This window comes from Oncorhynchus tshawytscha, linkage group LG01 (assembly GCF_018296145.1).
Source record: "Oncorhynchus tshawytscha isolate Ot180627B linkage group LG01, Otsh_v2.0, whole genome shotgun sequence".
NCBI lineage: Eukaryota > Metazoa > Chordata > Actinopteri > Salmoniformes > Salmonidae > Oncorhynchus > Oncorhynchus tshawytscha.
This window is the reverse complement of record NC_056429.1, coordinates 75,439,090-75,559,371: the sequence shown is the minus strand read 5'-3', so window position 1 is coordinate 75,559,371 and position 120,282 is coordinate 75,439,090. Positions and strand designations below refer to the sequence as shown.

General features: G+C 41.5%; 3 protein-coding genes across 5 annotated transcripts; 2 read left to right on the top strand and 1 right to left on the bottom strand.

Annotated features, from left to right (window-relative positions):
- Positions 1-3,128: 3,128 nt before the first annotated feature.
- Positions 3,129-6,888, top strand: LOC112256799 (BAG family molecular chaperone regulator 2). Its single transcript, XM_024430312.2, has 3 exons — positions 3,129-3,442; positions 3,899-4,008; positions 4,478-6,888. Exons 1-3 carry the CDS (start codon positions 3,318-3,320, stop codon positions 4,870-4,872), a joined length of 630 nt encoding a protein of 209 aa, XP_024286080.1. The 5' UTR covers positions 3,129-3,317; the 3' UTR covers positions 4,873-6,888.
- Positions 6,889-10,064: 3,176 nt separating this feature from the next.
- LOC112256778 (ras-related protein Rab-23) lies at positions 10,065-18,442 on the bottom strand. Of its 3 annotated transcripts, XM_024430300.2 has the most exons (8): positions 17,469-18,442; positions 14,838-15,078; positions 13,995-14,080; positions 12,160-12,316; positions 11,924-12,006; positions 11,718-11,810; positions 10,904-11,061; positions 10,065-10,717 (listed from the first exon to the last, which is right to left on the bottom strand). In XM_024430300.2, the coding sequence occupies exons 2-7, from the start codon at positions 14,990-14,992 to the stop codon at positions 10,928-10,930; spliced, it is 708 nt and encodes a 235-aa protein (XP_024286068.1). In that variant the 5' UTR covers positions 14,993-15,078; positions 17,469-18,442; the 3' UTR covers positions 10,065-10,717; positions 10,904-10,927. The 3 variants fall into 3 exon arrangements, with proteins under 3 accessions (XP_024286068.1, XP_024286060.1, XP_024286050.1); XM_024430292.2 differs by lacking the exon at positions 17,469-18,442 and adding an exon at positions 16,708-16,951 and having other exon boundaries at positions 10,065-11,061; XM_024430282.2 differs by lacking the exon at positions 17,469-18,442 and adding an exon at positions 15,426-15,620 and having other exon boundaries at positions 10,065-11,061.
- Positions 18,443-18,922: 480 nt separating this feature from the next.
- prim2 (DNA primase subunit 2) lies at positions 18,923-119,776 on the top strand. The gene is made up of 14 exons (XM_024430266.2): positions 18,923-19,077; positions 19,385-19,536; positions 20,223-20,335; positions 25,329-25,432; positions 25,604-25,724; positions 28,262-28,357; positions 28,528-28,665; positions 77,514-77,581; positions 80,288-80,360; positions 82,036-82,221; positions 98,877-99,003; positions 99,244-99,326; positions 114,310-114,378; positions 119,400-119,776. Exons 2-14 carry the CDS (start codon positions 19,389-19,391, stop codon positions 119,628-119,630), a joined length of 1,557 nt encoding a protein of 518 aa, XP_024286034.1. The 5' UTR covers positions 18,923-19,077; positions 19,385-19,388; the 3' UTR covers positions 119,631-119,776.
- Positions 119,777-120,282: the final 506 nt, after the last annotated feature.

Here is a 120,282-nt window from a genome sequence, read left to right as displayed (position 1 = left end):
ATATTTTCTTTGTCGAGATCATGAGATAATCAAAAATACCACAGATCATCCATACATTTGTTCAGATGCACAATAACCAGTTCATCAAGGAGCCCTGCAACTGCGTTGTTCACAATGCGGGCATTTAAGCCCTGTATGATACCTGACAGGCAGACTGTCTTTTTTAATTTAACCCTTATTTTACCAGGTAAGTTGACTGAGAACACATTCTCATTTACAACAATGACCTGGGGAATAGTTACAGGGGAGAGGAGGGGGGATGAATGAGCCAATTGGAAGCTGGGGATGATTGGGTGGCCATGATGGTATGAGGGCCAGATTGGAAATTGATACAGATAACCAGGGTTAACACCCCTACTCTTACGATTAATGCCATGGAAAATACATTTAAACTCAGTTTTTCACAATTCCTGAAATTTGAAATATAATCCTAGTAAAAATTCCCTGTCTTAGGTCAGTTAGGATCACCAATTTGTTTTAAGAATGTGAAATGTCAGAATAATAGTAGAGAGAATGATTTATTGCAGCTTTTATTTCTTTCATCACATTCCCAGTGGGTCAGAAGTTTACAGACACTCAATTAGTATTTGGTAGCATTGCCTTTTAAATTGTTTAACTTAGGTCAAACGTTTTGGGTAGCCTTGCTCAAGCTTCCCACAATATGTTGGGCGAATTTTGGCCCATTCCTCCTGACAGAGCTGGTGTAACTGAGTCAGGTTTGTCGGCCTCCTTGCTCGCACACACTTTTTCAGTTCCGCCCACAAATTTTCTATAGGATTGAGGTCAGGGCTTTGTGATGGCTTCTCCAAGACCCATTTGTGACCAAGCTTTAACTTCCTGACTGATGTTTTGAGATGTTGTTTCAATATATCCTCATAATTTTCCATCCTCATGATGTCATCTATTTTGTGAAATGCACCAGTCCCTCCTGCAACAAAGCACCCCCACAACATGATGCTGCCACCCTAGTGCTTCAAGGTTGGGATAGGCCTTGAAATACAAGGTAGGCCTTGAAATACATCCACAGGTACACCTCCAATTGACTCAAATTATGTAAATTAGCCTATCAGAAGCTTCTAAAGCCATGATATAATATTCTGAAATTTTACAAGCTGTTTAAAGGCACAGTCAACTTAGTGTATGTAAACTTCTAACCCACTGGAATTGTGATACAGTGATTTATAAGTTAAATAATTTGTTGGAAAAATTACTTGTGTCATACACAAAGTAGATGTCCTAACCGACTTGCAAAAACTATAGTTTGTTAACAAGAAGTTTGTGGAGTGGAAACAAGTTTTAATGACTCCAAAGTGTATGTAAACTTCCGACTTCAACTGTATGTATATCAGTTATGCAAGCTAACAACCACCATAGATAACGAACTAGCTAACTGGCTAACAAGACTACCTAGCTAACTAAACTCAGCAAAAAAATCATCCCTTTTTCAGGACCCTGTCTTTCAAAGATAATTCGTAAAAATCCAAATTACTTCACAGATCTTCATTGTAAAGGGTTTAAACCCTGTTTCCCATGCTTGTTCAATGAACCATAAACAATTCATGTACATGCACCTGTGGAACGGTCGTTAAGACACTAACAGCTTACAGACAGTAAGCAATTAAGGTCACAGTTATGAAAACTTATGACACTAAAGAGGCCTTTCTACTGACTCTGAAAAACAGCAAAAGAAAGATGCCCAGGGTCCCTGATCATCTGCGTGAATGTGCCTTAGGCATGATGCAAAGAGGCATGAGGACTGCTGATGTGGCCAGGGCAATACATTTCAATGTCCGTACTGTGAGACGCCTAAGACAGCGCTACAAGGAGACAGGACGGACAGCTGATCGTCCTCGCAGTGGCAGACCACGTGTAACAACACCTACACAGGATCAGTACATCCGAACAGGGTTGTACTGGGACAGGTACAGGACGGCAACAACAACTGCTCGAGTAACACCAGGAACGCACAATCCCTTGATCAGTGCTCAGACTGTCCGCAATAGGCTGAGAGAGGCTGGACTGAGGGTTTGTAGGCCTATTGTAAGGCAGGTCCTCACCAGACATCACATGCAACAACGTCGCTTATGGGCACAAACCCACCGTCGCTGGACCAGACAGGACTGGCAAAAAGCGCTCTTCACTGATGGATTGGCGTTTATCGTCGAAGGAATGAGCGTTACACCGAGATTTGTACAATGGAGTGGGATCGATTTGGAGGTGGAGGGCGGATCTCAATCCCATTGAGCATGTCTGGGACCTGTTGGATCGGAGGGTAAGGCTAGGGCCATTCCTCCCAGAAATGTCCGGGAACTTGCAGGTGCCTTGGTGGAAGAGTGGGGTAACCTCTTACAGCAAGAACTGGCAAATCTGTTGCAGTCCATGAGGAGGAGATGCACTGCAATACTTAATGCAGCTGATGGCCACACCAGATACTGACTGTTACTTTTGATTTTGACCCCCCCCCCCCACTTTGTTCCGGGACACATTATTCAATTTGTTAGCCACATGTCTGTGGAAGTTGTTCAGTTTATGTCTCAGTTGTCAAATCTTATTTACAGACAAATATTTACACATGTTAAGTTTGCTGAAAATAAACGCAGTTGACAGTGAGAGGACGTTTCTTTTTTTGCTGAGTTTAGTTAGCTAGCTCTTTCACAATACTAATAAAGTTAGCTGCGTTTTTTCTTGCATGCAACTGGCTGTGGTCTTGGGGGTGACACACAGCCTGTGAGGCATCATTCTGGGATTAAATGCCCCACAAGGGCTTTGATGCCCCATAGCTTTTTGCTCACGGTGAGGGACATTTAGCTTGCTTATAATTTATAAACAGATAATGAGCTCTAAACACAAACGAAAGCATGATGTTAGCATGAAATATACAGTACAATCCCGTAGTGTTGCAATCACTAAAAACATTTGCTCTGTTCCACCATGGGATCTGCCGCCTCAGCCATACTGTCAATCTATCATCAATATGTCCACTTTTGTTATGTCGTGATTATGAGATAAGTACGTTGTGATCGACAAAACGAGGGAATACTTTTTAAAATGCATATGTCCCCCCCAGGTCATTCTACTGGCTGCAGTGCAGAAATAATCCCATTTTCTTGAACGTTCCCGAAGTGTACTCCTCAATCCTGTCCGAGGGGTTGGTTAGAACAGAAAGGGACGTTCCAGCCCATGTTTGGAAATGTTTACTCTGGGGCGCTATCTGTCAGACAGAAGCCTCTAGATTGCACTCCAGAGACCATCTAGTAGTGTACCGTAAAGTGTCCATTGGAATTGAATCTGGAGGGAGTTCATTATACTAACTAACCATGGCTCAAGCGAAAATCCACCACGCTAAAATGACTGAAGCGGCTAAAGGCAAATTCAGCAGATCAATGTCTATGGCAGATCGCTCTGGACAACTACTTGAAAGTTTGGACCAGCTGGAAATAAGGTATTTTACAGAAGGCTAGTCTAACGGCATGAATACTGTATGTAACGGTATCAGATGTTTTTTGGCTAAGAACTTTAAGGAATACACACAGTAGCCTATTAGGCTACACAATCTCTACATGTGCCATGTGACAGCTGTTTTAAACGGATTCTAAACATAGAAAAGGGTGACAGTGGAAGAAGGAAGAAAGTTCCCCGAATACATGTGTGCACACTAAAGTGCAGAATATGACCTTATCGTTTATTATCGTCTGGTTTATTTTAATATTTTACGGTATTTATCCTCTAAAATAACAAATGAATAGCCTTATTTAAACAGTAATTAAAAAAACAAAAATAAACACTGAGAAAGTTGTAGCAATGGGATGATAATATGTTCACAACAGTCTCTGAGTCACGTAGGCCTACACTCACTATACTCTATCGAAATATCTCATGACAATGACATCTGTTTTAGGGTGGAGGCTTTACGTGAAGTCGCAACTTCAATGGAACAGGAGAGAGAGTGCTTACTGGATTTGATACAATCCATAAAGAACAGTGAAGAAATGCGCAGCATTTGTGACGGTAGGCTTTGTGTTGTTTGACAGTCATCAGATTACTTCTGCCTGATGACTACTTCATAGGCCTACATTTGGTTGAATTAGAAGGGACACTTAACTGGTTGAAATTCTTATTTGAAGGGATAGTTCACGCCAATCAAAGTTTGTCAGATGTTTTTAGATCTAAAAATGGGTCTTGTGTTGAGTCCAAGACCTGTCATATCTTGTGCAAACCCAGCTATATAGCCTACCTCAATCCAAAATTAATGGTAAAGGTAGACACCATGCAATTCCATTCGCTGTTCATCTTTTCCATTCATTTGGGGTGTTGGGGACATAGGCCTATAGCCGATCTACATTTTTGGCATAGACAGGAATTCTTGACATTAGAACTTCTGTTAGGTTTTTGTATGTCGGACAAACCTTTACTTTAGAGTCAACTGACCTGTTAACACCCACCTCTGATAGCATGGTCCTATATCTCTCTTTTTCAGGAGAGCGAGAGGAACTATCTTTAACTGCTAATCGTCTTCTGGGTAGGACGCTAACAGTTGAAATCTCAGTAGAAACCTTAAGGAACTCCACACAGGAGGATGCGTTACACAAGGCTACCTCTTTGATTGATGAGATTGCAGCAAAGTTGCTTGACGACATGGATGGTGCCAGAAAGCTCCTGATGGCACTGCACGCTGCCTGTGTGACCGAAGCACCACCTGTTCCTATCGATACAAAATTCCAGACGATCGTCATCACCTGCGCCTTGGAAGATCAGAAGAAAATCAAGAGGCGGCTTGAAAGTCTGATAAGAAATGTGTATAATGCTGAGAAGAATATAAAGATAATGGATCATCAGAAAGTGGAAGACTTAAACAGTGCCAATGGCAAATGATGGCACTCATACTGTTTACCCCCCCCCCCTAATAAAAGTAGGTAGCAATGCTAACATTAGCTAGCTAAAATCCAGTGATCTCCCCTTAATCTTAGCTAGCTAGCTAACGTTATACTGCATCTAAAATCAATCTGGTAACATCAAAATGATGACAAAAGGTTTTACTACTAATTATTTTCCTTCTTTAGAAATGTAATTGTATTTCCAAGCCACAGTAATGCACTTTAGACTAAATCTTAATCGACACCCAATCAGAAGACATGAGTAGAATGCTGTAGGGCACCTAAAACGAACGCTCAAAACAATATTGAGACGAAACGTGCCACCGATGATACGAACACTAATGTGACATTCAAACCGTCACTACAAATTGCATATCAAATTATTGCACAGTCACATTTTTCTTTTCTGAATGTGAAGTTACCCGCACACTGCCTTATCTAGTTGCAATAAGCACACAGGCTGTCACTCATTTAGGCATTTCAAAATGCATCTAAATTGTTTTTGTTTAATCATCTTAGTATGATCACTTACATCTTAAGTGTTAATCCTTGACATTGGTATCTTTGACACATGTTTTGCTACTCTCAGATCATTACAGTAAACCTGGATTATAGGTCACAACTTAACTCAAAACAGAAGGTTCATATCTTTATGTAGGGATGTGTTAGGTACATATATAATTGTGAACAACCACTCCAGAAATAGCCAAAGTAACGGTATCCGTGAGAGCTCTTTGCTGTGGTCACAGACATCATTAGAGACAATGTACTATGTCAATACATCATAAATAGGCATTTCACATGCAGGTGCAAAGTGAGCAACATGCACAGCACATGCATATATGTAATACTAGGCAGTCATTTTAGATGTCCATTAACACACACATTTAGGTTTTTCAAAACAAGTCACTGATGTTTTGAATAAATATGATTTATGTATTCCACTTGCTGAAAGACATTGTTATTCTACAATCTTTGGGGGATGGTCTCATTGCAATGTTTCTACCTGTAATTCTAACAAACCAAACACAATTGAAAAGGTGGGTAAAATAAACATATTTTAAGTGTAGCTAATACGTTCCTATTTTTTAATGCTTCATTTAACATTTTACAATAAAACTGTGTACATTAAGATTTACTATCAGCTGTGTAAAAAGAGGAAATTACAGAAAATGTTGAAAACAAATCAAAATAGAGATTTTATTCATGCTAGATCACCAAACAGATTTTATTTATGCTAGATCACCATCAAACAGATTTTCAACAAAGCTGCAGGTGCAAGTACTGCATGTGTGGCACACCTTGAGACACTTAAATCAAAGTAATAGAAATTAACAAACTAGGTGAGATATACTCTAACTACTACTTTGTGTCACACAATTCTGACAAAATGTAACATTTAGTTATGTCTTTAGCCTGGTCCCAGGTATATTGTGCTCTTGCCTACTTTAAGCTGACAAACAATGTTTGGCATGGCAATTCCATAAGGAGTTGGAAAGAGAGCAGAAACAGTCTGGCACTCAGGCTAGGTTATCTAGAAACAAACCAAGTTCATGGAAGCAGTATGTAATAAATCAGTAAGCCATCTGCAAAATGTAATAACATCAAAATGGATTACAGTGATTCTCACAACACCTGAGTGAAAGAGCACTTGACCATATATTATAAGAATGGTAACTGATTTAATTATTAATTCATTAAAATGGTCAATATAAACATTGTGTATTTTCAGGAGACAAACATCATTAAAACATCTCATTGTTAAAGTGCCTTTAGTCCATTTGAACAAAATGGAACATTTTTACAAATAGCAACTGTTAAGGGATGGTGTGTGATTTACAATATTTACTAAGCAGGAGTCCTTAAATCAAACTAGTTAAACAAAAATATGTTTAAAGATACACAATGAATGAGAATGTAAACATACATGGACAAGGCTTTGTGGCATTAAACTGTGGTTCCATATTCATTCACTTGAAAAAGAAAAAAAAACAAGGCAAGCATGCAAATTATATATACACAGACTATATACAGTAGAATGTACTTATAACCATGGTGCCATTTTGATTTGTGAATAGTATTAATGGGCAACTAGAAGTTATAATGACGAACACAGTATAAAGAAAGACGTTCCTTTCTGTCCTACAGTGAAATTAGAGCAGGAATTACTAGTCTTGCCTCAGAAAAGCCATCATAGCGGTCAGTGGAAAGAGAACACTATCCAAGCATGATAACTAGGTGAGAAAATGAAGCCATTACAAAGCTATCCTGTAGTTCTGTTCATAATGTTAAGAACATTCTATCAAGAGACCATTAATTATGAGATCTCTTTTCAATCACACATGAAATTTGATATTTCTTTGAAACAATAATGTAGTGTTCATTTCTCCCGAAACTAACAAATATATACTGAACAAAAATATAAAATGCAACATGTCAAAACTGTTGGTCCCATGTTTCATATGCTGAAATAAAACATCCCAGAAATGGTTAATGTGCACAAAAAGCTTACTTCTTTCAAATGTGTTTACATCACTGTTAGTGAACATTTCTCCGTTGCCAAGACAATCCATCCACCTGACTGGTGTGGAACATCGAGAAGCTCATTAAAAAGCATGATCATTACACAGGTGCATCTTGCGCTGGGTACAATAAAAGGCCACTAAAATGTGCAGTTGTTAAACAACGCCACAGAGGTCTTAAGTGTTGAGGGTGCGTGCAATTGATATGCTGACTGCAGGAATGTCCACCAGAACTGTTACCAGAGAATTTAATGTTAATTTATCTACCATAAGTCACCTCCAACATCATTTTAGAGAATTTAGCAATACGTCCAACCGGCCTCACAACCGCAGACCACGTGTAACCACGCCAGCCCAGGAACTCCACATCCGGCTCTTCACCTGCGGGATCGTCTGAGACCTGCCACACGGACAGTTGATAAAACTGAGGAGTATTTCTGTCTGTAATAAATCCCTTTTGAGGGGAAAAACTCATTCGGATTGGCTGGGCCTACCCTCCCAGGCCCACGCCCCTGCCCATTCATGTGAAATCCATAGACTAGGGCCTAATGACTATTTCAAATGAATTATTTCCTTATATGAACTGTAACTCAGTAGAATAATTGAAATTATTGCATGTTGCGTTTATATGTTTGTTCAGTAAAAATGTAACAAATATACATAGACTCACAAATATGAGCACATTAAAGATGTTACAATTGTACCACAGTAAAAACAAATAAAGCACATACAGTTGAAGTAGGAAGCTTACACACACACCTTAAAAATACATTTAAACTCAGTTTTTCACAATTCCTGACATTTAATCCTAGTAAAAATGTCCTGTCTTAGGTCAGTTAGGATCACCACTTTATTTTAAGAATGTGAAATGTCTAATAATAAGAATAATACTAGATAAAATAAAAAGGCAAGTCAGTTAAGAACACATTCTTATTTTCAATGACAGCCTAGGAACAGTGGGTTAACTGCCTTGAACAGCAGATTTGTCAGCTCGGGGAGTTGAACTTGCAACCTTCTCGGTTACTAGTCCAACGCTCTAACCACTAGGCTACGCTGCCGACACTGATTTATTTCAGCTTTTATTTCTTTCATCACATTCCCAGTGGGTCAGAAGTTTACATACACTCAATTAGTATTTGGTAGCATTGCCTTTTAAATTGTTTAACTTGGGTCAAATGTTTTGAGTAGCCTTACACAAGCTTCCCACAAGAACTTGGGCGAATTCTGTCCCATTCCTCCTGACAGACCTGAGTCAGGTTTGAAGGCCTCCTTGCTTGCACATGCTTTTTCAGTTCTGCCCACAACTTTTCCATAGGATTGAGGTCAGGGCTTTGTGATGGCCACTGCAATACCTTGACTTTGTTGTCCTTAAGCCATATTGCCACAGCTTCGGAAGTATGCTTGGGGTCATTGTCCATTTGGAAGACACATATGTGACCAAACTTTAACTTTAACTGATGTCTTGAGATGTTGCTTCAATATATCCACATAATTTTCCATCCTCATGTCATTTATTTCGTGAATTGCACCAGTCCCTCCTGCAGCAAAGCACCCCCACAACATGCTGCTGCCACCCCCGTGCTTCACGGTTGTGATGGTGTTCTTCGGCTTGCAAGACTCCCCATTTTTCCTCCAAACATAACAATGGTCATTATGGCCAAACAGTTCTATTTTTGTTTCATCAGACCAGAGGACATTTCTACAAAAGTACAATATATATCCCCATGTGCAGTTGCAAACTGTAGTCTGTTTTTTTTATTTTTTATGGCGGTTTTGGAGTAGTGGCTTCTTCCTTGCTGAGCGGCCTTTCAGGTTATGCCGATATAGGACTCGTTTTACTAGGGATATTTTTGTACCCGTTTCCTCCAGCATCTTCACAAGGTCCTTTGCTGCTGTTCTGGGATTGATTTGCACCTTTCACACCAAAGTACGTTCATCTCTAGGAGACAGAACACATCTCCTTCCTGAGCGATATGACGGCTGCGTGGTCCCATGGTGTTTATACTTGAGTACCATTGTTTATACAGATGAACGTGGTACCTTCAGGCATTTGTAAATTGCCCCCAGGGATGAACCAGACTTGTGGAGGTCTACAATTTATTTTCTGAGGTCTTGGCTGATTTCTTGTGATTTTCCCATGATGTCAAGCAAAGAGGCACTGAGTTTGAAGGTAGGCCTTGAAATACATCCACAGGTACACCTCCAATTGACTCAAATTATGTTAATTAGCCCATCAGAGACTTCTAAAGCCATGACATTTTCTGGAATTTTCCAAGCTGTTTAAAGACACAACCAACACAGTGCATGTAAACTTCTGACCCACTGGAATTGTGATACAGTGAATTATAAGTGAAATAATCTGTCTGTAAACAATTGTTGGAAAATGTATGTGTGTCATGCACAAAGTAGATGTCCTAACCAACTTGCCAAAACTATAGTTTGTTAACAAGAAATTTGCAGTGGTTGAAAAATAGGTTAATGACTCCAACCTAAGTATGTAAACGTCCAACTTCAACTGTATAGAATTTAAATGCTGCAATATGTAAACAATTGTGATTTCTAGTATCCTATATATTGATTGGTATTGTCTGTGTAACAAAACACTTCACTGGCTCATCCATTCTATAAGATCAGTACATTTTATAATTTTGTGACTCAAGTAGAGAGCTTATTGTGCGAATCTCAAATTTTATTTGGTAATATAAGAGCACATTCTATTGGTCTTTGTTGTAATTCAGTATTTTCATACAACTACCAATCACTCCTACCTTTCACCTTAAAATATGTACATTTCTTTCAACAATAAAAGGAGGTTAAGAAACTATTTGGCACTATGTTACGTTTTAGGTAAGTCATTGTCTGCAAACATTTGTTAAACACTTAAAATTCATATAAAAATACCTTTCAGAAAACAAAAGTCTTTATCCACAATATACAGCATAGATTGAACCATATTCCATTAATATTTTAAACAAAATATGGTACAAAATAATCAGTATATCTCTTACAATAAACATATTGCACAGATGAACAGTCAAATGCACAAATGGTAATCTGTAAAAATCACATATGAACATACAAAGATGCCTTGTTAGTGAACTAGAATGTAACCCTTCCCTACAACATGTTGAAGGGTGTAAATGGGGAAAACCCTGCAACGCCCAACCTCAATTTCCCAAAAGATAAGCTTCAAGAATTCCATTCATGCTACAACATAGGTTTTGGTATCCATTGCAGCCATCAGGAGGACTATTGTTACTTTTGCCATACTGGTGCTTTAGATCTCCCATCTATCCATGCGAATCAAAGGCTTGACTGGATCTGTAAAGATGCTCAACGTCATGATAGGCACAATGTGCAGGTGCAGATTAGATCTAGGTTGAGCTCAAATTGATATAACATACCGTGTTCTATGCAGATTTTGGTCTGTGAAAGAATCTACCCCTATAATACACAACCATTCATCAATCAAGACTCTTTCCCTCACATATGGCAGTCAAAACTTACAGTATTGAAGGGAATGGATTGATTCTAAAGAAGGCTGCAGCTACTGAAGAGGTTTTTGCTCTTCTTGGTCCTCTGTTTGTGGGGCCGCAAGCTGATGATTTCACGGCCATTGCTGGAGTTCTGACTAGATAGGTTACTACTTGTGGTGTTGAAAACGCCTGTTAGGGTAGAAATTTGTAAATTAAGTGATACAACTTTAAAGACTATTTTCTGACACACAAAAGTTACAACAAAACACGTGCAATTTACAGTATCAAAGTTTACTTTGAGTTGTTCTGAACACTATAAGCCCATGTTCACCATATTGTGAATAAAATTTGCCACGGTAAGCTCACCTGAAAGCACTTTTTACTCCATTTGGTGCATACCAATCAAATGTATTTATAAAGCCCTTTTTTACATCATCCGATGTCGAAGTGCTATTAGGTACATTTTATTAAAATAGAGCCCGGAGACAGACATCTTACTTTTTTTGTCCTATGTTGTATGAACCCTACATTTTGCATGAAAGTTGTCGTCATGTTACTGAATGTCATGGACAAATGAGAAATGTACAGTAAATATAAAATGCAAAAGTTATACATAAATGTGTCTTCATTTTATTATTTTCTTGGTAAGAACCATTTCAATGTGGGCATGTCCATGTAGAATTTCCACGAGTGTAAGGTTTTAATGTTGTTGGTGGGGAAAAAAAGAGCCAAAACACTAACTATCATTGCAGAACTAGCAGTACGACACAAAATCCCTCTGTGGCCTGTGGTACAAATCAATCCCAGAGGTCTGGACTAACTGACATGGTTATCAGGATGCTTACCAATTTTATTGCCTGCTGTATGCACTGCCTCGGGCTCCTCTGCGGTTTGCCGCTTGAGTCGCTGCAGATACTTATCTGCTAGGTATTTGAAAACTGAAAAGAAGAAATGGTAGAAAAATAAAATGTAAAACAACTGGGTGATTCCCATTGCATCTTTCCTAACAGTTATTTTAACTGGTTAGTTGAACACAATTTCTGTATCTCACCTTCATTGACATTGAGGTCCTCCTTTACAGAAGTTCTATAAAACCTCAACTTGAGCTTCTTGGCCAGACCTTCTGCCTCTTCACTATAGTACCAGGAGAAAAAGAGCAAGGATTACTGATCAATTCTGCTATACTTGAAATATCAGAATATCTAATTAAGATTTATGTTCTACAAACCATGCATCTTATACAACAAGCCAAGTACAAGAAGGGAAATTAGTCACAGGAAGTATTACTTTTTGATCATCGTGTCATCCAGAAGGTCAATCTTGTTCTGCACCAGCACAGTGGGGATGTCTCCCACCTCTAGCTCCACCTTCTCCCACCAGCTGCCGACCGCCTCGAACGACTCCCTGTCGGTGGTGGAGAAGACCAGAACACACGCCTGGGCACCTGGAACACATACAAAGACCAGCTGTCAACACAATGCTGGATCTTCACAGCGCACACACACGCTTTCAAATCAAATAACTGATTTGTATATATAAACTCAACAACAAAAAAAGAAACGTCCTCTCACTGTCAACTGCCTTTATTTTCAGCAAACTTAAGTGTAAATATTTGTATGAACATAAGATTCACCAACTGAGACAAACTGAACAAGTTCCACAGACGTGACTAACAGAAATGTAATAATGTGTCCCTGAACAAAGAGGGGGTCAAAATCAAAAGCAACAGTCAGTATTTGGTGTGGCCACCAGCTGCATTAAGTACTGCAATGCATCTCCTCCTCATGGACTGCACCAGATTTGCCAGTTCTTGCTGTGAGATGTTACCCCACTCTTTCACCAAAGCACCTGCAAGTTCCCAGACATTTCCGAGGGAATGGCCCTAGCCCTCACCCTCCGATCCAACAGGTCCCAGACGGATTGAGATCCGGGCTCTTCACTGACCATGGCAGAACACTGACATTCCTGTCTTGCAGGAAATCACGCACAGAACGAGCAGTATGGCTGGTAGCATTGTCTTGCTGGAGGGTCACATCTGGATGAGCCTACAGGAAGGGTACCACACGAGGGAGGAGGATGTCTTCCCTGTAACGCACAGCGTTGAGATTGCCTGCAACAACAAGCTCAGACCTATGACGCTGTGACACACCGCCCCAGACCATGACGGACCCTAAACCTCCAAATCGATCCCGCGCCAGAGTACAGGCCTCGGTGTAACACTCATTTCTTTGACGATAAACGCGAATCCGACCATCACCCCTGGTGAGACAAAGGGCTTGTCGGTGAAGAGCACTTTTTGCCAGTCCTGTCTGGTCCAGCGACAGTGAGTTTGTGCCCATAGGAGACGTTGTTGCCAGTGAGGTCTGGTGAGAACCTACAAGCCCTCAGTCCAGCCTTTCTCAGCCTATTGCGGACAGTCTGAGCACCGATGGAGGGATTGTGCGTTCCTGGTGTAACTCGGCAGTTGTTGTTGCCATCTTGTACTTGTCCCACAGGTGTGATGTTCGGACGTACTGATCCTGTGCAGGTGTTGTTACACGTGGTCTGCCACTGTGAGGACAATCAGCTGTCCGTCCCGTCTCCCTGTCTTAGGCATCTCACAGTAAGGACATGGCAATTTATTGCCCTGGCCACATCTGCAGCCCTAATGCCTCCTTGCAGCATGCCTAAGGCACGTTCACGCAGATAAGGTGCTTTTCAGTGTCAGTAGAAAGGCCTCTTTAGTGTCCTAAGTTTTCTTAACTGTGACCTTAATTGCCTACCGTCGGGACAGCTGTTAGTGTCTTAACGACCGTTTCACAAGTGTATGTTCATTAATTGTTTATGGTTCATTGAACAAGCATGGGAAACAGTGTTTAAACCCTTTACAATCCAAAGTTATTTGGATTTTTACGAATTATTTTTGAAAAACAGTGCCCTGAAAAAGTGACGTTTTTTTAATGTATTATTTCTATTGTTCAATTTCCATACACTCCAGTTTGTATTTGTTGTGTTCTTTTCCCCCCAGAAATAAAATCTGGACATACTGGTGCAGTTCAATAGCTAAAACCATACTGAAAAATGACCTCTGACAGACCCAGTGAAGGAGTATCATGTCCTTCCCTGTGAGTGAGGAGCCTTACCGCGGTAGTAGGCCTTGGTGATGGCATCAAACTCTTCCTGCCCTGCTGTGTCCCACAACATCAATCTCACATCTTCATCATTCACCCTGGAAAAGGAACAGAAAAGGGATTTTAAATACTTTGTATTGTGTGCATATATTTCTAGTTGACTGTCATACCTGATACTACTCATACAACAGTTATGCGCTAGAGGAGGGATAGTGTACTGACAGTCAAATGTCCTCCACATCTTTATTGCCGTATAAACACAATTTAAGCTTTCAGTGAGCGCACCTTCATCTGGCTATTTTGCCTCTATTATTCAATGCAGTTAGAGTTCTCTGGCATTTCCTGAGAATAACTATGCCTCCTCATACATCTGGGCACTGCATGTCCATTATATGTGACCAAAGCCATTATCCTGCCTTATTCAGAAACAGCTGAATGAAATACCGCTTGACACTCTACATTTGAGTTATGGGTTTGCTTCACATCTGTTAAGCATAAAAATAAGGAAAATAGACTTACTGGAATGATAAGGATAATGAGTAGTTTTGGGAAGCACTTTTTTTGCTTTAGGCCAAAACCTTAAAAAAGTCTTTCTTGAGCCAAAACACAGTTACCTAAAACAGTTCGTTAGACATGGATGCCAGGGTTCTCCTATAAAATAAAAATCCTTATTTAACCTGTCCTCCCCTTCATCTACACTGATTGGAGTGGATTTAACATGTGACAACAATAAGGGATCATAGCTTTCACTTTGATTCACCTGTTCAATCTATGTCATGGAAAGAACAGGTGTTCTCAATGTTTTGTATACTCAGTTTATTTGTAAGACACACTGCCAATAGAAAATGTCCTTACAGTATCTGCCTCTCCAGGAAGTCCACACCGATGGTCTTCTTGTAGTCCTTGGTGAAGATGCCCTTGCAGTAGCGCTGGATCATGCTGGACTTCCCCACCGCACCATTGCCCACCACCACCACCTTGATGGCCACTTCCATGTCCTCCTCCAACATGACTATGTCTTGCTGGGTTTTCTTCACACTTCCAGTCAGTCTGGTGTTACTTCAGAGGGGCTGGCACTGGATCAGTTAGACACCTCCTGATAGAGACACAATGACACAAACATATGTTTTACATGTTGATAAACCTGACTTAAGGTCTTACCATTGTTATTTTCTCTGCACAAAACCTGCGTCGTTCTGCAGCTCCAACATCCAAGTTATAGTCTCGCTGACTGACGAGCCTAGCCCACATAAAAACATCCTTCTGTTTGTTCAGCAATATGATGTACTTTGTTTAGCTGAGGAGAACACTTTCTACCTCACTGCTCCTCAGTCTTCCCATAAAACCATCACTTGCTGGCCCTCCGGTCTGCTGTTTTACAGCGGAGTGTAAATATTAGCCATTTTAGTCTTTTAGCAAACGCTCTTATCCAGAGTTACTTACAGTAACGAGTGCATACATTTCCAGGCTGCAGCCCTCTGAGGTAACGTCAGCTGATGGATTCCTCATCCTTACATGGTACAGTCAGCTTCACTTAGCTCAGTCACTGCCTCGATCTTTCTGCTCCCACACACTTTTCCATTAGGTAGCTGGCTGGCTGCCTGGACCTGGCTGCCTGGACCTGGCTGCCTGGACCTGGCTGCCTGGACCTGGCTGCCTGGACCTGGCTGCCTGGACCTGGCTGCCTGGACCTGGCTGCCTGGACCTGGCTGCCTGGACCTGGCTGCCTGGCTGCCTGGACCTGGCTGCCTGGACCTGGCTGCCTGGACCTGGCTGCTGGGATTCAAGTGTTGGGGTCACGATGCTCCAGATGACTAGGCTATGCTGTCTTATGGGAAATGACAATTTAGCTAAATCCCATATCTCCTGGATATGAGCAGGCAAACATCCCCACCGCAGCTCAAACCCCTTGCCTGGTAATGTGATCAATAATATCACAACATGTTGGCCTAAACAAAGCATCAACTTTGTAGCAAAATAATACCAGAGGCTAGTGCTATGGGCCTATCGCTATCAGTGACCTTAAGTCCAAACAAAACATTTAGTTCACAATGTGAAAAGCTCTGGTTTGACTTAACCTCAGACTATGCAAGGAATGTGTTGCTGATCTGTCTAGGGTTCCACGACACACAAAGCCAAGGTGGGCCTTTTTCCTGAGTTTAAACACTCAGAGCTCATAGCACTATGTTTGTTATCCTCAGCTAGTCCTATTCATAAAATGGATGAGCCGAAACACAAAACCCACTAAACAGGCTGGCGTCTCAACCACAATGAAACCACTACCTTGACACCTATTAATCAAGCCATGTCCTTGTGTAACCTAAACTGAAAACAAGTACAACTTATACAAACATGGAATATTCTAGGTAGATGTGGCTACTAGGCGACTGGAATGACCACAGATTGAGTTACAAAGTAGAGCCTCTCCCACAACATCTCATCAAAGGTAACTGAATACAGTGCTGGCTGTAACTTAGCTGCATGCAAAGACACGTCAGCTTAATTTACCATTCTCTCAGATTTCACAAACTCTGTTTTAGTGACATGCACTTAAAGGAATTCTGCTCAAATTCAGCAGATGCAGCAAACCTTGGAAGAACTGGATGTTTCACTGTACAAAAACATATTCCCTTACATGGACTCTTCACATATGCTCTGATTAGATAGATTTAGCATAAAATAAAACATTGGTCTTAGAGGACCGTGTTGGTATGTCTAGGCCTACCTGTAGACTGCATAGTTAGATTATCAGGCTAGGAACTTTGAAGGAATAAACTGGTAACCAGGCATTCATCCACAGTACTTGTGTAAACACTCCATTATTAAGAAGGTTACAATGGCCCACTTTAAATTGGAAGACAGTTAATTGACAAATTGCTGAACATCAACAGCAGGTGCTGAAGAGGTTCACTTCAGAATGGCACTACTAACGCATTTACACCACTAGACAACATCTAGCTACAGTTCGTACGCCAGATATGTGATAACTATATATCCATTACTGGGCGTTACAGGTTAGATTATACCAAACGCTGCCATAGATTTGTATCTTATAAATGTCCGTGTCCAGATGCAGGTGGTTCTACAAAAAAACGGAGAAATATATTAAATACATGTTTGTACCTGTAACGCCCAGTAAAGGAAACATAGTTATCACATGTCTGGCGTACAAACTGTAGCAAGACATCACCCGGGAATTCTGCATACAGTAAGCCGAGAGGATGGGGCATATTGCAGAGGTTTAGGACTTGCTGAACAGTGTTAGAAAAAGTTGTATTTTTTAAATCCACTAAATAAATGTCAGATTCATGCAAACTCATAATTTTACATTTAACGTTAATAGCTAGCTAGTATTCGTGTTATTTGTTCGGAGGCTGTCCAAAGATTGATACACATTCTCCCTTATGAAGAACATGGAAACAAAGAATATCTGAGACAACAATTGTATCATTTCGAGTGATAAACTCATAACATTGTTTATCTTACCTGCATTACAGTTACATGACTGTGCGACTCTTGTCTTCCAGATACAAACGTCCTTATTATACCTCAGTGGCTGCAACAGGACTAAAATAGAATTGCTGCGCAATGAAAGATAATAAATAACGTTTTTTTCCTGGACCAAAATAAATATAAGTTATAATGAAAACTGTTCCATAGTATCGAGCAAATATTTGTAATAATTTGAAACGCTAATTTAGCAAGCTATCTAAACTAAAGAACGATGGATTGTCCGGCCTCCACGTTCAGCTAATATTAGCTAGCACGTCTCCCCGGTGTACTATAGCATCTAGCTGGGCTTGCTAGCACTAACGTTAGACAATGTCACAAGTCATTCAACAATACCTAGCGAAAACTATCACGATGTTGACACAACAAGAGGAGCTAAATATCAACGCGTTTGATCTATGTAACAAGTCATCTAATTCTATTTCACAAAGCGACTATTTGTAATCAAGACATTTTAGCTGCCTTGCTAGCTGTTTGCTCGGCTCTCCCACAAACGGCAAGTTACCACAGCCACAAAGTCATTATTATGGATAAACCCCGCCTATTTCTAAAATTGATATTCATAAAATCAGATGCTAACCCTAACCACACTGCTCACTTTATACACATCCCTAACCTTAAATTAAGACCAAAAGGCTAATTTGAGTTTCCATGCATTTTTACGATATAGCCATTTTTTACTTTGTGGCTGGGTTACTAGTGACAACCTACAACTGCAGTCCGGTTGCTATAAAGGCTTTTGGTTTCCGGGAGCAATAGAAGATCCACAGTTAACTCCAACTCCCTTCTGTCCCTGGGTCAGTTTCTGAAATGCAAAAGGTGTCAAATACACATCCTAGCTGATTTCGAGTCTGTTTGTGGACAGGTTGTGTCGTGATTACTCAAATTACTTCACAGTTTCCCTAGTTATATTTTTCTATCCACCTCCGAGTTTCCGGGTAGGGTGTTCTGATCCTAGATAGGTGGTTAGAGGTGGAAAAATGTAATAAGAGACTGAGTCGGCGTAAAGCTGAAGCAGAAAAAAAGTAAGATGAAGCATCGGTTAAGAAAGTTTTTTTCACCACCAAATATGGTAGTGAGAGAAAGTCCAGTCGCGGGTTGTGGGAGAGTATGAAACATATATTTCAATACATTTTTCTGTTCCCAAAACTACAATCTGTTATGAACACAGTGCACTATGTTTTATAGAGTTGAAGCTTTGCCAAAGTAAAACAAAAAATTGCGTTGTTTATAAGGTGTGCGAGGTCGAATTAAGTTTGTGCACATGCGCGCTTCACAGAGGAGGCGTTACCTAACGGATATATGGAAACGTATGCTACTACGCGCCAATAGAATCTCGCTAGCTCGTGATTGGCTTTGCCCCACGCCCTTGCTTGTTCTGCCCACTGTAATTGGGACAGATTAACTATCTTGGGTTAATTATAAATATCTTTGTCAGTGTGGCGAAAACCGGAAATGACAGACACGCATTTACGTCATTTTCCCGCGCGGAGATTAGAACGCTGTGTGGTAATTGGCGGGAATCAAGACAAATAGACAGAAGCAAAACTAGCTCGCTTGGTAAATTAAGTGAAGCGAGATACCGGTAAGTTGTTGGAATTGTAGAACGTTTTAGCTATCTATTGTACCTGGTGAAATATAAACCCCAAACTTTTCTGTAGTTACCAGTAGCACGGTAGTTAGCTAACGTTAGCTTGCCATAATAATGTTATTATGAAGGCAGTGTGTGTTAGTTAGTTCTTTTGCACAACTGTCAGAGATGTTCTCTTTGACTAACTAGATAATCCGTATAACCAAAGAGAGTACAGTACTAGCCAAGAAGATCATTTTGTTAACTCATAATATAGATGAGTTAACAGATGCCTAATTAGATGCCTTGCTTCATCTTCAAGAACCATGCAGTTCTACAGCAGAAGAAAGAAGTTGATTGGCAACTCTCAGACTGAGCAGCTGTATGGACATTGTCTTCAGTTCTATGGTCAGCCTCCCATCGAAAACATTTCTCTCTCCGAGTTCGAGACCTTCGCTGTGGACAGGCTGAAACGTAAGTTGTTTAGCTACCTTAAGTTAGTTGTGGTTTACACGTGTATTGTTATGAACTTACTGGTAACACTTTACTTGACACCCAGCGTCACAACACGGTATGACAGGACCATGAACATAATATCTCGTAACAGCTGACATAACTTATCATAACCTGCCATAATATGCTGATAACACTGTCATGACACATATTTGGACCTGTGACATTGCATTATTTTATATCTGGTTACCTACATAAGTGTCAACCCCAAAACAAGGCAAAACATTACACCATGGTCTATGTTTTATATAACTTAATATGGTCAATTTCAGAAAATGTTATCATTGTAATTGCGCACAAAATGTTAGACATGCATGCACCTACCCAAATGCTCGGTTGCTGATGAGTGGGATGAATGCAGGCGAAGATTTTAGGAGCAGGACAAGACACCCTCTTTTTGACTGACTGACATATGGGCATGTACGTGATCTTGCTTCTATGATTATCATGCTGCTTGACAGTGTCCAAGTTTTTAGAATTTTGTCGAAGGAAAGTGATACAGGATTGTCATAATGCTTCGCGAGTGTCAGTATTTTCTGCAAGTTCTGCAAGTAGTGTTACCACTAACTGGATACATTTGTCTGACTCCCCTTTTTATATACAAAACTAAAGTTGCATGGTGTTTTGATCTTGTTTTGTCATTCCAGTGTTGAAGACAGTTGAAAACCTTGGCGTGAGCTATGTGAAAACATCTGAACTATATACCAAGAAACTGGATGCAGACTTCTCAAACTTGAACTTCCCCTACAAAATAGAGGCTGTGAGTACAAAATAATGAATTCCATAGTGCGTAGCTATTTAAAAGAAGATACTAATAGTGAGCGCCCCAAAAAAAAAAATTGTGGTCGGCCAAAAGTAATCAGTTCTTATGTCCAATTGATTGGTAAACATTCTAAAGTGTTTTTCCATACAGCCAACCTGTTTTTATCAAATCAACTACTGTATATACTGTATGAATTAAGCTTGTCTGATAAAAACAATACACAAATGACTCAAGAGGGAGCCAGAGATCAAGATAACCTGTCCCAACCATCTTCCTCCCGCTCCTACGGGCTTTCGCAGATTCTGCCGTTACTCTCCTGACGTTGCCGGTAATAGGCTACATGAGGAGTCGGCAAACTTTCTCATGTGGAATGCGAATTTATCTTACTATTTCTACTGATCTGCGTTATGGTTTTCAAATGCACATTTTCATGCAACAGTTAAATCAGATTTTATAATAATGTTGTCAAATCTCAATCATTGTCATCTAAATGAAACAAAACTAAAAAAGTGACTTCTATTGCCATTGTAAAAATAGCCTATCAAGCCAACAAATAAAAATATTGCAGGTAGAAAATATCCTGATAAAAATAAATATCCTATAAATCACATTGGCTACGCTACATTGGCTACGCATGGCCTGTCTGCAACGCAATTTAAACATTGTATCAACTATTAACTTGGGTCCAGCCTGAAGCTCCTTGCAACATTGTATAAAATATTTTGGGCCCTCAGTTTCCGACACCAGTGAGCTTGGGACAGACATCTGTAGGCTATTTGGAAAGGGATAAAAAGAAATCAGGTAGGCCTATTTTATGACATTTCCACAGGATTAGAGCATGACATTTTTCCCTTTCATGCTGAGTGTGTGAAGGGGAGAGGCTGGAAAGATTTTTCAAATACATTGAGGAATTGCCATTCTTAATGGATGTAGAAACAGACTTGGTTTGCTTGCTGTTTGCGGTGAAGGAAACATTACTTTGAGAAGCTCCACAGCTCATTAGTGGTGGTGCTTCAACCCAATCAGAAATGCTATTAGATCTTCAAATGGGCACATTTATATGCCTTCATTGCACAGGCCAGGTAGCCTACAGCCCTACTTTTATGTGTAATCGGGTGCGTGTTCTTACCCAACTACTTGACTGGAGCGCTCCAAACAAAAGACTTTGACAACTCGAATGGAATGAAATAAACCAACATTTGTTTTTTCACAAGTGTAACACTGTGCTCTGCAAACAACAACTCATTCAAGGGTTATTTTTTATAAACTATTTTCTACATTGTAGAATAGTTACGACAGCAAACTGAAATAACACATGGCATCATCTACTAAACTGAAAACTTGTTAAACAAATCAAAGTATCTTACTGGATACTAAAAGATTCTAAATATGTTATTAAATAGTTTATTCTACAATGTAAAAATAAAGAAACCCTTGAATGAGGTGTCCAAACTTTTGACTGGTACTGTTTATCGAATGCATTAAGACTTTACTGTAACCAAACAAGCATGTCTGATTAGATTAGGAAATAACAGTAAATCTACTATTGATATGTAATTGGGAATTTAATACATTAACAATCAAACGCAAACCATTTCACTGAGTGTGCACATATTGGCGGGAGAGCGCACGCTATAGAAATGCACACAGTGCTTTTGAAAAGTATTCAGACCCCTCGACTTTTTCCACATTGTTACATTTGAGGCTGTAACGTATAAAATAGTTTTTTTCCCCCTCAATCTACACAGAATACCCCAAAATGACAAAGCAAAAACAGGTTTAGTAATGTTTGCTAATTTATTAAAAATAAACATGACATTTACATACAGTTGTAGTTAGAAGTTTACAAACAGGTTTTAATGACTCCAACCTGTTTTTTAAACGCTCCACAAAATTCTTGTTAACAAACTATGGTTTTGGCAAGTCGGTTAGGACATCTACTTGACAAGTCATTTTTCCAACAATTGTTTACAGAGCGACTATTTCACTTATAATTCACCATCATAATTCCAGTGTGTCAGAAGTTTACATACACTAAGATGACTGCCTTTAAACAGCTTGGAAAATTCCAGAAAAGGATGTCATGGCTTTAGAAGCTTCTGCTAGGCTAATTGACATCATTTGAGTCAATTGGAGGTGTGCCTGTGGATGTATTTCAAGGCCTACCCTAACTCAGTGCCTCTTTGCTTCACATCATGGGAAAATCAAAAGAAATCAGCCAAGACCTCAGAAAAGCTATTGTAGACCGTCACAAGTCTGATTCATCCTTGGGTGAAATGACCAAATGCCTGAAGGTACTACATGCATCTGTACAAATAATAGTAAGCAAGTATAAACACCATGGGACCATGCAGCCGTCATACTGCTTAGGAAGGAGACGCGTTCTGTCTCCTAGAGATGAACATACTTTGGTGCGAAAAGTGCAAATCAATCCCAGAACAGCAGCAAAGGACCTTGTGAAGATGCTGGAGGAAACCGGTATAAAGGTATCTATATCCACAGTAAAACAAGTCCTATATCGACAACCTGAAAAGCTGCTCAGCAAGGAAGAAGCCACTGCTCCAAAACCGCCATAAAAAAGCCAGACTACGGTTTGCAAATGCACGTGGGGACAAAGATCGTACTTTTGGGACAAATGTCCATCGTTATGTTTGGAGGAAAAGGGGGAGGCTTGCAAGCCAAAGAACACCATCCCAACTGTGACACAGGGGGGTGGCAGCATCATGCTGTGGGGGTGCTTTGCTGCAGGAGGGACTGATGCACTTCACAAAATATATGGCATCATGGGGAAGGAAAATCATGTGGATATATTGAAGCAACATCTCAAGACATCAGTCTGGAAGTTAAAGCTTGGTTGCAAATGGGTCTTCCAAATGGACAATGACCCCAAGCATACTTCCAAAGTTGTGGCAAAATGGCTTAAGGACAACAAAGTCAAGGTATTGGAGTGGCCATCACAAAGCCCAAACCTCAATCCCATAAAATGTGTGGGCAGAACTGAAAGTGTGTACGAGCAAGGAGGCCTACAAACCTGACTTAGTTACACCAGCTCTGTCAGAATGGGCCAAAATTCACCCAATTTATTGTGGGAAGCTTGATGAAAGCTAGGTTTGACCCAAGTTAAACTATTTTTAAAGGCAATGCTACCAAATACTAATTGAGTATGTGAACTTCTGACCCGCTGGGAAAGCTTAAATAAATCACTCTACTATTATTCTGGAATTTCACATTCTTAAAATAGTGGTGATCCTAACTGACCTAAGGCAGGGAATTTTTAACTAGGATTAAATGTCAGGAATTGTGAAACTGAGTTTAAATGTATTTGGCAAAGGTGTGTAAACTTCTGACTTCAACTGTAAGTATTCAGACCCTTTACTCAGTATGACGCTACAAGCGTTTTCCCATTTCTTCTCTGCAGATCCTTCCTCTCAAGCTCTGTCAGGTTGGATGGGGAGCATCGCAGCACAGCTATTTTCAGGTCTCTCCAGAGATGTTAGATCGGGTTCAAGTCTGGGCTCTGGCTGGGCCACTCAAGAATATTCAGAGACTTGTCCCGAAGCCACTCCTGCGTTTTCTTGGCTGTGTGCTTAGGGTCATTGTCCTGTTGAATGTAAAACCTTTGCCCCAGTCTGAGTTCCTGAGCGCTCTGTAGCAGGATTTCATCAAAGATCTCTGTACTTTACTCCATTCATCTTTTCCTAGATCCTGACTAGTCTCTTAGTCCCTGCCACTGAAACACATCCTCACAGCATGATGGTGCCACCACCATGCTTTACCGTAGTGATGGTGCCAGCTCTTCTCCAGATGTGATGCTTGGCATTCAGGCCAAAGAGTTCAATCTCTTTCTTCAGACCAGAGCATCTTGTTTCTCATGGTCTTTAGGTGCCTTTTAGAAAACTCCAAGAGGGCTGTCATGTGTGTTTTTGAGTTGTGGCTTCCGTCTGGCCACTCTACTATGAAGGCCTGATTGGTGGAGTACTGCATAGATGGTTGTCCTTCTGGAAGGTTCGCTCATCTCCACAGAGGAACTCTAGAGCTCTGTCAGTGACCATTGGGTTCTTGGTCACCTCCCTGACCAAGGCCCTTCTCCCCCGATCGCTCAGTTTGCCCGGGCGGCCCAGCTCTAGGAAGAGTCTTGTTGGTTCAAACTTCTTCCATTTAAGAATGATGGAGGCCACTCTGTTCTTAGGGACCATCAACGCTGCAGTATTTGCTGCAATATTTGTTTTGGTACCATTCCCAGATCTTTGCCTCAACACAATCCTGTCTCGGTCCACTACGGACAATTCCTTCAACCTCATGGCTTGGTTTTTACTCTGACATGCACCATCAACTGTGGGGCTTTATATAGACGTGTGTGCCTTTCCAAATCCTGTCCAATCAATTGAATTGACCACAGGTGGACTCCAATCAAAATGTAGAAACATCTCAAGGATGCTCAATGGAAACAGGATGCATCTGAGCTGTTCGGCAAAGGGTCTGAAAAGTTATGTAAATAAGGTATTTCTGTATTTTATTTGCAAAAATGTCTAAACCTGTTTTCGCTTTGTCATTATGGGGTTGTGTGTGTGGACTGCGGAGGATAAAAAATATATATATATTCTAGAATAAGGCTGTAACGAAATGTGGGAAAAGGTCAAGTGGTCTGACTACTTTTGGATGGCACTGTATATTTGCTACTGCTCGACTAAAAAACCATCTTGGTCGACCAACAGCCTCGTGGTTAGAGCGTTGGACTAGTAACCGAAAGGTTGCAAGATCGAATCCCCGAGCTGACAAGGTCAAATCTGTCGTGCTGCCTCTGAACAAGGCAGTTAACCCACTGTTCCTAGGCCTTCATTGAAAATAAGAATTTGTTCTTAATTGACTTGCCTTGTTAAATAAAGGTCAAATGGAAAACACTGAATTGCTGGTGGTGATCAAGACCTTGATAATGATATTGAAATAGAGAATGCTTTCTGTTGATGTTCTGGTATGCTTTCCTTTTAAGTCCACTAAGGATGACCGGAAACCTCAAACTGGGCCCAGTGAATATGAGAAGCGAAGAAAGGACCATATCTCCCACTTCATTCTCCGTCTTGCATACTGCCAAACGTAAGTGAAGTCTTCACAGCCTTTTCAATAAACCTGTAATGTCCCTTTCTCCAAATAGACTTGTACCTAGAGGAGGGTGTATTCTACCTAATTATTTGTGACGCAGCATACCAAGTGATTCTCTTACTATATAAATTGAACAAACATAAGATTACTTTTTTAATCTTGCAGAGAAGATCTCAGACGGTGGTTTATCCAGCAAGAGATTGACCTCTTCCGTTATCGCTTCAATGACCTGCCTTCTAAAAACATACAAGATTTTCTGCAATACAATAATCTTCACTATCATACGGTGAGTCTATTTATGTTGTTGTGGAGGGAAATGCACATTTTACTCTCAAATGTGAGCAAAACAGCTCTGGCATCAATATAATGATGGGAATTGGCATAACCTGTCCTCCATTGGTGTATGCACTGGTGCAACATTTTGATGTGCATGAAAAAATAAAGTATTGGGTGTAATTTATATTTAGCAAAGTTTATCAGTAAATCTGGTCTTGATACTGTTTGGACATATTTCTGGTAATATTTCAGACCTGTCAGTAGATGGTGCTGTCAACTCAAAGTAGTATACTTGTCAGAAAATGTCCACTGTTTGGAGGGTTGTTTTTGCAATCGGGCTATTTGAAGTTGAATCTGGTTTTACTTCAAGGTGTGTTCCATAAGATTTGTTGTGATAAATAAAAATTTGTGCAAGATAAATCAATTGAACTCAAGGAAGTAAATAGTACACATTTACAGTACTGTATAGAACATGCTCCTTTTCATTTAATTTGACATGACCAGCATTGTTTATACTATTGCAATATGGCAACGAGGGAGGTGAAAAAGGCAAGCAAAAGTTGTTCATCACATACATGCCCAGAAGGGGATAGGTACAACATTTTCCCAAACAGTCCCTGGATTAGAGCACGTGAGCAGTTGGAAATCCCGCTCATCACTCTTGGAGAGGTGCTCAATGTCCTGTCCTACCACTCCACTCACAGGAAAAAAACTGCTGCTCCAAATTTGCTTCATTCATTAAAATCACAATTTAGCCACTGGGCCACTCTTGCCAGGGTGGGCAGAGTTGTTTTTTAATTGTTCTATAGGTAGGCCTAAAGGTTTTTTGGTAAAATAACCCAATCAAAACGGAAAGCTCCTTGAAAGTGGGAATATGCCAGACCCATTGGGACAAAATCAACGATGGCCTATTGTATAGATAATGGAACAAAAATGAACAAAATGTTTTAAAAGATCAGGTTTTTAGCTTATAAATACTTTGCTACAATGACAATTAGTCATCTACCCACCTTGTTCCTTTTTGTTAGCATGTGCATGGAGTAAGTACACCATCACGCTTTTGGGATACGTGTCTTTTCGCTACATCACTGCACCCTCTCTTGATCTTTGTAAGTCACCTTGATTTAGCACCTGTGTGTTTTTATCAGTTTATGAAAATATTTAGAGACCTCCATGACAGTAGCTAAAGCAAGGGGCTATAGCAGCACACAAGTAGACTACAAATACATGCTGGGGGGGTTATGCCCTGAGCTTGTGACGAGCGCTATTGGAGCGGGCGAGAAGGCCACCCTCCAGCCTTTGGGAATCACGATCCAGTCAAATTAGGCACGCTCCTCGTTTCACTCACATACTCTGCCCTGGATAGAATTATTTGAGTGACAGGTGGTAAAGCGTTTGTTATGGCCGCAGGTTCTACATGGGGAAGCCTTTCTTTGATAATGTCTTGGAGATGGGCGACAAGGTTCTAACTCCGTCAGCCCTTATGGTTGGCTGTATTTATCCAAGTTTTTATTACAGTTACCAGGTTTCCAGCCAACCTTTTTATGCTAGTAAAGGACATGTCAGATGAAAAGAAATGTCACTAATGGCCGGTATATGGGAATTCAACCGCAAAAGTAATTTTTTTAATTTGACCCCTTTTTCTCCCCAATTTTGTGGTATCCAATTGTTTTTAGTAGCTACTATCTTGTCTCATCGCTATAACTCCCGTACGGGCTTGGGAGAGACTAAGGTTGAGAGTCATGCGTCCTCCGATACACAACCCAACCAAGCCGCACTGCTTCTTAACACCGCGCCATCCAACCCGGAAGCCAGCCGCACCAATGTGTCGGAGGAAACACCGTGCACCTGGCAACCTTGGTTAGCGCGCACTGCGCTCGGCCCGCCATAGGAGTCGCTGGTGCGCGATGAGACAAGGATTTCCCTACCGGCCAAGCCCTCCCTAACCCGGACGACGCTAGGCCAATTGTGCGTCGCCCCACGGACCTCCCGGTCGCGGCCGGTTATGACAGAGCCTGGGCGCGAACACAGAGTCTCTGGTGGCACAGCTGATCTTCCTCTGTGGTCGGAAAATGTGCATATTGTTATGCAGATACAATATTTGCATGTAAATCTGACACCAATTATGAAATGTAGCTATTGTTAAAGCCTGATATGTTGTGGTGATAAAACCTCTGATGCATTCTGGGTCTTCAGTGTAAGATATCCCACAATGGCATTTATGCCAGACCAAAACAGACTGAAACAGCGAGGGACTATTATGAACTAAAGAATTACAACCCAGCTCTCATTCCCTCACCTTACCACGTGTTTGCTGCTTACACTATTGATTGAAACCCATAGCAGTCAGATAGGTCATCAACAGCCCGAGGACACATTGTCTTTCGTTTGTTTAGGCCTAAGAGGACATGATTGATGGGCCAGTGTACAGCAGTCTTCATCTCACTCCGGAGAAGAGAATGCAACAACACTACACTGCTAGATAGCTATACTATCAAGTGTCAATATGCTTGTTTCTGTCACTGAAAGCCTTTTCCTAATCTCTAGATTAGTATTGATGAGAAGAAAAACCTGATGGACAAACTCATCACCTCAAGCTTTGCTGTCAGTGGATCCACGGTTGAAGGCCAAGACTTTTACAAAGTGAGTTAACAATTTTCCATTTTCTGCAAAGTGAAATCCTCACGTGGTTATATTCGAGAACATAAGTGCACCCTTGTGTTAAGATAATGAATATTCTATTGGGAGGCAAAACATCAGGATGAGCAAGTCATGTTGAATGTACATACCCCCCTTTTCTGTTTTATTTCAAGGTCCCCTTCCAAGATGCGTTGGATCTGGTGAGAACCAGGAAGGTCTACCTGAATGGGGGCTATGTCTACATCCCTCACCAGGACATTGTCACCATCGTTCTCAACGACTTCCGTACAAGACTGTCCAAAGCACTTGCGGTAAGGCCCATTATTTGGCATAAACATTTATTTTTAAATGCAACTGTGCCAGTTACTACATGGCATTTAACGTTGTAATTTGAAGACTATGACATGGGTTTAAATGTTATTTATTGTTACAGATTCACAGCCTGACAAGCTTTTCATACAGGACTTTATGGCTGTATTACTAGTAACTCCATATTATTCTTGGGATTACTCTGCCCATCATTTGAAGTCTTACATCCCTGGAGAATGGAGGGAGGGATATGTTTAAAACACTTAATCAATCATTTATTCATTTATTGCAAATTGAGCACCATTTAAATAGAATTTTCCTCCAATGGTTAATGATACATTTGGCAAGGCTTGTATTTACTGCAGGCTAATCCTTCTCAGCAGGTGGAGGAGGGCTCCACCAATGCTGCCAAAATCGATAGGAATAACGCAGTAAATTAAACGGTGCGTTTGTAGTGCTCAAAAATACCATTATCACACTAGCTCACAGGGGAAAATAGATCTGAAATGTCTAAGTGGATATCTAGCCCTGTGTTTTGAAATGTCAAGCCTTTCTCTGAATAGTAGAAGATGGCAGTCTGAATAAAAGATTTGGTACAGTAAATAAATGTAAGCAGCAGTATAGTATATCATTATGAATGAAATACAGACAGTTGAATTTACATACACTTAGGTTGGAGTCATTAAAACCCATTTTTCAAACACTCCACAAATTTCTTGTTAACAAACTATAGTTTTGGCAAGTTGGTTAGGACATCTACTTTGTGCATGACACAAGTCATTTTTCCAACAATTGTTTACAGACAGATTATTTCACATCATTCACTATCACAATTCCATTGGGTCAGAAGTTTACATACCCTTAGTTGACTGTGCCTTGAAACAGCTTAGAAAATTCTAGAAAATGTCATGGCTTTAGAAGCTTCTGATAGGCAGCTTCATTTCAGTCAATTGGAGGTGTACCTGTGGATGTATTTCAAGGCCTACCTTCAAACTCCATGCCTCTTTGCTTGATAACATGGGAAAATAAAAAATAAATCAGCCAATACCTCAGAAAAAAAAATTGTAGACCTCCACATGTCTGGTTCATCCTTGGGAGAAATTTCCAAACGCCTGAAGGTACCACGTTCATCTGTACAAACATTAATACGCAAGTATAAACACCATTGGACCATGCAGCCGTCATACCACTCAGGAAGGAGACACGTTCTGTCTCCTAGAGATGAACGTACTTTGGTGCGAAAAGTGCAAATCAATCCCAGAACAACAGCAAAGGACTGTGTGAAGATACTGGAGGAAACCGGTACAAAAGTATCTATATCCACAGTAAAACGAGTCCTATATCGACATAACCTGAAAGGCCGCTCAGCAAGGAAGAAGCCACTGCTCCAAAACCGCCATAAAAAAGCCAGACCGGTTTGCAACTGCAAATGGGGACAAAGATCATACTTTTTGGAGAAATGTCCTCTGGTCTGATAAAACAAAAATAGAACTGTTTGGCCATAATGACCATCGTTATGTTTGGAGGAAAAACTGGTATGCTTGCAAGCCGAAGAACACCATCCCAACCGTGAAGCACGGGGGTGGCAGCATCATGTTGTGGGGGTGCTTTGCTGCAGGAGGGACTGGTGTACTTCACAAAATAGATGGCATCATGAGGGAGGAAAATTATGTGGATATATAGAAGCAACATCTCAAGACATCAGTCTGGAAGTTAAAGCTTGGTAGCAAATGGGTCTTCCAAATGGACAATGACCCCAAGCATACTTCCAAAGTTGTCAAAATGACTTAAGGACAACAAAGTCAAGGTATTGGAGTGGCCATCACAAAGCCCTGACCTCAATCCCATAGAGAATGTGTGGGCAGAACTGGAAAAAGTGTGTGTGTGAGCAAGGAGGCCTACCAACCTGACTGTTACACCAGCTTTGTCAGGAGGAATGGGCCAAAATTCACCCAATTTATTGTGGGAAGCTTGTTGTAGGCTATCTGCAACGCTTGACCCAAGTTAAACAGTTTAAAGTCAATGCTACCAAATACTAATAGAGTATATGTTTACGTCTGACCGACTGGGAATGTGATGAAATAAAAGCTGAAATAAATCATAACCTCTACCAGTATTCTGACATTTCCCATTCTTAAAATAAACGTGTGATCCTAATTGACCTATGACAGTGAATTTTTACTTGGATTAAATGTCAGGAATTGTGAAACTCAGTTTTTAAATGTATTTGGCAAAGGTGCATGTAAACTTCCGATTTCAACTATCTTAGAAGACAATGGTCAGCATGCTTTGGCTAAATGACAATTACTGCATTTAGTATGAATATTATTTTAGCATTAAGTGCTATTGTGCTTGTTTGATATAGCCTGTCTTACAGCATGTCTTTGGACAAAACAGAATTCCATTAAAAAGGTCAAGGGCCTTTGGACAGACCGTCTGGTCAGTCATACATGCATATACAAAGCAATCTAGATGTCTGCAGCGTGTTGTAATTTGCCTGCAATGGAGTAATTACCTGCTTGCATGTCAGTGAGCAGTGAGTGGGATGTCTGATGAGAAGATGATTGTGGGGGTGGTTGAGGAAGTGGGACTAGATTGCTTTTTCCGGCTGACAGGAGTAGGCGGGAAAGAGTTTCTTGAACGGATGACAACGTACACTTGTGTAGGAGTTGTAGGTCATTCCTGCAAACCTCCTTCCTCACCCTCCACGGACCAGGCTGAGGTTAAAACCAAGCTGAGATCAGAGATGCTCTGAGGTTGGCCCTTTAGAAAGCAAAAGCACTGTGTTTAAGGCTAGATGGCAAGGCTTTTCTCCCAAAGATTGATAACAGAATAGAGCCTAGTCCTCTGATGGAGCCTCATTCCTCTTGAAATATGTCCTCTATATTATTGTGCTTATGTAGGCTACAGGTATAGTAGGCCCTAATTGGCCATTTGGAAGTTGCTGTTGAGGTAATATGGATATGCCCCAGGGACTTCTGTGAGAGATGGTTTATTAAAAGGAATTTTTTTTTTTTTTTTTTTTTTTTTTTTTTTGTCATATGTCCTCTCCGCCACCCCAACATAAACATATGTGAAAATGGAGCGTTTCTATGTTGTGGGAAAAAGATAGAGGAAGATGAGTGTTTCCAATGACATCAGCAACCAATTAGTTGGCAATGCCTACTCGTAATTGGTTGAAGTCACATGATGCACACTGATGTCATTGGAAACACTTATCTTTCCCTCTTCCCCCCCACAACATAGAAACGCACCTTTTTTCTTTTGTTGTTGGGTGGAGATGATGAATATGATGTAGTATGTATTTTTATTTTTTCCTTTTTAAGTGGGAAAGTGATATGATTACTTACACCAGGGGTGTCACTCATTCCATCGAGGGCTGAGTGTCTGTGGGTTTTTCCTTTAAATTAAGACCTAAACAACCAGGTGAGGGGAGCTCCTTACTAATTAGTGACCTTAATTTATCAATCAAGTGCAAGAGGGGAGTGAACCCGTAAAGGGAAATGTTTTCGTTTACATATTAAATGTTGAATTACTTTAACTTTAATATGGTCTTAATGGTCAATACTTTGTATTTATGTACCTTTTAATAAATATATAATATATTGTTGAGTTGTAGCTTACAGGTAAATACGAACTGATTATAGGAATTTGTTAATTGTACCTGTGGGTCACATAAAAATAAATGGTAGCCTAAATGTCTGACAGAGCATAGCACTTTTATCTCCACCCAACTATTCTCATTCCATTGTCAGAGATGCAACAGATTTGTATCCATTCCAACATGTTCTGCACCAAAAACATTAGCTTATCTGTGTTGCTAGGTGACCGCTCCATAGTTAAATGCCCTTTTCCCTCATGAACTTCTGAATGACTTGTAGACTCAGTGTTTCACTTTCTATCTCGGAGAACAGAAATAATGCTGTGGACCACACACACACACACACACACACTATATATATATATATATATATATATCATGATGTACCTAGACGAATAATGTAGAACTGATGGTTTGTTTGAGACCATGCTTTTATTTTGGAATCCAAAGCTGCTTAAGCTACTTTGTATGGGCATGGGACATGAAAGAACTAGTTACGTCTGTGAGATTTGATAATTCTGTTGAAAGGTTGCTTTTCTGAATATTCTCCTCAACCCCATGATAATGAACTTCAATATTGACAAAAAATAAGAGTTGAGTGGTTCTCCAATCCTTAACCCATGACCTCTGGTAATGGTGTTTAGTAAATCCGTCCCCCTCTTACTGTGTGTAGTAGTGTATGGTTGCATGGAGTGGGTGTACCAGAGTGGAGTTGTCTGTCTGATGTGTGCAGGCAGTACTATATGGCATACTGGAGGGCTGACTAGAGGCAGTTCTACTTTAGAGGAGTGGAAAAATACACTGGGGTTGCACACACTGACATTTTATTTCACTTTGTGAAACATGGTGCACATTTTTGATTATCTGGATATAGTTTTTATTTGTATCCAACATTAGCAGATTGCTATTACAGGTATTGGCCAGGCTACATGACCAATGTTCTATTCCAAGTTAGAGAGACAAATCTTGCCATGACCATTTTCCTATGCTTTGCTTTGATTCATGTTTCCCATTTATGTGATCTATAATAGTGTTGCACAGTATACCGAAACGTTTCGATACTAGAACATGAAGAACAGTTTGGTACTCAATTTTTGTTACTTTCGGGAATGTCACACGGATCAAGCCTGTCTATCAGCGCAGCCGACCCTTTTATTATAGCGCCAACCTGGACTGCTCCACTTACTCATTGCTAGCCTGCACTGGGAGTCTGGATAATGTTAGCTCCCAACTCATGCTGCACAGAAGTTAACACACTTGAATAATGTAATGCGGCATGTAGAAATGTTGAAACTGTTGATTACTGTTTGCAACTTGGCAAAACAATGTCCATACAGGCTAGAACACCTTACAATGCAAGAAGATACCGGTAGCTTCCATCTTTGCTTGCTGGCTAAAGCTAACATCAATTCAATACCCTACTACTTCGTGTAAAATATGCTGACTTCAAAGGTGATTGTCACAACTTTTCATTAAATTATTTGGTCTCGCTTATGTATCCAAAAATATGATCTATTGCCTCAACGAACTGTCTGCTCCAATGGACCGCCCCCTCGCGCCTTATGAATGACATCATTACTGTTTTAAAGAGAGCGTGCACATTTAAAAAAAATAATAATAATTGCCTCTTCTATGCAAATGTTGATCAATACACTAAAATAAATCCTAAATGGAAGGGAAGTTGATTTGTCATGTGGCCCTATCAGCCAAAACAAGCTCGAACTCGATGCATGCACACACCCTTTTTGAATATGCATTCACCTGTATTGTGGATAGGCCTTGGCCACATCCAGTTCATCAATAGATTTACCAATCAAATAAATGATGCCCAATGATTGAACAGAGAGCAGTAGTTGAGTTTCTGTCTGGATCGAGTGCTATTCTGTGAATTTGGCTAATATGCACTTTTTTAATGTGGTATTGTGATTGTATTGTGATTGTATTGTGATATTAAACCTAGTATCGAAGTCAAAATTCTGGTATTGTGACAACACTACCCTATAGATATAGTTGGAATATGCTGTTGCCACTGCAGTACCAGGCCTAAATCACAAACCAGTGCTTGCAATTGTCTTGGCAAGATTGGTGGAATCTGTATAACCCCAGTACTTGTATACCATCCGACTCGTGCATACACATTACATTTCCATGCTTCAGTCTACGCTTCACATTTCTCTTCAGATATGCAGCGCGACATGTCTTCCCCTGTGGCACACCTCAATGAGATCGCATTCCTTACAAGGAGATCGCATTCCTTACAAGGAGATCGCATTCCTTACAAGGAGATCGCATTCCTTACAAGGAGATCGCATTCCTTACAAGGAGATCGCATTCCTTACAAGGAGATCGCATTCCTTACAAGGAGATCGCATTCCTTACAAGGAGATCGCATTCCTTACAAGGAGATCGCATTCCTTACAAGGAGATCGCATTCCTTACAAGGAGATCGCATTCCTTACAAGGAGATCGCATTCCTTACAAGGAGATCGCATTCCTTACAAGGAGATCGCATTCCTTACAAGGAGATCGCATTCCTTACAAGGAGATCGCATTCCTTACAAGGAGATCGCATTCCTTACAAGGAGATCGCATTCCTTACAAGGTCTCTGGTGTTATTGGAGCCCAATGGGCTATTTCCAATGGAAGTGACCATAAAAAGCATATTGTAAGGAGTGTCCTGGTCTCATTTGATGTAGGAGATTATTCATGCAGAGACATGACACGGCCATTACTGGCTTCTTCTTTTGTGTTGTGGAGGAGAACAAAGGAGCTTAATGCTGCTGCGTATGTGTGTGTGACGCTGCCAAAGCTGAGGTTTCATCGTGGAGAGGAACCTTTCATTTCTTGTGAATTTTCCCATCTTCACATTTTGTGTCAATGCAATGCTTTTAGATTAACTTATACTCATCTACACAAAGTCCTCTATTAAACATATCAATTGATCACATCTTCTCGACGTAAAGAGTTTTGATAATAAAGTGTAGCCTACATAAATTATACATCTGTGGTGGAATACAAACAAATGCTCAATGTTTTGTTTTTTGTCATTAAAGAGTAGCCCTAAATGAGTAGTGAATGATTACCATAAATTGTATTCAGTTTGACATTTAACTGTACATTGCAGCTGCAGGAAGTGTTTATCTAGTTGGACATGTACCACCTCATTATGATAAATGTTTAGATACGAGTTATCTAAGTATATGACATGGTGGATTCGGTGGCGGTAATCTGTGGTAATTGCAGCTACAGTCTGCTTGAGTCTAATGACCTCTAAAATGCAAATGAGATACTTGGTTATAGTAAACAATGTGGAGGAGGATTTAATTGCTGCTATAACCAGGGATATTAAAATGCATGCATGATATGGGGAATAATAATACATCTGACAGCTTTGGGAACAGAATGTACTTTATATACTGAAATTGACAACCCAAAGTCTGATTTTGAGCTTTTTAATTAAAGTCTGGGAACAGTACTTAAAGTTTACATCCAAAGTCAATCATCAGACGAAGTAGTTGCTAAGGTTTTGCTCAATTAGAATTTTCTGAGGGAAGTCACTCTGTTCATAACTCAACCCTTTAGGCCCTGTTCTCCAGCTAAAATGACTCTCTTCCCCACACTGTAGTGTAAACCTCAGTAAAAAATAAAAAGCAATATTTTTGTGTGATGCAATATTTAAAGGCTCTGTTTGGCAAACCAGTTTTTGCTTTTACCCACCTCCATATTACACAAGGGTCCTTTGCATTCCTGCCAAATGCATTGTGACAGCTAGTGAATGCATTTAATTTCTGGCCAGTATTCCTGTTCTTCTGTCAATCAAATATGTTGTCTAAATGATTATTTTAGTGTGGACAGACACAGACATTGCCAGTCATACAGTGCATCAATGACCTGTGTGATGGCTGTATGACGCATCGCTCTAATCCATCTTGCCAATTGAAAACATGTGCTGTCTGCACATTTGCCCTCCGATGGCATTTGGAATATCGGCTGCTGGAAGAAAATGAAATATGTCAATCTTCATATGGCAGAGATCTGCCATAAATCAAAGCTGGAAATTAGACTTTTATGAGACTCAAAATAGTTTCCACAGAGTCAAGTTGAAATCATTTAGGCAGGTTAAAAATCGCACCAGACACTTTTTTTGTGTGTTTGGCTGTTTGTTGGATGAAAATCCTATTGGAATAAGTGTCAAAGGGTGTCACCTGTACTGTGTAGATATCTGGAACAGCCATGGCCCAAATGCTAGTGTCAAAAATGGCTCCTTGAACACCTTGAGCTTTCGGAAAAAGACGTTCCTTTTCATTTTTGTATATATATATATATATACACACACACAATGCATACGGAAAGTACTCAGACCCCTTGACTTTTTCCACATTTTGTTAAGTTACAGCCTTATTTTAAATCTGATTTAAATAAATGTTTTTCCTCATCAGTCTACACACAATACCCCGTAATGACAAAGCGAAAACAGGTTTTGAAATTTTAGCAAATGTATTAAACAAATACATTATTTACCCTTTGCTCTGAGACTCAATTGAGCTCATGTGCATCTTGTTTACATTAATCATCATTGATGTTTTTAGAAATGTAATGAGGTCCACCTGTGGTAAATTCAATTGATTGGAAATAATATGGAAAGGCGTGTGCACACACCTGTTTAGATTAGGTCCCACAGTTGACGGTGCAAAAACCAAGCCATGAGGTCGAAGGAATTGTCAGAACTCCGAGACGGAATGTGTTGTGGCACAGGTCTGGGGAAGGGTACCAAAACATTTCCGCAGCATTGAAGAGCCCCAAGAACAGTGGCCTCCATCATTCTTAAATGGAAGAAGTTTGGAACCACCAAGACTCTTCCTAGAGCTGGACGCCTGGCCAAACTGAGCAATCGGGGGAGAAGGGCCTCGGTCAGGGAGGTGACCAAGAACCCATACGGTCACTCTGAAAGAGCTCCAGAGTACCTCTGTGGAGATGGGAGAACCTTCCAGAAGGACAACCATCTCTCCAGCACTCCACCAATCAGGCCTTTATGATAGAGTGGCCAGATGGAAGCCACACTTTGGTAAAAGGCACATGACAGCCCACTTGGAGTTTGCCAAAAGGCACCTAAACTCTCAAACCATGAGAAGCAAGATTCTCTGGTCTGATGAAATGAAAATTGAACTCTGGCCTGAATGACAAGCATCACGTCTGGAGGAAACCAGGCTCTGCTCATCACCTGGCCAATACCATCCCTACGGTGAAGAATGGTGGTGGCAGCATACTTACTGTAGGGATGTTTTTCAGCGGCAGGGACTGGGAGACTAGTCAGGATAGAGGGAAAGATGAAAAGAGCAAAGGGCAGAGAGGTTCTTGATAACTGGCTCCAGGGCACTCGGGACCACCGACTGGGCTGGAGGTTCACCTTCCAACAGGACAGCGACCCTAAACACCCAGCCAAGACAACGCAGGAGTAGCTTTGGGACATGTCTCTGAATGTCCTTGAGTGACCCAGCCAGAGGCTGGACTTGAACTCAATCGAACATTTCTGGAGACACCTGAAAGAAGATGAATGGGAGAAACTCCCCAAATACAGCTGTGCCAAGCTTGTAGCGCCATACCCGAGAAGACTCAAGGCTGTAATTGCTGCCAAAGGTGCTTCAACAAAGTACTTAGTAAAGGGTCTGAATACTTATGTAAATGTGATATTTCAGTTTTTTTATATATATTTTTTTAAATTTGCAAACAATTCTTAACCTGTTTTTGTCATTTTGGGGTCTTATGTGTAAATTGATGAGGGGGGAAAATGATTTAATACATTTTAGAATAAGGCTGTAATGTTACAAAATGTGGAAAAAGTCAAGGGGACTTTCTGAATCCACTGTATGCGAAAGAAAAATGAATAAATGGTTCGGGAAACAATCATTGGGCTAAGTGGATTTCTACTCGTCGACACTGCTTACATTACATGGGACACGCAAATTGATGCATGTTCTCTCCCCCCTCTGTGTAAAGAAATTAGACTGCAACCAACCACAGCGCACACAAATTGTACCGGGAGGCGGGGCAGACTGCGTTTCCGCATCATTGCAAGCGCCTATCCTTTCAATATCACCAGAAATTTCTGAAGAAATTATAAAGCCTTGCGCTGTTGTTGGTAGGTGCAAGTTCAAAGGGGAATACTTTGCCTATATTGTTTGTCTGCCTTGTGGACAAGGAGAGCTGTGGTTAAATCAAGTGTGCTGACTGCGCTGGACAATCAGAAAGCTCAAATCACTGTGCCTACAGCTTCCATGACCACACATCAAAGGTTGATACTAGCCTATGTTAGATTTCATCATGTTTAAAACCATGACCAGAGAGAGACTGTCAAAGAATACAGCATATACAGTGGGGAGAACAAGTATTTGATACACTGCCGATTTTGCAGGTTGTCCTACTTACAAAGCATGTAGAGGTCTGTCATTTTATCATAGGTACACTTCAATTGTGAGAGACGGAATCTAAAACAAAAATCCAGAAAATCACGTATGATTTTTAAGTAATTAATTTGCATTTTATTGCATGACATAAGTATTTGATCACCTACCAACCAGTAAGAATTCTGGCTCCCACAGACCTGTTAGTTTTTCTTTAAGAAGCCCTCCTGTTCTCTACTTATTACCTGTATTTATTGTACATGTTTGAACTTTTTACCTGGAAAAAAGACACCGGCCACACACTCAAACAGACTCCAAACTCTCCACAATGGCCAAGACCAGAGAGCTGTGTAAGGACATCAGGGCTAAAATTGTAGACCTGCACAAGGCTGGGATGGGCTACAGGACAATAGGCAAGCAGCTTGGTGAGAAGGCAACAACTATTGGCGCAATTATTAGAAAATGGAAGAAGTTCAAGATGATGGTCAATCACCCTTGGTCTCTGGGCTCCATGCAAGATCTCACCTCGTGGGGCATCAATGATCATGAGGAAGGTGAGGGATCAGCCCAGAACTACACGGCAGGTCCTGGTCAATGATCTGAACAGAGCTTGGACCACAGTCTCAAAGAAAACCATTAGTAACACACTACGCTGTCATGGATTAAAATCCTGCAGCGCATGCAAGGTCCCCCTGCTCAAGCCAGCGCATGTCTAGGCCCGTCTGAAGTTTGCCAATGACCATCTGGATGATCCAGAGGAGGAATGGGAGAAGGTCATGTGGTCTGATGAGACAAAAATAGAGCTTTTTGGTCTAAACTCCACTTGTGGTGTTTGGAGGAAGATGAAGGATGAGTACAACCCCAAGAACACCATCCCAACCGTGAAGCATGGAGGTCAAAACATCATTCTTTGTGGATGCTTTTCTGCAAAGGGGACAGGATGAATGCACTGTATTGAGGGAAGGATGGATGGGGCCATGTATCGTGAGATCTTGGCCAACAACCTCCTTCCCTCAGTAAGAGCATTGAAGATGGGTCGTGGCTGGGTCTTCCAGCATGACAACGACCTGAAATACACAGCCAGGGCAACTAAGGAGTGGCTCCGTAAGAATCATCTCAAGGTCCTGGAGTCGCCTAGCCAGTCTCCAGACCTGAACCCCACAGAAAATCTTTGGAGTGAGCTGAAAGTCCGGAGAAGGTCTGTATGGAGGAGTGGGCCAAAATCCCTGCTGCAGTGTGTGCAAACCTGGTCAAGAACTACAGGAAACATATGATCTCTGTAATTGCAAACAAAGGTTTCTGTACCAAATATTAAGTTCTGCTTTTCTGATGTATCAAATACTTATGTCATGCAATAAAATGCAAATTAATTATTTAAGAATCATACAATGTGATTTTCTGGATTTTTGTTTTAGATTCTGTCTCTCACAGTTGAAGTGTACCTATGATAAAAATGAAAGACCTATACATGCTTTGTAAGTAGGAAACACTGTTGATTTTAGCAGGTTATCAAATACTTGTTCTCCCCACTGTAGCAGATGTTTTTGATTTAAGTTTGTTTTTGTTCAGCACTGTCAACAGTTTACAAAACATCAAATGTGCTTCTCCCTACTTCCACTCGCGCTGCAATGAATGAGTAGCCAAGTGTATCGATAGGTCGTTTAATAAAAATAAAAAATTAGCTTCTTGTGTCTATTTTAATGTCAAGGAATATCTCACTTCAGAGGAGGCTGCGCGAATTAGAACTTCATGGTCGAATTGCTGCAAAGAAACAACTATTAAAGGACACCAATAAGAAGAGACTTGCTGGGACCAAGAAACGCGAGCAATGGACTTTAGACCGGTGGAAATCTGTCCTTTGGTCTGATGTGCCCAAATTTGAGATATTGGGTACCAATCGCCATGTCTTTGAGACGCAGAGTAGGTGAACAGATCTCCGCATGTGTGGTTCCCACCGAGATGCATGGAGGAGGTGGTGTGGGGGTGCTTTGCTGGTGACACTGTCAGTGAATTTATTTAGAATTCATGGCACACTTAACCAGCATGCCTACCACAGCATTCTGCAGCGATATGCCATCCCATCTGGTTCGGGCTTAGTGGGACTATCATTTGTTTTTCAACAGGACAATGACCCAACACCTCCAGGCTGTGTAAGGTTTATTTGACCAAGAAGGAGAGTGATGGAGTGCTGCATCAGATGACCTCGCCTCCAACCAATTGAGATGGTTTGGGATGAGTTGGACCACAGAGTGAAGGAAAAGCAGCCAAGTGCTTCACATGTGTGGGAACTCCTTCAAGACTGTTGGAAAAGCATTCCTTATGAAGCTGGTTGAGAAAATGAAAAGAGTGTGCAAAGCTGTCAAGGCAAAGGGTAGCTACCTTGAAGTACAGTGTGGCAAAAAAGTATTTAGTCAGCCACCAATTGTGCAAGTTCTCCCACTTAAAAAGCAGAGAGAGGCCTGTAATTCATCATAGGTACACTTCAACTATGACAGACAAAATGAGAATCACATTTGTAGGATTTTTTAATGAATTTATTTGCAAATTATGGTGGGAAATAAGTATTTGGTCACCTACAAACAAGCGATTTCTGGCTCTCACAGACCTGTAACTTCTTTTAAGAGGCTCCTCTGTCCTCCAGTCGTTACCTGTTTGAACTTGTTATCAGTATAAAAGACACCTGTCCACAACCTCAAACAGTCACACTCCAAACTCCACTATGGCCAAGACCAAAGAGCTGTCAAAGGACACCCGAAACAAAATTGTAGACCTGCACCAGGCTGGGAAGACTGAATCTGCAATAGGTAAGCAGCTTGGTTGAAGAAATCAACTGTGGGAGCAATTATTAGGAAATGGAAGACATACAAGACCACTGATAACCTCCCTCGATCTGGGGCTCCACGCAAGATCTCACTCCGTGGGGTCAAAATGATCACAAGAACGGTGAGCAAAAATCCTAGAACCATACGGGGTGACCTAGTGAATGACCTGCAGAGAGCTGGGACCAAAGTAACAAAGCCTACCATCAGTAACACACTAGGCCGCCAGGGACTCAAATACTGCAGTGCCAGACGTGTCCCCCTGCTTAAGCCAGTACATGTCCAGGCCCGTCTGAAGTTTGCTAGAGAGCATTTGGATGATCCAGAAGAAGATTGGGAGAATGTCATATGGTCAGATCAAACCAAAATATAACTTTTTGGTAAAAACTCAACTCGTTGTGTTTGGAGGACAAAGAATGCTGAGTTGCATCCAAAGAACACCATACCTACTGTGAAGCATGGGCGTGGAAACATCATGCTTTGGGGCTGTTTTTCTGCAAAGGGACCAGGATGACTGATCCGTGTAAAGGAAAGAATGAATGGGGCCATGTATCGTGAGATTTTGAGTGAAAACCTCCTTCCATCAGCAAGGGCATTGAAGATGAAACGTGGCTGGGTCTTTCAGCATGACAATGATCCCAAACACATCGGCCGGGCAACGAAGGAGTGGCTTCGTAAGAAGCATTTCAAGGTCCTGGAGTGGCCTAGCCAGTCTCCAGATCTCAACCCCATAGAAAATCTTTGGAGGGAGTTGAAAGTCTGTGTTGCCCAGCAACAGCCCCAAAACATCACTGCTCTAGAAGAGATCTGCATGGAGTAATGGGCCAAAATACCAGCAACAGTGTGTGAAAACCTTGAAGACTTACAGAAAACGTTTGACCTCTGTCATTGCCAACAAAGGGTATATAACAAAGTATTGAGAAACTTTTGTTATTGACCAAATACTTATTTTCCACCATAATTTGCAAATTAAATTCATAAAAAATCCTACAATGTGATTTTTCTGGATTTTTTTTCTTTTCATTTTGTCCGTCATAGTTGAAGTGTACCTATGATGAAAATTACAGGCCTCATCTTTTTAAGTGGGAGAACTTGCACAATTGGTGCCTGACTAAATACTTTTTTGCCCCACTATATTTCAAATATATTAAAATGTTTTAAAAAATGGATACTTAATTCCATATTTGTTATTTCATTATTTTTGATGTCTTCACAATTATTCTACAATGTATAAAATATAAATGATTTTAGGTGTGTCCAAACTTGACTGATACTGTATATAGCCTTCTGTTGATGGCAAGTTGATATAGTAATTTAATTTGAAATACTGTTGAATCAAGTGGTTTTTGTATCGATTCATATACCATTTGCCATGGAATCAGTACATCGCAAATGTCTTACCATTTATTTTGCAACCTGTATGGGGCAGCTATCCAACATTTCTGTCCTCAAATTTTTGTGGTAATGCTGCAATCAAATGGTTGTAAGTTTGAATTGAGCAGACATTCCCATTTGTCTATCATTTGTCTATTTGTTGTCTATCGTCCATGTACAAAACCTGTCTGATCAGGATGAATAGCATCTAGTAACATTATTTATTTTTGCTGTGCATTTTGCCAGGATTTTTGCATTACAACATTGAAGTGTAAGAGGCCTCTAGTTATTTTAAATGGACTACAGGTTTATACTTACCACCTGGGTCCTGTTTCAGTAGTAATGAAATCAGACCTTGTTGACTACCTGAAAGTCTACCATCTTTATAGGAGTAATTAAAACATGCTAATAATAGATAATAATAATAGATTTAAGTACATCACAAAATATCTGATATTTACTCTACTGGTATACCATCAAGCCCTGGTGTTTTTCCAGACTGAAAATATTTAATTGCCTCAGTTCCTCCTCTAAGTTGGCCTTCACACAGGCCTTTCTGTACATTTAGTTAATTTTACATGATTATTTATTAGGAAAGAAATCCTTACAGCTAACATAATTCAGTGGTGATGGAGTACACTGAAAAGAAAACATGCTTCAAATATAATTTTGGTGAATCATGGATAACACTGTCATTTGTAACGAGTTTCTGTGAATAATTTCTGGCAGCATTTCTATGTTTCTATAATTGATAGTGTTAATTAACTAAGGGAAAAAATGCTAGAAAGTTGAGTGAAGTGCAATCTCATGCTTCTCTGTGTGGGCTGGTATTTCTTCTGCGAGGTAGTCCCAAGGAGCTGCACGCCTGTGAGCAGCTGAGAGGTTACATTGTACTTGATATTGTTTTTCAACAGGAAAAGTAAAAAAAATTCGCTTGAGCATGTCTTTCATCTTAGATGGAATTTAACTGCAAACACTGCAGTGTCAAGGTTTTTGTTTGTGCACATCATGGCCCTACACTGTTTACAAGGTCTTCAGCTTTACTTTGAATGTGATTTTTCTCTCTTGAGTCACTCAAGCCACAAACTATTTATATTTGGATGTCAGAAGGTTCTGCACAGCACTGATCTGGACCATTTTTTCCAAACCCATTGGCATTTATTTGTTTTGTGCAGCCGTTTGGTAAGGGCGCAAGCTTAAGTGCTTTCTTCTGACCCTGTGCTCTGTGGTGCAATGTAAGGAATTTCAATGAAGCCCTCTTGTTCTCTGCGACTGGAAACACAACAACTTTGGAACCAAAACTTTACCCAATCGAACAAGTCCTGTTTCCTTTTTCAGGGATGACTGGAGAAACCCTGTGTCTTGTTTTGCTTGTTTTTCATGCTCCCTGGCAAGTCGGACTTTGGGTTCAATTGATTCACTTACTTGCTCACTGTTGGCTGCTAATTACTGTGTCAAAGTACTGTTTCATCATTGGATTCCGGATCATTCTATTGTACACATTTTATCAGAGGGTGGAATTTTGAGGATCTTCAGATGTTCTGTTGAACTTGTGCCCTTGATGAACAAATAGCCTATGAAATGGTTGACCAAATGACTAAAGCTGAAAGTTGGTTCGTTCTCTGCTAAGAGACTGTGGTATTTCCATTTTAAGTTATGGATTTCTCTCCAGGCACTATTTTGGCACAGCTGGTATGAAGAATTTAATTGATACCTTCCACAAGGCCTGTACCAGTAGTTCCATCAGTAGGTGTGGTTGGTTGATACTGGATTGAGATCATCAATAAAAGGTGTTATTCATAGTCCCACCATTTTAGTTTAGACTAATCACAGTTGTGTGGACTCATGATTACCCAGATCAGTACCATTGCTATACCTTTTTTTCTCTGCACTATGCAAACTGCATCAAGAGACAAATGGGGATACACATAAATCACCCTGACCTCATTAGTGTCCACCATTTTGTTGTACAGTATGGAGAGGTTTTGTGTGCTACTAGGAAAGATGATTGTTTTATTCCTCAATTTGAGCCAGATGCACCTCAGACTGAAATCCTCCTCCTCCACATCAGCTAGTTGGCGAGAACATGACTAAATCATGTTGCTCTCCATTCGAGCACAGTGAAGTGTTAATGCATCAGAAATGAATCCAGGCACTGTCGCGAGAGGGCAAAATATCCCACTTCAGCCAACACCTCTCAAAAGGACTTAATGTAATGTCATCTCATCAAGCTCTTGATTTGGGCTTTATCAAGGATGTCAAGCGCCAACATGTCAAGCACCCTATTTATACAGTGCCTTCAGAAAGTATTCACACGCCTTGATTTTTTTCCCCCCCATGTTGTGTTACAGGCTGAATTTAAAACGGATTACATTTTAGATTTTTTTTACACTGGCCTACACACAGTACCTCAACAATACCCCATAATGGAATAAATAATTAAAAAGGAAAAGCTAAAATGTGTTTCAAGTATTCAACCCCTTTTTGTTATGGCAAGCCGAAATAAGTTCAGGAGTGCAAGTCTCACAAGTTGCATGGACTCTGTGTTCAATAATAGTGTTTAACCAGAATTGTTTTATTACTACCTCATCTCTGTACCCCACACATCCAATTAATAATCTGTAAGGTCTCTCAGTCAAGCAGTGAATTTCAAATACCGATGCAACCACAAAAATCAATGAGGTTGAACAATGCCTCACAAAGGGCACCAAGATGTTGTACCTACTGTGACTATTAAAACCTACCCTAACCAGAAACCGTGGCTAGATGGTGGCATTCGCGCAAAACTTAAAGCGCAAATCACCGCATTTAACAATGGAAAGATGACTGGGAATATGGCCAAAATACAAACAGTTATTTCCTCCAAGGCAAACAAGCAAAATGTCGGTATAGGGACAAAGTGGAGTCTACAGGCAATCACGGACTACAAAAAGATAAACCAGCCACGTCGCGGACATCGTCGTCTTGCTTCCAGACAAACTAAACACCACCTTTGCCGCTTTGATGATAATACAGCGGCACCGACGTGGTCCGCTGCCAAGGACTGCGGGCCCCCCTTCTCCTTCTCTGTGGCCGACATGAGTAAGACATTTAAACGTGTTAACTCTCGCAAGGCTGCCGGCCCAGACAGTATCCCTAGCCGCGTCCTCCGAGCATGCGCAGACCAGCTGGCTGGTGTGTTTACGGACATATTCAGTCTCTCCCTATCCTAGTCTGCTGTCTCCACATGCTTCAAGATGGCCACCATTGTTCCTGTACCCAAGAAGGCAAAGGTAACTGAACTAAATGACTACCGCCCCGTAGCACTCATGAAGTGCTTTGAGAGACTAGTCAAGGATCATATCACCATATCACCACCTTAACCATTTGAAACTCTGGGGGCTGTATTTCATTTTTGGATAAAAAACGTTCCCGTTTTAAACGGGATATTTTGTCACGACAAGATGCTAGACTATGCATATAATTGACAGCTTTGGATAGAAAACACTCTAACGTTTCCAAAACTGCAAAGATATTGTCTGTGAGTATAACAGAACTAATGTTACAGGTGAAACCCAGATAAAAATCCAATCAGGAAGTGCCTCATATTTTGAAAGCGCTGCATGCCAATGACTCCTTATATGGCTGTGAATGGGCTACGAATGTGCTTACGCTTTCTACGTATTCCCCAAGGTGTCTACAGCATTGTGACGTATTTTTACGCATTTATGTTGAATAGCCGTAAGGGACTACATTGAGCAAGTGATGGCTCCCGCAGAAAATCTTGCGTAAAGTACAGAGGTAGCCATTATTCCAATCGCTTCTAATGAGAAACCAATTGTCCCGGTGGATATATTATCGAATAGATATGTGAAAAACACCTTGAGGATTGATTCTAAACAATGTTTGCCATGTTTCTGTCGATATTATGGAGCTAATTTGGAAAAAGGTTTGGCGTTGTAGTGACCGCATTTTCCGGTCGATTTCTCAGCCAAACGTGAAGAACAAACGGAGCTATTTCGCCTACAAAAATAACCTTTTTGGAAAAAAGGAACATTTGCTATCTAACTGGGAGTCTCGTGAGAGAAAACATCCGAAGTTCTTCAAAGGTAAATGATTTAATTTGATTGCTTTTCTTTTTTTCGCGAAAATGTTGCCTACTGCTAGCAGGGCATAATGCTATGCTAGGCTATGATAAACTTAAACAAATGCTTGTCTAGCTTTGGCTGTAAAGCATATTTTGAAAATCTGAGATGACAGAGTGATTAACAAAAGGCTAAGCTGTGTTCCAATATTTATGTCCGTTGCGTTATGCTAATTAGTGTCAGATGATGATAACGGTCCCGTTCACGGGCTGGGAGTCACTACAGGTTAACAGCCATCCTAGACCCTCTTCAATTTGCATACCGCCCCAATAGGTCTACAGACGATGCCATCGCCTGCACACTGCCCTATCCCATCTGGACAAGAGGAATACCTATGTAAGAATGCTGTTCATTGACTACAGCTCAGCATTCAACACCATAGTACTCTCCAAGCTCATTAAGCTTGAGACCCTAGTACTCAACCCTTTCCTGGACTTGCTGACGTGCCGCCCCCCAGGTGGTGAAGATCGGAAACAACCTCTCCACTTCGCTGATCCTCAACACTGGGACCCCACAAGGGTGCGTGCTCAGCCCCCTCCTGTACTCCCTGTTCACTCATGACTGCGTGGCCATGCACGCCTCCAACTCATTCATCATCATCATCAAGCAGACTACAATACAGTAGTGGACTTGATTACCAACAATGACGAGACAGCCCACACGGAGGAGGTGAGGGCACTCGGAGTGTGGTGTAAGGGAAAAAAAACCTCTCACTCAACGTCAACAAAATAAAGTAGGTGATCGTGGACTTCAGGAAACGGCAGAGGGAGCTCTCTCTTATCCACATCGATGGGACCGTGGTGGAAAGCTTTGAGTTCCCCTGCGTACACCTCCTGGACAAACTGAAATGGTCCACCCACACAGACAGCGTGGTGAAGGCGCAATAGCCTCAGGAGGCTGAATAATTATTATTGACTTGTCACCTAAAACCCTCACAAACTTTTACAGATGCACAATTGAGAGCATCCTGTCGGGCTGCATCACGTCCTGGTACGGCAACTGCACCGCCCACAACCGCAAGGCTCTCCAGAGGGTAGTGAGGTCTGCACAATGCATCACCGGGGGCAAACCGCCTGCCCTCCAGGACACCTACAGCACCCAATGTCACAAGGCCAAAAAGATCAAGGACAACAACCACTCGAGCCACTGCCTGTTCACCCCGCTACCATTCAGAAGGCGAGGTCATTAAAGGTGCATCAAAGCTGGGACCGAGAAGCTGTTTTTCAGTCTCTATCTCAAGGCCATCATACTGTTAAACAGCCATCACTAACATAGAGGCTGCTGCCTACATACAGACTTGAAATCATTGGCCACTTTAATAAATGGATCACTAGTCACTTTAATAATGTTTACATATCTTGCATTACTCATCATGTGAATATACTGTATGTTATACCATCTATTGCATCTTACCTATTTTGCTCGGTCATCGCTCATCGCTATTCCATCCCTTTACTTAGATTTTGTGTGTTTTAGGTAGTTGTTGTGGAATTGTTAGATATTGCTGTACTGTCGGAACTAGAAGCACAAGCATTTCGCTACACTCGCAATAACATCTGCTAACCATGTGACCAATTAAAATTGGATTCGAAGTGTTATGTTTGGGGCAAATCCAATACAACCCATTACTGAGTACCGCTCTTGCTATATTTTCAAGCATAGTGGTGGCTGCATCATGCTATGGGTATGCTTGTAATCGTTAAGGACTGGTGATGTTTTTGAATAGCTGAGTTTCAGTTTTTATTTAAATCTACTTAAATCTATGACAAGACCTGAAAATGGTTGTCTAGCAATGATCAATAACCAATTTGACAGATCTTGAAGAATTTTGGGCAAATGTTGCACAATCCAGGTGTTCAAAGCTCTAGGAGACTTACCCAGAAAGACTCACAGCTGTAATTGCTGCCAAAGGTGCTCCGACAATGTATTTTCTCAGGTGTGAGTATTTAAAGTTGAAGTTGGAAGTTTACATACACTTCGGTTGGTGTCATTTAAAACTTGATTTTCACCACTCCACAAATTTCTTGTTAACAAACTAGTTTTTGCAAGTTGGTTAGGACATCTACTTTGTGCATGACACAAGTCCCTTTTCCAACAATTGTTCACAGGCAGATTATTTAACTTATATTCACTGTATCACAATTCCAGTGGGTCAGAAGTTTACATACACTAAGTTGACCTTGCCTTTAAACAGCTTGGAAAATTCCAGAAAATGTCATGGCTTTAGAAGCTTCTGACAGGCTAATTGACCACATTTGAGTCAATTGGAGGTGTACCTGTATTTCAAGGCCTACCTTCAAACTCAGTGCCTCTTTGCTTGACATCATGGGAAAAACAAAAGAAATCAGCCAAGACCTCAGAAGGTTTTTAGACCTCCACAAGTCGGGTTCATCCCTGGGAGCAATTTCCAAATGCCTTAAGGTACCACGTTCATCTGTACAAACAGACAGTACACAAGTATAAACACCATGGGACCACGCAGCTGTCATACCGCTCAGGAAAGAGTTCTGTCTCCTAGAGAAATAAGTATTTTGGTCCAAAAAGTGCAAATCAATCCCAGAACAACAGCAAAGGACCTTGTGAAGATGCTGGAGGAAACTGGTACAAAGGTATCTATATCCACAGTAAAACGAGTCCAATATCGACATAACCTGAAAGGCTGCTCAGCCAGGAAGAAGCCACTGCTCCCAAACCACTACACTTTGCAACTGCACATGGGGACAAAGCTCGTACTTTTTGGAGAAATGTCCTCTAGTCTGATGAAACAAAAATAGACTGTTTGGCCATAATGACCATTGTTATGTTTGGAGGAAAAAGGTGGAGGCTTGCAAACCGAAGAACACCATCCCAACCGTGAAGCACGGGGGTGGCAGCATCATGTTGTGGATGTGATTTGCTGCAGGAGGGACTGGTGCACTTCACAAAATAGATGGCATCATGAGAGAGGAAAATTATGTGGATATGTTGAAGCTACATCTCAAGACATCAGTCAGGAAGTTAAAGCTCGGTCGCAAATGGGTCTTCCAAATGGACAATGACCACAAGCATACTTCCAAAGTTGTGGCAAAATGGCTTAAGGACAACAAAGTCAAGGTATTGGAGGGGCCAACACAAAGCCCTGACCTCAATCTTATAGAATATTTGTGGGCTGAACTGAAAAAGCGTGTGTGACCAAGGAGGCATACAAACCTGACTCAGTTACACCAGCTCTGTCAGGAGGAATGGGCCAAAATTCACCCAACTTATTATGGGAAGCTTGTGGAAGGCTACTCAAAACATTTGATCCAAGTTAAACAATTAAGGCAATGCTACCAAATACTAATTGAGTGCATGTAAACTTCTGACCCACTGGGAATGTGATGAAAGAAATAAAAGCTGAAGTAAATTATTCTCTCTAGTATTACTCTGGCATTTCACATTCTTAAGGTAAATTGGTGATCCTATCTGACCTAAGACAGGGAATCTTTGCTAGGGTTAAATGTCAGGAATTGTGAAAAACTGAGTTTAAGTGTAATTGGCTAAGGTCTATGTAAACTTTTGATTTCAACTGTATGTAAATTACATTTATTTTATTTTGTCAATGTATTTCAAAAAATATGTTTTCACTTTTGTCAGTGTGGAGTATCGTGTTAGATGGGTAATAATGTTTTATTCAGGCTCTAACAACAATATGGAATAAGTCAAGGGGTATGAATACTTTCTGAAGGCACTAGTTCCACTGGGTTATCAAATGCAACTCATTTTGTTCTCACAGATTGTCTAGCTTTGTGCCTTTTCATACACAAGGTAGCTTATGTTGTAATGACTTGCACATTCAGTGCCTCTTTTTTTAAATTCCCTGCAGAAGACACTTATTATCATGATTTAAATGTTGGATTTTAATTAGCCATCTTTTTTCATTTTCCTTTGTTTCTTTGTTAGTCTTTTTTTTATGATGTGAAGCACTTTTACTTTTTTTTAAAAGAACTATACAAATTAAGCTATTGTATTATTTTTTACTGTACTGTTAGTTCTCCTGTTAGTTCTAGTTCTACCACTATGCTTCACCATAGGGATGGTGCCAGGTTTCCTCCAGCCCTGAAGCTTGTCATGCAGCCCAAAGAGTTCAATCTTGGTTTCATCAGACTCGAGAATCTCGGGCGGCAGGTAACCTAGTGTTTAGAGTGTTTGGTTTGTAGCCGAAAGGTTGCGAAATCGAATCCCCAAGCTGACAAGGTAAAAATCTGTCGTTCTGCCTCTGAACAAGGCAGTTAACCCACTTCCTAGGCCGTCATTGTAAATAAGAATGTGTTCTTAACTGGCTTGCCTAGTTAAATAAATAAATGGTCTGAAAGTCTTTAGGTGCCTTTTGGCAAACTCCAAGCAGGCTGTCGTATATTTTACTGAAGAGTGGCTTTTGTCTGCCACTCTACCATAAAGGCCTGATTGGTGGAGTACTGCAGAGATGGTTGTCCTTCTGGAAGGTTCTCTCATTTCCACAGAGCAATTCTAGCTCTCTGTCAGTGACCATTGGGTATTTGGTCACCTCCCTGACCAAGGCAGTTCTCCCCTGATGGCTGCTCTAGGAAAAGTCTTGGTGACTCCAAACTTCTTCCATTTAAGAATTATGGAGGCCGCTGTGTTCTTGGAGACCTTCAATGCTGCATAAATGTTTTGGTACCCTTCCCCAGATCTGTGCCTCGAAACAATCCTGTCTCGGAGTTCTACGGACAATTCCTTCTAATTGTCCTTTTGGTTTTTGCTCTCACATGCACTGTTAACTGTGGGACCTTCATATAGACAGAGGTGTGCCTTTCCAAATCATGTCCAATAAATAGAATTGACCACAGGTGGACTCCAATTAAGTTGTAGAAACATCTCAAGGATGATCAGTGGAAATGGGATGCACCTGAGCTCAATTTCGGGTCTCATAGCAAAGGCTCTGAATCGTTTTATGTAAATAAGGTATTTTTGTCTAAATCTAAACCCGTTTTCACTGTCATTATGGGGTATTGTGTGTAGATTGCTGAGGAAATTGTTTTATTTAATCCAATTTAGAATAAGGCTGTAACGGAACAAAATGTGGAAATAATCAAGGGGTCTAAATACTTTGCGATGGCACTGTATGTACCATTATCTGGAATAGTGATAGAATATCTGTTACCCTTTGTAGTTAATGGCATGATTTTGAGGACAAGTTTCCAACATGGCCCTAGTTGTTTCATGTGGAAAAGTAAAGCTTAATCAAACTGCCTGGAAAGGGGTGATGTGAAGTTGGAAAATGCGTGACATGTTCAAGGCGAAGTGATGACTCCGTTTGATGCAATTTCTTGAGTGTATTCTTTATGTAAACACCCTTCACATAAAAGCTTTCGGGTATCTTTGATGAATTTGTCTTCTGTGTTTGCGGTTTCGCCCATAGAATAAATACTTTGATACATTTGGCACAAAGGTGATTGACGCAAGTTTACTTCTGTGAAAAGTCAAAAGCTGCAACAACAAAGAATTGAAGATTCCTTTCCATTCTTTGTTGTACTGTGTGTAGCATTTGCCATGAGCACACAGAAACTGTAAAAACAGCCTACAAGCCACTATTTTCCCTAGATAAATTATTAAGATGGTAAATATATTGGTCCGTGTGATGATGGGGAGAACAGAGAAGCCAGGTCACGTGATATCTTGTATTAGACTTGATAATTGTTTAGTAACAAACCCCATAAAGATATTCTTTTTTGTCGTTCTGATGCACTCCTACACCGTACTCTAATTCACCTTTCTTACACACTTTCTTTGCACTTTCTCTATCACCCATCCACCTCGTTCAAGGATCCTCTTTGAACGGGCCTTTTTAAAATTATTAAATTTTCCGATTTATCTTGCCTAGCTTCCGGCAAAGGTGACCCTGAGCTGCACCACAGTGGGCAGAGTTGTTAACTTAACGGGCCTCCTGTGGAGACACGAGACATGGATATAAAGTATCACTGAGTCCATTATCGCTGGGCTCCATCCGGGCAGCCCTCAACGTTTATTCCAGTTGCATATTTAGCCAAGCTTTGGTTTTAGGAGCTGCTGAAAGTCAAATTCAATTTTGTGTGAAGCAGTCGGCTTCACAAGTACAATTTGGTACTGGGTTTATGGCCAGAAATATGTGATGAAGAGATTAGACCAGAGGGAGGCTTGAGTTGGCACCTCCTTTTTATATTTGAATCAGTCTCAAATCCTATATACAGCTGTGACACCTAGGCCTATTCACTGTTCTTTCATTGATCAGTGTCATACCACAATACAAGACTTAAAGGTATGTTCTCACTTATCTTCTCAGCTAATCAAATTCCTCATTTTATAAACCATATAAAAACAGGCTTGTTTTGAAATGTCAGGCCTGTATTTAGATTTTGTTTTGTTATTTCATTATAGCACACCAACGCCTACATTGAAGACTCAACAATGTCATTGAATGTCACCTTTGGGAGGGGGTAAATGTTCCAGCTTTTTTATTTTCTTTGACCTGTCAGTCCAGAGAATATTTAAGGTGCACTGACTCCTGTGTTACATCCTATAGCACCAAGTAGAGACGTTATGTTCCATCACTGAGGCCCCTCTGAGAGAGTGAGTGAGAATTATTATAATTCCTGTGTGACTTAATGGTTGGCATCTGTGACGTGGCTATTGTGTGTCTAGAGGTCAAGAGGGTACCCGTTGGTGACAGGCCAGTGAGTTGGCAAATGTCATTTCAGCCAATGATAACTCACGCATTGTGACAAGCTTACAAGTCAACGGTGTCCTGTTTGCAAACTGAACTGACAGGTTAACATGACAGTCATTATTAGGGAGCAGTCAATATTAGCGCTGGGAAATTGAAGGTCCCCAAGAACACAGTGGCCTCCATTCTTAAATGGAAGAAGTTTAGAACCACCAAGACTCTTCGTAGAGCTGGCCGCCCGGCCAAACAATCAATCGGGAGAGAAGGGCCTTGTTCGGGGAGGTGACCAAGCACCCGATGGTCACTCTGACAAAGCTCTAGAGTTCCTCTATGGACATGGAAGAACCTTCCAGAAGGACCACCATCTCTGCAGCACTCCACCAATCAGGCCTTTATGGTGGAGTGGACAGACGGAAGCTGCTCCTCAGTAAAAGGCACATGACAGCCCTCTTGGAGTTTGCCAAAAGGCACCTAAAGACAGAAAACAAAATTCTCTGGTCTGATTAAACCAAGACTGAAGTCTTCGATCCTGAATGCCAAGCGTCATGTCTGGACAATGAACCTAAGCACATAGCCAAGACAATGCAGGAGTATCTTCAGGACAAGTCTCTGAATATCCTTGTGGCGCCCAGCCAGAACCCGGACTTGAACCCGATTTGAACATATCTGGAGAGAGCTGAAAATAGTTGTGCAGCAACGCTTCCCACTCACACTGACAGAGCTTGAGAGGATCTGCAGAGAGGAATGGGAGAAACTCCCCAAATACAGCTGTGCAAAGGTTGTAGCATCATACCCAAGAAGACTCAAGGCTGTAATCGCTGCTAAAGGTGCTTCAACAAAGTACTGAGTAAAGGGTCTGAATACTTACGCTACCTTTCAAAAGTTTGGGGTCACTTAAATGCCATTGTTTTTGAAAGAAAAGCACTTTTTTGTCCATTTAATTAATCCAAATTAATCAGAAATAGTGTACACATTGTAAATGACTACTGTAGCTGGAAACTGCATTTACATTATTATTTTTTAATGGAATATCTACATAGGCGTACAGAGGCCCATTATCAGCAACCATCACTCCTGTGTTCCAATGGCACGTTGTGTTAGCATATCCAAGTTTATAATTTTAAAAGGCTAATTGATCATTAGAAAACCATTTTGCAATTATGGTAGCACAGCTGAAAACGGTTGTGCTGATTTATAGAAGCAATACAACTGCCATTCTTTAGACGAGTTGAGTATCTGGAGCATCAGCATGTGTGGGTTTGATTACAGGTTCAAAATGGCCAGAAACAAAGAACTTTCTTCTGAAACTTGTCAGCTTATTCTTGTTCTGAGAAATGAAGGCAATTCCATGCAAGAAATTTCCAAGAAACTGAAGATCTGGTACAACGCTGTGTACTACTCCCTTCACAGAACAGTGCAAACTGGTTCTAACCAGAATAGAAAGAGGAGTGGGAGGCCCGGTGTACAACTGAGCAAGAGGACAAGTACATTCATATCTAGTTTCAGAAACGGATGCCTCACAAGGCCTCAACTGGCAGCTTCATTAAATAGTAAAACACTGCTAACACCAGTCTCAACATCAACAGTGAAGAGGCGACTCCGGGATGCTGGCCTTCTAGGCAGAGTTGCAAAGAATAAGCCATATCTCAGACTGGCCAATAAAAAGAAAAGTTTAAGATGGGCAAAAGAACACAGACACTGGACAGAGGAACTATGCCTAGAAGGCCAGAGTTCTCTCATGAGGACCACCACAGGAAAGGAAGACCCAGAGTTACCTCTGCTGCAGAGGATAAGTTCATTCCCGTTAACTGCACCTCAGATTGCAGCCCAAATAAATGCTTCACAGAGTTCAAGAAACAGACCCATCTCATCATCAACTGTTCAGAGGATACTGCTTGAATCAGGCCTTCATAGTCGAATTGCTGCAAAGAAACCACTACTAAAGGATACCAATAAGAAGAGACTTGCTTGGGCCAAAAAACACGAGCAACGGACATTAGACTGGTGGAAATCTGTCCTTTGGTCTGATGAGTCCAAATTTGAGATTTTCGGTTCCAGCAGCCGTGTCTTTGTGAGATGCAGAGTAGGTGAACGGATAATCGCTGCATGTGTGGTTCCCACCGTGAACCATGCAATCTCCATAGACAAACATTGACAGTAGAATGGCCTTACGGAAGAGCTCAGTGACTTTCAACTTGGCACCGTCATAGGATGCCACCTTTCCAAGAAGTCAGTTTGGGGAAGGTCTTTTCCTGTTTCAGCATGACAATGCCCCCACGCTCGGTGTGGAAGAACTTGACTGGCCTACACAGAGAGCCCTGACCTCAACTTCATCGAACACTTTTAGTATGAGTTGGAACGCCAACTCCGAGACCAGCCTAATCGCCCAACCTCACTAATGCTGAATGGAAGCAAGACTCCACAACAATGTTCCAACATCTAGTGGAAAGCCTTTCCAGAAGAGTGGATGCTGTTATAGCAGCGAATGGGGTACCAACTCCATATTAATGCCCATGATTTTGGAATTTAGATGTTGAACAAGCAGGTGTCCACGTCATTTTGGTCATGTAGTGTATATTTGAAATTGTGGTTGTATGACGACTAACATGGCCATGACCAGAATTCTGATGCGTAACCTGGAGATGTCACACTACTAGCCACCAATTGATTTGTAGCACCGAGGCTGTCACTTTCAGCCTGCTTCTGTTTCCTGATGTATGCTGTTTGAAGTAGATGGCCTCCTTGAGGACCACTAGCAACAACCTGAGCTGACTTTTATTTGGCTCTACTCGCCAGGCATCTAACACTCTTGCACCGTCCTAACATTTATCATGCGTCAGCTGCCGTCCCTGTGTCCCCCTCCTCCTGCCTCAGTGTCTGCTCACTCATTGAAATACAGAACACTGAACATTTTGTTCAAAAATAATTTGCCCATGCTCTTGTAAGATTCATGCCTTTGGGAACATGGGGGTGAGAATGGTCTGTTCCACTGTCTAAATGAGTCGCCTGGATGGTTGCACTGGACAGGCAGTCATCAATTTGGGTAGTTTACACGTACAGAGTTTGAAATGGTGTTGATTAGGAGGACACTGATGGTTCGCATTATATTTGTTGTGCTTTAGAAAAGTTGGAGGCTATGGTTGCTGGCTCATCACAATTTACTGTTAGGTCATCAAATTTGAGCTGCCTTTTGTAATTTGATATACAGTACCAGTCAAAAGTTTGGACACCTACTCATTCAAGGGTTTTTCTTTATTTGTTTACTTTTTTCTACATTGTAGAATAATAGTGAAGACATCAACTATGAAATAACACATGGAATCATGTAGTAACCAAAAAAGTGTTAAAAAATCCAAATATATTTTATATTTGAGATTCTTCAAAGTAGCCAGCCTTTGTCTTGACTGCTTTGCACACTCTTGGCATTCTTTCAACCTGGAATGCTTTTCCAACAGTCTTGAAGGAGTTCCCACATATGTTGAGCACTTGTTGGCTGCTTTTCCTACACTCTGTGGTCCAACTCATCGCAAACCATCTCAATTGGGTTGAGGTTGGTTGATTGGAGGCCAGGTTGTCTGATGCAGTACTCCATCACTCTCCTTGGTCAAATAGCTTTTTACACAGCCTGTAGGTGTGTTGGGTCATTGTCCTGTTGAAAAACAAATGATAGTCCCACTAAGCGCAAAGTAGACAGGATGGCGTATCGCTGCAGAATGCCATGCTGGTTAAGTGTGCCTAAATCACAGAAGGTGTGGGGGTGCTTTGCTAGTGCCACTATCACACCACCTTAATACTTCACGGTGGGAACTACACATGCGGAGATCATCCGTTCACCTACTCTGCGTCTCGCAAAGACACGGCAGTTGGAACCAAAAATCTCACATTTTGAATCATTAGACCAAAGGACAGATTTCTACTGTCCATTGTGTGTGTTTCTAGGCCCAAGCAAGTCTCCTTATTGGTGCCATTTAGTAGTGGTTTATTTGCAGCAATTCGACCATGAAGGCCTGATTCACGCAGTCTCCTCTGAACAGTTGATGTTGAGATGTCTGTTACTTAAACTCTGAAGCATTTACATTTGAAGTAGGGAGTTTACATACACCTTAGACAATTACATTTAAACTCAGTTTTTCACAATTCCTGACATTTATTCCTGATAAAAATTCTAGTCTTAGGTCAGTTAGGATCATCACTTTATTTTAAGAATATGAAATGTCAGAATAATAATAGTGATTTGATTTATTCAGCTTTTATTTCTTTCATCACATTCCCAGTGGGTCAGAAGTTTACATACACTCAATTAGTATTTGGTAGCATTGCATTTAAATTGTTTAACTTTGGTTAAACAATAATAAGTTGGGTGAATTTTGGCCCATTCCTCCTGACAGAGCTGGTGTAACTGAGTCAGGTTTGTAGGCCTCCTTGCTCGCACATGCTTTTTCAGTTCTGCCCACAAATGTTCTATATGATTGAGGTCAGGGCTTTGTGATGGCCACTCCAATACCTTGACTTTGTTGTCCTTAAGTCATTTTGACACAATTTTGGAAATATACTTGGGGTCATTCTCCATTTGGAAGACCCATTTGCAACCAAGCTTTAACTTCCAGACTGATGTCTTGAGATGTTGCTTCAATATATCCACATAATTTTCCTCCCTCATGATGCCATCTATTTTGTGAAGTACACCAGTCCCTCCTGCAGCAAATCACCCCCAGAACATGATGCTGCCACCCCCCTGCTTCATGGTTGGGATGGTTATCTACGGCTTGCAAGCATACCAGTTTTTCCTCCAAACATAACGATGGTCATTATGGCCAAACAGTTCTATTTTTGTTTCATCAACCCAGAGGACATTTCTCCATTTGCAGTTGCAAACTGTAGTCTGGCTTTTCTATGAATATTTGGAGCAGTGGCTTCTTCCTTGCTGAGCGGCCTTTCAGGTTATGTCGATGTAGGACTCGTTTTTACTGTGGATATAGATACTTTTGTACCTGTTTCCTCCAGCATCTTTACAAGGTCCTTTGCTGTTTTTCTGGGATTGATATGCACTTTTCGCACCAAAGTACATTCATCTCTAGGAGACAGAACACGTCTCCTTCCTGAGCGGTATAACGGCTGCGTGGTCCCATGGTATTTATACTTGCGTACTATTGTTTGTACAGATTTACTTGCTCCCAAGGATGAACCAGACTTGTGGAGGTCTTCAATTTTTTTCCTGTCTTGGCTGATTTCTTTTGATTTTCTCATGATGTCAAGCAAAGAGGCCCTGAATTTGAAGGTAGGCCTTGAAATACATTCACATGTCACCTCCAATTAACTCAAATTATGTAAATTAGCCTATCAGAAGCTTCTAAAGCCATGACATCATTTTCTGGAATTTTCCAAGCTGTTTAAAGGCACAGTCAATTTACTGTATGTAAACTTTTGACCCACTGGAATTGTGATTAAGTGAAATAATCTCTGTAAACAATTGTTGGAAAAAATAATTGTGTCATGCACAAAGTAGATGCCGTAACCGACTTTCCAAAACTACAGTTTGTTAACAAGACATTTGTGGAGTGGTTGAAAAACCAGTTTTTATGACTCCAACCTAAGTGTATGTAAACTTCCAACTTAAACTGTATTTGGGCTGCAATTTCTGTTTCTGGTAGCTCTAATGATCTTTTCCTCTGCTGCAGAGGTAACTCTGGGTCTTCCTTTCCTGTGACGGTCCTCACGATAGCCAATTTCATCATAGCTCTTGATGGTTTTTGCAACGACACTTGAAACTTTCAAAGTTTCTTAATATTCTGGATTGACTGACCTTCATGTCTTAAAGTGATGGACTGTTGTTTCTAGGGTTGCACATTTTGAGGAATATTCAGAGGTGGAAACTTTCTGTGGGAATATATGGGAATTAACGGAAATATAGGTAAATTAATATTAATATCATTTATATGATGGTGTTTTTTGCATTGGATATATTTACCATATATGGAGACAAAAACAGACCTTTTACCTTATCATACGTAGACATTATTCCAAATGATTAAATCCTTCAAATAGAAATAAAAAACTATTTAGTTACGGCTTGAACTTTAATTATATGAGTTGACTCTTCACATGGGATGTTTTCACTGAACAAAAGAAAGGGAATATTGAATGATCCCCAATGATCCATCGCATCCCCCCCCAAAAAAAAAAAACATTTTCAACATACATCTGTAAAATGATAGTCTAGAAAATAAAGCTTTGGTTGTCTTCCTCTCAGGCTTCCGTGTCTTCTCCCTGGACCTCCTCAATGTCCACCTCTTGAACATCAGACTGAGGCCTCATCTTCACTGTCACTTTCCAACCTTGTTGAGGATGACTCGTTGTCAGGCTCAAAGCCTAAAGTTTTCCAGAATGGCCACCAATTTTTCAACCCTTGTGTGTTTGTGTTCATTCCCAAACAAGGTTGCGCTCTGAGGCGGTTTTATGTTGGTGGAATTTGGAGGATGATGGAGGCAACAAGGGAAAGCGCCTCAGATCCACAAAGTCCCTTCCACCAGGTGGCTGATGCGATATGTTGGCACCACTGCCATATTGCATCTCCATCCCAAAGCCCTTGCTTGGAAATGTACTTCGCCAGACTTCCAATAACCTTGTCCTCATCCAGGCCAAGGTGGCGAGACACTGTAGTGATGACACCATAGGCCTTGTTGATCTCTGCACCAGACAGGATGCTCTTGCCCACATACTTGGAGTTCAACATGTACGCTGCAGCGTGTTTGGGTCTTCACGCTTTTGGATCTATTTCAGAACTGCAATTTCCTCTGCTTGCAGCAATAGTGAAGTGGGCAGGGCAGTATGGATTTCTTCTCTTACATTTGCAAGCAGAGTCTGAACATCAGACAGGATGGCATTGCCTCCCTCAGTCCTTGCAATGGCTAATGCTATAGGTTTCAGGAGTTTCAGGCTGCTTACCACTCTCCCAAAATACATCATCCAGGAGGATCCTCTTGATGGGGCTGTCCGTATCGACAGACTGTGATATGGCCATTTCTTGGAGAGACTCCTTCCCTTCCAAGAGACTGTCAAACATGATGACACCACCACCCCAATGGGTGTTGCTGGGCAGCGTCAATGTGGTGCTCTTATTCTTCTCACTTTGCATGGTGAAGTAACTGCTATAACTTGATTGCCCTTCACATACCTAACCATTTCCTTGGCTCTCTTGTAGAGTGTATCCGTTGTTTTCAGTGCCATGATGTCCTTGACGAGCAGATTCAATGCATGAGCAGCACAGCCAATGGGTGTGATGTGAGGGTAGGACACTTTAGACCAAGCAGCCGTCATGTTCGCAGCATTGTCTGTCACCAGTGCAAATACCTTCTGTGGTCCAAGGTCATTGATGACTGCCTTCAGCTCATCTGCATCTGTGCTCTTGTAGAATACAGGTTGAGCGGTGGATATTATTAATTATTATTCCTTGCCCACGAACATTCAACCACCCTTCAGAGATGATTGCAATACAGTCTGCTTTCTCTAGGATTTGCTTGACCTTCACTTGAACTCTGTTGAACACTGCATCCAGCAAATGAGTAGATAAAGCATGTCTGGTTGGAGGGGTGTATGCTCAGCAAAAAACTTCCTCTCACTGTCAACTGCCTTTTATTTTCAGCAAACTTACCATGTGTAAATATTTGTATGAACATAAGATTCGACAACAGACAAACTGAACAAGTTCCACAAACTTGTGACTAACAGAAATGGAATAATGTGTCCCTGAACAAAGGGGGGATCAACATCAAAAGTAACGGTCAATGCAGCTGCTGGCCACACCAGATACTAAGTACTGCAGTGCCTCTCTCATGGACTGCACCAGATTTGCCAGTTCTTGCTGTGAGGTGTTACCCCACTCTTCTACCAAGGCACCTGCATGTTCCTGGACATTTCTGGGGGGAATGGCCCTAGCACTCACCCTCCGATCCAACAGGTCCCAGACGTGCTCAATGGAATTGAGATCCGGGCTCTTCGCTGGCCATGGCAGAACACTGGCATTCCTGCCCTGCAGGAAATCACGCACAGAACGAGCAGTATGGCTGGTGGCATTGTCATGCTGGAGGGTGATGTCAGGATGAGTTAGGAGGAAGGCTACCACATGAGGGAGGAGGGTGTCTTCCCTGTAACGCACAGTGTTGAGATTGCCTACAATGACAACAAGCTCAGTCTAATGATGCTGTGACACACTTACCCCAGACCATGACGGACCCATCACCTCAAATCGATCCAGCTCCAGAGTACAGGCCTCAGTGTAACGCTCATTCCTTCAACGATAAACGCATATCCGACCATCACCCCTGGTGAGACAAAACCGCAACTCGTCAGTGAAGAGCACTTTTTGCCAGTCCTGTCTGGTCAAGTGACGGTGGGTTTGTGCCCATAGCGGACGTTGTTGCCGGTGATGTCTGGTGAGGACCTGCCTTACAACAGGCCTACAAGCCCAGCCTCTCTCAGCCTATTGCGGACAGTCTGAGCACTGATGGAGGGATTGTGCGTACCTGGTGTAACTCGGGCAGTTGTTGTTGCCTGTACCTGTCCAGATGTACCGATCCTGTGCAGGTGTTGTTACACGTGGTCTGCCACTTTTAGTGTCTTAACGACCGTTCCACAGGTGCATGTTCATTAATTATTTATGGTTCATTGAACAAGCATGGGAAACAGTGTTTAAACCCTTTACAATGAAGATCTGTGAAGTTGTTTGGATTTTTACGAATTATCTTTGAAAGACAGGGTCCTGAAAAAGGACCTACCTTGTTTTGCTGAGTTTAGTAGAAAAAACTAACTAGCCGAAATTGTTAAGTTAGAAATGATTTAAACACTTTGCTGTAGGCTACTATTTACTAGTTAACAAAAAAATCAAGTATGTCATATAAAACATTTTCACCCCGCCCAGTATTGTAATCAAAACTTACCAGAAAGCATGTAGTCCTTGGCTCAGACAGTGTAGTAGTGTGGGCTCAATAGCATCTCATTAGTGTGCAAGATCTTGAGAATCAGCTGTACATGTGTTGGAAGAGCGTACTGCACATGTGATGGAAGAATGCACTGTGCATTTAGAGGGTTGTAATGTGTAGGTATGTCCAAACTTTTGACCGGTACTGAATAACAATGTACTTTGTAGGTGTTTTAATAATAGGACCGTTCCTAGTTGATGTAAAAGGAACACTATTTAACCCCCTATTGGGTTCTTGTTCCTGAGGTCACTAGGATGACCGCACCAGCATGTTTGTGATATTCTATTCCACCTGTAAAAACTCCACCTGGGCTGCTGCGGAGTCCTTTCCTTCCACCTTGATGAAGGCTTTCGCGTATAAAAGCCAACCGGATTAATATTTCAAAATTCAAATTATTTTTCACATTGCTTCTTGTGGTGAAGAGAGGCTGTTTAAATATTAAAGTCTTCATCTCCCAGAGCAGTGCGGGTGGAAATCTTCACAAGGAGAGCCTGTGTCACATGAACCAGCAGGTTCCGCTCTGCCTTGTAGTCACTGTTGTGGCATCTCATTACTCTTCTCTGTTTTAAGATGAATTGCTTATTGAACTTTCCCATTTTTTAAATTTTATTATTACTCTACATTAACCGCGTTGTGAAGCGCCTTGTTGCCAATGCATAGCTTGTGTACAATATCGGTGGGTAAACATTGTTTGCAATTTTCCGATGGCGTACTTCTAAATTGAGTTAATTTGCAATTGACAAACTAGAGAAGTGAGATGAATTTTTAAGATATTATTTACTGAAATGGAATTGTTGCAGTTAGTAAAGGTGTTAAATTGTAAAGGTTTATTTCGTGTATAGGCACATACACTACATGACCATAAGTATGTGGACACCCGCTCATTGAACATCTTATACCAAACTCATGAACATTTTAATATGGAGTTGGTCCCCTGTTTTGCTGCCTTAACAGCCTCTACTCTTCTGGGAAGGCTTTCCACTAGATGTTAAAACATTGCTGAGGGGACTTGCTTCCATTCAGTCACAAGCACATTACTGAGGTGGGGCACTGATGTTGGCTGATTAGGCCTGGCTCGCAGCTGGTGTTCTAATTCATCCCAAAGGTGTTTGATGGGTTTGAGGTCAGAGCTCTGTGCAGGCCAGTCAAGTTCTTCCACACACATTTTAACAAACCATTTCTGTATGGACCTTGCTTTGTGCACGGGGGCATTGTCATGCTGAAACAGGAAAGGGCCTTCCCCAAACTGTTGCCACAAAGTTCAAAGCACAGAATTGTCTAGAATTTTCCTGTCATCCGCCAAACAGATTCGTACGTCGAACTTCCAGATGGTGGAGCTTGATTCATCACTCCAGAGAATGCGTTTCTACTGCTCCGGAGTCCAATGGTGGAGAGCTTTACACCACTCCAGCCAACGCTCGGCGTTGTGCATGGTGATCTTAGGCTTGTATGCGGCTGCTTGGCCATGGAAACCCATTTAATGTAGCGTCCGATGACTTCCAGAGGCAGTTTGGAACTCTGTAGTGAGTGTTTCAACCGAAGACAGACCATTTTTACTTTAGCACTATCTTGCTTGTTTGTTATTGACCAAATACTTATTTTCCACCATCATTTGCAAATAAATTAATTAAAAATCCTACAATGTGATTTTCTGGATTTATTTTTCTCATTTTGTCTGTCATAGTTGAAGTGTACCTATGATAAAAATTACAGGCCTCTCATCTTTTTAAGTGGGAGAACTTGCACAATTGGTGGCTGACTAAATACTTTTTTTGCCCCACTGTATGCCCATATAGCAGTTTCACCTCGTTTCAATTACGCTGAAGGGGATTTTATTTGTGAGTAGCATGGACCAAATGTGTTTGAGGGTTTAATACCCAAACATAAACCATTAAATTAATTATATGTCGTTGGCGCCGTAGTTTAACCAAACATTAGGCCCAATTAATTTCTGAATAGAAAATGTAAGGTTGTAGTGACAGTCTAAACCACAAACCAGGCCATACTTTACTCATTGGCCATTACGCTGACATATGACAACAAATGATGGACATCCTTTGGAGCTTGAGGATGAGGAACTTCCAATGTATTTCAGGCACGTTCAGTGACAACATGTCTCTCTGCCCTGAACCTTTTTTTCCCCAGCCCATTTTGCCTGATGAATATCACCGACTCTGGTGTCCCTAGATCTTGCCAGCCTATTAGGTCGTTCCCAGACCCGCCAGTATGTGGGAACTGCAGGCATTTATGAAGTGTTGAGAGATCCCTCTGCCCTCAGGGACCTAGCCTTCATTTGGCGTCGAATCGCCTTTTTCTTTGGTTTTGTTGTTGTACTGCACATGTTCTTCCAGGCCACACACCTTGCAGGTGTATCTGACATGAAGTGCACGTTTTAGGCCATCTTGATGCGCAGAAAATATGGTAATGCTTGACTTTTTTTTGTCGCCATTTGTCTCTGTATATGAAAAGGTTTTCCCCCCTGTTTGTCCTCCAGCACTTTTAGTTCAGCACCTTGTAGATTGAGTACTGTGTCGCAACCTGACATGTAATGTTGCCATTGTGTTAACGCTTCTTGTTGGTCCCTAGAAGCGGGGAGTTGTGTTTGGAGGCAGACAGTCTTTCCCCTTTAAGATGGGTGACCTTTAACTCATCGCTGAGCCAGGGAAGAAATTGCTTCTGTGATCTACTGTGATATTTCACTATAGCGCACCACCATTCCCCTCAGTTGTTCAGCATGTCTTACTCTGGCTGATCAAATAAAGGACAGATGTTTTTCAACTATCCACTACTTCTTCCTTCCCAGATGAGTTTTAACAATCTGTTAAATGCACTATACATACTTTTTGTTGGGTGATTTAAATTCAATGTCATTGGAATTTATACAGACTTGAAATGGTATTGAATACATGCTAGTTTTTTTCTGATTTGTTTTTTTCCTGTGTGAAGTGAGTGAAGGTAAAATAAGAATTGAACTATTTAATTCATAATTCTTCTCAAAGGCTAAATTAATGTATATAGAAGTTGATGCCTTGGAATTAGTTCAACTGAATCCCATCTTGACCCTTTAGTACAGTTTGTGCATAATGTTGTTTGTGAACAGAATCATCATCTGCTCTTTTATATTTCCTGGAGTTAAAGCCATGCTCCTAAGATGTGCGTACATGTGCATAGGTGTTCTGATGCTATGTCCACTTTCATACCTTTTGGTTAGGTTTTTACATTAAAATATCAGTAGCTCCGTTTGTGTGAAGTGGTGATCCACAGTATTCAGACTTTTTTAAACGGTCCTGCACCTCTCATCAATTCATATGTCAGCCATCTGCATGGTCTGCCAAGCTTTAATGCCTACTCTGCACTTTCACTGCTGTCCCCGAGCTTCCCAGAATTAGCATAAAATGACATTTTGCTGTAATGCTAGCAAGACAGTTGGTGTTTTTAATCAATCAGCTCCTGAAAGCTCCTCTGTTCTAATTGGCATCATGGGGCTTCTTGGCTGAAATCAAATAAATAATGATGTTTGTGCAGCAAGTTTGTGACTGGTCACCAAGGCCACAATGTGATTCATCATGACATTTTATTTTCAATAGTCTGTGAAAGTAGGGGATGCTGAAGGCAGCTACTCCCGCTGTAGGTTAATTTAACTCCATAAAGCGGCAATCAACAGTTGAAACCATAACAAAGCCATCTCCTCGCCTCTGTTTCAGTAAAAAGCTGAGCGATGGAGCTGGAGAAATGGAACCACTCTCAAATGTATAAACAGAGCTATGGATTCAAGGATTGACCATCCACGATGTCTAAATGTAGTGTTGGTTTACATTTTACATTGTTTACGGACATTGGAGTAAAACAAGGTTATTTTGGGTTCTGATGGGGGTATGACAGTTGAATTAAGCTTATTATGTATTTAAGTTGTTTTATATTCTTCAAGAATCAATGGGTACATTTAGAAGTCCAATAATGGATGTAGCAACTGCAGCTTGACCCTTTAATGTGTCCCGCTGGCAACACATGTATAACATTTAATTTAGTTATTTACAATACAGTTTGTATTGTTGACACTCCATAAACAAATTCATTTGCATTGTGTTAGGCATAATGACTGAGTCTTTGTAGTAGAATATTCCCTCCCCTGTCTTCATTTTCCTCTAAGGTGGTAGTGTTGAGATGCTCAAGGTGTGGAGCTAGTGTTTCTTAGCAACCAGATTTCAGCGCACCTGTCTTTGCAGGCTTTAAACTAGTGCCCTCAGATACCCATGCCACCAGAACATGGTCTCAATTCTAAATTAGCAGACACATTGCCATCTGCAGTGTCATTGTCAGAGCATGTTAACAATGTAATTTATTCATACACGAACAATGCATGAGTGACCCTGCCAATATTGAGGTGTGTTTTTAAAGAGGTATGTGTAATCATGCTACCACGGGCTTGGTTGACCACCAATATACGTTGAGATAGTCCCTGTTCACTGATCATGAACACATTTCCCTATTGCATTCATTAACTTGTCAAATTATTTATTTGCTAGCTCTCCGATAACCATCAAAGCTCCTGAAATGAATGTGCACAGAAATAGCCAATATTGTGGCTCTCTTGCAGTGTCGCAATTTCAGTACACCTTTACTCAACCCCTAGTGCTGAAACATCCATATCTTTGTTGGACAGATACCCTTTGCTGGTTCCGGATAGTGCATCTTGTCAAGTCAATTTCCGTATTACTGATTGCCTATCGAGATGCTGATGTCTCTGTCAACAAGGGGAAGATTACTTTCCGTCTTATATCCAGACCATTCTAATCCAATAGCCAATAAAGAGTGACATATTGGGATTTGGAACCGCATCAGCAATCATCCTGCTTACAGCATTTCACGCCCCTAACATTTTTAGAGAATGTGTATGAGGGTTTTGTTTTCAATAAGGATATGCCAAGTCTAGATCGATGTCACAAATGATATGAAATGTAAATACCTAAGCTGATTTGATGGAGATATCAAACCGTAGGAACATCTGTGCCGCTTGAGAATTAAATGATGCATAGATATCCCCAAGGTCTAAAATTCACTCGGGAGTAAAGTGGGCACATTTTTTGTTTTTGTGGTTGCATATGTTCAATATTGGGGTTGATATTATTTCAATTTCTTCCTAATGTAATGACCTTCCAGTTATACCACACCATTGGCAAATGCTGCATGCAACATGCAAATGCTAGAACGGAGTCTCATGTTGAATGTGTTTGCGTAATAATGAACACTAATACGGTACATTTTGGGGACCAATACCCATCACTGAGTATGTTTATATGCACACTTAATTTTCACACTTAATATTAAACTGATTATGGCATCAGTCATGTAAACGTTGTATTCCGATGTTGACCATATGCCGTTTTAAGATAATCAAAGTAAGGATACACCGAATAAAACAACAGGTTTTCTGAGTAAGCTTTTAAATTATTAGGAGATGTAAACAGCTTAATTGGCGTTCCAGCGGTGTATTTGAGCTGGACATGTGCTAGCACCGGTAGCACAAGCAGCCCTCTTATGCGCGAGTGAAGTGAGTTTTGACATGCACATTAGAAATAGTTCACATACAAACATTTTATGTCCGTACTCTGAATCAAATATGCTTTGGGAAAATAACATGGTCGCTGTGGTAGAACGTTAATTTTAGTTGTAATTTTTCTGCATTTATTTAGGTTCCATCAGGTAGCCTGATTTCCATGTAAACAGGATTATTAGGGAAATCATACTTCTTCCAAAGCATTTTAACGTTTTTAAATGAACTGTTACAGTTGAATTTCGGAAGTTTACATACATTTATGTTGGAGTCATTAAAACTAGTTTTTCAACCACTCCACAAATTTCTTGTTAACAATCTATAGTTTTGGCAAGTCAATTAGGACATCTACGTTGTGCATGATACAAGTAATTTTTCCAACAATTTTTTACAAACAGATTATTCCACTTATAATTCACTGTATCACAATTCCAGTAGGTCAGAAGTTTACATGCACTAAATTGACTGTGCCTTGAAACTGCTTGGAAAATTCCAGAAAATTATGTCATGGCTTTAGAAGCTTCTGATAGGCTAATTTACATACATTGAGTCAATTGGAGGCGTACCTGGGGATGTATTTCAAGCCCTAGCTTCAAACTCAGTGCCTCTTTGCTTGACATCATGGGGAAATCAGCCAAGACCCCAGAAAGAAAAATTGTCTGGTTCGTCCTTCATACCATATCATCTGTACGAACAATAGTATGCAAGTATAAACACCATGGGACCACGCAGCCGTCATACTGCTCAGGAAGGAGACGTGTTCTGTCTCCTAGAGATCAATGTACTTTGGTGCGAAAATTGCAAATCAATCCCAGATAAACAGCAAAGGACCTTGTGAAGATGCTGGAGGAAAAGGGTACAAAGGTATCTTTATCCCTAGTAAAATGAGTCCTATATCGACATAACCTGAAAGGCCGCTCAGCAAGTAAGAAGCCACTGCTCCAAAACCGCCATAAAAAAGCCAGACTGGTTCGCAACTGCACATGGGGACAAAGGTCGTACTTTTTGGAGAAATGTCCTCTGGTGTGATGAAACAAAAATAGAACTGATGGGCCATAATGACCATCGTTATGTTTGGAGGAAAAAGGGGGAGGCTTGCAAGCAGAAGAACACCATCCCAACCGTGAAGCACGGGGGTGGCAGCATCATGTTGTGGGGGTGCTTTGCTGCAGGAGGGACTGGTGCACTTCACAAAATAGATGGCATCATGAGGGAGGAAAGGTATGTGGATATATAGAAGCAACATCTCAAGTCATCAGTCAGGAAGTTAAAGCTTGGTTGCAAATGCGTCTTCCAAATGGACAATGACCCAAAGCATACTACCGAAGTTGTGGCAAAATGGCTTAAGGACAACAAAGTCAAGGTATTGGTGTGGCCATCACAAAGCCTTGACCTCAATCCTATAGAAAATTTGTGGGCAGAACTGAAAAAGTGTGTACGAGCAAGGTGGCCTACAAACCTGACTCAGTTACGCCAGCACTATCAGGAGGAATGGGCCAAAATTCACCCAATTTATTGTGGGACGCTTGTGGGAGGTTACCCAAAACATTTTACTCAAGTTAAACAATTTAAAGGCAATGCTACCAAATACTGATTGAGTGTACATTAACTTCTGACCCGCTGGGAATGTGATGAAAGAAATAATAGCTTAAATAAATAATTCTCTCTACTATTATTCTGACATTTCACATTCTTAAAATAAAGTGATGATCCCAACTGACCTAAGACAGGGAATTTTTACTAGGATTAAATGTCAGGAATTGTGTGAAACTGAGTTTAAATGTATTTGGCTAAGGTGTATGTGAACTGTATATCCGAATATCCACAATCGTATTGCGTGCATATAACCGTACTCGATATCCCATGTTCTTTGCTTGTCGTTTTGTCGAATGAGTAAAGATGTAGAGAACATTCCTTAAGACATACATTCCTTAAGATGTATTTACTGAAAGATCCCAATACTAGAGCTTCTAAACCCAGATCTTCTCTTCTCTTGGTGTTTCTTGACACGTAACCTTTTATGCAGCGATTGTGACATTTTACCCATTTCAGAAAAGTCTTTAAAACCTGGAGAACCGCTGACTAGGGAATCATTAGATGCATGCAAATGAGCCATTTGTGAAGTCAATGTGATGTCGACCTTTGCAAACGTAGGCAGCTGGGATGTCATGACGTTCCCACAGACGCTCTTTATTGACCAACGCTCTAGAGATGAGTAACTTTGGAAACCGCCCCAACTCACTCCCCATCTCCTCCACCTCCTCCCCCTTTCGCTACGTGCTTATGCTTGGCAAGCTGTTTCCATGGAGCGCCAGTCCAAGGTACAGATGACCCACACTTCCCCCAGTGTTGCATTACACTATCGCTGTCTGTGTGTAAGCTCAGTAAGATAACTGACTTTATTTGCTTTCAGATGCATGACCCCAGTCAGTCCTAGAAGGAAAAAGTTTGATTCAAGTTCAGAGGCAGTCTGGTTCACAAGCCCCCCAAGTTTAGCTTTCAAGCCCTCTCTGTATCCAGATGGATTCTGTGTTATTTGGTCGACATCCAATGGGGAACAGTGCATTGGTCCCTCATACTAATAGTTTAGGGGCAGTGCCTAACGCAATTCTGTCAGCGGTTCTTGAAAACCCTGACGTGATATTTTTTGAGACTGTTATTTGAATAGACTACACAATTATCATTGTAAAGATGAGGAAAAACGGTATTCTTGAGAACCTGTTTTTCTACAGTTTGGCCTGTTGGTGGAGCTGTCTTGTCATTATGTATTATTGCTTTCCAGTGAACCACTGGAAAGTGTTCTCTCTCTCAAGTGCTTTTTAACTTCAGAAAGCAACCTATTTACGCCATTAAGTTGTAGATGATAGCATGGAGAAATATATATATATTTTTTTTTCAAATTGCTGAGGTTATTATGACAACCTTTCTGCTCAGAAATAGACTGAAGTGTTTTCCATTAGACGGTCAATGCAGTTACTGTCCAATAACTGACTGGAAGTACATGTGTTGTACATTGTATAGGGTCATATAGTGTCAGTCATATTAAAACTATTGTGAGCCACAGAGCAAATATTTAAACCAGCCCAGGGGTTTTGGGAAGCGCTTATGTGGGAAACATCAGTGCAACACTATAGTCCTGGAACAATTCTGTATTGTCGTTAATATAATACAGGAAGGAATTGTAATTAATGTAGCCAAATGTACTTAAATGCTTAACACATTTATTTGCACAGAATATGTAAAATTGCACCATAAAGTGCTCTTATGATGTGGAAGCCAAATGTATGTTTAGATGTTTTTTCTTGAAGGACCAGTGCAGTCAAACAAGATTCGCTGGTGTTTTTATATACAATTCCACACTGAGGTTGGAATAATACTGTGAAAATTATGATAATTCCCTTTTAGTGTAAGCACTGTTTGAAATGAATATCTGAAATTTCAGCCTGTTTTATTGGGATGGAGTTTTGGCCTGCCTGGTGACATCGCCAGTTCATAAACCAATAAGAAAAGGTTCCAAACCTCTGGCAATAACATCTTGTTTTCAGTTTTCCCCTCCCCATTCAGACTCCCAGACAGTCTTAACAAAATTCTTTCTTGAGAGAATGCTCTTTGCTAAGAAGCTATTTTTCATAATAAGGCACTTCATTCTTACCCAGAAGTTATTTTATATTGAGATTAACGGCTGCATTGGACCTTTTGATTAATGTTGTTTTCCCCCCACCCATAATTGTTCGCCAGAAGAACACTAGAACCTTTCATATTGTTATGAAACTTAAATGTTAAAGGGATACTTTGGGGTTTTGGCAATGAGGCCCTTTTTCAACTTCCCCTGAGTCAGATGAACTCGTGGATACCATTTTTATGTCTGTGTACAGTATGAAGGAAGTTTCAGGTAGTTTCAGGAGCCAATGCTAACTAGTGTTAGCATCTAATACTGGGTAAGTAGTTAAAGGACCTCATTGCCAAAATCCTGAAGTATCCCTTTAAGATCAAATAAAAATGTCTTTGTTTCATGCCTTGTAAGCAACAGTGAACTGCATCCTTATGGGCCTTTCCCAACAATGCAGAGAGAAAAATTATAACACAAGGAATAACTACACAATGAGTCACGATAACTTGGCTATATACACAGGCTACCAGTTCCGAGTCGATGTGTAGGGGTGCGAGGTACATATGTACATATAGTTAGAGGTAAAGTGACGAGGCAACAGTATAGATATGTGACGAGTCAAGAGTTGGTGCAAAGAGGGTCAATGTAGATAGTCCGGGTAGCTATTTAGTTGAGTGATTTGATTGAATTTATTATACAATTTTTACATACATACAGTGGGGCAAAAAGTATTTAGTCAGTCACCATTTGTGCAAGTTCTCCCACTTAAAAAGAAACACTGTTTCCCATGCTTGTTCAATGAACCATAAACAATTAATGAACATGCACCTGTGGAAGGTCATTAAGACACTAACAGCTTACAGACGGTAGGCAATTAGGGTCACAGTTATGAAAACTTAGGACACTAAAGAGGCTTTTCTACTGAAGAGGCTTTTCTACACGTGTAACAACACCTGCACAGGATCGGTACATCCGAACATCACACCTGCGGGACAGGTACAAGCAACAACAACTGCCCGAGTTACACCAGGAACGCACAATCCCTCCATCAGTGCACAGACTGTCCGCAATAGGCTGAGAGAGGCTGGACTGAGGGCTTATAGGCCTGTTGTAAAGGCAGGTCCTCACCAGACATCACCGGCAACAACGTCCGCTATGGGCACAAACCCACCTTCACTTGACCAGACAGGACTGGCAAAAAGTGCTCTTCACTGACGAGTCGCGGTTTTGTCTCACCAGGGGTGATGGTCGGATTTGCATTTATCGTTAAAGGAATGAGCGTTACACCGAGGCCTGTACTCTGGAGCGGGATCGATCTTGGCCACAATGGATACAGACTGTTACTTTTGACCCCCCCTTTGTTCAGGGACACATTATTTTGTGTCTGTTAATCACATGTCTGTCGAACTTGTTTAGTTTGTCTCAGTTGTTGAATCTTGTTATGTTCATACAAATATTTACACATGTTAAGTTTGCTGAAAATAAATGCAGTTGACAGTAAGAGGACACTTGTTTTTTTGCCGAGTTTACACACACATTCATTCATTCATAAAGGCACTCCAGCCGGTGACACGTCCACATACAATTTAAGAAAACCATCAAGGATAACACAAAGCTTAAAATATTATTTCCATTGTGGTCCTAACTATACTGAACAAAAATATAAATGCAACATGTAAGGTGTTGGTCCCACGTTTCATGAGCTGAAATAAAAGATCCCAGAAATGTTCCATATGCAAAAAAGTTTATTTAGATCCAATTTTGTGCACGTTTGTTTTCATACCCGTTAGAGAGCATTCCTCCTTTGCCACAATAATCAATCCTCCACCTGAATGGCATAACAAGAAGCTGATTGACCAGCATGTTTGCAGTTTTGTCACACAACACAATGCCACAGATGTCTCAAGTTTTGAGGGTGCCTGCAATTGGCATGCTGACTGCAGGGATCTCCACCAGAGCTGTTGTCAGAGAATTGAATGTTCATTTCTCTACCATAAGACGCCTCCCGTCATTTTAGAGAATTTGGCAGCACGTCCAACCGGCCTCACAACCGCAGACCACGCATAACCACGCCAGCTCAGGACCTCCACATCCAGCTTCTTAATCTGCGGTATCGTCTGAGACCAGCCACCCCGAAAGCTGATGAAACTGAGGAGTATTTCTATCTGTAATAAAGCCCTTATGTGGGGGGAAAAACTCATTCTGAGTGGGTTGGGCCTGGCTCCCAAGTGTGTGGGCCTATGCCCACCCATGGCAGCACCCCTGTCCAATCTATGGATTGAGGCCTAATTTATTTATTTAAATTGACAGAATTTCTTGTTGCATGTTTAGTTTATTTTTATTTAGTTGTCTTATGGCTTGGGGGTAGAAGCTAGTCCGGGTATTGTTTAGTTCCAAACTTGGTTCATCGCTACCACTTGCCGTGTGAGAGCAGATAGAACAGTCTGACTTTGGTGGCTGGAGTCTTTTGAAAATGTTTAGGGCTTTCCTCTGACACTGCCCGGTATAGAAGTCCTGGATGGCAATGTAGCTCCTTGTGGTCAGATGTCAAGCAGTTGCCATACCAAGCGGTGATGCAGCCAGTCAAGATGCTCTTGATGGTGCAGCTGTAGAACTTTTTGAGGATCTGCGGGCCCATGCAGAATCTTTTCAGCCTCCGCGGGGTAGAGGTTATTTTATTTATTTTTATTCCGTTCCTTCACGATTTGTGTTGGTGTATGTAGACCATGTTAATTCCTTAATGATGTGGACACAGGAACTTGAAACTCTCTACTTACTCAACTACTGTACAGCCCTGTCGATGTGAATTGTTGCTTGCTCAGACCTCCATTTCCTGTAGTCCACAATCAGCTCCTTTGTCTTTCAGGTCACTGACCTCCTCTCCATAGACGGTTTTGTCGTCTGTGATCAGGCATACCACCGTCGTGTCGTCAGATGTAATGATGGTGTTGAAGTCGTGCGTGGCCACGTACGACTGTAAATATGACAATGGCGAATGTGTTGTTGCCTACCTTCACCACCTGGGGGTGGCCTGTCAGGATGTTCAGGATCCAGTTACAGAGGGAGGTGTTCAGTACCAGGGTCCTGAGCTTAGTGTTGACCTTTGAGGGCACTATGGTGTCAATTAACAGCATTCTCACATAGGTGTTCTTCTTTTCCAGATGGGTGAGGGCAGTGTGGAGTGCAATAAGGATTGCATCATCTGTGGATCTGTTGGGGTGCTATACGAATTGGAGTGGATTTTGGGTGTTTGGGATGATGATGTTGATGTGAGCCATGACCAGCCTTACAAAACATTTCATGGCTACAGATGTGAGTGCTACGGGGAGATATTCATTTAGACAGGTTACCTTGGCATTCTTTGGCACAGGGACTATGGTGGTCTGCTTGAAACATGTAGGTATTACAGACTGGGTCAGGGAGTGTTTAAAATGTCAGTGAAGACACTCACCAGCTAGTCAGCGCATGCTCTTAATACGTGTCCTGGTAATCCCTCTGGCCCCCACGGCCTTGTGAATGTTAACCTGTTTAAAGGTCCTACTCACATCGGTTACAGAGAGCGAGATCGCACAGTCAGCCAGAACTGCTGGTGCTCTCATGCATGGTTGTCACTTGCCTCAAAGCAAGCATTGAAGGAATTTAACTTCAGGTAGGCTCGCGTCACTGTGCAGCTTGCGGCTGGGTTTCTTTTTGTAGTCCGTGATAGTTTGTAAACCCTGCCACATCCGACGAGCGTCAAAGCCCCCTTCAAGTTAAACTGGTAGAGTACTGAAATACTTTTGCAAGGTTTTGCTCTTCCCTTTTATTAAAATAGTTGACTCCACGGATAGGCATGCTTTTTTCCACGGATAGGCATGCTTCAGCAATTGTTGTTGTTACACATCCTTCTGCTTTGGCTTCATGAAGATATATATTATTTAATAAATGTGAAGTGGCAGGGAGGCTTTGCAAAAATGGGATCGGAGTCCAATCCGGTATCCAATCAGGATCAAATATCCATGTGCAGACTGTAGAGCAGGACGTGATTGTTATGGAAATGAAGCTGGGGAGGGAGGACACCGTCCTTCTCCGGTCAGTGTATGAGATTCATCTTTTGTCTGGCTCCTCTACAACGAGACAGGCTGACCCCACTCTGCTAGACTTCAGAAATTGGGAGTCACTCCCGTTCGTCGTTCGTGGCAATTATCCGGTTCACCAGCCGCTGCAATGGGGTAATGGACCCTTTCCTTCCACCCATATAAGTGTGCCATTGTGGCTGTTGTGTGTTATTAAAATGGCGATTCGCTTCCGTCAAGGACGGTGAGGGGATATCACAGAAAGCGTGTAGTTAAAAGGGCGTCAAATTCAAAGCTGGATCTCCATCTGACTAGATTTCCCCGCTCAGTCATTTTTGATTTCAAGAGACATAAATATTTTCCTGTTTTCAGTGTCTTTTTTTCAGTCTTGCATCTACAGTTGTTAGGATGCAATAACATTTGTACGGTATCAATTTATGGCTGACGTGTCAAGCAAGCCTGATTAACCTTTTGGGATTGAGAAATCTGATCAGATTAAAAACAGGCTTTTTTTTTATAGTCATTGTCGATAGCCGAAAACCCATATCATGATTGTTGAATTTGTAATATATGGTTAGATATATGTTTAGTATGCTTAAGTTGTACCTTCACAGCAAGGCCTACGTTTTTTAAATGCTTATACTTAATGCCAGCATGCAGTTGATCAATAAACATGAAAAATGAAGCAATCAATGGGGTGAGCAGCTGTTGTAGGTAAGTGTACAAAGGAAGGGGAACACTGACCCATGTGTCAGTAAATCTGTCTCCAGCTCCATGAGACAAGACATCCTTTACAGTTTGCAGCGTCAGTTTTTTATTTTTTTTATATATGTCTGGCTCTTTCTTAATCTGAAAGGTACCGCCTATGATCTGGAGGCGGTGATCAATTGACTGAAAAGGGCACATTGGACTGGCCACGGTATCCAATTTGTCACCGTTTCAATAGTTTGATCAAGCTCACAATGCCACGTCTCTTCATCATTGTCTCTGTTCTAGCTCCGCTAAACAGATATCTTCTCACGCTGGTTTCAGCATTAATTGATGACCCTTGCAGGGCGAAAGATCTGTATGTGCTTTAATTGTTTCGGTGGCCATTTTGGACCTCATTGGATCCATATCTTCTAAGTTTAGCATCTCTGCGTCTTTTCTAAAGGCCTGAGGAAGTTTAAGACTTTCTTGGGGTATTTCCTTCTTGTTCAGTTTTATAAACATGTTTTAAGACTGAATCACGTTAGAGCTTGGTGTGGAAACTTCCAAGTGGAAGCTTTCCCAAGTCGAATGCTTATGGGATATTCGTAAATAAAATTGATGGTGAGAATTGTGGAATTTGTGCAGAGAGGGATAAAAGGCTCTTCGTGGTTGAGGTTCATAAAATATCTCTTGTGTAAAACCTGAATCACCATCGCTGGGTTGGTGTCCCAATTCTTCCAACTGGCAAGGATAATAACACTTCCTCTCGCCATAAGCCATGGAGTGATATCATTTCAGTGAGGGTGTTAAACTCTGTAAGACCTTGGCTATATCCTCTGCTTTTTAGATTGAAGTATTATTACAGTAACGTAACATTCAACGTTCAGCAACGTTCACTGATGTTTTCCAAACATGTTGATGTGCTCCTGTTTCTCATGTGGTGCCCTTTTTTTTCTTTGCAGCTGACAGCCCGCTCCCTACCGGCAGTGCAGTCTGATGAACGACTCCAACCTCTGCTTAACCACCTCAGGTAATTGGCATCATTAGTAGCATTATTGCTTTCTCTGCTGCTGCTTTAGTTTATTCATTATGACAATATAGTCATTATGGTTGCATTCCCAAAAAATACAGCTTGACAAAACTAACGGGGCAGGAACCTGATTTGAAAGGGTACTGAAATAACTGTGGTGAACTCGCACCTTGAGTCCTCTGTTGAAAAGAAGCCCTCCCCCTCCAAAGAAAAACCTGTACTTATTTATTTTTAAGTTCATTTCTAGGTCGACTCAAATTCACGTCACAAATGTTCCTGAATCCGCTTTGTGTGCCACGTTTCCCAGAAAAGGTCTAATGTTCCTAACGCTAGATTCCCTCTGAGACCGTGTCCCCTCTGTCTCTGAACACTGTGATAATGGAACGCAAACAGCAAGGCTAATGTGTCAACTGGAAGCCAGGGATTTTATTTTTAGAGCCAGGCCCGACAGTATCCACCCACCCATGACCGACAGACTGCCTGAGCAAAATAAAGGCAAGGAATCCCTCTATCGCCACGACGACCTCTGCAGATTACAATTTCCCGCAATCTCTTTTTTTTTTCTCCCTCCTTGAAATCTCTTCCACACATGCTCTCTTTCAATGGCTTTCTGAAATAGCCTCAGGTGTAGTCCCCTGCTCTGTGTAGGAGTGATCCAACCTGGGCCCTGCAGGTCTAAAGCCCATCCTGGCTTTCAGAAAAGGACCCACCAGGAAGTCCTGGGCTAGGAAGTCCTGGGCTAGGTTACAGCCCTTCCACCTGCGTCTCACTGGCCATCTACCCCCCCTGCAGCTTTCAATGATAGGGAAACAAGAAGCATTCCCCAAAGGCAACTCTACCAACCAGCTGTTTCATTTGGTTTTTAAGGAAGTCCGATTGAGGCCTCTTTTAATTGGATCCGTCATTGCAGGCACTTAGGTTGTTTCGACTGCAGAACGCTTCCCACTGTGTTGCAATGCATGGCAATGCATGCTGGGGCAGCCAGATAAGGTAGTGTCATGGGGCCAGCTTGTACCCTCGAATCAAACCCGTGTCCTTAAGCAAACTAGCTGTTGAATCGAAACGGGAAAACAAGAGGATTTAGACACAGAAGCGATAGCTGGCAGGGCCCCGCTCCATCAGAATGGAGCCGGCAGCATAAGCCCAAAGCCTGTGCTTGGACCGTCGATCGCTAGGTCCCACAGATGATTCCATTTCACTTTGAGACGTTCTGTGGTAAAAGCTAGATTACCAGGGAAGGATCCGGTTTCATCCGCAGCCAAAGTTGTCTTTGTATCTCTGGGAACCACAAATGTGGCTTAACTGATTTTCAAAAGGCAGCTTCTGGAGTGCATCATTGATCCCCCTTTAAACTAATGCACACCACCTCTCCTTTAGAATTTAAGGCATACTAGGAAAACTCAATAAATTATTAGGACATACATTCTGAATGATGAATGTGTCATATTTGATTAAATACAGTTATAATTCATCATTTTCCATGAAATGACAAATTCTAGATATTGGTTTACCGTAAGTTAACATGATAAATCAATTAGATGAAATGTCCTCATCTAAGTAGCTTGCAGATATAGTAAAACTTGTGACAGTCAATGGCACTGAGCTTTACACCGTTTTAGTGATGCCGAAAAAGGACCTTGTTTAAACACATTTCTTTTAAATGATCGCCATCTGACCCTTTATATTCTGTTAATGTTGCCTCATGGGCAATACGTGGTCCAGGCCTCTAATTTAAGTCAAAGGATATGGTTTTACAAACCTGATTAGCCCGTAACCCGGCTGTTGAGCTCCATTTAATCGAGTGGCCTTTCAAATGGCATTTAGTCTCAATTTCTGTCATCTGGATTATATCAGTGCCGTAAGGCTCTGTGATCGGAGCGAGAAGACGCACCTCACATGTATTAAGCTTTCGTAGGTTAAATAGGGGTTTGACCTTTACCCATGGCATCAAATCAAGATGCCTAAATTAGGCCATTTGAGAGGACGCAATATTTAGATTTTGAAAGTGTGTAAATGAATGTATCTTCCTGCAATTTTCAGACAGTTAAGTGTTTTGTTAACTGGGTAAGATTCCAGAGGTTGTGTAATACATAGGGTCGCTGGGGATCCTCTTCATTGAACAACTGTTTTTTGGCAAGGCATACTGAAGTTGCACAAAGACAAGTCAGTTAATTTATGGAGGGCTCCTGTTCAAATGTCAGGCACTGGTAAATCAATCACACAGATATCGATCAATGGGATTGATCTTGACCAATGCAACATTTTGCTGGGAGGGACAATAGAAATGGATACAACTGCAGAACATGCAGGAAGAATATTACTTTTGACTTATTCCAGAAAAATGGTCACTGGTCCCCAAACTTTATTTGAGAAACATTGCATATTTCCATTTTGGGACTTATTTCCCAAATGTAAGGGCATTTGAAACATATTTCTCTATGGAAATTGCAAAAAATGTCTCTGCAATCCACCATTCAATGAAATACGTCAGACTTAATTTCTGTATAGTGCACAATTATAACTTTCTATGAGGACTGCGGAGAGTAAGCTTGTTATCATGGACTCTGATCCCTAACCATGTAACCATGTCCTGCTGTAGCACTTTGTAGGCTAATGACTGTGTTATTTATCTGGACCTATTGTTATAGACAGGAGTCATCTATTTCTCTTTGCCCCTCTCTTGTTGGTCCATTTCTGTCCTTGTAGCCATGCTTACGTGGGTCAGGACTACAGCATACAGAAGAGTATTGGGAAAATTTCTTTGGAGCAGATCGATCCGGTGAGTATGCATTGAAACACAAAGGGCACATTTATACTAGGGATGACAAGTCAGATGGATGTTGATTACATCAGAACAGAAATGTAAACTGTCATAGGTGGACAGAACTGCTGCTACAGGATCTCAGTATTGGTCCATACTGTATGTTTCCAACAGTGGCGTAGTGGAGGGTAAACGTCTTTTATGCACCTTTTGCGGGAACAGTACAGGGAGTGTTACTTTACTCACCGCGAACCGAGGTCAGCGTTTACTGTTTTATTACCACTTACATCGCTGCTTTCCCATAATCAGACCTCCTTAGGATCACAAACAAGTAGCTAGTTCACACACAGTCTTAGTCCTTTTTAACTTCTTGTCTATTGATTGCACAGGGTCATGTCATGCTTATAAGTGTTGGCAAATTGTCTCTTCAGTCTTCACAAGGATTACTGTTTGAAAGGCAAAAGCGGTCAGATTTCATTCCTAATGTCTTTGCGTTAGCGACACAGCCGTTCTCTACATGGACATTCAGAAGGGGTTTTTAATGAACCATTGTGGTGTCTCATAGGGGCAGTTAAACTGACCGAGGCCACAGCTCAGCTCAGCCTCACTGTGTATTCTTCACTTTCTCCATTTCAGAGACCACTGCTGTTCCAATTCTCGTCAGCAATTGCTAATTTCATCCTTCAGATTTTCCTTGCATTTAATCGCCGTCAATGGAAGTAATGTATCAAATTAGAAGCACTTTTACGATCTGGTGCATAAACAAGAACATTTCCTTTCAATCAACGGGCTCGACTCAAAATGTTTGCATTCATAATGAAACGTTCCCTGCCCCCAATACAATAGGAAATGTCACCCACACAATGCTTTGTTTTCTTTTTCTATGCAGAACATATTTAATACTACATTTTTCAATGGCAAAATCACAGCATTCTTTCTAAGTCTGCTGACGCAGGCAGGGCATGAAGGTGAGCAGGAAATGGATAATAAACCAAGGCTATCCGTCGATCAGGAAAGCAGCTTTTGTCTGGTCTACTGGCAAGACTTTCCTCTACTACTTGGTCCTGACATCTGCTACCAGAATTAAAAGGCTGTCTGTGATCTAGGTTTTTTTTTTTTCTACCTCTGATCGGCACCTGTGATGTTGGCCTTGAGCTAAGAGTGGCTAATACAGGACCTTGTGATCCCCAGACGACTGGGCTAGACGGGCACCGCAACCCCTCTCTCTCGCTGGTCTGCTAAATCAGCGTTCCTCCTTATCAGCAATTAATGTTTTATTTATAATGAACTTTTCATTACATCTCTGTTCTATGGTGAGGGCATTAAAAATAAAATGGGAACATGGAACAAGATAGGAAAGTCTAGAGGAAGGCAATTGTATAGAGGTGCATGTGCTTTATTTACATGATATTGAGCTGTATTTTTTTCACAGTACCTACCACCGCAGCTTTAAGTGATAAGGAAGCCAGGCCTCGATACATGTTTAGCTTAGTCTGGATTAGGATATCGCAGGTGACATAACAAACTGGCTGCATATCTGTGCTTTCATAGAGCAAAAATAAAATATTGAATATGGAGTCATTGGTGGATTAAATGGTTAATTCCATGCAGCTTGTTGATTGCATTACTTCCATGGTAGAGTCAGATAGTTGACTTGCCTTTTGCCTGCATATGTTAATGTATCTTCCTCTAGCTATCGGCCAAGTCCTACCCCCTGTGCATGAGGCAGCTCCACCGGGGGTTGAGGGACAGCCACCACCTCCGTCACGGCGGGCGCATGCAGTACGGACTGTTCCTCAAGGGCATCGGCCTCACTCTGGACCAGGCCCTGCAGTTCTGGAGGTCCGAGTTCGTCAAGGGCAAAGTGGACGCTGACAAGGTAACCTTCTTGGACTTGATTTGAGATTGATTTCAAATGAATTATTTTTTTATTTTTTTTGCGTGTAAAACTGCTCCAGCCAGAGACAACAGTACATGCATAAAATTGAGGCGATCCTCTCGGGTGCGTAACAATATGTTGAGCCTATTGCCAGTCCAATTTCTCAACTAGTAATATTTTGAGGTAGGAAGGAAATTAATCGTACATGGATAATAAACACAATGTATTCACAAAGAAAAGCTCAAGTTACTCAGATTGGTTGTATGGCCTAAATGTCCTCATACTTTATAGTTGTATTGATGAAAGAGTTCTGCCCTTCCTCCAGGATCTTAATTCTAGAATTGTCAGCGAATGCACCTCCTGGTATGTCTGCGGTACATTCAACAACAAAATGATTGTCCTCAGCTGAACTAGTCTCTCTTGGTTTCCACTTCTCATTCTGCATCTGAACTGTTCTTTCCAATTGATCCTCAATCACCAGAACCCTGATGAGGTTCCCATCTACCTTAGGGGAGGTGTTTTGAAAGCTGATACATTTGAATATAATCCTCTGTCAAGAGAATTGAGCGCTCACTCAAGCTGTTCCACTGTAAATTCCTTTATCGTTCAAGTGGAATTTCACCTCAGGCTCAGCTGGAGAATAACACCACCCACTTCCCAATTTTTCGCCCACTCAAGTCTTGGACACTCTATGTCTGCTGTATCTCTGGCTGTTAAAGTGAAACTCACCCCGATAGTGCATCCCTTAGTTAGGTCAAGTGTGCTGGTCTTTCTGTTTTCTAGTGGTATACATCCATGGCGGTAATGTTAGTGGCTAGTGTATTTCAGGCAGTACGGTTAGTGTGTTGTTGACTGGCTGATTGCACGTACCTGTTATGTGAGCAGTTATGGTGGGTAAACGAATGAAATGAAGCGGCAGTTTTAGAAACTTTGTAATTATAGAATGAAAAAAATGTTTTGAGGGAGTTGGCGCACTCTTTTTTTTTTTTTGACCCCCATTTTCAGCAGGACAGCGAATTCATACCAGGGGTGAAGGATAGGCTTTCTAATCTGCATTAACGATATGCGTATGAGGATTCTGCAAGTGTTATTCCCAGGCAGGATACATAGGCTAGAATGTATCAACAGCACATATGTAACAGTTATGCTGCAGGAGCAGACATATTCATTTACGGGAACCTTTTTGTACATGTATATTTGTACTTGAATTTTCAGTTGAGCTTGAATAATTTATGGATTAAGAAAACCAACATGATTTGGTGAAAGAAAACCAATAGCATACTTCTGGAAGGTTATGTTTTTTTATTTGTGAGCTGTGTTATCTTGCAAATGAGAAGAATATACCACAAGATGAATAATGCATGCTTTTAAAGTGCTTTGACTGCAGCAATCGTATTGATCAATGGAGGGCTAAAAATACAGGTGTTACATTGTGACAATACAAGGACAGGTGGGGAAGGGATAAGATGTGTGTTTATGCACTTCCAGTCATGTAAAATGAAGAAGAAACACAATGGTTCTCTTTCTGCAGATACTGCTTTTTCGTTGATTGTTTAAAATTGTGTGCAATTTTCAGTGACAACACCACAGAGAAGATGGGTGCCTTTGCCACTTTTTCTTTGTAAGAGCAAAAGTTAAGATCTAGCTGAGTAATTTTGGGACAAGATGTGTTTTGAAGCACCACATTACAAAAATGTCCTCAATAAGGAAGACAAATGTCCACAGATTACTGTAGTTTCACAATATTAACAGACATGCCCAACACAAGCAGATAGATTCAAACAGGGTCTTAGAAATTGGAATTGTCTTACAGGTTTTAATCAGAATTAAACACCATACATTTACATTGATGTACGCCTACTTGATATGAGTTAGACTAGCTAATCATGGAAATTAACATTTTAGTTTTATGTACATTCGAGTTTCACTTTGTGGTCAATGTCTACCCAGTAACACCATTTAACTGACGCTTGAATTTCTACACTCACTTTCATCCTGCAGTGTATACTTACTGAGCTGCCCTTCGATTTTCACAAGTTGGGAGGGAAAAGTCAGGTGAAATAAGTCAATACTGTATATTTTGACATATAAATGTACATTGATTTCTAGCAGCACTCTGCTCAAACACCTGAAATGAAATTATTTCTGTGAACACTTCTCCCTGCACACTTCTCAACTTTCTGACTGACTTAGGCATCCAGTAGATTAGGGTCATTATGAGACACCTTCAAGACAGGCCTTTTCCACTGAGACTTCAGCAGTACAGCGTGACGAACAAAACATTTGCCTTGCTGTACTGGTTTCTATGGAGGCACGCCACAGTTCAGAGTTGCTTTGACTTCACTACTGCGAAGCCACTTTCACACACACTCTCAAAAGCAATGAGGGTGTCCTTTTCCCATTCCTCCAGTTTCACTTCCTCCTCCTCCACATCCCCCATCCTACAGTAGCCTCGCACCATTTGTCCTGTTTAAGCGGCTCCCAGCCCAGGCGGGCGGACAGATTCTCTGCCGGTCATGGAACGCCACTCCTCAAAGTGACCTATTTTCAGGGTGGCTGGGTCCCCTCTGTCTGCCCTCTCAGGTGGAACCTGGACTGCGGCACACACAAAGCCCAGGCCTTTGTCCCGTGGTGGAGGAGGCAGCGGAGATGCAGGCTGGTGCCAGGCAGGTCGCGGCTCTCCCAGTGATGTATGTGCCGTTTGTGGCAGGCTGCATAAAGCCTCCCCATTTAGCATGTGGCTGAGAAGATTGGAGCCAGCGAGGCTGAAACGGGGCCTTGGCTGCCAGAGGTACCTAATGTTACAGAACAGGGAGGAAGAAAATTATGGAAGCGAACGTGATCGCCATTGATTTCTGGGTTTCTCCGGAAGGTATTAATTTGGATGACTACTCTCTTTGGTTCTGCTGTTTTGCAGTCATGATGACTCTGGGTACTTGACTATGATATCCCACGGTAGCCCTTTACACTCATACCTGTTTATGACTTGAACATGGCAGATTTGGACACCGATAAGCACCTAAATTGGAACGCAGTGGCTGTACACTAACATGCTATACATGACGTCAGAGCTGAGGGTCGCCGCTTCACCGCCCGTTATTTTGTTTTGACTGACAGCCGGTCTGAACTTGAGCGCCGCATGTGCAACAAGAAGTTGCCCCCACCCCTGCTCATAATTGGGCAACCTTTGCACATTTTTTTTGTTTCCTGAGTATGGGAAAAGCTGTAAATTACAAGGACTCAATGTATTTTGGAAGATGATCCAGTACATTGAGGATAATAATAAATACCGCTTTGACGTCATACAAGCCAAACACCTGTGAGTCCAAATGTGTCATTTCCATTTCCATATCATAAAACTCATGTCATATACAGTGTCAACATTTATGATCACAATGTTTGTTGTACAGTTACAAGATGACATGGCTTATACCCTGGGTTATCCTGAACACAAGGAGATAATGTTTGTTGTACAGTTACAAGATGACATGGCTTATACCCTGGGTTATCCTGAACACAAGGAGATAATGTTTGATGTACAGTTACAAGATGACATGGCTTATACCCTGGGTTATCCTGAACACAAGGAGATAATGTTTGTTGTACAGTTACAAGATGACATGGCTTATACCCTGGGTTATCCTGAACACAAGGAGCTGATGTTTGTTGTACTGTGAACACAGTTTGCAGTGAACCACGCAGCTGAATGCACTTGCCTTGTGAAAGCCTAACACTGTAAGATTGTATTTTGCTAGTCATTTTGGCAATAGAACAAGCTTTCAAATGATGCCCGCCTGACCCAGATTGCGATTTTGTAATGTACCTTTTTTGGATTGCGTAAACAACCGTGATTGTGTAAAGGCGGGGAAGCAGGGTTGTGTTCCAATCAAAACAACTACAAGTGTGCTTGCTGTAGTTCCTCAACGGCACAGCTAGCAGAGAAACAAAAAAACACCTTATAGGTGAAGACTCTTCTTTGAGTCATAAAAGTGCATTGGAATTACTTAGGTACTGTGCACACTTTGGAGAGGTGCATGTCCACTTGGAAACACCGGTTAGACCTCTCACTCAAACCCTTGTAATTGTTTTGTCTCGTGTTGCTCCTACACCATATTTTCCAAGAATGTTCTTACCATGTTACTGAATGTGTCCAGAGTATTTTCAAATTTTGTTAGCAATAAATGTGGCAAAGTACATGTAAAATGAACATGAAATCAAGTGTAATGTTCGGATTCAGTCTATTCAGGTGAACCGTTGTCCTCACCTTTAGTCTAACCTTTTAATTGCTACCATGGTTATGCATGTACTTTCCATGTTTATTTTGTAAGAAACATTTCAATTTAGCCCTATTCATATAGGCAAATTCCCACAATGTAAGAGGTTAAGTGAAGGTAAATAATTTGTCATTAGTAAAAGCCGTCCCAAGCTGATGTGCGATTAGGAGAAACAGCCGGAATCAGCTCAGACGTGGCGACTCGTGATGAACCAATGTGTGTAAGTTCCATTATTGATTAAGTTCCATATGAAGCTGATTTGGTGTAAATAAATAATGTCCAGAAGCTCCTTGGCCCTCTCCCAGCTCCTTCTCAGCCCTCTGCATGCTCCTGTAACATGACTACGTCCTCAGAAAACCCTCATCAATATTGCACTGTCTCGCGCCTCTGCACTCTGACCGCATACACTCCATATCAATAGCCTGGACCATATCAACCTTTTCTTCTCTGTGGTTGGAGGCCAGGGGGCCGGCAGGGCAGAACAGACCAGGTCTCTACTGCTGCTAAGCGGACAACATTTGTGTTGATGGAGCGTGGACAATGTGAGGTGCGTCAGGGTGAAACTCATTAGACTGGCTCACTGGCGGACCGACCTGCAGAGGAGCTAATCCTCCTGACTGGCCATGCAGGGACACGCCATATCTACATTAGTGATTCCTATTTCCTTTCCGAATCGCATTCCATCTAAAGATGAAAGCAGCAAGTCTGGACCAAGGTGCTGCCGGTCTTTATTTAAAAAATAAAAAAAAAACACAAAAAACCATTTTACAGTCTAGCAGGTGTTGGCAGCTTGTGTAGCAGCTGCGTGTCGGAGCATCTTTTATAGCGCCTGCGGGTGTAATGAGCCTATAAACACAGGCATATGGACCTGTGGAGTTGTACTGTTGACCTCGAGAAGCTGAAACCAACACCGATATTATGTTGGATGAATAAAAAAAATAAAAAACCTGCTACATATGTAGTCAGAGTAAAAATGCGTATCATAAATCTATAGGACTTATTTTCTTAGTTCCTGCTCACCTGAAGTAGACTCAAGTTACTTTGCCGACACCTCCCAAATTAAATATTCTTCAGTTATACAGTCACTAGTGAAAGTCTACACACCCCTTGCACAATTATCACATTATGCTGCCTTAAAATGAATTCTAAAAAGGGAATAAAGGTGTTTTTTCCTACAAATCTAAAAAAAAAAAAAAAAACTATTCAACATTTCACTCTGCGGTCAAATATGGTAAAATCAAAGGATTTATTTCCAATAAACTTTGATTTGCTTTTCGAAGTTAAATCATTTTTACAAATCCCCCTCCCATGCACATTTTAGATCTAGAATTCGAATTGTTTTCCTAATGATGTACACAACCTACTCCACATTTCCAAAGTGAAAGAATTAGATACCATTTTCCAAATTAATACAAAATAAAAAACAATGGTGCCTTGATTGGATATGTCTTCACACCCCAGAGTTAATAGTTGGTGGAAGCACCTTTGGCAGCCATTACAGCTGTGAATCATTTTCAATAAGATTCTACCAACTTTGCACAACTAATTCTTCTTTCACTTTGGAAGTGTGGAGTAGGTTGTGTACTACATCTGTAGGGGGAAAAATCGAATGTAATAAATGTTATGTCATTTTAAGGCAGCAAAATGTGGAGACAGTGCAAGGGGTGTGTAGCCCCACTAGGCACTGTAATTGGAATTCACAAGATGTGTTTGTTTGGTTTTCTCTGAATCATTCACAGGAAGTGTAATGAAATTGGTTTGAAAAGAGATGAGCATAGATTATCAATTGGTACACAACTCCAGGCTAGACCCTAATGACTTTTTATTACTGTAAAACTTTTATTCTACACGGTTTTTCTTTTTGAGTTTGTGTAGTGAATTTAGTATTGCGTTTGGACAGATGGCTTGATAGATGGGCAAACAACAATGGATTGTTTCATGAAATTTCAGAGCTGCTGTCATCAAAGCTTTTCAACATTGACAGTCTTTTTTTTTCTCTCTTCTACCAATGTAAACTTTAAAAACACATGCATCACTAGGCTTTGTTCTGCGGAGCTGTAAGTGCTGAGGGGTCCTTTTGAAGGATGACCACTGAGACAGAGGGCTGAGGAGGCAGAAGCAGCTCCCTGTACAGCCAGCCTAAGGAGTCCACCAGGAGAAAGGGTATAACTAGTCAGTTGCACCACTGAATGCATTCAGCCGAAATGTGTCTTTCGCATTTAACCCAACCCCTCTTCAGGATTCTTAATATTCTCCACTGGTGTGCAGCAACAGCCCAGCACAGCCAGATTCTGCCTAAGTTACTGTTGCTGCCTGCCGCAGTGTATCCTGGGAAGGTCTCCAGACTTCAGTCTAAGCCTGATGGGATGTTTGAGAGCAAGGCTACGTGTAGGAATTTCACTCCCAACAGTTTAGCCTCATTGATCAGCCCCTACTATCTTTCTCTGCTCAAGTAAATGGTCAGACCGCGTCTAATTGAGAAGCATTTCACATTTTCCGACATCGCTCTTTGTATAAGGATGATAATTCATGCCTATTGCAGTGTAAAATTGTGTAGGCCCAATACTTGGAATGCAAATCCTGATATTATGTTCACTTATGCATAGAGCCGTAAGAGTGGTTGGTTGTTCTGTGCCAATTAGTGGCAAGATATTCTACCACTACTGTGCAGAATAGCTGGGCTAAATAGTTGGGTAGTCCTCTCAATCTTACCCTCTATTTTTCTACTGTCTACCAAGGTCTACTTTACTGTGTATTTTGATCTGTTACCTTCAGGCAGTAAGCGGTGTATAATTTATGGTAAAAACGCTGTCCCCTTGCCAATGTCAAAAAAAGGCATGTGGTGTTCAACAAGCGCAGGATCGGCCCAGAGATAATAGGCTCAGACCGGTATAGTATCACCATTCATCCACACACCTGCGCGCACATACACGCGACACACACACACTTGCAAAGCAGCTGCTGGTTTAATTAGAGCACTCCCCTTCTCCTGAGACATCACAGTCCACAGCACCAACGAGGCCTCCTCCATCAAGCAGCTCTACCTGGCTGCCCTAGACGCTGTTTACTCAACAAAACCCACCTGCGCCTCCATGACTTCCCACCACTAATTGACAGCGAGAGGAGACACTCAAGGGTGGCAGGGTGTAAAGTGGGTGGGACTCACTGCTTCTAGATCCGTGAAGGTTTCAAGCAGGTTTGAACGCTGAAGAAATGTGCCCTTGACTGAAGTAGCTGCTTTACTTGGGTTGCTCCAGTGGGAAAGTCATTCTGTGTCCAATGTTAAATCTATTTATGCAGCAATATCGAAAGAGTTGGTCTTATTTGATCAGAGTCCAATTATTTTACTCGTGGCTGTCAAGGGCACATCATCTCTAAAGTAGCATCCTCTTCTCGTTGTCTCCTTTCCTTCATCGCCACTAATCTGAAAACACAATGGGTGAAAGGCTTTGACCATATCACTATCAGGCATCATGAAAACTATAGCTCTTACACTGCCTTCATTTGTCTCATAACATCTGATTTAACAATGTTTATCTGCAATGTAATGCGCTCAAAAGTTCCAAAAATGTCAGTTGGGTTTTGAAACATTTTTGCATATTTATCACCCCGATGATCTTTCAAAAGTTAAGACTTGGATTAGAAAACATTTTGTGCATTGTTTTGCAAGACTAATAACTTTGAGGACAATGGGTAACACAGACCTTGCTTGTTTTTATTAGTACTTCTTAAAGGTAGACTTAGCGAAATGAAGTTGCCACAAGCAACACCGCAGATATTGAGATGAGCGAGATGCAACACTTCGCTCTCAGTCACACACAGTATCTGGGCATGTGCACGGATTCGATTCACGCTGTTACAGCGTGGTATTCACGGAACCAAAATAGCAGAGAAGTTGAGCCTTGCGCTTCAAATCATATTTTATTTGTCACATAAACATGGTTAGCAGGTGTTTGTGAGTTTAACGAAATTCTTGTGCTTCTAGTTCCAACAATGCAGTAATAACCAACGAGTAATCTAACCTAACAATTTCACAACAACTACCTTATACACACAAGTGTAAAGGCATGAAGAATATGTACATAAAACTATATGAATGAGTGATGGTACAGAACGGCATAGGCAAGATGCAGTAGATGGTATCGGGTACAGTATATACATATGAGATGAGTAATGTAGGGTATGTAAACATATATAAAAGTAGCATTGTTTAAAATGGCTAGTGATACATGTATTACATCTGTAAATGTTTGTGAGTGCTTTTGGTGACAAGCCAAATTTCTTCAGCCTCCTGAGATTGAAGAGGTGCTGCTGCGCCTTCTTCACTACACTGTCTGTGTGGGTGGACCAATTCAGTTGGTCCGTGATATGTACGCCGAGGAACTTAAAACTTACTACCCTCTCCACTACTGTCCCGTCGATGTGGATAGGGGGGTGCTCACTCTGCTGTTTCCTGAAGTCTACGATCATCTCCTTTCTTTTGTTGACGTTGAGTGTGAGGTTATTTTCCTGACACCACACTCCGAGGGCCCTCATCTCCTCCCTGTAGGCCATCTCGTCGTTGTTGGTATTCAAGCCACTGTAGTGTCGTCTGCAAACTTGATGATTGAGTTGGAGGCGTGCATGACCACGCAGTCGTGGGTGAACAGGGAGTACAGGAGAGGGCTCAGAACGCACCCTTGTGGGGCCCCAGTGTTGAGGATCAGCAGGGTGGAGATGTTGGTACCTACCCTCTCCACCTGGGGGCGGCCCGTCGGGAAGTCCAGTACCCAGTTGCACAGGGCGGGGTCGAGACCCAGGGTCTCGAGCTTGATGACGAGTTTGGTGGGTACTATGGCGTTAAATGCTGAGCTGTAGTCGATGAACAGCATTCTCACATAGGTATTCCTCTTGTCCAGATGGGTTAGGGCAGTGTGGTTGCGATTGCATCGTCTGTGGACCTATGGGGGCGGTAAGCAAATTGGAGTGGGTCTAGGGTGTGCGTCGTTCTTTTGGTTCACCGGCTGGGATCCGATCCATTGTCCTGGGTGGTGGGCAAAACAGAGGATCCGCTTCGGGAAAGTCGTATTCCTGATTGTAATGATGGTGAGTTGACGTTGCTCTTATATCCAATAGTTCCTCCCGACTGTATGTAATAAAACCTAAGATTTACCTGGGGTACCAATGTAAGAAATGACACGCAAAAAAAATTTTTTTTTACTGCATCGTTTCCTAGGAATGCGAAGTGAGGCGGCCATCTCTGTCGGCGCCGGAAGTCAAACGCTCTTAGTTGTTGCGAAAATATACCCATTATGCTGTTTACTTTCTGCATCTACGTCATGTCACTGAGTCTACCTTTAAAGTTGTGGTTGAGAGTGAGAAATTAACACATGAAATCAATTTGAACCATCAGGAAGGGGTACTTGCTAGCAGTTAATGCTGTTGATTTTTAGGCCTGGATTAGCCAATACACTGTACTAATTGGATATGTTAACAGTTCCAGTCATTTATATTTTTTCACCTACAAAATGTGTTTATTCTGCATTTGTGTGATGAGCAGTAGAACAAACATTGTTTTGGCTTATGTCCGTGTGCTTGCTTGTCATTTTATAGGATTTTGTTTCTGCTTTGTTCCAACCTCCATGTTGAGTACCTGCCTTACAGTGTCTTGCAAAAGTATATCGACCCCTTGTATTTCTTCACATTTTGTGTTAAAGTGGGATTAAAATGGATTTAAGTGTTTTCTACACAAAATACTATCGTTGCAGAAGTATTCAGTGACTACATTGGCTCATGTTTTTAAACGGTTACAGAGTTCAATGTCTGTGATGGGAGAGAACTGAGGATTGATCAACAACATTGTAGAGCGTAAATAATACAAATATTCCAAAACATGCAACAAGGTACTAAAGTAATACTTAAGTTTGGTTAAACACAACACATCACTGAGTAACTGGCTCCTTATTTTTAAGCATGGTGGTGGCTGCATTATGGTATGGGTATACTTGTCATCAGCAAATACTGGAGTTTTCCAGGATAAAAAGAGATGAGAAGGAGCTAAGCACAGGCAAAATCCTAGAGCAGGGTTTCTTGAATGATGCTTTGGGACCCAAAGTGAGCCCTAAATATGTGAGAGGTGGGTCACGAGTTATGAGTAAACATTTAGAATCATACACTATTTCTTCTTAATTTGGGTCATTCGAGGGCAGTACATTACACATTTGGGTCTTGAGCTTAAAAGTCTTAAGAACCTCTGTCCTAGAGGAAAACCTGCTTTACACTAGACACTGGGAGAGGAATTCAACTTAAATCCTCATTTTAAAAAAAATAATTAAAAAAATAATGAATTTTCTTCCACTTTGACATTGCAGAGTATTTTGTGTAGATTGTTGACAAACAAATGACAATTAAATTCATGTTAATCTCACTAGGGACCTAGGGGTCTGAATACTTTTGCAAGGCTCTATGCAGTTGAAGTCAGAATACGTCCACTTAGGTTGGAGTCATTAAAATTCGTTTGTAAACCACTCCACAAATTTCTTGTTAACAAACTATAGTTTTGGCAAGTCTGTTAGGACATCTACTTTGTGCATGACACAAGTAATGTTTCCAGCAATTGTTTACAGACAGATTATTTCACTTATCATTCACTGCATCACAATTCCAGTGGGTCAGAAGTTTACATACACTAAATTGACTATGCCTTGAAACAGCTTGGAAAATTCCAGAAAATTATGTCATGGCTTTAGAAGCTTCTGATTGGCTAATTTACATCATTTGAGTCAATTGGAGGTGTACCTGTGGATGTATTTCAAGGCCTACCTTCAAACTCAGTGCCTCTTTGCCTGACATCATGGGACAATCAAAATAAATCAACTCAGAAAAACAATTGTAGACCTCCACAAGTTTGGTTTATCCTCGCAGCTGCCATACCGCTCAGGAAGGAGATGCGTTCTGTCTCCTAGAGATGAACGTACTTTGGTGCGAAAAGTCCAAATCAATCACAGAAAAACAGAAAAGGACTTTGTGAAGGTGCTGGAGGAAACGGGTACAAAAGTATCTATCCACAGTAAAACGAGTCCTATATCAACATAACTGGAAAGGCCGCTCAGCAAGGAAGAAGTCACTGCTCCAAAACCTCCATAAAAAAGCCAGACTATGGTTTGCAACTGCACATGTGGACATAGATCGTACTTTTTGGAGAAATGTCCTTTGGTCTGATGAAGCAAATATAGAACTGTTTGGTCATAATGACCATTGTTATGTTTGGAGGAAAAGGGGGAGGCTTGTGAGCCGAAGAACCCCATCCCAACTGTAAAGCACGGGTGTAGCAACATCATGTTGTGGGGGTGCTTTGCTGCAGGAGGGACTGGTGCACTTCACAAAATAGATGACTTCATGAGGTAGGAAAATTTTGTGGATATAATGAAGCTACTTCTCAAGACATCAGTCAGGAAGTTAAAGCTTGGTCGCAAATGGGTCTTCCAAATGGACAATGACCCCAAGCATACTTCCAAAGTTGTGGCAAAATGGCTTAAGGACAACAAAGTCAAGGTATTGGAGTGGCCATCACATCAATCCCAGAGAAAATGTTTGGGTAGACCTGAAAAGGTGTGTGTGAGCAAGGAGGCCTACAAACCTGACTCAGTTACACCAGCTCTGTCAGGAGGAATGGGCCAAAATTCACCCAACTTATTGTGGGAGCCTTGTGGAAGGTTACCCTAAATGTTTGGCCCAAGTTAAACTATTTTTAAATGCAATGCTACCAAATACTAATTTAGTGTATGTAAACTTCTGACCCACTGGGAATATGATGAAAGAAATAAAAGGTTAAATAAATTATTCTCGACTATTATTCTGGAATTTCACATTCTTAAAATAAAGTGGTGATCCTAACTGACCTAAGACAGGGAACTCTGGGTCTTCCTTACCTGTGACGGTCCTCCTGAGAGCCAGTTTCATCATAGCGCTTGATGGTTTTTGCGACTGCACTTGAAACTTTCAAAGTTCTTAATGTTCCCGGATTTACTGACCTTCATATTTTAAAGTAACGATGGAATGTTGTTTCTCTTTGCTTATTTGAGCTGTTCGTGCCATAATATGGACTTGGTCTTTTACCACAGGGCTATATGCTGTCACAACATACCCCTACCTTGTCACAACACAACTGATTGGCTCAAACACATTAAGAAATTAAGAAATTCCACAAATTAACTTTCAACAAGGCACACCTGTTAATTTAAATGCATTTGAGGTGACTACCTCATGAAGTTGGTCGAGAGAATGCCAAGAGTTTGCAAAGCTGTCATCAAGGCAAAGAATCTCACATATAACATATATTTTGATTTAACACTTTATTGGTTACTACATGATTCCATATGTGTTATTTCATAGTTTCAATGTATTCACTACTCATCTACAATGTAGAAAATAGTAAGAATAAAGAAAAACCCTTGAATTAGTTGGTGTGTCCAAACTTTTTTAACTAGTTCTGTATACCCATGCATGACAGGTAGGCGATCCCGTTCAACTGGTGGCCCATAGTAAATAAACGCTAGTGTTTGCTAAAATATAAATATGCTCGATCTTATGGTATTTAGATGTAGGTATTTGTTTATTTTCATTATCCTACACTGAGACCAGAAACTCCTATTATAGCAGTTCTATTTGTTTTTCCCTCCACTCCTCATGACTCGGTCCTCCATATAGCACTTAGTTTTTCTGTAGTTTAATAGTTTCTCATTCACTGCCCTTGATTGAAACCGGGTAATTAGGTAATTGACCCAGGAACATTGAGTGTCTGGCAAATCTGTACGTGAGTGGCTGCATGCTAAACCCTTCCAAACTATTTAAATGCTCCTTGAAGGTGCTACAGGTTTTTATTATTCAAGTCACTCCCAGGATGTAATCTCTGTTTCCATCTAGTTCTATGCTTAATGCCTCTGCCGAAGCATAAGTCTTTGGCGCGCTCTCGCTTTTGCTGTCTGCTCTTGATACATTTCACACAGCCAGACAAAGGTGGAAGAGCTGTGCTCTGTTCGCACCCTGACACTGAAAGAAAAGGCTTTCTGTATTGAAAAAAACAAAGCTTCTGAACATACATGGCGATTGCTTAGACTTCTGCCGTAAAGTCCACTTATGGGCTTGGACTCTCTGAAGAAACCTTTCTGAAGTTGGATTAAAATTGTATGGATTTTAAGGAGACTTTACATATTAATATATCCAATATCCTCTGTGCTTTCCACCTAAATCCAGAGCCAGTCTATAGCCTACAGTTCCCAAAATGTTAGACTACATGTATTTGTCATCCATATAGGCAGGCAGTGCCTAACAATTATGTAGCATGTATGTAGCTTGTATCCTCAAGCTATTTACCCAACCCACTAATATAATGGTCTCTGAAGGCTGCATGTTTCTTAACCGCAATAGCAGACAAATGTGCATTTTAGGAAGAGCCATGATGCATTGTGGAGTCCCTCATTTTCAATGTTGCCCCGAGTTTGCACCATTTATTTGACAAGGTGTTCTTAGTCATAAGGCTTGTAGAGGTGATTTGAAATGAAACATGCTTTAATGGCATTACACATCAAATGGATTAGTCCTAGTGCCACATCAGTCACAATGGACTGTCTCTGAGGAGCCACGGCAAGGCTTGTGTACACACACACACACCTCTTATCCTTTCTACTTCTGACACCATTGCCAACGTGTGTTGGACTGGAGATGTTAGCAGGCTGTACAGTAGGCCCACAGGGCAGACGCTGCATTATCCAACAGCCGTGTCAACATGCTTTACCTCCTCTCACTCTGGCTGCTTTCTGTAGTTTTCACACAGCCTCTTCCAAAACCCTCAGTAGAAATGAAGGACTGTTTGGGGTTAAATGAAGTAGTACCGGCTGCACGCTAATATGGCTTGTATGGTTTATTTCTTTCTCAAATTTTCCACATTGAAGCCAACTTCTTAGGATCTGTTACCTCTTGGGATGTGTTTGATAAAGCTTTGAAATGAGAGCTTCATCGTTTTCCTGCATGTTGCTTTTGTTGTTTTTGGTAGGTGTGCAAAACAGAATCTGAATGCTTTGAGGAATTTTTGGTATTGAAATAAATTGGGAAATGGCAAAATGTCTCCATTGTGATTCATTATTGGATTAGCTAGCTTTTCAGTTACGGGTTACAGTTTAGCGTCAGATATGCCTTGCATCAATCTCACTTCAACTAGCCTACATATTGCTGTCAAACATTGGAAAGAATAGCAGCTCTCAGGTTTTGAAATTACATTCCGTAAGGGAGCGCACACCGCACCGAATGTCGATCTGCCAGTTGTTCACCGTTCATTTGGCGCCACGTGTTTTTAAAAATATATATCATTTAGGGACCACCCGCCCGTGGGTGTCTTACTGCCGATATTTTCACGAGGTTGTACATGTAGAATCAGTTTGGACTCTGTTTGAAAATTATGTTTGGCACTCTTCATAGATGCAATTGCAAAGAAAAGAGGGTGCTGCCAATTTATTCCAGCTGGAATTTAAGATCAGTGATGGAAAAACAATGATCTTCCTCCAATGAGCATTTGCATACATTACTTTGGAAACAGTTGACATTAATACAGCAATTACTGTTAGAAAAGAAGTGGGGTGCACAGTGGCTCCGTGTGTGGCAGTCTTTCAGCGGAGCACTGAATTGCTGGCACTTCTGACACTCAATAGCTACGCCACTGTGTAATTAGACTGGCTTTATCTAACAAATGTCATTGTTGTCCTTGGAGCTCGGCTCCTTGTGAGTGGCTCTGACTGGATGGACCAGTAGGCATCCGGAAACAGTGGTCTTAAATCAAAGTTACCAACTTCACAGTTTGTGTGATTTCATATATGTACTTGTCAAAAAAAGATGAAGTCCTTCCCTTAACTATCTGTTCTCGGGGTCCTAAGTTTTTAGTGTCAAACTCTCCGTGCTCACTGTCACTTATTAATATGCATAGCAGTAACACAGGAAACTTTTACACAAATGTCAAAGCACCGACCAAAGCACTCCTAGAACAATTTTAATACAGTAGGCTGTGATCTTTAAACTGGAAATGGCTTCCTAAATCCTTAGGAGCACCATATAATTAATATATGATTGGTGAGTAGTTTTTATCGCTCCTGAGATTGCCACGATGCAGCTGCTCACCTTGTCAAGTCCAGGGGTTTTATTGCAACTGTAATGGATTATGATGAGTACCATTGTGATTAATGTTTTCTCGCTCTCCCGCAGCCCTCTGTTGATTTTACCGTCAGGGGGAGGCCGTATTTCCCTTTTGAGCAGCTACAAGAGTACATATGATTGGTAAATTGAGTTCACCTCTGAGATTGAATGCAGTGACCCCCATCGAACGCAAACACTGTAATGGTTTCTTAAGCACATGCCATATATTTTGGAGCAGGACAGGAGGCGGACCCTCTGAGGTGGCGGTATCGACAGTAGGTCTGCCTGCAGAGAGGGGGAGGCTGTGGCTATGGAATGGAAAGATTCAGATGCTTTAGAGCAGGGTTTCTCAAACTCTGTCCTCAGGACCCCAAGGGGTGCACGTTTTGGTTTTTGCCCTAACACTACACAGCTGATTCAAATCATCAACTAATCATCAAGCTTTGATTTGAATCAGCTGTGTAGTGTTAGGGCAAAAACAAAACATGCACCCCTTTGGGTCCCCAGGACTGAGTTTGTGAAACGCTGCTTCAGAGGTTCTGCTGTCACTGTTGAATGCTTCTTTTAATTTTCAGTGGATCAGCGGTTTAGTTGGGTTTTCTTGAATTATTCAACTGGGTGAGTTTTGAGCACTTTTTTTCCCCATATGTGTTTGTCTTATAGGCCTATGTATTTTTTTCACACGGATTGATGGTTTTGATTGTACCATCCACAACAATGGGTCCACAATTCAATAGGAACTTTCCAATAACGGGTTGTCTGTGTATGGGTTGTCTAGTGTATGGGCCTGTAATGTGACTGTGTGATTGGCGTTTTTACTGCTTTAAATCGGTCTCCTTATGTTAACGCCTTTCTGACAAATGATCACAGCATATATGTGAAGAGGTATGCAGCCAGTAACAGGGAAGAGAGAGACGGAGGGGGGCACTACCCATAATCCAGTAACAGGGAAGAGAGAGACGGAGAGGGGGGGGGTTGTGATCCAGTAACGGCTGTCTGGAGTTTGGAAACACCTCTGCAGCAGGTTCCCTTTAATAGCTCAATATTTCATGGCGGAAAACACCCTGCCGCCACCGACATGATGTATGACAACGTCTCTGTTTTCACCCGCACCCCCCATTCCTTCCTCCCTCCATTCCTCCCTCCATTCCCTTGCCCTCTTTCACTACAACCCCATGTCTCACCTCTCTTTTCTCTCGCTCTCTTTTTGCCTTGCAGTTTGACAAAGCATATGCCTACAGCATCCGCCACATGTTCGGGAAGGAAGGCAAGCGCACTGACTACACCCCTTACAGTTGCATGAAGGTGATTTTGTCAAACCCACCCAGCCAAGGCGACCAGCACGGTAAGTCATGGACCTGGAGAGATGCATGGTTATTGCACACATGATGAGCCCTTTTTTATCATTATTAGCATTTTAAGCCTATAGCTTGATAGCAGTGATACCCTATGAACCCAGCCATAACAAATGCAAGGCAGTGTTTTGATTACAATGTCTAATCGTTTGACCCATGCAAAACATTTTTTTATTGTGAATACCTGCCATTCTCTCATGCCTAATTTCTCTATGACCTGGTGGTTGCAGGGTGTCCATTCCGACACAGTGACCCAGAGCTGCTGAAGCAGAAGCTGCAGTCCTATAAGGTCTCCCCCAGCGGCATCAGTCAGGTGGGTAAGGCCCAGAACATGCCTGAGGCTGTTCTGTTCTCTCAGATGCTCTGTTAACCCATGGAACAATGCACCATTAACTGACTGCAGTTGTCACTAATATGTTCAGGCAGTCTCATCTACATGATTTACTTTGTATGTATGAATGTAGTTTAACCTGGTGATCTATTGTAATGATCTTTTACTGACAATAAATAGTCCTAGATGGCAAGAAACAAACGCACATTACTGACGTAAAATGAACAGTACAGTGTCACCAACATTTTTACAAAAGTCAAACTGTCTTAGTCTGCCTTAAGCTCCATAACAATACCAGAAATGGAATTTGAAAGGAAGAAAGTTTAATTCTCTAAAAGTATAGATTAGAATATGTATTCAGTACAGCGCAAAATGTAGATTGTCATCACACTTTTGACAAGGTTGACAGATTATTATAACACTAAGAAAAGTGAGGAATTAATTGCTTTTTCACAGCTCTTAGTAAAACAATGCAGTTGACATTTTTATATACCAGAAACATGGACGTGTTTAGTTCATACAGGGTTAACCAATTTTCTCAAATCAAATTTTCTTCAGTTGACTTTAGATGCAATTTTCCTCAGAGATCATTAGCCTCGTCAGTAGTATTTGGTAGGTATGTGAGTATTTTTAGCATTGATATTCTTAGTGTAGTTTAAACCTGCAGTGCTCCAGCCTAGAGCCCAGGTTTTATATATGAGCAGCTCAGCTCAGTGAGTTTACAGCTTTGACCGCCTTAGCATCTGTGTCTTTTAAAATGAATCGGGGCATATTTTCAAGTGCTCTTTTTAAGCACTTTCAATGTGTTCTCTCAACACATTAAACTGGGTTCAATGGTGCAGGTAATGAAATGAAGTTGTAAGGTCTTGCCGTAGCGTTCTCTTGGAGTTATGGACCTTCAGGACGTTAATTTAATTCATGGTCCCCTTTTTAATTGGGCCATAAAGTTCACTGTTCAAAGTCTCATATGAAGAACATATACACGCAGCCTAACAGCCCACAGTATAATCTAGAAATATAATCTTCCAATGTCATTTGGAAGTGTCCTGATAGATGTAATTGCCTAACTAAGTTTAGGGAATATAGACCCTTTTCCAGTACACGACACACTTATGTCCAATATTCCCTCAAAAAATGTTCAGCGCTGAGCAGATTTCAGGTCTGCTGAGTGCAAACTTGAACAATGTGTGTAACTTCCAGAATGCGTTTACTATGTACACTGAGGCTGTACCTGCTTTAAGTTCGTTTTAAGTGGTCAAGAAGGCCACGTTGGCTATTTTATCATAATGTAGGCCTACCAGAGTGGCCTACCTACAAAAACAATGTAGAAAATGCATCCCATAACATTTGAACATGGAAATAGTTGTTCTATCATTCAGCCTATAGTAGGAGCCAATGTGTAGTGTTCATTGTAGTCCTACATTCCATGAGACTTTTGAAAAAAAATATGCAGGGCTTGACATTAACCTGTTCATCCAGTTGTCCTTCAGACAAGGTGACTGAAAATGTTGCGTTTGACGCAAGAAACCACCTTACAAAATAAAATGCATTATTATTCCCATACCAGCTATAGGCCTAATACATTATCACCGCATATTGGCTTTGCTTGAATTGCCCTGCCAATGCATTGTTGTTCGGGCCATTTAAAAAAAAAAGATATATATATTTCAGAATTTGAGGTAGGGCTATATGATCACACCGGTAATAGATCCATTTTGTTTCACTTGTGAGCAGCGTTGGGTAGGTTACTTTCTAAATGTAATCCGTTACTAGTTACCTGTCCAAAATTGTAATCAGTAATGTAACTTTTTGGTTACCCAAACTTGGTAAGGTAATCTGATTACATTCTGTTACTTTTAGATTACTTTAGACGAAGACATAAATGTATGTTACCAATTGAACGGCATCTATTGCAGGATAAATCAATGTTGAAGTTTATATAGCTGGCCATTTATGGATGTAAACATTTTATAGGTTGGTTATTTAGGCTTCTTCTAACCCATCGCTTTCTACTACATAAGATAATATGATTAAATGATATCTTTACATTAAAACACAAAGAATTCCAATAAATGTTGTACCCCTTGATCTTCAAGAATAGGACTTGGAAATATGGAAGTATAGATTAGCAAAATTCTTTTACCTGAGCATGACCCCAAAACTAAGGACTTATTAGCCAGCCCTACTCTGTTTATGATTTTGTTGTCATGGAGGACTGATTGGGCGCAGTCAAAATAAATGCTGCGCTCATGGAATGGCATGCTTTGAGCTCTACTGAAAAGTCCTATTTACATGTGACAAATGAATGTCATATGCTGCATTTGCTATAGGCTATTGTTGTTGGTGACACTTTGATATCTTGATAATATGCAGCTGTTTAAAAGGCAGATCCACAGATGAAACAATAACAGAACGGACGCCCCGCCTCGGTTTGGTAAAAAGCTAAAGGCCTGGAGAAATGTCACCACTCTCAGATTAATAAACAGAGCTGTCGATGCAAGGACTGACCATCCATGATATCAACATTGTTTTAACAATGCTATGAGGCTGGAGTGTGACAGTTGAACTAAAGCTCATGAGGCACTTAAGTTACATTCTTTGTGTGTGTCCAAAAATAGATGTAGCAACTACAGATAGACTTAAAAGGGGCAATCAAGTGTGTGAGTTTGAGCATGTGTCCATTAGGCCTATGGATATTTATTTTTTTATCAGCATGAATTACATTGAGCAATAAAAGCCCCACTTTTATTCCATAGGCTGGGATCTGCACTGTGCAGCTGTTGTAAGAGTGCATTTTTCACTAGCTGTCCACCTGTTTCAAAAACAATTATTGATAGGCAGCTTAAACTTCTTCAATTCAACCATTATTGGGTTCAAATACACATCTAGATTTGTGAACAGCCATCCACAACAACCACAATCCGTAAGGCGCAAATAGCTCAATGAGAGCAGCAGTGTGATTCACATCAATGCGCTATATAGATATCAATAATAAGTGATATCTGTATGGGCGTGGACTACACCACTGCTGTCATCCTTAACTCTAAGTGTTTATTCAAGTTGGATCATTTTTGGGTGCCAACATTAGTCACACCATTGGAAGACATAGCTTGGACTGTATCCTACAAAAGCCTATACCTGCTCTTTTCCCACGATCCATCACACATTTGGTGTGTCATCACAGTGGTCTCTGACTTGTGGTCAGACTCGCTCAGGTGGAACAAACTTAAACTTGTGCCTCACTGAGAAAACACAAGTGTCAAAAACAGAAATCCGCAAACATCCTTTCTGAATTTAAAAGTAATCATCTAGTTTTAAAAAGTATCCGGATTACAATATTTTTTGCTGGTACTGTAACTGATTACACAGCTAAGTGAGCATACATTTAAATAATTACCATTTTTATTTTACTGGGCTGATGGTGCCTGCATCTGATAGTCAGTCTCAGCGAGGGAGAAAGCGGCAGACTGAGGGTCCGCCTCTCAACATCCCTCCGCTCTCCCTTTCCTCCACTGACACTGACCAAAAAAGGGACACCAGTCTTCCAGCTGTCCTTCATGCACAAATTCATGTTACTCCTATGAACAGAGAAATAAATATTTCTCAACATTTAAAAAAGACCCAAGCTGCTAATAACCACGCAAGCCTATAGATACACTTTCCTACTCATTCATTACTGCTGCAGTGCTTGTTGTAGTGCTGAGTGGAAATTGGGAAAAAAACACTTTATGTCTTATAAAAGTGTTGAATACAAAGTGTGGACAGTAATGAGTAAGAACTTAAACATGAACTCACTCATAAAAACAGCAGCTCTTAGGTGTATTCGTTGACAGTCTCTCTCTAGTCATGGTTTTAAACGTTTTGAAATCTCACAGTATCTACTTCACTGTAGCTTTCTTGTATGCCTGCTACCTTACTGCAGACACGTTAATCTGAGCTGTCTGATTGGCCAGCGGTAGGCCTATAGTGCACTTGATTTGCTCTTTGGGCCTGCTGGGAAGGCAGAATTTGTACCTTCAGACACATGAAATGGTTCAAAATGGCAACCGTTCGCCAGCTGCACCTACCACAAACAGCCCGAGATGAAAAAAATACCTAGTAGGAACACAGGGCTTTATCTTTGGGGTTTTTACAGAGATGTTTGGCGATCAACGAGGAACTCCTTGGAGATTGACCAGTCGATCTCGATTGACCGGTTGGTGACCACTGCAGAATAAATATCACCCGACGGAAGGGAAGCACGAGATTGAACTTCACTCAACTTTCTAGTTTTCCCCTTCAGTTAACTCTATCAACGTTTCCCTCTCTACTGTGGGAATTGCCAATATTATCCATTTTCAATGTAACATACCGAAACAAATATGCAAGAGATTTTCTTGTGGACAGAACTCTACAGACCGGTGTGGCATAAGCGATCAGAGCTGCAGTATCCCTAAATGCAATTATAAACGGGGTGGTTCGAGCCCTGAATGCTGATTGGCTGACAGCCGTGGTATATCAGAGCCTATACCACAGGTATAACCTAACATTTATTTTTACTGCTCTAATTACGTTGGTAACCAGTTTATAATAGCAATAAGGCACCTCAGGGTTTGTGATATATGGCAAATATAACATGGCTAAGGGCTGTGTCCAGGGTCTCCGTGTGTAAAAACAGCCCTTATGGCCATATACCACCCTCCCAGTGCCTCATATGGCCATTCAATTTGAACTGGATTGTGTTTACAGCATATGAATGGTCATGATTAGATGCCCTTGTTTTGAGATCAAAGTGAGAGCTGCATGTAGCCATATGTGTGCATCTGTTCATATTCTTTGCTAGTTAGGGGGCAGAACAACAGATTTTTACCTTGCCGGCTCGGGGATTCGATCTTGCAACCTTTCGGTTACTAGTCTGACGCTCTAACAATTGATAGCGTGTACAGCTTGCTCGACCAGTCGGCGAAAGCCAACATCACCCACGACAGAGAGCAGTTGATTGTTAAGGACAATGAATTCCATTATCTTGGCTTTGATGGATTTCGCCTTTGAGATGTCTCACTGAAATGTTCTTACTCTTTCAAATGACTGCTCGACTTGTTGACTGCTTGATCCACACAGCAGACATTGTGGGCTAGGTTAGGATTATGCTGTGCAGCACATGTATCGCAGAATTTTACGTGGCGTCATTACGTCATGTACCTACGTTATATAGGTATGCACAGTAGCTATGACATCGGCCAATACCGATGTTGGAATTTTTAGCTAATATCGTCCATCCCTACCTCACTACGACCAGGAATATGACTTTCCCGAAGCGGATCCTGTGTTCTGCCTTCCACCCAGGACAATGGATCAGATCCCAGCCGGTGACCCAAAACAACGATGTCGTAAAAGGGGCAAACGAAGCGGTCTTCTGGTCAGGCTCCGGAGACGGGCACATCGCACACCACTCCCTAGCATACTACTCGCCAATGTCCAGTCTCTTCACAACAAGGTTGATGAAATCCGAGCAAGGGTAGCATTCCATTGCTTCATGGAAACATGGCTCACTCGAGAGACTCTAGCGGAGTCGGTGCAGCCAGCTGGTTTCTTCACGCATCGCGCCGACAGGAACGAGCATCTTTCTGGTAAGAAGAGGGGCGGGGGGGTATGCCTTATGATTAACGAGAAGTGGTGTGATCATAACAACATACAGGAACTCAAGTCCTTCTGTTAACCTGACTTAGAATTCCTCAGAATCAAATGTCGACCCCATTATCTACCAAGGGAATTCTCTTCGATTATAATCACAGACGTATATATTCCCCCCCAAGCAGACACATCGATGGCCCTGAACGAACTTTATCTGACTCTATGTAAACTGGAAACCACATATCCTGAGGCTGCATTCATTTTAGCTGGGGATTTTAACAAGGCTAATCTGAAAACAAGACTCCATAAATTCTATCAGCACATCAATTGCGCAACCAGGCATGTTAAAACCCTGGATCATTCTTATTCTAACTTTCACAACGCATATAAGGTCCTCCCCCGCCCTCCTTTCGGAAAAGCTGACCATGACTCCATTTTGTTGCTTCCAGCCTACAGACAGAAACTAAAACAAGAAGCTCCCACGCTCAGGTCTGTTCAACACTGGTCCGACCAATCTGATTCCACGCTTCAAGACTGCTTCGATCACGTGGATTGGGATATGTTCCGCATTGCGTCCAACAACAACATTGACGAATATGCTGATTCGGTGAGTGAGTTCATTACAAAGTGCATTGACGATGTTATACCCACAACAACGATTAAAACATTCCCAAACCAGAAACCTGGATTGATGGCAGCATTCGCGTAAAACTGAAAGCGCAAACCACTGCTTTAAACCAGGGCAAGGTGACCGGAAACATGACCGAATAAAGACAGTGTAGCTATTCCCTCCGCAAGGCAATCAAACAAGCTAAGCGTCAGTATAGAGACAAAGTAGAGTCGCAATTCAACGGAACAGACACAAGGTATGTGGCAGGGTCTACAGTCAATCACAGATTACAAAAAGAAAACCACCCCGTCGCGGACCAGGATGTCTTGCTCCCAGACAGACTAAATAACTTTTTTACTCGCTATGAGGACAATACAGTGCCACTGACACGGCCCGCTACCAAAACCTGCGGTCTCTCCTTCACTGCAGCCGACGTGAGTAAAACATTTAAACGTGTTAACCCTCGCAAGGCTGCAGGCCCAGACGGCATCCCCAGCCGCGTCCTCAGAGCATGCGCAGACCAGCTGGCTGGTGTGTTTACGGACATATACAATCAATCCTTATCCCAGTCTGCTGTTCCCACATGCTTCAAGAGGGCCACCATTGATCCTGTTCCCAAGAAAGCTAAGGTAACTGAGCTAAACAACTACTGCCCCGTAGCACTCACTTCCGTCATCATGAAGTGCTTTTGAGAGACTAGTCAAGGACCATATCACCTCCACCCTACCTGACACCCTAGACCCAATCCCATTTGCTTACCGCACCAATAGGTCCACAGACGACGCAATCGCAGTCACACTGCCCTAACCCATCTGGACAAGAGGAATACCTATGTGAGAATGCTATTCATCGACTACAGCTCAGCATTTAACACCATAGTACCCTCCAAACTCGTCATCAAGCTCGAGACCCTGGGTCTCAACCCCGCCCTGTGCAACTGGGTACTGGACTTCCTGACGGGCCGCCCCCAGGTGATGAGGGTAGGTAACAAAATCTCCACCCTGCTGATCCTCAACACTGGGGCCCCACAAGGGTGCGTTCTGAGCCCTCTCCTGTTCACCCACGACTGCATGGCCATGCACGCCTCCAACTCAATCATCAAGTTTGCAGACGACACTACAGTGGTAGACTTGATTAACAACAACGACGAGACGGCCTACAGGGAGGAAGTGAGGGCCCTCGGAGTGAGGTGTCAGGAAAATAACCTCACACTCAACGTCAACAAAACCAAGAAGATGATTGTGGACTCCAGGAAACAGCAGAGGGAGCACCCCCCTATCCACATCGACGGGACAGTAGTGGAGAGGGTAGTACGTTTTAAGTTCCTCGGCGTACACATCACGGACAAACTGAATTGGTCCACCCACACAGACAGCGTTGTGAAGAAGGTGCAGCAGCGCCTCTTCAACCTCAGGAGGCTGAAGAAATTCGGCTTGTCACCAAAGCACTCACAAACGTTTACAGATGCACAATCGAGAGCATCCTGTCAGGCTGTATCACTGCCTGGTAAGGCAACTGCTCCGCCCACAACCGTAAGGCTCTTCAGAGGGTAGTAAGGTCTGCACAACGCATCACCGGGGGCAAACTACCGGCCCTCCAGGTCACCTACACCACCCAATGTCACAGGAAGGCCATTAAGATCATCAAGGACAACAACCACCCGAGCCACTGCCTGTTCACCCCGCTGTCATCCAGAAGGCGAGGTCAGTACAGGTGCATCAAAGCAGGGACCGAGAGATTGAAAAACAGATTCTATCTCAAGGCCATCAGACTGTTAAACAGCCACCACTAACATTGAGTGGCTGCTGCCAACATACTGACTCAACTCCAGCCACTTTAATAATGGAAATTGATGTAAAAAATGTATCACTCGCCACTTAAACAATGCCACTTAATATAATGTTTACATACCCTACATTACCCATCTCATATGTATATGTATATACTGTACTCTATATCATCTACTGCATCTTTACATAATACATGTATCACTAGCCACTTTAAACTATGCCACTTTGTTTACATACCCTACATTACTCATCTCATATGGATATGCTGTACTCGATACCATCTACTGCATCTTGCCTATGCCATTCTGTACCATCACTCATTCATATATCTTTATGTACATATTCTTATCCCTTTACACTTGTGTATATAAGGTAGTAGTTGTGGAATTGTTAGTTTAGATCACTCGTTGGTTATTACTGCATTGTCGGAACTAGAAGCACAAGCATTTAGCTACACTCGCATTAACATCTGCTAACCATGTGTATGTGACAAATGAAAATTGATTTGATATGTAAGCTATATTTAGAATTTGATACATTTCCACATTTATTTACTGAAAATGGGACCATGAAAACACTCAAGTCAATAAATAGAGCCGGAACCTTTAAAAATAATATGAGTGAGTCACTTGCAGTAAAGAATTGTCAGCAGATCGCTTGTCATTGCAAACATTATGCTTGTATTTCACTTAAACATTCCACACAATGTTATTTCCCACAAAAAGAACAGTCTAGACCTGAAATGGATGGTTGTATACAGCTCCTAGACATATCTCTAGTGCATATATATGAGATCAATTCAGCTTCTGTGAGTGTTTTAAGGTAGTTTATTTAAATGTTACTGTGTGCTGAAGCATTCATCACAGCCCATTCTAAGCACTGGTTAAAGTAGCCTATTCATACCCAGATATGTTTATGTATTCAAATCTATAGAATCTAGATTATATTTCAATGTACAAATCTGCAGAGTCAAGTCTAAAGTCCACACACTAGTGAGAGGCTAATCAATATTTAAAATAATCTGTGTACTAAGCTATCCATTGAGCACTAGGGAAGGACTAGATGATAGCGTGCTAATTGAAGTGGACAGCAAACCCAAAGGGAGCTTATCCCTCTTCAAATTAAATGAGTCATTTCCTCTGTGTCCCCCTCAGCAACCCCTATAGTAGTACTCAGAGTTGAGTGGAGGACACGCTGACACTGTGTGGGGTTTGGCCCAGGAGGCCAATGTAGGCTCCTGAGCAGAGAGACCGGTATGTACAGTGGTTCTTCCTTTAAAAGTTGCGCCATATTGCAGCACACCTTGCGGGCTGCCGCAGAATTCTATGGCACGTTATTTAATTGTCAGGCATTGTTACCATTAGTGCTAGTTTGACCACGAGGGCATCTTTGAGAAGCATTTGATAGCCTTCAATATTGGCTGTACTAGAGAATGTAAAACCTTTTTTTTAAGAACATAGTATATGGAATTCATTTGAACAAATTTAGCTTAATTTGATTAATATCATGGTGTTTCTATTCCAAGAAAAACTAAACCCTCAGTGACCGTTAGGATGAAATAGAAAATATGGTGCTGTACAATGTGACAGTCGGGAGTAGATAACAGTACTAAGAGCATAACATTTCCACACCCTAATTGTAGTCTAACCAATATTCAGTGAAAATACAAATCTAATTGATTTATCAAGACCAGTCCCCATGTTTGTCTCAGAGCAGTGTAAAACGGTGCTGAAATAGTTGACCACAGCGGTTAGGCTATTGCTTCAAATCGTTTTGCTTCTAACTTTTTAAGTAAATAAGACCTACATCACTTTTAACAGCACATTACTCAACACTAGTGAGACTCATGTCGCCTACGGTAGACCTACAGTATATCTAAAAATATTTTTTTCCAATGATGTGACTCTGCCAATAATTACATTTAGAGGATTGGAATATTCTAAATTAATATCAAAGGGGCATTTTTCATTAGATATTCTCACAGACCATATTTGCCCTAAGGGGCTTTTATATAATTATAAATTAATAATAATAATAATTGTGCGCCGCCCTATGGGACTCCCAATCACGGTTGGATGTGAAACAGCCTGTATTCGAACCAGCGACTGTAGTGATGCCTCTTGCACTGAGATGCAGTGCCTTAGACCACTGCGCCACTCAGGAGCAATGATCAATATGACATACTGTACACTGCTCAAAAAAAATAAAGGGAACACTAAAATAACACATCCTAGATCTGAATGAATGAAATATTCTTATTAAATACTTTTTTCTTTACATAGTTGAATGTGCTGACAACAAAATCACACAAAAATGATCAATGGAAATTAAATGTATCAACCCACGGAGGTCTGGGTTTGGAGTCACACTCAAAATTAAAGTGGAAAACCACACTACAGGCTGATCCAACTTTGATGTAATGTCCTTAAAACAAGTCAAAATGAGGCTCAGTAGTGTGTGTGGCCTCCACGTGCCTGTATGACCTCCCTACAGTGCCTGGGCATGCTCCTGATGAGGTGGCGGATGGTCTCCTGAGGGATCTCCTCCCAGACCTGGACTAAAGCATCCGCCAACTCCTGGACAGTGTGGTGCAACGTGGCGTTGGTGGATGGAGCGAGACATGATGTCCCAGATGTGCTCAATTGGATTCAGGTCTGGGGAACGGGCGGGCCAGTCCATAGCATCAATGCCTTCCTCTTGCAGGAACTGCTGACACACTCCAGCCACATGAGGTCTTGCATTAGGAGGAACCCAGGGCCAACTGAACCAGCATATGGTCTCACAAGGGGTCTGAGGATCTCACCTCGGTACCTAAAGGCAGTCAGGCTACCTCTGGCGAGCACATGGAGGGCTGTGTGGCCCCCTAAAGAAATGCCAACCCACACCATGACTGACCCACCGCCAAAGCGGTCATGCTGGAGGATGTTGCAGGCAGCAGAACGTTCTCCATGGCGTCTCCAGACTCTGTCACATGTGCTTAGTGTGAACCTGCTTTCATCTGTGAAGAGCACAGGGCGCCAGTGGCGAATTTGCCAATCTTGGTGTTCTCTGGCTAATGCCAAACGTCCTGCATGGTCTTGGGCTGTAAGCACAACCCCCACCTGTGGACGTCGGGCCCCCATTACCACCCTCATGGAGTCTGTTTCTGACCGTTTGAGCAGACACATGCACATTTGTGGCCTGCTGGAGGTCATTGTGCAGGGCTCTGGCAGTGCTCCTCCTTGCACAAAGGCGGAGGTAGCGTTCCTGCTGTTGGGTTGTTGCCCTCCTACAGCCTCCTCCACGTCTCCTGATGTACTGGCCTGTCTCCTGGTAGCGCCTCCATGCTCTGGACACTACGCTGACAGACACAGCAAACCTTCTTGCCACAGCTCGCATTGATGTGCCATTCTGGATGAGCTGCACTACCTGAGAAGTGGGATTGACTTGGAGTTACATTGTGTTGTTTAAGTCTTCCCTTTATTTTTTTGAGCAGTATATATATATATATATATATGAGTCGTGCTAATAGCCCATCCTAGAAACATTGTTTGCAGAATTCACAGCCAAAAAAACACTTGTGAAAAACAGGGTTAATATTAATATTACCATTTTCCCCTTCCACTTGTTAAAGGTTCCAATTGATAATTTTTTTAATTAATTAGTATATTAGAGTTTAACACAATATTTGTTGGATTATTTGTTCTGTCTTTTCTGGTGGAATAAATTGAAATTGCAACCAATCACGGCCGGTTGTGATACAGCCAACCTAACTAAGAAATACATTTGACGATACAATTCTCTCCCTACCTTCCTTGATAAGAGTCTATTGTCCTGCTAATAGCCCATAATGGCGCTGTACAACGTGACCGGTCGGGAGTAGGCTACAGTACTACAGTAAGAGCAAAATAATCCTAACATTTCCACACGCTAATTGTAGTCCAAGTTTCTCTTAGTGTAACAACAGTTTTAGTAAGTAATACTGACGAGTAGTAACAAAAACATAAGTGACAGAGGAATAGTAATTCTTACACTATTGTTCTAAGTTCAATCACCTTCATCCTCATCATACAATTAATTGAAATTCAATTTTGCAGTCATGCACAATTATCAGTTTCTATTTGGTTTATGTCACCTATTCATTGTCAGACACAGTAGCGCCTTGGGACCCAAAAGCATAATCAGTGCTCGAACTACCCCTTGCACTGATCTGGAGCAATGAAGTAGTGACGCAGGGTACCGTACTAAACCACAAATTACCTCAAAGTCCCGCAGCATAATCGCAACACTTTTAGTTGAGCAACCACTGTAGGGCAGCATTATTAAATGTTAGAGACTGAATCCAAAGTGAGAGAAATCAGTGGGAAGTGATTCATATGCATAACATCAGTCCTCACCCACCCAGTCTACCTGGGGTTGCCCCTCCTTAAAACTGACACTGCATGCCACAGAGGCCAGACACTGACATGTGACAATGCCCCCCTCTAAGAATGTGCGCTAACCTGTCTGTCATTCAGAAGGGCAGCCATTGGCAGTGCTTTCACCTTGGCTCTTGGAGCTGGAAAAGCTAGTCATGGGCACCAATATGGAAAGTCTGTCAATCTGTTGCATTTTTCCCCCCAATATATTGAGAAATATAGGAATAAAAAAAACGTGCATGCACTCTGTGAATGGTAGAAGAGGCACCATAAAACTTTAAAGTCCTGCCTTAACTGGTGTAAAGGAACTCGGATGACACCCTTCGTGATTTAATGTGCCAGTCAATCCCCTCTGCGACTAGGGTACTTTATTGTCTGTGTTAGGAACCCCAGAAACCCATTTGACAAGTGGGAAGTGGAACATTGGCGTTTAATCTCTCCTTAAGGTTTATAGTGAATTTGTGCACCTGACGATATATTCACAACTCAGTGTATAGGATGGGAAGCGGTACCAAAGGGCCAAGTCTAGGTCCAAGAGGCTTCTAAACAGCTTCTACCCCCAAGCCATAAGACTCCTGAACACCTAATTAAATGGCTACCCAGACTATTTGCATTGCACCCCCCTCTTTTACACCGGTGCTACTCTCTTGTTGTTATCATCTATGCATAGTCACTTTAATAATAACTTTATCTACATGTACATATTACCTCAACTAACCGGTGTCCCCGCACATTGACTCTGTCCCGGTATCCCCCTGTATATAGTCTCGCTATTGTTATTTTACTGCTGCTCTTTAATTACTTGTTACTTTTATTTCTAATTCTTATCTGTATTTTTTTTCAACTGCATTGTTGGTTAGGGGCTCATAAGTAAGCATTTCACTGTAAGGTTGATGGTGGAATGTTGTCCCTCTTCAATGGCTGTGCGAATTTACTGGATATTGTCAGGAACTGATATACACTGTCGTACACGTCGATCCACAGCATCCCAAACATGCTAAATGGGTGACATGTATGGTAAGTATGCAGGCCATGGAAGAACTGGGACCTCATTCAGCTTCCAGGAATTGTGTACAGATCCTTGTGACATAGGGCCGGCCGTGCATTAGCATGCTGAAACATGAGGTGATAGCAGCAGATGAATGGCACGAAAATGGGCCTCGGGATCTCGTCACGGTATCTCTGTGCATTCAAATTGCTGTCGATAAAATGTACTTGTTTGTTGTCTGTAGCTTATGCTTGCCCATACCATAACCCCACCGCCACCATAAGTCTGTTCACAATGTTGACATCAGCAAACCGCTCGCCCACATGACGCCATACACCACAGGGTAGCCTAGTGGTTAGAGCGTTGGACTAGTAACTGGAAGGTTGCAAGTTCAAACCCCCGAGCTGACAAGGTACAAATCTGTCGTTCTGCCCCTGAACAGGCAGTTAACCCACTGTTCCTAGGCCGTCATTGAAAATAAGAATTTGTTCTTAACTGACTTGCCTGGTTAAATAAAGGTTAAAAAAAAATCTGTCCATACATGCAGTCAGCATGCCAATTGCATGCTCCCTCATCAGTGGCATTGTGTTGTGACAGAACTGCACATTTTAGAGTGGCCTTTTGTTGTCCCCAGCACACCTGTGTAATGATCATGATGTTTAATCAGCTTCTTGATATGCCACACCTGTCACGTGGATGGATTATCTTGGCAAAGGATAAATGCTCACTAACAGGGATGTAAACAAATCTGTGCCCAAAAAAATAATAGATGTTTTTTTGTGCATATGGAACATTTCTGGGATCTTTTATTTCAGCTCATGAAACATGGGACCAACATGTTACGTTTATATTTGTGTTCAGTATATTTCCAGTAATACCTTGAGCCTAATTTTAAAGCTGCACTATGATGTCGCTCTATAATTAGCACCCACAAAACACAAGGGCCTCAACACAAGCACTTCATCCATCGTGCAAAGTTGTTCCTTAAACTGCATATAGACGGGTTGGTTGTTCAGCAACAGAAATAACGAGTGTGCAACTATGGGGCAAAACATAAGGAATGGCCTAAATTGTTGACAACATGTAAGCTATGTATAGTCTCCAATGTTTATTGAAAACATCAATACATTTGCACAATTAGCACTTGTTTCTCAAATACATTGTTACAGTTGTTGGTTAGCTAACTTGCACATTTTTGCCATATTAGCATTGACATGAAACCAGTCGAAACACCTCAAAACAGGACATGGTATCAAGAACAATATGAAACTATCTGCAACGAGCCACTTAAGATTCCCCACATGGCAGTTTCTTGTCACTCTTGCTAACAGTCTGGCCATCCAGAATCACAACAACACGCTGACTTCTACCCCGTGGAAGAGCGCACATTTTCGTGATGTTGTCAGCTAACCCATCTATAACTGCTAGTCACCGTGATTGGTTAACGTCAAATCCGCGCTTACACAACAACATTCCTGTTGTATGCAAATCATATTTCAAGATCTCTCTCTAACCCCAACACCTCTTTAATCTCTGTATTCCCCCTGCTTTCTTTTCTTGTTTTCAGATCCTGGAGTTGGTCAAGGGAATGCACTATCAGCTGGCCTGCCAGAAGTACTTTGAACTGACGCACAGCGTAAGGACGGCTTTCATTTGGGGCCAGATGTAATTGGGGTGGCCTGCCTGCTATTGTGGGGACCGGAGGGAGGGCCCCGCAGGATATGTATGAAGCCTCTGGAGGGAGGGGCCTCCAGCTCTGTAATCACATCCATCATTAGCTGTCATATCCGTTTAACTTGTATGGGTTAATTATGGCACTTTAGATGAATTTAGCCCCTAATAAATTACATTTATTTGATCTAATACCTTTTAGTGGAGAAACTTTTAGATCAGCAGTTTCAGTCACATTCAAGGCTTTTAATATTCAGGCCTTATTTAGGAGGGAGAAAAAATGTATGGGAAATAATCAGGGTAGAACGTGTTCTTATTGCTGTTTGTCTTGTAAGGGGTTGCTGTTATGCACGTTGATCATAGCATTGTCTGTGTTATTTCCAGCAACCCATAAAAGTATTTTTTGGGTCAGTGCTATTGGGAAAAGCAAATGAGTGGAAGCGCGTCTCCGATACGTGTTGACAATTCGCGTGATTTTCCGTGCTGCACTGTTTATTGTATTTAAATTGGAAGCTCTACAGACTGACGGACTGGGGAGAGAGATGGCGGCGTTTCTTTTTTTTTTCAGTGAGAAAGCAATAATCTAGAGATGTCAGTCAGGATTAGTTCTTTAACACGTGCCCCTGTCCCTCAGCGTTCAACGCAGCTGAAGTGACAGAATCCTGATGAGAATGTGGGCACGTAGCACCAAGATGTAAATGTTGACTATCTGCTATGTGACAGTTTAATTTGACTGAGTTGGGGAAGGAGAGATGGGAGCAGTCTTTGATGTGAATGTTGGAGGTAAACTTTTCAGAATGTTTGCCATCGCTCTGGTGCAAAGTTTATTCTGAGAAGCTAATATCCTCGGATCACATTTCAATCTGATAACCCAGGAAAAGTACATGTAAAGCACTTTATACCGTAATCCCAAAAATATTTTAAAGGACAGATTTATGATTAAAAAAAGATTGTGATTTAATAAGGTTTTAGATTACCTAGCCTTTTTTGGGCACATTTATGATAGTCGTGTTCTTTTCTTAAACTCCATTTCATCATTGCACATTGAAACTTTAGACCTCACAAGACCCATTTGTTGCCAGTTTCAGAGTTAGAGCCAAAATTCACTTTGAAAGTCAGTCGGATGAAAGTCACTTTGCCTCTTGACAAAAACACTTCCCCAGCCAAGCAGGGACCTAGCTACACCCTTGGGTGGGTGGGTCACATTGTTTCTGGTTACCAGCCTAAATTATCTTTGTTGGTTGAGGTAATACTCCCATCACAGCCTTCTAATGGCTTCAGCTCTACTCAACTTCTTTGCCTTACTTACAAGACCTACAGTTGAAGTCGGAAGTTTACATACACTTAGGTTGGAGTCATTAAAACTCATTTTTCAACCACTCCACCAATTTCTTGTTAACAAACTATAGTTTTGTCAAGTCAGTTAGGGATATCTACTTTGTGCATGACAAGTAATTTTTCCAACAATTGTTTACAGACAAATTATTTCACTTATGATTCACTGTATCACAATTCCAGTGGGTCAGAAGTTTACATGGACTAAGTTGACTGTGCCTTTAAACAGCTTGGAAAATTACAGAAAATTATGTCATGGCTTTAGAAGCTTCTGATAGGCTAATTGACATCATTTGAGTCAATTGGAGGTGTACCCGTGGATGTATTTCAAGGCCTACCTTCAAACTCCGTGCCTCTTTGCTTGACATCATGGGACAATCAAAATAAATCAGCCAAGACCCCCACAAGTCTGGTTCATCCTTGGGAGCAATTTCCAAATGCCTGAAGGTGCCGCGTTCATCTGTACAAACAATAGTATGCAAATATAAACACCATTGGACCACGCAGCTGTCATACCGCTCAGGAAGTAGACGCGTTCTGTCCCCTGGAGATAAAAGTACTTTGGTGCAAAATGTGCAAATTAATCCCAGAACAACAGCAAAGGACCTTGTGAAGATGCTGGAGTAAACAGGTACAAAAGTATGTATATCCACAGTAAACGTGTCCTATATCAACATAACCTGAAAGGTCGCTCAGCAAGGAAGAAGCCACTGCTCCAAAACCGCCATAAAAAAAGCCAGACTACGGTTTGCAACTGCACATGGGGACAAAGATCGTACTTTTTGGAGAAATGTCCTCTGGTCTGATAAAACAGAACTGTTTGGCCATAATGACGATCGTTATGTTTGGAGGAAAAAGGGGGATGCTTGCAAGCAGAAGAACACCATCCCAACCGTGAAGCACAGGGGTGGCAGCATCATGTTGTGGGGGTGCTTTGCTGCAGGAGGGACTGGTGCACTTCACAAAATGCATGGCATCATGAGGGAGGAAAACTATGTGGATATATTGAAGCAACATCTCAAGACATCAGTCAGGAAGTTAAAGCTTGGTTGCAAATGGGTCTTCCAAATGGGCAATGACCCCAAGCATACTTCCAAAGTTGTGGCAAAATGGCTTAAGGACAACAAAGTCAAGGTATTGGAGTGGCCATCAAAGCTCTGACCTCAATCCCATAGAAAGTGTTTGGACAGAACTGAAAAAGCGAGGAAGGAGGCCTACACACCTGACTTAGTTACACCAGCTCTGTCAGGAAGAATGTGCAGAAAATTCACCCAACTTATTGTCGGAAGCTTGTGGAGGCTACCCGAAACGTTTGACCCAAGTTAACCAATTTAAAGGCAATGCTCCAAATACTAATTGAGTGCATGTAAACTTCTGACCCACTGGGAATGTGATGAAATAAATAAAAGCTGAAATAAATCATTCTCTCTACAATTATTCTGACATTTCACATTCTTAAAATAAAGTGGTGATCCTAACTGCCCTAAAACAGGGATTTTACTTATTAAATGTCAGGAATTGTGAAAAACTGAGTTTAAATGTATTTGGCTAAAGTGTATCTTAACTTCCGACCTCAACTGTATATGTCTAGACTCGATAGTATCATAGATGTCATTAATCTAGTCCACTATTGCAATTTATCTCTTTGGTAATTAACCTAAGGGTTATGATTAATATTTGTGGGGCTTGTTTCTCCTTGTTGTAATTTACTCACATTGTCACAGAGAACAATTTAAATGCCTCTAATGGTGTTTCAGTAAACTCTGTCATTGCTTTCCAAGATCATCATTCATTGGACCCTCTGGAGGAATGAAACGGTGCTCTGGGTCATAGGTGCTGACTAATAGCCTGGAGCTGGAGCTGTACAGTCAGAGGGTCCCAGGGATAATTCCCCTGGAATAAATAAGATGGCAGCTCTGATAAACAGCGTGCTCTAACAGCCTTTGAAAGATAAATGGAACCCCCCACCACCTCCGAAATGAAAAATCCACATTTATGACATTCATGAGTCATATTTTAGTCCTGTCGTCCAAACTGCATGTTTGTGACATTAATACGCATTGTGAAAGAATAGTTATTTTGTGTGGAGGGTATGGGCAATCCCACCAATATACGACCCCTAATCTTTAAATGATTGTCATCATGGGGCACAAAGACTACCAACTCGTTTCTCCCTTACCTGCCACTGGGAGAATTAAGTATCTGCCACGTCCTATAGTGATGGGGGTCACAATTGATCATCACATTTCGCAATGTTATTGATATTTGCCTCTTTTTTTTGCTACTGCAGGTACAACCGACTAGCGCTAGTCAGTTGTACCTGCGCCAAAACGCCTGTATTTTTTTTTTACCTATAGAATCGCAATACATATTGTATGACCGCCCTAATGGCCTACCTGGTTCCAGATCTGTGGGTTTGTACAGATAGATATGTTGTTCCTCCCTCCTTGGCAGCGTTTATTAAAGGTCAAAATATAATACTTCACTGATTAAATATTTACACAGGAGCAATAAATCAAACAATAGAAAGAGTAATGAAATGGCAAGCTCCGAGATGCTTCACCTCGGATTATGGGAGCAGGAGGGTGCTGCAGCAGCAAAATTATTCAAAGATTGATTTGTTTCTGATCTTGGGTTCGGATTGTTTCATGTTTATGCATTTGTCATTTGTCACATCCAGAAGGCCAAGTGCTATGTGGTAATGCTGAGACAGATCCGGGTGTAATGGATTGCACAGTTCTGTACTCGTGAAACCTGTGGCTCTGAGATTTTTCCACTCTTTAATAAGTTTAATGCACAGACAGTGAACAGAGACAGGACAGTTAACAGGATAAATTAGATGTTTTTTTTTCTTCTTAAATGAGTAGGGAACTTGTTTCTTTTGATGTTTCTGTAAGGAGTTTATTCCCATCGAGTACTGCTGAGATGTGTAGGCGTACATGTGGACCCACGCTGGTTCAAATACAGTCGAGCAGTCAGCTTGTATTTGCCTCGCTAGGAATTGAACAATGATCTCAAGGTGATGGCAGGAGAGGGACTTAAATTGCCCTCATGCTTCGGAGTCTAAACAGTTCGGAAGAGTTCGTACATATATTATGACGACATTTTGTGGCGTTTTTGTTCATCAGTGATTGGTCAGTAGGGAATCAATACTAGTTTTAATTTTTTAATTAAGAAATACTGCACCAAACATCTTAGATGTAAAATTGGCAGACTAAGATCTCCACGCCAAAAACGTCAAAATGAATGGAAATATCTTAGACTATTCAAAATATCTTAGACTATTTTAAGGTGTAAACTGGCTACGGCGTCTCAAAATGGACAAACAGTACTATTGCTGCTCTTTTTCTTGTTTCTCAAGCGAAGGTCTTTTAAGGGAGTATGCGAGCAACTCGTTCGGTTCAGCTAGGCGTCAGCCGAATTGAAACATGCTGACACCTTATTCAGGGAGACTTGTTTTTAAAGCCGGTGTGTTCCCTCCCAATCACACTGTCTGGCTTGAAATAGGAGGGAGGAATTGCATCAGTTCAGAACACCAGAACAATGCCATTTAGTTAAATAACTGAAGCAGAGTTGTCTTTCTGACACTTCTGTCCAAGGTATTCTTTTTACCGTCTGACACCTAACAAAACTTGTTTCTGTTGTGTCCAGATTGAGGACTCATGGTTTTCACTCAATCACCCCAACCAGTACTTCATGGAGAGCCAGAAGCTGCTAGGTGGTCCCGGGGCTGGGGTGAAGGTGGAAGTGAAGCGGGAGGACAACCCTGCCACCAAACCCCCCAACCCGTCCCCTCACCAAACACCAGGACCAGGGAACCTCCCTCAGGAGGTGGCAGCAGAAATAACAGAGGACCTGGATTCTTTCTTCCAAGATGCCTGATAACATTTCCTCACTGTGTAGATTTGAATAAGCTCCCATCCAGTCAAATGTTTTTTTACCAAGAATAATGATTTTCTATTCTTCTCAAATGTTCAACGCTGTCCTCTGTTTTACATGTACGTAGTAATAAAGTTGAATAATATGAAGATCTTCTCTTTGGTGCTTATTTGTTGGTTGACAAATGCAACACAATAACAAGCAAAAGATTAATCTGGACCTTAACCTCAATCTTGGGATTTACCAACAGTGGGATTACAATTCTCAAACCTGAACTTTAGAACAGTTGGATGCTCTTTCTAATTCATTGCTGTGATGTATCTACAGTTTTTCTCCCTGTTTGAAAGCTGACATTGGTGCAATTCTATTCATTTTGAAATAGTCTGGGAATGGTGTTGCCTCCCTTTTTTTCTCTTCTGCGAGGCCCATTGCCTGCTCATTGGTCTATGACCAGAAACTATCCTAGCTGCCACAGAAGCAATGTCATTGTTTTTGCTCACAAGGGATTAACCTAACGCAGCAGGTGTAAAATAAATGCCTGAAACTAGATCCCCTATATACTGGTTGAGAATTAAAAACGCTGTCGGGGGAGTTTCTCTTCTGCACTGTTCAACCAATCCAGTAAATGTTGAGGAGGAATTAAGTTAGTGTTGCC

Excerpts from the sequence above, each read along its gene's own strand:
- LOC112256799 (XM_024430312.2), top strand. The coding sequence starts at position 3,318 with ATGGCTCAAGCGAAAATCCACCACGCTAAAATGACTGAAGCGGCTAAA. Across the intron at positions 3,443-3,898 it reads TTGGACCAGCTGGAAATAAG|GGTGGAGGCTTTACGTGAAG; the intron begins GTATTTTACAGA and ends CATCTGTTTTAG. Across the intron at positions 4,009-4,477 it reads AATGCGCAGCATTTGTGACG|GAGAGCGAGAGGAACTATCT; the intron begins GTAGGCTTTGTG and ends TCTCTTTTTCAG.
- LOC112256778 (XM_024430300.2), bottom strand. The coding sequence starts at position 14,992 with ATGTTGGAGGAGGACATGGAAGTGGCCATCAAGGTGGTGGTGGTGGGC. Across the intron at positions 14,081-14,837 it reads TTCCTGGAGAGGCAGATACT|GGTGAATGATGAAGATGTGA; the intron begins GTAAGGACATTT and ends TTCCTTTTCCAG. Across the intron at positions 12,007-12,159 it reads GATGACACGATGATCAAAAA|TGAAGAGGCAGAAGGTCTGG; the intron begins GTAATACTTCCT and ends CTGGTACTATAG.
- prim2 (XM_024430266.2), top strand. The coding sequence starts at position 19,389 with ATGCAGTTCTACAGCAGAAGAAAGAAGTTGATTGGCAACTCTCAGACT. Across the intron at positions 82,222-98,876 it reads GCAAAGTGGACGCTGACAAG|TTTGACAAAGCATATGCCTA; the intron begins GTAACCTTCTTG and ends TTTGCCTTGCAG. Across the intron at positions 99,327-114,309 it reads CCCCCAGCGGCATCAGTCAG|ATCCTGGAGTTGGTCAAGGG; the intron begins GTGGGTAAGGCC and ends TCTTGTTTTCAG.